The sequence below is a fragment of the Felis catus genome, chromosome B3 (genome assembly GCF_018350175.1).
Source record: "Felis catus isolate Fca126 chromosome B3, F.catus_Fca126_mat1.0, whole genome shotgun sequence".
Classification (NCBI taxonomy): domain Eukaryota; kingdom Metazoa; phylum Chordata; class Mammalia; order Carnivora; family Felidae; genus Felis; species Felis catus.
The window spans coordinates 24,273,764-24,417,942 of NC_058373.1; the positions used below are offsets into that span (position 1 = coordinate 24,273,764).

The following is a 144,179-nucleotide window of genomic DNA, read 5'->3' on the forward strand; positions in this document are numbered from 1 at the left end:
TTTATATTCTGTAATCTCAGAAACTGAATAATGTAAGGAGTAACCCACAAGGAAGTTCTCAGCTTTTATGGGATCAGAATTCACGTTAAACATACCACAGACTGAAGAAGTTAGAGTATAAAGGAGTGAGTCAGAAGATCCTAGTGCCTGATGCCATCAGGTATTATTAACTCAAAGTACCAGTTCCATATAGGAATATATTTCCTGCATTGATGGGCTATGTCCTTCATAGGTATGAGCTTGTCCTATTGGTCAGTGGATTCTCCCAGAGCTAGACTTTTTCAGTACTTCTGTAGAGATTTCTGAGACTGCTCAATTCTTTTAATTGATACAGGCTTTAACAGAAGGGTCAGGGTATTGTGTCGGGTTATAGGCCTGGGAATCCTGCCTTGTTAAGGTAAAGTTTTGCTTTGAGAGAAGGAAAGAGGGTGCAAGTGAGCAAAGGGCAGACAGAGCGAGAGACAGAGAGAAGCAGGGCTCACCCAAAGTGGGACTCGTGTTCAACTGAAGAGGGGCTCAAGCTCACCTGATGCAGGGCTCGAACTCACAAACTGTGAGATCATGACCTGACCCAAAGTCAGATGTTTAACTGACTGAGCTACCCAGGCACCCCTTGTTAAGGTAATATCATTTCCATATTTCTAAATTCTACATGGAGGTGTAATATCAAGGGTGGTCTTACTGTGGCACTCAGGTCCTAGGTCCCAGAAGCAGGATAGGGTCACAAAGCCCTCTTAGTCTATGTGAGAGATAACTGGAGTAGTGGCCAAAGAGAAGAAATGATGTGAAGATCATTTCTGAGATATTATATATGTATAAGACTTCGGGGACAACTAGATATGGAAAGTCAGAAACAAAGAGTTGGAGATGTCTTTGAGGTTCTCAACATAGGTAATATTTCTTAATGTTATTTAAGAAAACATCAACATGAGATTAAGGTGTCTGTAGTCACTGAACTAAACTGTAATTTCAAAGTGTATTCTTCATGGACCTTAAGGGTGTAGTGATCAGATTCTCTGAGCTAACAATACTATGACTCTAGGAAAAAATAACATAGATTGGCATGCTATGTCAATGGTAAGTGTAAATGTTACTACCATAATCACAGTGGGACAGTACTATTGGTTATTCATCTAGAACTTGGTGCAGTTCCACATTTTGCTGATGCTGACCTCCATGAAGGGCTTTTTGGCCCTTTCCTCTCTTTTCCAAAGTTGGCAAATCATTGCAGAGCTAATCCTTATATAATAGTATGTTGAACTAATAATCTCTTAGATCCCTTACAATAGTAAAATTATTATATGCACACCTCTATAACGAAAGGCAGGGTTTCAGGTGCAGATGGTTTTTCTGCTGCTATGGTTGTTTACATCTAGCATCTATTCCAGTTTGTTGATGTCACTTTGTCAAATTTTGGAGATTATCCTTGGATGTTTTAAAGCGCAGTGCTAGGCTCTATTGACTGTAAAACAAACTAGCATTTCTGACCTGACCTGTATGGGATCAGACTAAGAGAAACTACCATGAGGAGGGAGGGGAAGACATAACTGGGTAAATTCAGCCCCTTTACCAGTTGCAGTATAGACAACCAAACTGCCCAAGCCATTCTGATGGTTATCCTGCTATTTCAGGTTGGTGAGGTCAAAGAAGGATCCTCCAGTATAGTGTGCAGGGATCAATAGAAGTTTCACAAAGCCACTTCTCCCTTCAAAGGAATTCTGATACTTTGCTAATAAGTACAATTTTCTTATGTCAGTTACAGGAATTTATCAGTGAAGATACTATTAGCTGACAACTTCTTGGACAATTTGATGATATGGTTCAAACATGTGATTTAAAATCTGGGTTCTGTCCCTCCACAAAGCTATCCATGGGTCAGCATTATACCAAGGCTGGATGCCCTTGGTGGTAAGAAGGCTGACAGTAGAAAGTGGAACAAGAGAAACTAGAGCAACAAGTTTCCTTGTTTAGGTAGTGTTGCTTCCCAAAACTCATATAGGAGCAAGCATACTTTCCCCCAAGTCATACTAAACATCCTGCCATATATTACAGTCTCACAGTGGTTTTGGCCAGCCCCGACTCAAATCAATCACTGTGGCAAGGCAGGTTTTGCATTATCCTGATTGGCTGAGACAAACCTGCCTATCCTCGGGGCTGGACACAGTTTTTGGGTCAGGCCTCCAAACTGCATGTAGCCATTCAGTGGAGACAGGTGGTATGATGTTTGAGAGCAATCTGGATTTGCAAAAACTCATTTAGATTTATATAATATTTTCTAATTTAAAAGCCACTTTTATATATTTCATTTTACTAATATAAATACCACTTTTACTCTAAATGTAAGCAAAAGATGAGGTCCAAGTATGTGAAGGAGCTATCAAAGCTTTGTGTTTTTACACAGTAGGGTTTGGCAAATCAATAACTGTTAAAGAAGGAGAACAAACAGGAGAGTTTAAGACTGCAAGAAGGTTTCTTGGGCTAAAGGAAGACTCCATACTATTTTAGGAATACAATGTTTAGATAAAAGAAGTTGGTGTCTGCTTTTTACATTTTTTTAAAGTTTTTATTAATTTTGAGAGATGGGGGGGTGGGTGGGCAGAGAGAAAGGGAGAGACACAGAATACCAAGCAGGCTTTGCACTGTCAGTGTGGGGCCCAATGCAGGACTCGAAACCACGACCTGAGCCAAAATCAAGAGTCAGTTGCTTAACTGACTGAGCCACCCGGGGCACCTCAGGGTCTAATTTCTTGAGGAGAGTTGAGAATGACCTGGAAAACAGGAATAAAAGGGATAGGAATAAACAGAATAATTTACATTATTTTACGGATATTTTTACGGATAATTTACATACTATATGGGTGACAATTAATGGACCTAAGAAGAGGAAGATTATAGTTGTTAAAAGGTCAGTCATGAAGAAGAAGAAGAAGAAGAAGAAGAAGAAGAAGAAGAAGAAGAAGAAGGAGGAGGAGAGGGAAAGGGAAGGGGAAGGAAGGAAGGAAGGAAGGAAGGAAGGAAGGAAGGAAGGAAGGAAATCTTCATAAGTTAACAGTCTTGAGTTGCAAAGTGGCTGGGTCACAAACACATTAAATTCCTGGTAGAACAAATGTAGCAGCTTATCTGAAGGTACTTATGTAAAGGGGGCTATGGTTTGAGGCATAAGAGCTGGGGTTGAAAATTTAGGGCTTCTGCAAGCTGGCACCAGCACTATCTAGGGGATTCTGTGGCCCACCCTACTGTCACCCTGTCTGAGGCTGTCTAGAGAAAGTCTAACATCCAGTTAGAACCAAATCTTTTGAGCTCAGCATCTAGATGCAGACTGTTAATAGTTGATGTGCCTTCAAGAAGAGTATCCTCATTTATATTTTCTCTTCTTCCTTCTCCATTTCTCCCATACTTCCCCCCCCCCTTTTTTTTGTTTGGCTGTTGGGAGGTCTCATCTTTGAAAAAAAATCTTCTATATCACAATTAATGAAGGTGTCCAATTTCAACCAACTGATCACTTCCATCTTGAGAGGTTCACATAATAAAACTATATAAAGTACCTTTTTCATTTACTTACATAAACATTCTCCTATTAGATGATACTTCTAAATCTCATATCTCTGTTAATAATCTTATTAAAAACTTCCCTACTGGCCATTCCCTACCTGTCAGGGAGATAGAGGGAACTAAATTTAAACAATCTGTAACATCTTTAAGTTACTAAAAAGTAAACACATTCAGCCCTGCCCCTGTCAATGCAGTCCAATCAGACAGAGACAGAGCAGATGGCCTTCAAGCTCCCACCCCCTTAGAAAAGGAACAGTTCTTAGGTGGAAGCCGAGCTTGCAGTAAACAGGCTGATGAATAAGTTTCCCAGAATCTCTGTTCTTAGGAAGAGCGTTGACCACCAGACTGTGTAACCTGATGATCTATGGAGTTAACAACAAACACCAAAACCCAGAATAGAACCCTTTGATCATAGTGCCCACTTGTCACTAGGCACCCTCACAGATCTGCTGACAGAATATTGGCTGCCAGGTCCCTGATGGACTGAGAAATGTCTGATCCCCAAGTCCAACTGGGTATCTTATGGAGAAACCACCAGCAGAGCGACTGTTATAACTTGTTGGACAGCATCAGCAATCAGGGAAACAAACACTATTCCACAGTTGGAGAGAACATAAAACTTAAGGAAAGAGAGAAGTCCTGCTCAATTCTGTCTTTCAACTGGAAAGAAGAGAATTTGTTGAAAAAGAAACTCAGTTTTCTGGAGTTCATGAAGAAATATGAAGCTAATGCCCAGCTAATGGAGCAGAAAGTCTTTTATAAACAAAGTCATTTGAAGCTCCAAAGGTCAGAGCTGGCACATGCCCAGTTGCTGGGCAACAAGGACCTGGCCAAACGGCTCACCTCCAAGAATATGTTGTCCAACTACACCTCTACCTTGGTGGATGAGAGTGAGGCAGCAGTGAAGGCAATAGTCCAGAATACGAGAGGGTGGAAGAAGAACAAGATGCTCTTCAGGCTCAGTCTGGAGAAAAACATGCTCTACCCACCCCTCAGCAGTAGTCTGATGAAGAAGGTGGAGGCCCAGCCAGCTTCCAGGGTGACTTTAAAGGCAGACTCCAAGAAAGAGAGTGTAATGGCAACTGTAAAAATCAGTACGTCTCCTTCCAGAAAGGAGGGCAAGCCAGCTCTGGTTTTATCTTTAGAGTCTCTGGGTAGCCCACAGCAGGAAGCAAGGCAGAGAAAGCTTCCCTTAGACAGCAGGCCACCCCTGGAGGGGGAAGGAATGATGAGGGACTTCTCCAGCAGGACATCAAGCATTGTGCAGAGTCATCTCCAAGATTCAGCTAATGGCAGGAAATCAAAAGGCAAGTTTCTTAAATACATAGTGTATGGAGACAGAAGTGTGGAACACCCCAATGAGAAAATTCCAAGACCCAGGAACAATCCTCATGGCCAAGAAGTGGTCAGCACTGCTGACCGAGATCCAAATCCTTTTAAGGCAAGAGTTTCTGATGAATGAAAGAGCTAAGTCTCTGGAGAACAGAATCCAAAGTCTGCTGCAGCCTACACATTTTCTTTTTCAAGATTATTCTTCTAGCAGTCCCTTGGAAACAGGAAGTGAGGGAGTACTGCATGATCCAGTAATCAGAATGCATGGTGCAGGAAGAGAGCAGAAAATCATTCTTGAAGAGATCAGAAAACAAATTGGAAGCAATTCCCTCATTAAAGCAAACATTTTTTTTCCCAAAGGTACCCTTCCCCTTTCTACCCATTTATCATTCAGCAAAAACTTAACAACAACAACAAAAATCTTACCCCTGACCTCAAACTGCTTCTGAACTCAGAGAGAAAATGCTTTTCCTCTTCTATAAAACCATGACATCAAGACAGGATTTAACAGTAAGAAAGTGGACCTGGATCACAACTGGCCCTTGTAGCCCTTAAATTGGAGACACAGAGACAAACATAGCCCACAGGCAGCAAATGATGGGCAGGCTGCACTGGGAGCAGGGCATCTTGAAATTTCCACACCAGCCTTCATCTCTACACCAAATAACACTTTTCAATGAGTAATATCCAAAAGGAACATGATTCTGGGAAACTTTTTGCCAATATTATTTTTACTGTAAAAAGAGTCAAAGACAATAATTTGGGAAATGTTAGCAAATTTTTTCCTTCAGTGGCATGAGGAGGGAGTGGGAATGGAAACTTCACTCTAATTTCTGACCTTTTCACAATAAAAACAAACAAATGAACACTAGTTGACTTGAAAACTAGGAGAGATCTTTTTCTTATGGGGAGAAACCTCTTATGGGGAGCCTCCTTACATTTAGTTAAACAAAGACAGTACTGACTGAAGCAAGCTGAAGTTAACAGGCTTGATAATGTGGAAGGAGCATGGAGTGGGAGGCAGAGCCTGGTTTCTACCTTTATTTACATGAATACAATGGCCAGAGTAATCTTGGGCAAAGTGCTTCACAGTTTGACATCTGTTTCCTCATCTATAAAATGAGGGTTAAGGGGCGCCTGGGTGGCGCAGTCGGTTAAGCGTCCAACTTCAGCCAGGTCACGATCTTGCGGTCTGTGAGTTCGAGCCCCGCGTCAGGCTCTGGGCTGATGGCTCAGAGCCTGGATCCTGCTTCCGATTCTGTGTCTCCCTCTCTCTCTGCCCCTCCCCCGTTCATGCTCTCTCTCTCTGTCCCAAAAATAAATAAAAGTTGAAAAAAAATTTTTTTAAATGAGGGTTAGGTAGTATGATCTTTTAGGTCATTTTAACCCCTAAACTTCCACAATGCAAATTACTTTGTTACAAAAACAGATTCTCAATGACTGCCCTTGAGCAAAATAAAATGTCTTGTCCCTCCAGTGATCTTTCCAGTGGTCTGTTAATATTTCAGACTTTTTGCTGAGGTAACATAAGGCAGTTAAAAGTTTTTAATAATCAATTAGATAGTAATGGGATAAATACATAAAGTGAGAATTTTACATTTAAATGTTTTTTTTTTCCTTTTGTAACACCCAGTGCTCATCCCAACAAGTGCCCTCCTCAATGCCTATCACCCGTTGAGCCCATACCCCCATCCAGCACCCCTCCAGCAACCCTAAGTTTGTTCTCTGTATTTAAGAGTCTCTTATGGTTTGTCTCCCTCTCTGTTTTTATCTTATTTTTCCTTCCCTTTCCCTATGTTTATCTGTTGTTTCTTAAATTCCATAATGGTAAGGCTCTCTTTAAAAGTTATTTGTGTATTTCCTAAATATTTAAGTCTCATGATGACAGCAAAAGTAATCTAAGAAAGTGGACTTCATTTTATAAAGCATATAACTAATTAATCGCAGGTTTAGTGTCACCTGTGAAATCAGATGGCTGAAATGAGGCCCATTTGCAGGCAGAGGCTACTCTTGTCACACACTGCAATGGTCTGTGATGTTCCAAATGACTGTATCCACTTCATGTGGTTTCAATGTGAATTTTAACAATTTCCTCTATAGGTTATTGAGTAGAAGTATTGAAAACACACAGATGATTATCACGAGAAACAAAAAGACATCCTTAAATAAATGATTACAAGAGTGATTTTAGAGTGGGGAGTCTAGATGGAGATATGAGATAGAGAGGAATAAAGAAGCTCTCTGAAAAGTAAAGTCGCTTAGGAAAATATGATCTATTTACTCACCACCTTCTTAGAAATACGTGGAAAACAAACTGGTTTTCCTCTTACTGCTTTTCCAAACCAGCTACATTCATAAGAATTATGCTGTCCCTGAACAATGGAAAGAAAGTGTGAGGAGCCCCTGAATGCCAGAAGAGCTCCAAGATCCTTCTACATATCCAGGGACAATTCTTATACTGGTAGTTTCTGTAGAGATCTGGAAGCCCAGTTGACAAATCAGGCCCTTTGACTTTGCAAATATAATTTCATTCATATATTCCTTCAATAGTTTTGTACTGGACATTGAAGTAAACCAAAATAGACATGTTTCTACTGTCCTGGAGCTTACAATTTGAGGACAGAGTTAGGCAGTAATGAAACAAACAAAATAATACATTGTGATAGGCACTATGGAATGATGATGAACATTTTGGAGAACACAATTTAAATTTGAAAAATAAGTCAGTCCTATTAATAATATATATTGAAGGCAAATGACATTTTCACCAGGTTGGGTGCTGAATGCAAGCACACTGGGAGCAATTTTGAAATGCATTTTTAGGTAAGAAGATAACTTCATTTGACAGGCCCAAGTATACACTGCTGAGTTGTGGCAAGCTGGGATTGTCTTACTCAATTTTAGCTTGAAGTACTTGAACATTATCTTCCTGCCCTTGGTGTTATCTCTGGGATAAGGCTGCCTTATTTGCCTCAAGCAACAGATTTGATCTCACTACAGTGCCTTTTTGTGCCCACTGAGTAGATGAAACCTAGCAGTGTCAGGCAATGATTGGTCCTGAAAGGTGAACAATTGATATATAAAGTCCAAAATCAATTACATCACCTCTCAAAAGTTTTGAAATATTTTCACTTAGCTGATTTATCTGTAAGAAGAGTTGTGATTGAGGGGTGGGTGTCCACCAGTGGTGTGCAAAGGTACAGAAGGGAGGATGAAAAGGAATTTCTGAGACACTCTGGTTGGTGTGTAGCTTCATAAATCATGTTTACATTCTGCTACTGACATGGGGGGCACAACCATGAATAAGACAAAGTCCCTGCCTTCATAGAGCTTGATTTCTAGTGGAGCACAGATAGCAATAAGCAAACTAATAATAATGACAATTTTCCTTTACTGAAAGTTCCATGTGTAACTCAAATGCTACCATTTCCCGGGGATATTGACCACGTTCTTCTTGCCTCCCTTTATTCCCTTTTTCTGGTTCCTACCTATGGGTTCTGCTATGACCTATATGAACTGTAATCTTAAGAGCCAACATTTTTATCTCCTGTGTAGGCTTTTTTCTAGATCCATATATTTTTTGAAATTTCTCTGAACAACTCCACTTGCATCTCTTTCAGACACTTCAACTAAAACAACTAAACCCAGCTGTACTGTATTGGCTTTCCCTCCAAAACCTGCTCCTCTTGTTTGAACCCAACAACCCCACTATCTACCCAGTCACCTAAACCAGAAATGTGGTAGTTCTTTAGAATGCAAAACAGATTATCTTTGCTACTCAAAGTCTGTAAAATAAAGTCCAAAGTCTTTCGTATGGTTTACAAGGCCCTCTATGACCTGACCTATCATTGTCCTTTCTAATCCCATCTTGACACTTATTCCCTATACTCAGGTATATTGAACACCCTCTATATATCTGCCTGGTATACATCTGTTAAGATTGTCCTAAACCCTTATTTCCTATCTGAAAAGGTTTTGGATCTGAATGCTAAGATTATATTTTTACATACTTCTATAACCCTTAGTGGTTTGCATATGTCTGATCTATTAAATTATCTCCTTATAATAGACTCTTTGATTGAGCAAAGCAGTTTTGAATTAATCTAACACTTTAGCAAACATGCAATGTGGCAAGTATTCAATTGGTATTTGTTAAATGTTAATGAAAGGAAAAAACTTCACACTTCAGTTGGAATAGGATGAGGGGCAGGTTTTGAAATCTCCTGTAGCAAACTCTCCTTGTCATAAATATTATCATCATTCTACATGTCCCAAGTTCTTCCCATAGGTCTGATTTACAGACTCATTTAAATAATGAGGGCTGTATTTGTGTATAGGGGAGGGGAGAGTGGAGCAGCAAAAGACAACTTTTTTTTTTTTTTTTTTTTTTTTTTTGCAAACCTGCTCTCTGGCTCTGGTGGCTCTGAAAAAAAAATTTTTTTTTTTTCTGGTCACTATCAGATAAGAAACAAACATCTACATTTCTAGGTATTAAGTCCACACCAGTGAAACTCTCTTAACTGAAAACATAATTCTCACTTAGGTCTTCCTCTAGGTGGGAAGCCTGAAGATAAGTGTGTGAGCAACCAGATTCTTTTCTCTTCCTCCCCTTACCCTTCTTCTTACTTACAGCTATTTCCAGCCCTTCTAGAAGGGAAGGAATGAATTAGAGAAAATGATTCTGCCTTATCCATTTTGTGCAGCTATAATAGGGTATTGAGCCGTTGGAAGAGGTGAGGTTAATGGCTTTCCTCCATGAAATATATCCTACTGGGAACCCCAACTGAGAATCTCTAGTTAGGCTGGCAGGTTCCCATTTCTCCTCCCCTCACAACTTCTGTATTTTATGGTACTCAGATGTAGGGTACCTGGCCCCCTGCAAGAAGTCTGCAGGTGAAGTGATTTCCAAGATGGCTCATCTCTTATAACCACATGTAGCAAATGGGAAACATACACTTCAACCCCATTATTTGTGAATGTGCCTTTTTTTTTTTTTTTTGGTTTATTTATTTTTGTGAGAGATAGCATAAGCAAATGAGCGGGGTGGGGCAGAAAGAGGAGACAGAGGATCCAAAGCTGCTCTGTGGTGACAGCAGAGAGCCAGATGTGTGGCTCGAACTCATGAACTATTAGATCATGATGAAGCAAAGTTGGATGCTTAACCTACTGAGCCACACAGGCACCCCTTTATTCAGTTGTTAAAGGTCCTTTCAGCCACATCCTACCCAAGGACCCTTTCCAGGAAGAGTCAAGTACCATCCTTGTGTTCCCCCCAATCTTATCACAGGGCCAAGGCCTCCAAGCAGTTCATCTGAACTGTATTTGAACAAGTATTGCCCTGATATCAAAACGAGGCAAAGATATAACAAGAAAACTACAGATCAGTATTTCTTATTAACATAGATGTAAATATTCTTAAAAAATACTAGCAAAACAAATCCAGGACCATATAAAAAGGTTTATGTACCATGGACAAGTAGGATTATTTCATGAATGCAAGGTGGGTTCAATACACTAAAATTCATCAATGTAATATACCCCCTTAGATACAGAAGAATGATTTGACAAAATCCAATATACTTTCTTGATAAAAACACTCAACAAACTAGGAATAGAAGAAAATTTCGTCAACCTGAAGCATCTATGAGAAACTCACAGCTAACACCATACTCACTGGTGAAAGATGGAATGTTTTCCTCCTAAAATCAAGAATAAGACAAAGATATCTGTTCTTGCCACTTCCAGCTAATGTTATTCTAAAAGTGCTAGTCAGGGTATGTAGGTATGAAAAACAAACAAAAAGAATCCAAAGTGGAAAGGAAGAAGTGAAACTATTTAAATTCAGATGCATGATGTTGTGTGTACGAACTCCTAAGGAATAAAATAAACAGATAAATACAGAAAAGCTGCAGAATACAAGATCAATATACAAAAATTATATTTTACATACTAGCAATGAGCAAACCAAAAATAAAATTTAGAAAAAAGATTGTTTATAGTAATAGCATCAAAAATAACAACTTAGGAAAACATCCAAAGAAGACCAGACTTGTACACTGAAACCTACGAAACATCAGTGAAAAAAATTAAAGACCTGAACAAATGGAGAGACATCCCATGTTCATGGATTGGGAAACTTTATATTGTTAAAATAGCAATATTCCTTATAAAACACAGCACAATCCCTATCAAAATTCCAGCTGTGTGTTTTGTTGATTATAAAATTCATGTGGAACTGCAAGGGACCTCAAATAAACAAAGTGATCTTGAAAAAGAACAAAGTTGGGGGATTCACATCTCAAATTCAAAACCTAGCTATAGCAATCAAGCTGTAATAAGACAGTGTGGCACTGGCATAACGACAATGCAAGTCCAAAAAATAAAGTCTTATATTTATGGTCAATCATTTCTCAATAATGGTACCAAGACCATCATAGGTAAACAAGTCTTTTCAACTGGGCTTGGACAACTGGACATCCACAAGCCAAAGAACAAAGCTGGATTCCTACAATGCACAATATGCAAAAATGAATCAAAGACCTAAAACTATAAGACACTTACTAGAAAACAAGAGTAAATATTCATGACTTGGATTAGGTAAATTTTTTTTTTTAAAGATATGACACTTGGGGCACCTGGGTGGTTCGGTCAGTTGAGCGACCGACTTTGGCTCAGGTCGTGATCTCACGGTTTGTGAGTTCCAGCCCCGCTTCGGGCTCTATGCTGACAGCTCTGAGCCTGGAGCCTGCTTCCAATTCTGTGTCTCCCTCTCTGTCTGCCCCTCCCCCACTCATGCTCTGTCTCTCTCTCTCAGAAATAAACATTAAGAAAAAAAAAAAAAGATATGACACCAAAAGCACAAGTCTCAAAAGAAAAAATAGAGAATTTGGACATCACCAAAATTGAAAATTTTTCTGCTTCAAAGAGCGCCATCAAGAAAGTGAAAATACTATCCAAAGAATGGGTGAAAATATTTGCAAGTAATTTACGTGGGTAGGGACTTGCATTTAGAATAAAGAACTCAGCAATAAAAAGAACCCAATTAAAAAATGGGCAAAGGATCTGAATAAACATTTCTCCAAAGATGAACAAATGTCCAAAAAGCACATGAAAAGATGCTCAACATTATTAGTCATTAGGGAAATGTAAATCAAAACCATGAAATACTTCATTCCCACTAGGATGGCTAGAATCAAAATGTCAATAATAAGTGTTGGCCAGGATATAAAGAAATTGGAACTCTTACACACAGTTGGTGGAAATAGTTAACAGCCACTTTGGAAAGGTTTGATACTTCCTTGAGAGGAGGAGTAGGCATATGACTCCGCAATTCACTCCTATGTACATAACCAAGGGAAATAAAAACTTAGGTCCACATAAAAACCTGTACACAAATGTTCATAGTAGTAGTATTTATAATAGCCATAAAGCAGAAATAACACAAATATCCATCAAATGAATGACCAAAATATGGCATATAAATACAATGAAATATTCAGCCATAGAAAGAAATGAAGTACTGATACATGCTGCAACATAGATGCACCTTGAAAACATTGTTCTAAGTGGGAAAAAAAGTCATATACAAAGGCCACATATTGCACGATTCCATTGACATGAAATATCCCAAGTAGGCAAATCTATAGACAGAAAGATTGGCGGTTACCAGGGGCTTTGGTGGGAGGTGGGGGGGTGGGGGTGGGATTGGGGAAGTAGTGAGGGGAGAATAAACAGCCACTCTTAATGGGTACAGGACTTTTATTTTTTTTACAGTGATAAAAATGCTTTGTATAAAATGGTGATAGTTGCACAATTTTGTGAATATTCTAAAAGCAACTAATTGCGCACATTAAAATGGTGAATTTTATTGGATGAGGGAGGGTCAACTCTTGCCAAAGAAATCTTCACTATAAATTATCTTCAACTTCTCCATGGACTCTGCTCTTAATTGGCAACTATTGAGAATCTCAGTCTCTCAGGATGTTTTGCATAAGGCTGTCTAGCATCTGTTATCTCAACTTTGCTGAATCCTGATAACCAGCAATGGGGTAAGCTTGGATATCAGAATCCAAGCTGAGGGCAGGACAGGGCCAGGACTGAGAACCAGTCATTTGACTCTGAAGGCTGCACCCTCAACAGCTGTGTACCTTTACCAGTCACATGCTTATCCCATTTTCTATGGTTTCTTAAAGACCAGAAGATAGCTAGGATAATTATTCCACATCCTGCTCAAATGCACTTAAGAATCCTGACTTGATGGTTGACTTGTAGTAATGGTTATGAGGTTCTGGGGAAAACAGGCATTCATCGTGGTGCTTCATTTAGTATAAATGCATAGTATTTGGCAGATTGCTCCTTGATAGACATGAGGAGCTGGCAACAGTGGGATGATGTGATGCCTGCCTCCATCTCCACTGGGAAAGGAATGTGGCCACAGCAAGGCTGCACAGAGGCTTCTCGTTGTCAGAACACATCCAAAGGGCAGGGCTGGGGAAGTCCCATATTCTTGCTCTCAAGGAATCTGTCCTTTTCATCCTCCCCCTCTCACTAATTTATCTTTCCATGAGTCGAAACACAGCCAGTGATTCTGGGGAGACACTGCCCCAAGGAGAAAAGTCCTTCAGTCACAAAACATTAAAATATTCAAAAATAAAAACTTTTATTTTTAATGTTTATTTATTTTCGAGAGTCAGAGCGTGAGCGGGGTGGGGGCAGAGAGGGAGACAATCTGAAGCAGGCTCCAAGCTGTCAGCACAGAACCCAACGTGGGGCTCAAACTCCACGAATGATGAGATCATGACCTGGCCGAAGTAGGAGGCTCAACTGACTGAGCCACCCAGGCACCCCTAAAAAAGCCTTTTTTTGGGGGGAGAAGTGTGGGAAGACAAGGAGGCAGAGGCCACCTTTAGTGAAAAAACAGGAAGCTACATTAAACATTCTATTGCATGCTGAGTCATTTTCAATCATTCACGTAGTGACAAGCTGGTGGAGAGATGATAAAAAACAAAACAAAACAAAACCCCATAACCTTTACCATGAATTGGCACACATTCTAGGTAATGGTTATGGGGGGAAAATTCCATTCACCCCTCACTGTTCAAAAAAGAAATGTGCCCCACCATGCTGTGCTACCATGAAAGCGTGGGCTGCTGTGAGGTCACATGAGCACTTTGGGGGTCAATGAAGTTTTTATGGGTGAGGTACTTTTTAAATTTTGGTTTTGAAGGGTATTTGTGAAATATAAAAATGATTAGGCACAAATGTAGATGCCGGGTGGGGATGCAGGGAGAGAAGTGCCCATAATAGAAGGCAAAAGTGGAAAAGTATGTGGGGCTCAGTCTATGGAGGGTTTTAGACGCCAAGCTTGAGGAATATTTCTAATGGGAATAAATTTTGAGGCAGAAGTTATTTAAATAAGCAAAACTGCATTTTAGCAGAATGAAAAAGACTGGAAGAGGTTACAGTCAGGGTGGCTAGTTAGAAAGCTACCAAGAGCAACCAGGTGATTCAATGGACCAGGACCTGAAAGGAAGTAGGATGGAGGAATGAACAGCTGGGAAGATTGGAGGGAAAAGAGCGGATACAAGCTGTGACAACTGAGGGAGGAAGGATTTTGGTGACTGGGTTGAAAGTGACCCTTTAAAGGAAGAAACAATAGGTAGAGATGCAAGATTAAGTTTTGGTATTGACTTTGAGATGCCAGAAAGATATCCTGGGGCTAGGGTCTGAACAGAAAATAGGGATTTTGGCTAGAATCTTAAGGAGTCATTGAGGTTGACCAGAGAGAATTGGGCAAGACAAGAACTTTAATTATAGTATCCATCCAAGATCTGGACAGTATACATCCAACCAAAAAAAGGAACCAAATAACAGGCAAATTAAGTTCAAGTTGTTGGCAAGATTAGAGCCCTTACTGGCAATTCAGGTTATGAGCATTCTTCAGGACAGCATTTTCAGTAGGACAGAAATGGATTAGCAGCATTTCTCACAGACATTTGCATTAAAATCTTTTAGTTTTTTGTTTTTTGGTTTGTTTTTAACAAAAGCCAATCTACTGGATTTGAACAGGGAAGAGGAAAAAGCTTTGGGACTTTGCATTTGACACTCTGTCCTCCCCAGGAAATTCTTTATAGACTAATGACACTGAGTAGAGGAAGACAAGAGGGAGTAAAATAGAAGCTTGTTTTTGAATTCTTTGGTGGCTCAGGGAAGGGGTGGGAGGGGTAGAGATGTTCCTTAAGAAGCTATGGAAGGTAAAAAAGGTGGTAAGGTAAAAAAAAGATAGATTAGATAGATAGATGACAGGATGGATAGATAGATAGCAAGGGGATCAAGACTACAAATAGAGTAGCCTCAGGAAAACAGTCCTTCCTGTAACAGACTATGAAACTGAGAAAAATCCCAAAGGGGCTTAAAACCCCAGCACAGTTGTGTTCTTATAGGAAAGGGAATGACATTGCTAGGTCACAACTATGAATGAATAACATCAGCAGTTCAGTTTGAAGCCTCATTTTCAAGTTGTTTTTTGTTTGGATATTTATCTTTCCTACACAAGTTTGTATCCCCAAATGAGGCTATGGAAGTTGTAATTGTATTTTATCACACAATTAACCACAACCCAGGAAAGTAGTATACAGTATAGGGTCAGGAAATCTAACTCATTTGCTGAAGCTGCCAGGCTCCGGGAAAACTTGGCTTCAAGATGTATTTTTATATTGCATGTTTGGAATTTTCTAAAATAATAAATTATTAAACACAAAGTTTCCATTTGGAAATTTCATTTTTTAGTTTATGGTTCATTTTGTCCCAGAACTTCTTGGGAGACTGTAGGCTGATTGACAGATAACCAAAATATGTAAGAGCGTCCAGGCAAAAATGTGCTTTAATAATATGACATTTGGGGTAGAGTAAGTAGTCATTAGTCAAAATTTCTGTTTTCCTCTTCCTTGAGATATTGTTCAGTGGCATTCTGGTAAACAGTAGTGAACAGGAGGCAATGATAAGAAGTGGTAACATGCCCAGGATAATTATTAAGCAAGTGAGAGGCTACTATGGACAACCAATGACTTTTTCTCTTAGAATATTTTTAAGGGTAGGTTTATTTTGAACTGTTTGTTAAAAGTCTATTTGATGTGAATTCTATATCTGATAACCTATACTCAATTACCATTCACAGACTTCATACAGATATATTAATACAATTGTAGAACTTCAATACTGTGATAATAGAATTTGAGAACTGAAGAGCACACATTTCTTCATGAATTTATTATAAAATGCCCCCAGAGTATTTTATTTCTCTCCTTCTCACTTTCATTATACACAAGCACATGGATGAGACACTCTTTAAGATAACTGTAGTAGCATGAGAGTCCCTTGCATCAAGGTAGTGTACATACCTTAACAGTGTTCTAAAGGCTGGCCCAGAAAAAAACACAAAACAAAAACGTTACCTTATCACAAGATGGAAAGCATTATTTTCTTTTTCCACTAAATTATGATGAAAAATGTTACTGCTTTATTTAGCAATACGGTACATAACAGATGTGTTTCAATTACTAAAATAATTAAAATAATCCTCAAAGACATCCTTTTTCCCCTCCAGTGATTTGAAAAGCTGTATTTTTCCTGTCAATTGCAAACAAATCATCAGCTGATCGTAGTCTGTTAAAACAATCATCAAAGCACAAGCTCAGCACATTAGCTGTATGTAGCTTGTAGTAAAAGGATATATCAATATGTTTCTCCTTAAAAATACATAATCCTTTTATTTTATATTGCAATAAAACAAATTAACACCACAGACACATAAGACTAGAAAGGGGAAACTACTTACTTCTGAACTTCCAGTAATTTAAACGTATTTGTACTTTTCCATAGTACATGAAAGTAATATTTAACACTTACTTTTTTGAAGTAAAACTTAATCTTTGGGGATATACAATGTAGATAGGACTTAAGAGTAATAGTTCCATTCATTTCCAGGTCTGCTTAATGTATGATTAGGTAAAACAAGGCACAATAGCCATCCTTTCCATTATGTTGCAACACTGATCATGTGCCTTGATAAAATGGCTGATTAGACAAGATGATGGCAACATGAAGGGAAGACTTTGGATTGTCTATTTAAAATGCAGGTAATAAGTAATTAATAAAAAATTTATTTTAAGTGCACTTTCACATGCTTTGAGTTTATAATAAACAACAAACTTCCTAACTTTCTTGCAACAGGCTTGACTACCATTTCTTTTGGCCAAATGCACTTTTCCCCAGTAAACTTAAAACAACAACAACAACAACAACAACAACAACAACAACAACAACAACAAAATAATCCCTGTCCTTTCATATACTAAGAAAGAGGATTGGCTACTGAAACAGTTCATTGCAAGACACATGAAGACGACATACTGTGGCATGAGTTGTTTTTAATTTGTTGTGCTGTTTCTAAAGTAAAGTTCTGAGGGCTGCAGTTAAAACATTCCAAGTTCTCCCTTCCATCTTTATTGATTTCAAGATTTTGCACAGAAAACTCTTTGGGGACTAGAACAGCAGCAATTGCATCACACTGTTTTCAAGACTTCAAGTTTCAAAGCAAATTGTTTAAAAAAAAAAAAAAAAAGCACAGTTCCTGATTTGAGTTAGATACAGGGACAAAATAGCACATACTTGAAGGTTACACAGTCTACAAATGGTGGTAATATTTTCCTTGGGAGAGTAGTTTTGTTGGTATATATTTTTTAAATACTCAAAAAGGCTCAACCTCAAGCAGTAATAAACACAAGCAAAAGTGATTTAACCCTTAAAATAAATATTCAGAAAAACCTCTCTGTACATACAAGTGAAAGAATAAGTAACACTTTCACACCAAAAAAAAAAAAAATAATAATAATAATAATAAAGGATTTGTTCATATAAGTAGCTGAAATCTGCTGTTCCAGCCCATATATCCCCAATAAAGAAGGGAGGCACAGACATAGGTGACTACTGTGGCTCACTATCTTACAGCCTTTTTGTACTGGGACACTATCACCACCAATTTTATCCCTCTTGTTATATGTATTAAAATTTTAAATTTCCTTTTTTTTTCTTTTTTCATTTTTTTTTCTTCTTCTTCTTCTTCTTTTTTTTTTTTTTTTACAGCATGCCAAATCCTTTGGCATAAGTGATGGCCTTCAACAATCTTTCTTTAAGTTTTTCTTTGCTTGAATATTCCGGCAGTAAAAGGACATTAAAGCAAGTATGAGATGTAGGTAACCTAAAGAGAGAGGAGGGGAAAAGGTAGGAAAATAAATCATGGAGAATACGCCCAGTACTAAATGATCCTACTTTTAGATGGTATATATAGTTGAGATGGTTTGCAATGCAGACTATACATTAATGCAACTCACAAAGATAAACTTTTTGCTTTTCCTGTGCAACTGCCAAGTATCAGTTCATTCAATACTAATGCTGCTGCTGCTGCTGACTGGTAACACTGCATTCACTAAGCTATTATGACATCCCAGATACTGTTTTAGGTATTTAACTGTTATATCTATTTTAACTAAATCTTCTCACAATAAACCTACAGAGGAAGTATTATCCCCACTACAGAGCCGACATCACTGAGACATCACTCTAAAATGGAGATAATATTCAAACCCAGTCAACCCAGTTTTCAAGATTTCAAAGTCTGTGTTCTTTAATGCTAATCAGAAATATTCTTGGCCATATGACTACATCAATGACTTGTAACAAATATAAGTAAATTAACGTTAAAGCCATCATACAGCAAATAATGTGGACTACTAATAGAAATTTTTCTATACATTTAAACCCTTAAATAGGTTACTGTATGTATGATTCTTATTCAAAAAAAATGTTAACTTCTATAATGAAGAGAGAATAAAATCAAATGTCAAGATTATGAAATTGGATTCAAATGTCAACATTATGAAATCTAGTGCCGAACAATTTTCTTAGCCTCAACTTAACCATCCTAAATAGATTACATAATATGGGTGTTCAATTAAAAAACTGTGAAATTAAAAGCTGAATGATTCATAACAATATGTAAAATTCCAAATCAAGTGAGCCCTGTAATAATTTTGAACTAGGCCACTGTTTTAAAAATTTCCTCAAACAGTAACAGCAAAATATTCTCTGAACTAATGTTTCATGTGATTTGGAGAGTTCTATATAAAATTGTAAAAGTGCTCAGAAGCTACTGGACAGTTCACATATGTGTGATATGGAATGTAAGGTTTCTGGTATATAGTCACAATTTAATAATTACCTTTCTGTGTCTGGGCCATTTTTGGCTATAATCATCTTTAATTTTCCTAGTCCACCCACAGGTGCTCTGTCTGTGCCTGTTGTAAACTGCAAGAAGAGTCTTTTCTGCTCATCTGTAAATGAATGAACAATTTCCCAGAACTCCCTAAGGAGAAAAGATAGAATACTGATTTTAGTTTGGCATTCATTTACAACTAACATTAATATGAGTTTATGACTTATTAAAACCATATTAGGGAGATGAACTGGAAGTTATTATCAGAAACCCTAAACTCCTGGTGATTTAGGATCTATGGATTACTTATGCAAATTTATCTTAAGGAAACAGTTTTAAAATCATATTATTTACAACATTAACCGGCAAACCCAAGTGTCCAATAGGAAATAATTATGTAAACTACGGTATACTCACAGTATATAATCAGGAATCAGTAATCAGTAAAGGCAAAATCCAAAACCCAAATCCTGTTAAATGAAAGTAAGTGAAAAGAAATACTCTAAAAAATTAACTCCAGATGTCTTTGGGTATATATATTTTTATTTATTGCCCTCCACACCTGACTTCCTTACTCTCTTTGTCTACCCTTAGCTTACTTAATTTTGGGCACTGGGGGTGAGGAAAGGTGATAAGAGATTAAGGACAAAATAAAAAGAAACACACACACCCCTAATAGTAGTAATACAAAAACATACTTTTATATAAAGTAAAACATTTTTGACTTTACGTGTTATGGAAGTGGGGATGGAGGATAATTTTTTTTTTAATTTTTAAAAAAATATTTATTTTTGAGAGAGAGAGACAGAGAGAGAGAAGAGAGAGAGAGAGAGAGAGAGAGAGACAGAGAGAGAGAGAGAGAGAGGAAAGAGAGAGGAAAGAGAGAGGAAAGAGAGAGAAAGAGAAGGGCAAAGAAAGAGGGAATCCAAAGCAGGCTCCAGGCTCTGAGCTGTCAGCACAGAGCCCTATGTGAGGCTTGTGCTCACAAACAATGAGATCATGACCTGAGCTGAAGTCAGACACTTAACTGACTGAGCCACCCAGGCGCCCCTGGAGGACACTACTTACATGCAATTATTTTAAGAGAATGATTTGGTCCCTGGCATTCTTAAAACCTATGTGATAAAATTCACGTTGTTATAATCACTCTAAAAACAAAATGGGGGCGGCACCTGGGTGGCTCAGTCGTTTGGGCGTCCGACTCCGACTTCAGCTTAGGTCATGATCTCACGGCTTGTGGGTTCAAGCCCTGTGTCAGGCTCTGGACTGACAGCTCAGAGCCTGGAGCCTGCTTCAGATTCTGTGTCTCCCTCTCTCTCTGCCCCTCCCCCACTCATGCTCTATCTCTGAAAAATAAACATTAAAAAAAAAAAGAAACCCCAAAAATGTAGCTCATTAAAAGCAATCTTGGCATACTTGTTCGAATAATGAGGTATCCATAAATTTAACATATATACTAATTCTCAGCTAAAAAAAATTCAAGATTTTAGAAAAAAATTTAAAATGTTTTTTTAAATTGATCGAAGAGTACATTTTAATATTTATTTGAAATGCTCTTTCCAGAATCTTAGCAGAAAAGATCACACTCCCTACACATATAATTATAATTCCAGTTTTCAATATTCTAATATTCCAGGATACAATTTCTATTATCAAAATGCTGGCATTTTTGTTGGTGCAATGCCAATACTTCTGACACAGGTTAGCAGCTTTATTAGACTTCTTGGCTCCCTTCAAAGTCTTCCTACTTTTTTTCCCTGACACTCTTAACATCCTCCCTACCCCTCAGTCCCAGTAAACCTCCCACTCCCCTAGAGAAAACAATAAAGAACTACATCGTAACAACAGGAAATTAGACATGGAACGTGCAGGTGCATGTTTCAGGAACAGCTAAAATCACCCCACAGTTTAGATCATCACTTTTGGTTGGCTGACAAGAAAAAATAAGTTTCCTATAGACTAGAGCTCTCTGTCAGGGCAGAATAGGTATCCTGCACACTACAAGGAACCAGTCATACCTAAAAAGGCAGATACAAAGGTATCCTTATCAGCATGGCTTCTTATTTATTTGGTTCTTTCTAAAAAATAGGAATTTAAAATATTGGAGTTACCATCAGTTAATATAATGAAAACACTTATTGACAAAATTCTTCTCTTAGTGTTATGTTCTATATTAAAATTCTGGTTAGGAATGCAACTATTTAGAAAACCAAACATGAAAGAGAGGCTTCTGCATTTCTTCCTTAAGTGGTGGCTGCATGGATCACATCTCATTTATATCTCCTTAAACCTATTCAGATCAAAAATGAGAGAAAATCTGATAGAAACACTCATAACCTATGCTTAGATTAAAACCAGGAAAACAGAGCAGCAAACTCCCAACTGACATATCAGCTGGAGTACGAACACCTGAGCCCAAACTAGCAGAGTCCAGCAGGAGCACTATGGAAGAGGGGGGGTGTACAGAAGAATAACACAGGTTACAGTTCACCCCAGAAGGGCAGAGCCCCACCCCAAGAGTGAACTACTAAGGATAGGTAAGAGCACTGGCAACAAAGTGGCTAAAAGGAAGGGTCTTAGAAAAGTATCAGGGATTATAAATGACAGGCATGCTACCTGGAAGGGATGGGGAGCACCCTGGGAGGCATAAGTGTCCCCTGAAAGTAGCTTCTGGTTATAAAGGGATGGAAGCAGGAATGCCTGGGTGGCTTAGTTGGTTGAAAGTCCGATTTCAGCTCAGGTCATGATCTCACACGGCTTGTGAGAGTTCGAGCCCCGCATCGGGCTCTGTGTTTCCCTCTCTCTCTCTGCTGCTAAACAACTCTCATTCTGTCTCTGTCTCACTCAAAAATAAATAAACATTGAAAAAAAAAAACTAAAAAAAAAAGGGATGGAAGCAGCTAATGAAAAAGCTCCTAATTAAACAAGATGGAACTGAAGAATCAGAAGGTGGTAGGCCACATAACCATGTATTAAAGAAATTGCACAACAGCAAAAGAGGGACTATTCGATCAAAAGACCACTAAAGCCACCAAAACTTCTCTCTACTCCCCCATGAGATCTACTAATAGGTCAGAAAAATCCAACCAATAGAAACATAAATGAGAAAAACATAATTCCAAAGTCCAAATAAAGATATTATGAAACAAGTATAACAAATAAGAAGCTAAATTCCTAGCAAAAAAAATGTATTCTTGAAAAATTCAGTTGTGAAGAATGCAAACTGTGTAATTCCCACATTCCAATATGAAGATAGAAAAGAACACCATTAATCAGAAATACAAAGATCAGGAATGAACAAATCTGAAACAGAAATGGGAATACTCAAACATACTCAAGAAATAGGCACATAAATTTGGAAACAGAAGGTTAATATATAAGGTGACCAAAGGAGAAACAGCATAAACAACATTTCTACTAGGGACACAGAGATCAGAAACAAAAGAACAAGAAAAATGAATTTAAAAAACTAAACAAACAAAAAAAAAAAAACCCACAAAAAACAAACAAACAAAAAAAACAAACAAAAACCTAAAGAAATATGCACCAAAGCAGAATACAGAAAAAGATTACTATTTTTAACTACATAAACATAAAAGCTTTTACTTGGCAAAAAACAAAAACAAAAACAAAAACCTAAGCAAAGTCAAAAGATAAACTCGTAAAAATGTATTTGCAAATTTATTAGGGTTAAACAGCTAATCTAACATATAAAGTTTCTAAAAACAAAGAAAATAACCAATAACTGAGCAGGAAAAGGAGTAAGACTATAAAGAATACAAATAGCTCCTAAGTACAAGAAAAGATGCCCATTCTCATACATATTGAGGAAAACACAAATTACCATTTCTTAACTGGCAGACAGGTAAACATCAGAGTTTAAACACCACACTGGATTTGGGAAACTGTAGGAAAAGGGATACTCATATATTGTTGGTGGGAGTACAAAACTTTACAATTACTGTGAAGGAGAATTTGGCATTACCTAGCAAAAAAACATATGTATCTACAATTTGATATAACAATCCCATTTTTAGCAATTAAATGATACCCATACATACATATGGAATAATCCATGTACGATGATTCACTGTCACATTATTTCTAATAGCAAAAGGTTAGAAATAAACACTATGTCCTAATAATCTATACTGCTTTCACCCAATGATAGTATTTAGCCATACGATTTCTTATAAAATGGCTTATTTCAGACCTCGAGTTAAGAATGCTCAAGGGTGACCTAAAAATTTCAAAATGTAATGAGGTGATGTTAAAAGCATACCAAAACTAAGCTGTTTGAATATCACTAAGAATAATGAATGTGAAACACACTCAACATATAAAAGTCCATGAGTTCATAACAATATTCAGAAAAAATCCAAAAAACAAAACAAATTCACCCCACCAATTAAAATCCAAACTCATTTGTCATCACTGAATTATATCAACTCCTTACTCTAAAATATTTAATACATTTTATTATGCCTTTTCAGTAGAACTGTTTCTCAAGGTAATCAAATAGCAACCATTGATGAGGAAAAAGAATGGCAGGTATATATGGAGAATGAACAGAAAAAAATTTTTTTTCCTAAATCACCATTTTGCAACCCCCAGTGAAACAACGGATTCAGGCAAGAATACTAAAAATTAGAAGAGAGACAGATAGGAGGTTTTGGGACAATGATGGTGGCAGAAACAGTTATTTTGTTTTTGCTTTTCTTTCCAATCTTCCTAATCTTAATCTCTCCCATAAAATCAGAACTAAGTGGATGACAAAAGAGAAGACCTACAGAGAGCACCTATAAAACTAGGTAACAAGATATCCCCCATAAATCCTTGCGTGTAAGTGAAAAGGAGCACCACTGACACTACAAGACCTGGCTGGTATCGGTGTCAGTGGGTGAAGAAGCACAAGGAAGACAACTGCATTTCTTACAGCCTGAGAACAATGGGACCTCAAAAACACCAACCCACTGGAAATCACATGTTAGTCTGAGAATAGCAGCTCAAAGAGTTATCCAATACAAGGGATCATGATACAGTGAAAGGTCTGGGCCTTTAAAGCTCTTGAACACTAAAATTCTTTTTTAAACTGAGGAGAAACTGCTGGACATAGGTCCAAATTGACCAAATCAAGAAAAAAAAACAAACAAGAAAAAGTCAAATAAATGGGAAGAGTAGAATAGGTAAGTTTCAGAAAATGCAAGATCATACATATATACATATACATATATGTATATATTTTTATCATTTTGCAAAAGTAAAATGTACAGAGCCTTCCTGAAGCATGAAAAGCTGCCTGGCCTATCTCTCCCTCTTGCAAATATGACAAAACTCATTCCACTTAAAAGTAATGAGCAACAGGAAAAAAATCACAAACACTAAAAAGAGCTGTTACTAGAGAGAGAATAGTGTGTGTGTGTGTGTGCGCGCGCGCACACAAGAATGATGTCTCTATAGAGAATAAAGTACACTGAAAGATCCGCTAACAAAGATCCGCAGGAAGAGCTCTCCAGCCCCATGGGCCTAAGACATCACGCAACTTGGCCTGGTGAAGCAGCTCATTTCAGCCCCCTCAAACAACACCATCATGTATTGGGAGCCCCCATGGAATGATATAAATAAAGCAGACAGGAATAGTGCCACAACTCTGGAAAACTAAATATGTCACTGGAACCACAACCTACAAAATGTTTCACTTGTGAAATAATAGAAAAATCTCAGGAAAGAAACAGAAGTTAAAATAATAATAATAAAAAAAAGAGCTAAATGTAAATTATAGAACTGAAAAATACAATAAGAGAAAAATACCAGATAGGATCAATAGTAAAGATGACAGAGAATAATAAACCGAACAAGAGAGAAAACAGAGAAACAAAACAACAGAAACTCAGGTTCATGTGGAACAATATCAAATTATTAGAGGCCCAGAAAGAAAAAGAGATTGGAGCTGAAAAAGTATTTGAAGAAATGGCCAAAACCTTACCATGTTGGGCAAAAGACACAAACCCACAAATTCAAGAAGCTGAACAAACTTCAAAAAGCTTAAACAAAACTATTCTTCCGGAATAAAGGGGAAGTAAAGACATCCCTAGACAAAGGAAAACTAAAAGGAAATGCCATCAATAGACCTGTCTTTGAAGAATGACTGAAAGAAAGTGACAAAATATGGACTCTTGAAGCAAATGGAAAGAAGAATGGAAATGACAGAAGAAATGTAAGTAACATACAACAGAATACTATTCTCATGAGTTTTGTAAGTCAAATGTGATGACTGATACAAAAATTGTAACAGCATTAATAGTCAAGACAATTTTTAAAAGTGAGGAAAGAAACCTAAATGGAAGCAAGGTTTCCACACTTCACTGGAAGTGATGTTATCCACTTTCACATATGTACAGTGTAATATCACAGCAACCAGGAAGAACACTATATAAACAATATACCCCAATAAACACTAAAAGTAAATCAAGAGGGAATCTTAAAATATGCTCAAGTAACTAAATAATCCATGGAGGGCAAAAAGATAGAAACAAGCAATCACAAAGAGGAACAGAAAACAAATGGTAGATGTAAGCCCTAACCTATTAGTAATTACCTTAAATATGAACTGTCTAAATTTGCCAATTATAAGGCAAACTGACAGAGTAGACTAAAAAAAAAAAAAAACAAAAAAAACAAACTTTGTGCTATTTCTAAGAAATTCATTTTGAATTCAGCAACAGGTTGAAAGTACAATGACAGAAAAAGATATCATGCAAACTTAAAAAAAATAGGAACTGTTATATTCATATTAGATTCAGAGCACAGAAAATTTCAAGATACAAAGAGTGACCTTATATAATGATAAAAAGACCAGTCCACCAATAACGTATGATTCTAAATGGGTATGTACGAAAAATGTTAAAAACTGAAAAAAGACATGCACCAAATTTCAGAGCCTCAAAATACATGAAGGCGAAAGGAGAAAGACACGTACCAGAAAGAGACCTACAGAAATATGCTCCACTGATTTTTGACATATGTGAAAAAAGTAATTCACTGGAGGAAAGATAAAGTAGTAAATCTAGAATATGCACACAGAGCTCTCAAACTCAACAGTAAAAAAAAAAAAAAAAAAAAAAAAAAAAAAGTCAGGTGCACTCTTGGCATTTATCATAGAAATGAAAATTTATGTTTACCTAAAAAATCACATGATTATTCATAGCAACTTTATTCATAATGGCTTTAGAAGCTTTTCTGAAGTCTGAAGTCTTTCAACAAGCAAATGGTTAAAAAGACTGGTAAATCCATAGCAAAGGAATAAACACTACTCGGCAATAAAAAGAAACAAATTATTGATAGTGAAAAAATCTGGATGACTTTCAAGGCTGAGTAAAAAAAGCCAATCCCAAAAGGTGACACATTATATGTGATTCACTTAATACAACATTCTTGAAATGACAAACTTAAACAGAGAATAGATTAGTGGTTGTCAGGGATTAGGGACTAGAGTGAGGACAGGGTAACGGTATGAGTGTGACTGACTTATATATAAAAGATCAACAGAAGGAATTCTTGTGGTGACAGAACTTTTCTGTATCTTAACCGTATTCTAGTTGTGATATTATACTAATGTTTTATAAAGACTTCCATTGAGGGAAACACGGTAAAGTACACACAGGGTCTGTGTGATTTCTTAACAACTATATGCCAAATTACATGATCTCACAATACAAAGTTTAATTAAAAGGAAAGTGTTGGGGCACCTGGGTAACTCAGTCTGTTAAGTGTCCAATTTGATTTCAGCTCAGGTCATAACCTCAGGGTTGAGACTGAGTTCCATGCTGGGCATGGAGCCCGCTTGAGATTCTGACGCTCCCCCATTTGCTCACATGTGCATGCACTCTCTTTTTCTTTCTCACACACACGCACAAAAAAATGTGTTAAAGAAGATTAACAGATGAGTAGGTTTGGGAGTAAAGAAAATCAGCAGAGACAAAGAGGCACATCACCTAATAATGGTAAAGGATCAATCCACCAAGAAGACATCCACCAAGAAGACGTACTGAGGTTCAGAGTGTATGCACCAATCAAAAAATATTTAAGATACATAAAGTAAAAACTGATAGAGCTGAAAGGAGGAATGAACAAATTTACCATTATGGAGCATTCAAGACCCTTGTCTCTGAGCAACTAATAGTCAGAAAATCTGCAAAATCATCAATGAACAGGATCTACATCAACATTTATAGAACATTCCACCTATCAACACAGAATTCACAAATTCAAAAGCATTGGGGAGCCACGAAGATTAAGTTCTCTTATTATGAAGAATCAAACTAGAAATCAGTAACAGAGGAAAATATTAAAAAACACTGGAAATTAACATAATTTTATTTAAATAATGTCTGAAGAAAAAGTCTCAAAATAAATTCTAAAAAATACATAGGGAAAAAAAATGAAAATCAAACATATTAAGAATATGGGATACAGCTAAAGCAAAGGTGAGGGAGAATAAAATTTAAAGCACTAAATGATTACATCAGAAAAGAGGAAAGGTTTCTAATCAATCACTGTTTCTATCCTCAATAACCTAGAACAAAAAGAGCAAACTAAACCAAAATAAGGAAGGAAGTAATAAACAGCAGAAATCAATGAAACTGAAAGCAGGAAAACAACAAAGAAATAAAAGCTGGCTTTTCAATATAATCAGTAAATTCAACAAATCTCTCAAGCAAGACTAACAAGTTCAAAAAAGAAAAACAAGCAAATTATCACTATGAGGAATTAAAATGGGTATGATCAGTTCAGATCTGCAGACATCAAAAGGATAAAAAGGGAATATTAAGAATTCTGCACACATAAATTTGACAACTTAAAAATAAAATGGATCAACTCCTTGAATAACACAAACTATCACAACCCACCCAATATGAAAAAAAACTTTAACAGTTCTACAAACATTAAACAAACTGAATTTGAAATTAAAACACTCCCCAAAAAGGATATTTCTAGGCCAAGATGGTTTCATTGGAGAATTCTACCAAACATTTAAGAAATAATTAGTACCACTTGAACACAATCCTCTCCTAGAGAGCAGAACACTTTTCAACTCAATCATGAGGCCAGAATTAACCCTGATGTTAAAACCAGACCAAGACAACATAAAACACCAAAACTACAGACCAGTATCTCTCATGAACTTAAACACAAAAATCACCAAACAATTAGCAAGTCCAATTTGACAATAACTAAATGGAAATGACTCAGATACACAATGGTGGTTCAATAATGGAAAATCCATTAATGTAATGTGCCATATCAAATAGAGGATAAAGAAAAGTTATTATATCAACCAAGAGAAAAAGCATCTGACAAAAACCAAAAGCCTATATATAATAAAACTCAACAAGCAAGGTACAGAGGGGAGCTTCCTTGAATTTGTAGAGCACTTACTACACTAATATAAAGCTTAATAAAGATAAATGCTTTCTCCTAAATCTGAGAACAAGGCAAGGTCTTCATCACTTTTATTACTCCTATTTGGCATTGTGTTAAAAGTTCTAGGCAGCATAATAAGGCAGGAAAAATGAATAAAAGGCATAAACATTTAAAAAGAAGCAGCACAAACTATCCCTATTTACAGATGACACGACTATCTACACAGAAGGCCCCAAGTGATCGCAATAAAAAAAAAAAAAAAAAAAAAAAACCCTTCTAAAATAAGTGAGTTCAGCAAGATCAAAAGATATATGACCAACATGTAAAAAATCAATTACATCTGACTATACTACCAACATATGGAAACAAAAATTAAAAATACAATACCATTAAAAAAATAAAAACACCATTTACAATCACTACAAAGGAAATCACACATTTAGGATAAATCAAACAAAACATGTATAAAATGTGTATGTTGAAAATACAGAATACTGATGAAAGGAATAAAAAATAAATGGGGAGCTATACTATAGCTGAGGAGTCAACAGTAAAAATGTCATTTCTCCCCAATGTGATCTCAGTGTTAACTCCTATCAAAATCTCATCAAGGTTTTTTTGTAGGCACAAAGTGAATATAAAATTTATAGGGAAAAGCAGAGTAGCTAACATATGGAAAAGGCAAGAAATCTTTCACTTAAAATTGGAGTAAGCACTCTATCTGATGTTAATACTTACTATTTACCTATACTAATAGACAGTGTAGTATTGACAGAGGGATGAATAGGCACACAGATCAAGGGAGAATATAGAATTCAGGATTCAGACAAACATTACAAACTGATTTTTGACAAAGATGAAAAAACAGTTCTTCAGGAAAGGAAGGATAGGCTTTTCAATAAATTGTATGGGAACAAATGGGCATCTACAGGCAAAAAAGAGAATCTTGACTTGAATCTCACATATAAAAATCAACTAAAACGGACCACAGATTTCAATATAATATGTAAAACTTTAAAATTTTAGGGAAAAAGAAAAAAAAAGAAAATCTTCAGGACCTAAGGCTGGCCAAGAGTTTTAGGTCTGACTTGACAAAAAGTATGATCCAGGGGCGCCTGGGTGGCTCAGTCGGTTGGGCGTCCGACTTAAGCTTAGGTCATGATCTCACAGTCTGTGAGTGTGAGCCCTGCGTCGGACTCTATGCTGACAGCTCAGAGCCTGGAGCCTGTTTCAGATTCTGTGTCTCCCTCTCTCTCTGATCCTCCCCTTTCATGCTCTGTCTGTCTCAAGAAATAAATAAAAATGTTAAAAAAATAAAAAGTATGATCCATAAAATGAAAAATCAAAGCTCATCAAAATTAAATACTTCTGCTATGCAAAAGATTCTCTAAGGAAAATGAAAAGATTAGCTACAAGAGTAGGACATAGTATTTGAAAAGCACATACCTCAGAAAGGACTAGAATATATGAAGAACTCAAAATTCAACAGTAAAAATAACCAGATATTTCACCAAAAACAATATACAGATGGTAAATAAGTACATGAAAAGATATCCCACATCACTGTCATCTAGAGTAATTCAAATTACACCACGAGCTATCACAACATACCCAGCAGAATGAACAAAATAACATCTTTGATACCACCAAATGCAGGCAATGATATAAACTGGATCACTCATATATTGCCCAGGGAAATGTAAAATGGTATAGCAATTCTGGAAAATAATTTGGCAGTTTATCATATAACCCAAGATTGCACTCTTGGACATTTATACCAGAGAAACGACAACTTATGTTCATGTAAAAATCTGTGCCTAAATGTTTAGTAGCCCTATTCCTAAAAGCCAAATACTAACAACAAACCACGTGTCCTTTAAACAGTTGAATGGTTAAATCAAATATGGTACATCTATGCCATGGAATACTATGCAGGAATAAAAAGGAATAAGCTGTTGATATATGTAACAACTTTGATGGATCTGAAGGGAATCATGCTGTAGGGGTAGGAATATGCATACAAACGGATAGCAAGAGACACACTTCTGGTGATGAAAAAGTTGTGCATTATGATTATGACAGTGGTTATGCACATCTATACAATGTGACAAAAAGTACACAGAACTACACATACATATAAATAAGTGCCTGAAAAATTGATGAAATCTGAACATGGTCTGTAGATTGAACCTATATCAATTTCCTGATTTTGATATTGTGCTACAGTTATGCAAAATGTTACCACTGTGGGAAAGTGATGGAGGGTATGGGGGACCAACCTGTAGTTTAACAGAAAATTCCAATAAATCTATAGTTATTTCAAAACAAAATAAAAAAAAAATTCCAAAAAACAAAAAACCTTCTGAAAAAGAAATATCCAGGCCCTGATGGTCTCACTGGTGAATTTGAACAAAGTTATTTAAGAGAAAAAAATACCAATCTTACAGAAGTATTTCTGAAAATAAAGAACAGTACTCTTTCAAATCAGTATGTGAGGGTAGCAAAACCTGATAAATGTGTACAACAAAGGGATATTATCAGTCAATATTCCTTATGAATACAGACCAAAAAATCTTAACAAAAGGTTAATAAAATAAACAGAGCACCATATTTATAAACTAACAGACCACAGCTAAGTTAGGCTTACCTAGAAACAAAGGCTGATATAATACTGAAAGATTCAATGAAATGAATCACAAGAACTGTGGGGAGAGGATAATCAAATCTGAATCTGCTCAAGCGTTTGAAACGGAAAACTATCAATTAAAAGAAAACTGCAGTCCCCACCTCTCACCTCACCCCAAGAGTAAAAAGGGGCATTTAAAAAGATATCTCTAAGTCTCTTAGTAGTCAAATGAAATCAGGGAGAGTCTTATCAGCAACTGGAAAACATATATGCAAAAGCTTGCCTGTGAGATAACATTTTTACACTTCGTTGTTTTAAAGTTTATTGATTTTGAGAGACAGAGAGTGCGAGTGGGGGGAGGGGCACAGGCTCAGCGTGGAGCCTGACACAGGGCTCCATCCCGTAACACTGGGATCATGACTTGAGCTGAAATCAAGAGTCAGACAGACGTCTAACCAACTGAGCCACCCAGTTGCCCTTATCATTACTATTCTGTCTTCAACTTCCTACTAGTTGTAGACTCTATTTAATAATTAATATTTTCATATTAAGGTTGACAAAATAAGAAATTGAATTTTGTTTAAAGATTTAGAATACCATTAACTGTGAGAATGATTTGGAACCTGTTGTCTTTTCACCTGCCTTTCAAATCACACATTAACTTATGACCTTAAGATATGTATCAAGTAGGGATTATGTTATTATAGAAGCTAGAAATCAAATTAAACCTTAATTTAAAAAATAATTTCTCCATAAAGAACACACAAGGTATTTTCAACTATTCTCAGAGAAACACTAAGGCTACAAAATCCTGTGATCACTGTCATTAACAGAGATACTACTGAGAACTCCTTGTGACTCATAAGCGCCGTTTTTTTTTTCATCACCATATCTCAAACCTTTCATGTGTCAATTTTGAAACTTCAAGTAGTAGAAGAACAATGGTTAGAGTATGTAAGTTCCAATACTGCTGCTAGAAATGACTTAAGGTGTACTAAAAAGAGGAAATACCAGTAGCCTCCTGCACACCAGGATGAAGAACAAAATAACAGAAGAAAATAATTTAACATAAAATATTATTTATTTCTAATTATACTTGATATTCATTGTGGTGTCCACAAATTGGAGTCTTACAGGAATAACCTTTAGAGACAACCTCCAGGAAGTTATGTTTGCATTCCTTCTCACCTTACCCCACCCCAAAGATGCACCAAAGAAGCATCTTCGTGCTCTTCTAACAATCTGTGCGAGGAAGAAAGCCTATGCCTTTTAAGATTGAATAGCGTAGTACAGAAAAGGAAATATTAGCAATTGCTAATTGCTTGACTGGAAGCAGATAATGTTGGAAATTTTTGCCTCTTTCTGTGAAAATTTGGGGTTCAGTTTCTTCAGGTGTAGAACAAACATTAATACGTATCTTGGCATATTATCATAAAGATTAAATAAAAGAACGTAACATATCATATAAGGTGCTTCATATAAGTAGGGAAGAAACAGTTCACAAATAGGGAGTTCAAAAGAAAGGAGAAACATTCAGAGATGGTAGCTCTATTTTCATTATTTTCTAACCAGCAGCAAGCACATGCTAATCAAAATCATTAAGAATATTAGATAACTTATATCCCAAATGCCAAAGAAAACATGTGACTTACATAAAACACTTAAGAAATAAATCATAAGATTAACAATGAAAACTAGTGATTATATTACAAATACACTTTTAATATTATAGATTGAGAATTTGTGAGTTTGCTTATTTGGGAAGTAATACCTAGAGATGAAGACCTAAAGCATAAAGTACACACCCTCTGATGAATTTAAATCTTCTTTTTAAGAATTAAACACCTCACCTAATCAGAACAGAGTCCCTGGTATAGCCACCATCATATTCGGTAGTTTCTTCTAGTGCTTGGAAGTCTAGATTCTGCAAATTCAAGAAAATGTGTCTTAATATATACACATCATTACAAACAATAAATCAATATATTTTTTGCAGACACTTTTTGCTTTCTTACCCGGCTTCCACATATAAGCAATTCAATTTCCTCTGGTCTGAATAAATATTTTAAGGGAGATTCATTGGTCACCATATGAAAACCTCTCCGAAAAGCCTTAAACTGTTTTTCTACTGATTTATTGAGAATGTAGTCAGAATAGAGATTGACAAATTCCTGCAGAAAACATTAACCACAAGAACTTCTTATAATATGCTATATAAACAAAACATAACAAGCTACTCAGCTGCATAGCTTTTAGTTTTGTTTTCATTTTCCCCAAGAAAGAACAAACACTCAAAAATATTTTTAAAGATTCAAACTTTATACATATACAGGAAAATACAGGCATACCTCAGAGATATCGTGGTTAGTTTTGGCCCACTGCAATAAAGTGAATATTGCAATAAAGCAAGACAAATGAATTTTTTGGTTTCCCAGTGCATATAAAAGTAATGTTTACACTATATTGTAGTCTATTAAGATTGTAATAACACTATGTCCAAAACAATGTATATTCCTTAATTTTAAAAATACTTTACTGCTAAAAAATGCTAACCATCATTTGAGCTTTCAGCAAGTCTTAATCACTGATCACAGATCACCGTAACAAGTACAATAATGATGAAAAAGTTTGAAATAAAATGCGAATTAACCAAATGTGACACAGAGTGAGCAAACGCTGTTTGAAAATTGGTGCTGACAGACTTCCTCGACACAAGGTTTCCATAGTTGATTTGTAAAAAACCCAACATATGCAAAATGCAATAAAGTGAAGCTCAATAAAATGAGGTATGCCTGTACCTTTAACAATTTCACAACTTTTTGCAATAGTAAATACTGAACTATAAAAAGCCCCCGTAAACTAATTATACACGTAAGTTTCAAATTTGATACTGTATTAAACCAGACTTAAAATAAAAGCTGGGCCTTAATGCAATTTTGACATTCCCTCAACCAAGTGTACAAACACAGACACATTTAAACCATGTATACATCCATTTATAAAACCTAACAACTACAATGTACCGGATTTGAGCAAACCAGGAAGCCTCATGTTGTCTGTGCTAGAATATTTAGGAAGCTGCCTACTGTATCCAGTTCAGCAAAAATGTGGGTGTTTTACTAGATACATAAGCTGTTATACCAAATTATAAAAGGCAAGTGGATCCTAACTTAGACATTATAATATTTTATCAAGTTACATTATTATAAAATGTTTTATGGCCATAATGTGTCACTCACTATCTACTATTCCTGCCCCCTTTCTTGAAAAGGGGTTTAGTGCCTAACTATGTGCTCTCATACCAGCTTATATCCAAGATTCAGAAAACTGGGGCTATTTCATTTAAAAGAACTTGAGTATTTGATTTCTTGAGTTTTTGTATGGACTATTTTAGATACTTCTTTATCACAAGTATATATGCTTTAAAACTCTGTTAATAAAGAGACAAAGACAATGATGATATAAAAACATGTATTACCTTCCTGTTTTCATTTGTAATTGGAATTTTATCACCATTTTCCTTTAGATCATACATCATTGGATTACCAAAAAGGTCTGTCTGAGATATCTGGAAAGTGATCATCATGTCATCTTCTACATTCCCTTCATATTCCAGTAAATCTTTTAAACTCTGATATAGGACCTAACAACCAGAAATGACAAATTAGGCTACCACAGAGCTATAAATTATAAGTTAGCATCATTTTTCTTGGGGAAAAAAAATGACAACAAAGACTAAAGAATAGGGAAGTATCCTTCTTGTCCCTCAAATAGTTTACTATAAAGAAAGACTGTCAGTCACTGGTATGTCCCATCCAGTGCTGAGAAAACCACAGCATCAATTTAGCAATGGATTTCACACTGTGCTCTATGAGTGAACCTCAGGTGTCTCATAGTGAGGAAGGGATTCGAGGCAGAAACAATATACTAACTGTAGCCACCAAGCCCCTTATCCAGAGCAGTTCTGATTTCACGTGGCAATCTCATGTGTTTTAAAAAACAAACAATGTTTAAAAACCCTTTTCTACAGAATCAATTTTACAAAACCTATTTGCTGAAAGTAATATATAATAAATTTCCTGAGTTTTTAGGTATTCATGGTACTGCAACAGGTTAAAACAACTTTAACTTATTAGGTATAAATATTAACAAGTGAAACTGATTCCAAATGAAAACTGTAGTTTTTTAAATAAATTATAGTTTTGCTTTTAAATAAAGCTAAATGATCAAATAAAAAATGCCAGACTTACAGGGTGAGAGTCTCCCAGATCACGAAAAGTTCCTTTTTTCCCCATTAGCTTCCTGTAGACAACCATGGGAAAATGTACATCCAGTATACAGTTATTGTAAATAGCCAGACCCAGCACTATACCAATCAGAGTGAACTGACCCTCAGTTTCAAAAGAGGATGGATTAAACCAAAACAATTTTGTAGATTCATCATATGTGAACATACCTATAAAAAAGGATTTAAAAAAAATACATTACTTTTCTATTTTATTAAATAGACTAATGAACAATACAAACATAAAATAATTACACATGCAAACTTATACATAGTAGGCATACAAAAATTGTTTTTTCTATTACATCAGCACTTGAGAGACCACAGTTCAAATATATGTGATTGTTATAAATTGTGGCAAATGGTAGTATGTCATTTTAAGAAGCCAAGGAAAAAGGAAACAAGTAGCAGGCAATTTTAGCTGCATTTTTCAAAACGGAAAAATGTTCATTAAATTCAATTCTCTAATCTTCTACTAATACAAATAAGAAATTAATTTACTACATCCACTGGTTGATTGAAAATGAATGCAAAACCAAAAGGAAAAAAGCTACCATATTTTTAAAATGTTTCACGTATAAAAACATGTTTAATCTACATATGCTGTTTTCAAAAACCAATTTTAAATTTCATTAAAGAAAAGTTTTTGTTTTTTCAAAACTGCACAATGATCCTATGAAGTTTTTCTAACTCCTAACGAAGTCAGATGAAGTCAAGTACATAAACTTGAATAAATTTGATAAAGGTAGATTATGTCCAAAATCCAAGGCTATTTAATATACATACACGTTAATTGTGAGCCAGTGAGTAAAACAAAAGTAGTTTGTATTTGTAGCCTTCTTTCAATTTCATATGTTTTTCACTATTCAAAACCCAAGCTTGGAGATTTTTTTTGTAACATTCATCTTAAAAAGTAGGAATGTTTCAGGGCGCCTGAGTGGCTCAGTTGGTTAAGCGTCCGACTTCGGCTCAGGTCATGATCTCATGGTCCGTGGGTTCTAGCTCCGCTTCGGGCTCTGTGCTGGTGGCTGGGAGCCTGGAGCCTGCTTTGGACTCTGTGTCTCCCTCTCTCTCTGCTCCTCCCCCACTCACACTCTCTTTCTCTCTCTCTCTCTCAAAAATAAACATTAAAAAAAAATTAAAAAGTAGGAATGTTTCGTTTACCTATCTAAAACCATTACTAAGAATTATCTTCTTCCCTTTAAACAAACAGAATATCTAAGGAAAGGTTATATGATACTTTAATGAATTTACGATTTTTCTTACTTTACTAAAATGTTTTTTCAGTTGCTACTGTGCAACTGAATGAAAATATTTTAAGAATTAGGTCTGAAAAGGGCAATTTCCAATAGAACAAACTTTAGAAATCAATTTGGCACATAAATATGTCAATTCATATGATTTTTGAAAGCTTTAAAAATGTTTATTTTCACATTTAGTTTAAGTTAAATACAAAGGAACCGTAAAATGTCCCCTGGATCATAAGAGTACAAAGTAAGCTAGGACGTTTTTCTAATGGAAGTTACAATTCACAAAATAACAGTCTGAAAATTATCCAATTCTTATCTGAATTTCAGTTTAGATCTAAATTTTTTTACAAGTCTAAGTTACAAGATTCATTGAAGTAAAAAACTTCACTTAGTTATAAATATGGTATGAACAAAGTCAAGAACAGTTGAAAACAATAAATTTGATGAAATCTCACAAATGTATGTCCTTGGTCTCAAGAGCAATAAACTAAATTAATCAGAATATAAATTACACAGGTCATTATTCTCCTCTCTGTGTATGAAATGAAAGATAATAATTTTAAGGTTCAAAGTGATCTATTTTGGGCACATTTTTGCCAGGTCCCTGGAAGAAATGCACCATAAAAGGTAGTTCTTATAAAACATTCTATTTTGGTATATTTAACCAAATATTCCATATTTGGTATTTTTAACCATTTCAATTACTTTACTATCAAGTAGAACTGTTTATGTTTTTTTCTGAAAGTATTTCTGCATATAATGTAAGTATATTTTATTTACAGCTAATGTTTTACATGTTGAGATACAAAGGAATCCAGAGCAAAGGTTTACCAAACCTATGAAGCTCATAAATTAATTTTCTATCACAAAAAAGGCATGGTTTTATGTGTCTTGGTTTACTTTGAACAAATTATATGCAAATTACACAGCTTTCTGATTATTAATAAACATTAGCTAAAATATATAGTCTTACTTTAACTACATTTATGTCATGAACTCAAAACATCTATGTCCATTTGCACGTTTGTGTGTATATATGACCAGCTAAGAACAATAACAGAAAAGTCAATTCAATGTACATACTGACAATCAACAGGCTGTAAGAGCTCAATTCTCAAAGCTTAAAGGAAATGATCTGCATTATTCTATGTCATATTCTTCACAATTCTAAAAGTACCTTTAGCGGAATCCTTTTCCTATGATGGTCATGGATTGTTTTTAAAAGTAAGCAAACCTGGTAACCAAGTAAGTGGTTACATCGCATAAACTGAATCAGTTCAGAATTATCTATCCAAGAAGCTGTTGTCTTTTACCACTTCCACTGTGCCTACTTGTCTACCAGTAAAATTCAAATCCTTCAACTTTCAGACTGAGATATGTAGATCAGTTTTTCCCAAACTGTTCAATGAAAAAACACTTCTGACAGACAAATGTTATTAAAGGTGGGGTGGAAAAAGGCTTCTGAAGTTCAAAAAGTTTGGGAAAGCAGATTATTAAGCCTCCTGAAATCCTGTAGTAAATAAACCTAATTAATTTGATACCAGTCAGGGTTTCCAAACTTTGAGCATGATACACTTGTGAGACATTCTCAACATTCTTCAGACAATTGTTGTATGAAACTCTCATTTCAGAAATGCCGTGAGTCTGAAGAATGTTTTCGAATAAAAAGAGCAAAGAAATCCTTCAATTGTTCTAATGTACCATTCTAAAGGGTTTTCAATTTGACTTACCTAAAAGACAATTTCCTACAGTATAATATTTGGCTAAGTAATCTAAATAAGAACTTGAATAAATGAGTGATGCACATCACTCCCCCAAACCCAAATTCAGTCATTTTCTGTGATTCTAGGAAATCTATACTGAAACCTACTGTTTACTCTTTGTAACTGAGAATATTTATAAACCTAGGTAAACAAACCCTTAAATCAAAAAGATATGACATCATGATCACATCACTAAAATATTTACCAATATCTGGATTGAAGATTTCCTCCACAACCAGCTGAAAAAATTCTTTGGAAACACCTCCCTCATCAACTCCTTGTTCTCCTTCAAATTCCACATACAACTGTTTCTTCAAGTCTGCAGGATTTTCCATAGCGATCATCTCTAGCTAGTGAGTGAAAAGATAAAGTGAAAAGAAGGTGACTGCCAGTTTAAGGATGAAAGCAAAATAAAAATAAGTAGAAAAAATAAAAACAAGGATTCAGGCTATGGAGCAAATAAAAGATACTGACTTTTGGTTTGTTTTAAATGGAAACAGGAAGCAAACCAGTAAAAAGCCAGTAAAGGCAAAGATTCAGTCTCACAGATAATGGAAAAATAGGACAGAAAAGAAATCGGCATAGAATAATAAAAGAGTTACTTTCTAACTATTGATTTGTCATGAAATTAACATATAGTAGAAAATTAAAATTAGATTTTCTGTTACTTCTGTATAACAAACCTGGGCTCTAAAGGTTAGGACATGGAAAGAAGTCAACACAGCCAAATACATAAGTGACTACTCAAACTAAATCATTTCAGCAAAAACAACAGAGTACAGAAGTTTGACTTCAAGATTGTTTGCTAGTAAGTCTTTATGTTTAATAGAATAGAAACTAAGGAATTAAGTTTTGTTATCTATTAAACCATGAATAAAATACTTTCAATTAAGAGAAGAAACATATTGGGTAAATAGGGAGCAGCTTATGGTCTCTTATAGCACTTAATACAAACTGCCACGTCTTGATGGAACCTAAGACATTCTATATATACTTTTTTTTGAAAGCAGATGAGATTTATGCTTGCTTACATCCTTACTCTTAATTTCTTACTAACAGTTACATTTTTCAACTATAAATCTTTACTAGATACTTTTTTGAATCTATAGAATAATACACAGTAAGTGATCTCAGTCATTAAGAGATTAATCAGAAAATACACACTAAATACTAATGTGAACTATTTATACTTCCAGTTTTTAATTTATTTGAAATTTACTAATAGCATGCCTGACTGATCACCCGCTTTATTTGCTAAATAGACTTAAAATGCCTTCTGGCGGTTAAAAAATTTGAAATTTGCCAAAACAGAGTATTTACAAGTGTTCAAGTTATTCCAACCATTGCAATTATAATTTTAAAAATGGTTTTGAGCAATGCAAACATCATCAAAACAACTGTACTATAGTCCTCAAGCAATTACTTTAGGTAACAGTACTGGTTTGGACATTCTAGTATGTCTATAGAAAAATAAAATCTCAAATTCATGAATCCGGACAGTTGTCCTAGATCAATGTTTTTCAAACTGTCAACTGCCACTCATTAGTGGGCAGCCCAATTCATTTAGTGGTTTAAAACCAACAACGGGAGGAAAGAGAATGTGTTCCACATAGTAATGGCATCAACCATTTTGTGAAACTTTTGTTTCAACTATAAGTATAGACAGATACACATACATGTATGTACCTATGCTATGTAAAGTATCACTTTCCTACTTGGGAATACAGTCAAAAAAGTTTTAAGAACAAAGGCTGAAATAATCTAGATATCTTCAACTTTTGGAGTCTGTGAATTTAGAATCTTTAGCTTTAAGAAATGTCCTGTGTAACAATGGTCTTTAATATTTACCAAAAAAAAAAAAAATTTATGCCAAGTTTTTAAAGATAATTTATTTTTGTGAGAGTGTTGTGAATTGAGACGGAATAAATACTCTGTAGTTGTTCCAACTATCACTTAACTTTTAAACTTTAAATTTTAGCAAGCGACTCAGGTAAGCCTGTTTCCTCATCTGCAGAGAAAAAAAAGGGATAGTACTCTTCATACTGCAAAGATGTGAAGGCTTAATAAAAATATACAGAAGAGTTCTAGAGCAGACAATATTACTAAGATAACACATCATGTTGCAACCTTGTAAAACAACTTTGATCTTTGAACATAAGATTCATAATTTGATTTTATAGCCTAGTCCCAAGTTTGAAAGAACCTTGGGGAAAAATAGTTCCAGTTGGAAACCTGCTTCAAGCCACAGAAAATAAAGAATGCTGAGAACTAAATTAGAATTATCAGCTCCAATGTGGTTTACCCATCACGCCAACATCCTATATTGCCATGGAACGCATTCCTAGTTTCCTTCTTCCAGTTCCCACCTGCCTAGGTGTCAAAGGAATATAAGTCAATGTTTATATATATGCCCTTATAACACAAAGACAAATCTGCTTATATCAAAAGTATAATGCATTCTGAGGTGAAAAAACTGATTATCTGCTATTTAAATTATACTTCCTATAGTCCTCTTTATTAACATTCACAAATGAGAGCTGACTCCATTATCAATGTGATTGATATCTTTTAAAGGATTCGGTGTCGATTCTACAGGATTCAGAGGCCATGTGTTGTAGTCTTAGTTCCACCTAAGACACCTCATAGGACACTGAAACAAATTTATCTTCATTCCTTTTTTTTTTAAAGATGTTCCTAATACCTTTTTTTTTTTTTTTCTAGAGAGAAAGAGAGAACATGTGAGCAGGGGAGAGGGGCACATGGAGGGAAAGAGAATCTTAAGAAGGTTCCACACTCAGTGCAGAGCCCAACACGGGGCTCGATCCCACAACCCTGGGAACATGACCTGAGCTGAAATCAAGAGTCAGATGCTCAACCAACTGAGCCACCCAGGAGCCCCTAACTTCATTCTTATAAAATATTAAATGTCTGTCTGTCTCCATCAATCTCCACAGTGCTCTCCACCCTGAGTGCCAAAATAATTCGATATAATATTTTATAATTATAATTGTAAACATATAGCTTTCTTTCTTTGCTTTAGTTTCATCTATAAAATGAAAATGATATAATAAAAAATTAATATATGTGAAGCACTAGATGAATTCCCTGTACAACAACGCTTTTGTTATTGTTACTTTTATTTGTACTAAAAATTCTTTCAGGCATGCCTGAAAACCTAACAACCCAGATATTACAGAACAAAAATATTTCAGTAGCAACACAAGAATAATATATAGCACTTATGTGCCAGGGCACTATTCTCAGCACTTTACATATATCAATTCACTGCATTTTCACAACAATCTTATGAGGCCAGTAATATTATCAATCCCATTTTACAGATGAAGTCTCCAAAGTCATGAGAGGTTCAATAACTTGCTTTTAGTGTTAGTAAATAGAACAGATTCTAATCCAGAAGGAAGCTCTTAACTATTATGCCTTCCTGCCTCTCTTCAATAACTAGCAATAATCTTTTTTGAAATTGTAAGTGACTTTTATTTTCTTCATGTTTTCTGTATTTTCAATTAGTTTTTACAATAAACATGTATTTCAGAATCAGGATGTAGTCACATGTAAATATGTAAAAAGAATGATTTGAAAAATAGATGGCAACTGAACTCTGCAGGCAAAAATTTCCATTACCTATGTTCTATACTTAATATATATAAGTATTTATATATACTATATACTTAATATATACCTAGGTATATATTAAGTGGTTCTGTAAAATACTTTATCATTTATGTATACATGGGCAGTCTATCTTTAAAAACAATGTTTACTTTTAATTATAGCATAAAATTTGCCAGTTACCATTTGACAAAGGCCATTAAGGGGCTACATTTTTATTTTTCTTAAACACAACCACTTCTGACCCACTGTTCAATCAGAGAATGATTTCAGAACTGAATTGTAAAGGTATACAACTTTCTGTAATAAATACATAGCATTTAAAACAGAATTATGAAAATCAAAAGCTGTCTTGAATACAGGATACTTGGAAATTGAAAGACTAGGTCAGTGAACATTCTGAAAAGGAGTATTTGTATGCATCCTTGAATTGAAATCATTTAGTATACAGACTTGTAGTTTTATATATAGGTTTTCTTAAAGTAGGGTATATTTTGTATTAATTTAATATGAAGACTGGAAAAATGCAGATTACTGGGTTAAAATAAACAACAGACTGGATGTGATAACATCTACCTCTTCCTTATATGACTTCCTCTTCTTACTAAGACTCTTGATTTCATCAATTGTTGGATAAAACGATTTTCAATTTCTGAACTTTTAACTGGCCATGATGATGAAATCCTAGAGAGATCATTTTTTAAAAAAATTGATCTGGTATCAAAGCATTCCCAGAATACCTAGGTAGGATGACATCTTAATATAAAAATATTATACTTGCCAGATGCAAAAGCGTTAAAAGGAAAACCCTATCCTTTAAAATCTTACAGTATTCTGGGCTATTATTATTCATGACAAAGTTATCTTTACCCATAGTTGAAAAAATTCCTTAATGGCATGGATATTTAAGTAGTATTCACATAAAATAGACCTAATTCTTAAGAATGCCTACGTTCTCTAAGAATGGCTGGCTTAAAACAACTTCAGTCAACTTATTAGACTCTATGGTTAAACAGTTTGTTTACACCTTTAAGCTACTGACTGGAGCAAGATCTTTAGATTATTTAAGTATATTTAATTTTTTCATTTATCTATGAACAGATTTTTTTTTTTTTTTTTTTTTACTATTTTACACATCAAGTTTAGATGTTTCAGTAACAGCCAAATCATTTAATCATATCTGCTTGTGAGACCAGGAACCCTGAGTTCTAACAGTTCCAATCCTGCCATTAATTTATACAGGCCAGAATCTGAGATTCATTTTTCTCACATGTAACAGTAAGGAGTTTCACAAATTTCATTTTTTTTTTTAGATTATTATATGATGCAGAGAATCTATGTAGATCTGCTTCATTCTCCTAATCTCCTATGAGTACATAAATCAGACATGAAGTTAATTTCCTTTAGAATAAATCTTAAGAAACAATAATCATCATTGCATTAAGCACAATAAAGTGAATGTACAAGATAAAATTAATCATACTCAGAACAGCACAAGATAATCTGATTCTTAAAGCACTGTAGATCAATTGTTAAATAAAAGAATCAGGTTTTATTTAAATAACTAAGGGTGTGTGTCAAGGAAAATACTGGGGGCTGGGTCAGACAGTACTGTTAGAGCCCAGAAAAAATGAATGATTTTTTACAGGGGACTGAGCAGAACTAATTGGTAGTAGGGGGCTTTTCATTTGTGCTTATCATCTTTATCTGTTCCAGTTCACAGTTTTGGACTTTCCTATCCAGTTCTACTCAGCCATTCCTTTCAGTCTTTAGATCCCCACTCAAAATTCTAGGATTCCCAGAACTAAGAACCTAATCTGAACCAAGTCTCAGACCACTGTCAATCCTATTTCTACACCTGCTATTTTCACCACCTTTTCAAAGACTGCCAGTTTTCCCAGTATGTACTTGTATATAAAAATGGCCTCAATAAATATGTATATATAAACCGTACTAGTTGCTATCTTCCCAAATACTGGTTTGCAGACTGGCTTTATGGGAGTATCTGAGGACATGACCAGAAATATAGATTTCTAGGCTCCACACCAGACTTCCTAATCTGAATCTCTACAGGGTAGAACCTTGAAATTTTTCTTTTAAACAAATTTCCCATTCTGATGTGAAGGCAGTTCAGGGTATGTCACAGATGGCAATACTGTCTTCCATGATAACTCATACTCTCCTAACATAATCTAAGATAAAAAGTATGAATAAAATTTTATATCCTTTTCCTTTGGGAATGCTTGGTCTAAGAAAAATGACAAAATATCTACTTTTAAAAGAATACAAAAATACACAAATGTTATGAGTAAAATACTATAAAAACCTTATGTTAGAATTGTTTTAATTCAAATGAGCTCATAACTATCACTGTACTATTTTCTAACAAACAATAAAAAATAGTGAAAGTAAGCCCTGGGGGAAACATTCCAGCAACTTACAGGTATGGGAGTAGTTCTTAAATGATTCTGAGATACCTACCTGTGAAAAGGCAGTTAATATTTTACCATATTTCACTGATTCTAAAATTCATTTTTCTGTTTTTGCACTTTAACATCTCTGAAATTATGGATATACCATACAACTGGTAGCATCTCACAACTAACTGGCAGTCTTTTTTTCTTTTTTAGTAGTAATAGTGGGTCCTATAATCAATAGCATTTAAGGTTCAATAAAATAACTGTAAACACTAATTCAGCTGTCACCAAAGATAGTTCCTCTAGAAAAAACTCCAGTTAGGAAATAATCTGCTAGTCTGGTCTGAATTACATGGTATGAGAAGGTGGCAAACATATTTTTCATTTAAAAAAAATCTGAAATTATCAACTGAAGGTACTACCCCTCCCTTTTCCTCCATGACAGTCAGCCTGACAATTAACTGAAAAATAGGACCTAACAGAAAACATACTCAAGACTGTCATATAGGTAGTCACTATTTTCTGGGTCTCATTTGTATACTAAGGAGATGAACTCCAAGCCTCCTTTTAGCTCTTAAAGCCTACAATCCTATAACCTTATTTAATTATTAATATTGAGCTCACCACAAAGTTTCTCATTTCCTCTTCTTTTCCTGACCCTAAATTAGCAGGCCATAAGAAAGTGGTCAATAGGTTTATTTTGTCTGTCAAACTGATATAGAAGAAAGAATGAGGCTTTAAAAAAGCAAAGTAGATCCTTGAAGAATAAGATGTTAAAACCCATCAGTACTTTTGGGAGTTCAGCTGAGAGGATGTCCTTAAACTACTTTTTGTTGTAAACCTTTTACTTTTTGCTACTAATAAAATACTATAATTTTTATCATAATCACAGATTCTATGAATATTTTTTAAAAAATAGAGCATCAACTGACTGACTCACAAGGCTATTTTGATGATTTTATTTTTCTGGCCCTTCATATTGTTATTAAAAAAGAAAGCAAAAGAAAAAAGGGAAGAAGAGTAAAATTTGCTTAGTATGAATATTTAGAGCCCCTAAGAAGCTTCTCGGTGGTCATGATTCATCTTTACATCTTTACTGCTTAGCAAAATGCCTCACACAGAAGATTTCTAAATCAAACTGCTTTTGTGGACTGGTAATTTAAGTACAGGTATTATCTAGTGAATCCTAATTTATAACTGGTCAAATTATAATATTCAGGTTTGGTATAATGAAGCAGAACTCACTAAAAAAAACCCAATTTCTTAGCATAATTAAAAAGTTCAGTTAATTTTATCCTAACATCTGCTTTAAAAAAGGCCTTATAAACCAAAATGATTGTTTCCTCAAAGTTCTAGATGATAGAATAAAGTAAGTATACAACAAGTACTTAAACTTTCGTTGATTCTTAGCCTTGCTTTACTAAGGGGGTGGTGGTGGGAAACAAGGCAGGGGAAGGAAAATAAAGTTGGGTAGATTTCTTAGCAGAAGGCAGATAAGGAAGGTGGACAACATTTTTTTTTAAATTCTGGATTGAATCTTATACAGAGTGATTTCACTGCTTTTTAAAAGCCAGACACAGCTTTTGCTGGAAATAGATGAAAGAATCCCAACTCAAGAAGCTAAACATAAAATGTGTTGTTTTAGGATATGCAGTTCTGCTCTAACAATCGAAATTCATAGAAGACTTCAACGTCCTTTTCACAAAACATCACTCACGCTTTTGTAAGATACCCTACTTTCTGCTAAATTATGTAAAGTTGCTGGCTGCCTGATGATGAGTTGTTAAGTATATTAATTATTTATGTAGCTCAAAACTACAGGAGTAAAATAAAAAGAGCATCAGAAAGCAAGCAACAATAATTACTCCAAACAATTAATGCCTCTTTCTGCCGCTGTTGAAAAACTGCTTGAGTTGTTCAAATAGTGTAGAACTTTTCTTCAATACTAGAAATATATTTGATGTTTTAAAAAACCAATTAACAAACAAAAGAGGCATAAAAATCTCGAAAACTTTTAAGTTTCTGAGGTGTCAAACAACTTTTTCCACTGATTAAGTTTTATGAATATTCAGATTTAGACAAACCAATTCTAAAGCTAAAATATATTTTAAAATAAATACCACAATTTCCTAGTTGTGTCATGGTTTATCTTCCACTAGTATGGAAGGTTTACTGCATCTTAATTTTAGCTGGCATCAAATTTTACTTAAAGTGGTTAAAAAAAAGAACTAGTAATGATGGGTGTATCTAATATTCTGAATACAATAAAATCCTGCAATAAAGCACCCTATGGCAAATGTAAATTTTGGTACATGATTGGCAACTGGTTTCTGTCTTCTGAACAGGCCTGCACTCTTACTTAAATGGGGGCAGTAAAATTCTTATTTTCTGCTGCGGGAAGGAATGAACAAAAGGCAACAATCTGGAGATACAGGAAGTTAGAAGGTGGGTACTTGTATTCCCAATATTCTCCTAGCTCAATCTCCCTGGATTGGGTTTATGAAACAAGGCACCATTAATTTCAAGAAATCCTGGAATAGCTGCTGTTTTCCTAGAAGTTCCAACAAACTCCAAGACCCAGAGTAGTTCATACAGATTATTTAAGTGGTTAAGAAAATACCACAATCAGGCAGTGCCATTCAGGGGCATTATGAGTGACCCAGCAGGAACTCTTACCAGCAACGCACGCTAAAGTGTCTAGATCACTTCAACTTCACAATAACCCAACTCTAAACTTTACGTTTAGAGTTTGTGAATTTTTGAATACCACTTATTATTCTATGGTATGATTTTATTGTACCACTCTTCCCAGTTAAGGCTTGACATTCATACTTATTACGGTCTGCACATTCCCCTTGTTTTTGTGTTCTAGTCTTTTCCCAACATCCACTTGTCTTCTGAATAGAGAAAAAACTTTTGGGGTTAGTTGTCGATATTTAGAAAATCTTTTTCAAAGACAGAGTGACCATTATTTAAGACAACCAATAGTTTGTGGGATGCATTTATAAATTTGGACAGGAACAACAAAAGTATAATATTTACATTTATAATACAAAATGTCCATGTGTTCCTAAACCATGTAATACATTTTTTTTCAGTCACTTATAAAATGAATTCACTGAACTGTATTACAAACTCCCCAGCATTAGGTATGTATTCTAGTACTAATTTTTAAGCATTAGCCCAACTTACCCGGACAAGTGCATCATCTATGATATGGTCACGTCTGACTTTGAGTCTCAAATATGGATTCAACTGCTGTCCTTGAACTAAGCTGTAGAGAACAGTGATTCTTCGTTCACTGTACATGCGAATTCTATTGTCATAATATAATCCCAAATTCTTTGTGACAGCATTCAATATAAAGGGACATGTCATGAAAGAGAATTTGTTCTCTGTTTCTACTTTGAAAAAAGTATAGTCTTTATCCATTTCTAGAACATCATTCAGTGGTTCATTAATAAACTCTTCAAAAGGGATAAGTGGTTTTCGACAGTCCAGAGTTTTAACACCAAGTTCAGTTTCCAGTGGGTCCACTCGAGGACCTTTCTTGTTTCTTCTTTCCTCTCCCAAAAGCTCCTGAAGTGTCAATTCACTTGACTCAGGGATGGGCTCTTCATCATCTTCTTCATTATGATTTGTGTCCACTTCCCCACCCACTACATTTGCATAGTAAACCATTTTCAAGCACTTTGAAGCAGCAACAATAGCATCATCATCATTCACTAGATTGCGACTGTTAAATTCATTGCTTATGACCTTGTAAGTAATAAGTTGTTGAAATGTTTCCATCATTCTGCGAATCTGGTCTGCACTGTATTTAGACCACAGTCTAACCAATTTTCCTTGGGCTGCAAGGGGTAGCTTACTCATTGCTTTGCAAAATAATGGCAAAGCCATTTCCAGATATTCAGGACTGTGGAGATTTCTATTCTCCATTACAATAATGAATAAATTCAGATAATTAGGATCTCGAGAGTATACATTGTGATATGTCAAGTCACATTCCACATTAGGTGACAAATATACAAGTGCATTGAGAAAAGCAGTTTCTATTTTTTCATTAGAGAGTAATCTGGTGTAGACCCTTCTAATGGCCTCAATATCCACAGACACATCATCAGGGCCTAATTTTTGTAAGTTGTTATCTCCTTGTGAACTATCACTTATCCTTGAAGAAGATGCTTCTGAATCTTCTTCCATAGCAGCAGCAGCAGAACATGCAGCTTTTTCCTTTTCATCCTCATCTTTGTCTTCATCCTTTCCTTGAAGAGATTTCAGTTCTTCCTTGGTGTGTTGCTTGACTTTCCGAAAGCTCTGTACCAATGCCTCAGCACTAGAAAAAACTCTTCCAATAACACGGATTAAAGGGGAATAATCCTCTCTCTCTCTACATAATTCAAGAATTTCATATACCGTATCTTCTGTTAGGTAAGTCACATCTAGAAAATTAAAGAAAAAAGGAGAACATTTATTTTTTAAGTATGTTTACTTTGTCTTAATAAGTTCTAGTGAAAAGTAAAATAGCCAAAACATTTTGTACTCAATACCATTTATGATGTACAGCTCTTTTAAAATGTATCTAATAGTTAGATTCAACAAAATATATTTTATCTATTTCTTTCCATGAAATAACAGAAACAACCTCACCCATTCTTTTACATTCTTTCATTAATACACAGCATTTAATGAGTTTAAACTCTTTTCATAATCACAGTAGACTACAGCTTTAATTTGTAAATATGTGAACCAAGCCATCATGTGATTTGACTCATCACACCTCTTTACAACCTCACTTTAGAGAAGAAACACTGTTCTTCTGAGAGGTTTCTTCCTTATTTCACTACTCTGTTCTCAAAAGACTGAGAAGGCAAGAAAGGTTCCTTCAGTATTCTCTTTGATAAACCACCCTTGTCTTACTTTTGTATTATCTGAAAATCAAACTGGTTCCTTTGGAGTCTTCATTTTTAGTTTTTTTGCAGGGTGGTTATTCTGTGGGTGATTGACAAGAATGAATACACTGTTTCTCATAAAACCTGAAGCTGACAAACACTGCCATCTGCAGCCAGGAATCAGGTTGCAACAAACCTTACAGAGTAACAGGAAATAGTTACGGGGTCAGGCCAAGGCTTTTCCTTCTGGCTAATGGGGCGATGCTCCCAGAATGCTCTGGAAGCTATGTGTTAAAAGTAATAATGTCACTACAGCTGCATTTCTGAATGACTGTGTGAAGCAGAATTTTGCCAACCTAGAATATCATGGCTGTCAGATGAGCTAGAAATAAATTTCCACTTTGTTTAATAAGCTAGTGCTCTTTCTAGTATCTACTTAATATTGCAGTCTAGTTGATCCTTACTTAATACAGAAAGAAGCTTTTCAGCTTTTTCCATCTTGCCTTCAGAGTCTTTAAAACACCAGTAATGACTGTCCCTCTAAATTAAGCTTAATCTTTCTTGGTACTTTTCTTGTATATATAAAAATTGTATAAGGAAGATAAGCTGTTTTTGCACTTAGTTACCATTGTTTTTGCTGTCTGTAGTACTTATATCCAAGGTAGTTTTAGTATGTTTTTCTATTATATCCGTTCTCCCCCCATTAAGAAATAACCCTATAAGAGGCAAAAATGACAGGAGGCAAGGAAAAGCCAGACCAAATATCAATTTATTACACATTTTCAGAATTACAGTAATGTTAATAAGTTGAAATTCAAATGAAATCACAGAAGAAACAAAAAGAACATTTCAAGGATTTTGGAGATAAAAATCTCTGGAGACAGGGACTACTGCTGTGGTGAAAGTCTGTAGCAGTTTGCTGGCATGCATCTTACTTCCTCTCACATCTGTCTCTAAATAGTAACTTAGACCTCCATTATCACCTTTTCAAATATTTTTATATTTGCCATTTCTCTTTCAGACAAAACCAGATAAACATATGGCTCTCATTCTCTTCACCAACAAAAATTAAATCTATACATATATCCCCTTGAGAGGAATGAAGAATAAGTCTGGAGATTATAGAATGCATAAGCTTAATTAAAAGGGAACCCCAATGGATGAAACACATTAGAACAACAAAGAAAAACTCCAAGTGTGTTCCCTCTCTTATGCTTTGTTTACTCAAACACACAAAAAAGAATATTAACATGCTCTTTTCTAAAATTCCAAGTTGTCATCTATTTAAATGTTATTTCATGCAGTTTAATCTGAGCTTTCATAATGCTTGACTTTTTCACAGCACTGAGTGCAGTGATTAAGAGGAAACCATGTAAAACATTCCATTCAACTCCATCTCAACGCTTGGGGATATTAGACAATTGACAACTCGCAGATTCAACACATCAAATAATAGAACTCCCTGGTACTTACCATGAATTTCAATTTAAAAAAGGAAAAAAAAAAAACATTTTAAAAATTAAAATTAGCTTAGCTATAAATGTACTCAATTCTCATGATCTACCATCAAAACAAAAGCAAAAAAAAAAAAACCCCACACTTCATTTTCTCACTTATAATCTGAGATAGGCTAAATAATCACAAAATTGCACCTTACCAAAGCTGAGAAATCTACCTTGACAACACCATTTTTTCACTTATGACTTGCATGAATATCAGGTTAACTGGGGATAACAATAAATTGTTTTTTAAAGGTCAAACAAGAACACAAATGACTTGTATTACAAATAAAAATAACGGAATACAAATATTCTGATCCTACAAACAACTTCATTAATAAAAGAGGTGGAAATATCCTTTAAACATTAGATAAATAAATTTCACTTTAAAAATCAACTCTATGACCTGTTGTAATAGCTAAAGGAAGAATGAACTCTCTGGGCAAAGATAACTCAAAAGCTTGAAAGCTTCATGTTATCTGTGTGTATAAATGTGTTTTTGTGATCCCTAATGACTATCACATGTCTGGTATTATTTAAAATACTCAAATGTTGGTAGACAGGTAAGGCTAACCAATTACTAAAAGGATATGAAACTATTAATGACTGACTAGTGTACGTCATTCTCAACTGATTATAAAGATGTCATTCAAAGCTGGATAGTACACCCAAGAGTTTTGTGCCCTGAGTTATACTAGTTTAGTTTACATGAATATGTCAACTTAAATTTTTTTTTAATTTTTTTTTAATGTTTATTTATTTTTGAGACAGAGAGAGACAGAGCATGAATGGGAGAGGGCCAGAGAGGGAGGGAGACACAGAATCGGAAGCAGGCTCCAGGCTCTGAGTTGTCAGCACAGAGCCCGATGCGGGGCTGGAACTCACGGACCGTGAGATCATGACCTCAGCCGAAGTCGGGACACCCAACCGACTGAGCCACCCAGGTGCCCCGTTAACTTAAATTTTCTACTGAGATTATTTCTAACTCCAAATTAGAATTATTAATCATTCTGTATCTAAAAGGTGATCTTCTGAAACTGTGGTCTTCTCTAAACATGCTGTCATAACAAACTGTAAAAACTAAACACTTAGTATTCCAATCTTCATTTATATCTGGAGAATAGCATGTGACACAGGTCTGCCAATTACCTAAGTGGAAGTCCACTGGTGAACTTCTGATGGCTAATTTTCCTGATAAATAGGGGCAGCTATGATTAACTCACACTGTGAGTACAACAAAAATCTCCTAATTTTTAGTAGTAGATATACTAATACACCTACAGTTTCCTTTATGGGTTTTAACTCTTTTAAGAGTTAATCCTCAGGTTTGTTCCAGGATACATAGGAGTGCTTTTCTAAAGTTTCCATTAGGCTACTTTGTTTATACAAATAAAGTTAAAAAGCAAAAAAAAAGAGTTTGTGTTATTTTGTGTTGAGAGAGGTTATTTTTTGGGTAAGAGAACCTCAAAATTTTTTCTATAGAAACTAATGATAATCACTTCTTCACTTATTATATGCCATTTTGGCTCATGAAAGGTTTCATAAGAATGCTCTATTTTCAGATAGTGGGGAATTCTGCTTAACATCAGTAATCTCTTCCTGAAAAGTATGAAACTGTTAACTGGAAGCTTATTTCCCATTATTTCCATTGGAAACAAAATTTAACATCTTACAAGACAAAACAAAACCCCTATCTAATTTCCTAAAATGTAACCAAAACAGAATACCTATTATAACTACCTTGCTAGGACCTAAAAACTCTGCTTCCTATTCATCAAATCATAAACTTATTAACAAAGAGTTGTTTTGCATGCAGTAACATGAACTATCTTAAGGGACAGCAACATTCTAGACCCACACACCCTTTTTGTTGACATGCTGTTCAGAACATCTTCAAGTGAATCAGACATTCTACTAATTCTATATAATGTATAATATAAAATGTATCAATTTCCCTACACAGAGTTTTATTTAAAATGTTGAACTGAGGGGACACCTGTGGCTCAGTTGGTTAAGCGTCTGACTTTTCAGCTCAGGTCAGGATCTCGTGATCCCGGGTTCGAGACCCCTCATCGGGCTCTGTGATAACAGCTCAGAGCCTGGAGCTTGCTTCAGAATCTGTGTCTCCCTTTCTCTATCCCTCCCCTGTTTATACTCTTTCTCTCTCAAAAATAAACGTTTAAAAAAATTAAAAATTAAAAAAAAATTTTAAAGTGAACGGAGTTTTTCAGGCATAGTTAAAAAATTATAATTAGAGATATAAGCATTCACAATGTTTAAAAAGAGATGCTCTACTAAGAAAATGTTAAATGAAAGAACATTCCCATAGGGTATACCAGTATATTTTGTAATAAATAGATGTGTGTTCCTGAAAATACATTCTGTAAAATTTTATACTTAAGAAAATTTTTATACAAAAACAGAGTTTGTTCTATATGTATATAACTATATGTATGTTCTATATGTATAGAACTATATCTAGTTCTATATGTATAGAACTAACAAATATAATTAACAATAAAAAGTACTAGTGTAGTTAATGCATTTGTAATTCCTCGTAGAAAAAATATTGTAGGAAATATAGAAAGTTGCAGAAAAAAGGGAGGAGCAGCAGAGAGAGTAACGTATTGGGAGAAAGTACAAGGAATTGATAAATTACATAGACGAGCAAAAACAGGGATAAACATTCAATAACACCTACAATGAAGCACATAGCCAAAAAGATGTGTCCATCTGCCCTGTACCATAATCTCCATGGCTAGCTGTATTCAACTGCACCAGCACATTTACATTTAGTAATTGCTACTCTGTGGTGCACACTTAATGGGGAAATGGGTATGGGGGGTCTGGGTGGCTCAGTCAGTTAAGTGTCCGACTTGGGCTCAGGTCATGATCTCGTGGTTCATGCGTTCAAGCTCCATGTTGGGCTCTGTGCTGACAGCTCAGGGCCTAGAGCCTGCTTTGGATTCTGTGTCTCCCTCTCTCTCTGTTCCTCCCCGACCTGTGCTCACTTGCTCTCTCTCTCTCTCAAAAATAAACATTAAAAAAATTTTTTTTTCTAAATGGGGAAATGGGTATAATGGAGTCAATGCAACTTCCACATTGTACACACTGACAACATTCACCTACTTATTCACACTGTGTGAGCTAATTCATGTAACAGAACCATGCATTTAGGAGCAATAAAGTGGTATAAAGTTATGAAATTAGTTATACTATGAAATTAGAATAAAAGATATAATACAATTCCATATCACCAATTAAAATTAAACTTGCATTCAAATCATGTTACTGAAAACTTTTGAGGTGTTCTCCAACTTACACATGTCTTAAACAAAAAGCTTCCTTTTTTAAAATACCTCTGGTATGTATTATGCACACTGTCAGTTATTTAGAAATTCAACTACTTTGTTACTAACATTGATTATCTTCACTGAGGAAAAGAAAGCTTGGATTTGAAGGTTAAAAAAAAATTTTCTTTAAACAATTTTGGAATACAGGATCATTTAGAAAACAAAGGCTTGGGTAAAGACTGCCATTAATAAGTAGGTGATGATTCTTGGCAGCATGAGTGTACCAAATCCCGAGAAGAAGCTGAGCAGGATATGGGAAGAATATTAGAAAGAAAAACTGAATTATTTCTCAAGTAACGGCTACAAAATTTTGCTGTGCCCTCAGAAATGGAAAAGACTGCCACCACTTGTTTCTGCTTCTTTCACCTAATAGTGCTCAGGTTCCACAATTCATTCCAGATATTCAGTCCAGCTATTTGATAACTGGATATTTGATAACTATTTGATAACTATTTTGATAACAATCTATTAAAGAAACTTTTGGAATTTACTCTGCTTCTCATTAGAGACCATTAGAACTATAAAATGCAGTCAAATAATTAGTTCAATTATTAGTTTGTCCTTTGCCACAATAAATATATATATACAGTGGTAAATAAATACCACTATACTAATACGTCTTAATGTCACACAATTAGACAAAACAAGTAAGAACCTCACAAATTATTTAAATCTCCAATCTGGTTTTTCAGTCAAAAGTTCCCAAAAATAGAACATCTTACCTCTAAAATCATCTCTTGCTCCTTGTCCTTCCTTCTTGTTCATTTTTATGTCAGAGCAGGAGTTGTTAGGGGCACCTTTCGAGTTTTCAAGGTAAGCTGAGCTTGCTCCTTTCTTGGAGGGATGAGGATCACAGAGTTTTGCATTAATCTTATAAAGCTCGAGGGCTTTAATAGCTGCTGCATTGTTATCCATACGAAGAAAAGTTGGACAGGAAGCACAAAACTCATTCGTGCAGGCCTCATTTCCACAGCCCTCAGTTAACTGGTGGTAGTAGCGTTCTATTAGATGCTTTGCAGCTGCTCGCTTCCTGTAGCAAACATTCAAACAATGAGCACAGTGATTAAGATTAGTATAGCTCTCATGTAAAAAGCTCAACAGATCATAAGGCAAGGCAAGTTAGTCAAGCACTGAAGTAAAAAACTGGCAAATTAAGATGAGGTTTAGAAAATGGAGATCCACTATTTACATAAATAAAACTTTTAACTAGATAAATGCTAAGATACTATGATAAAGAACAGCAGGGACACCTGGGTGGCTCAGTCGGTTAAGCATCTGACTTTGGCTCAGGTGAGGATCTCACGGTTCGTGGGTTCGAGCCCCACGTCGGGTTCTGTGCGGACAGCTCAGAGCCTGGAGCCTGCTTCGGATTCTGTGTCTCCCTCTCTCTCTCTGCCCTTCCCCCATTCACACTCTGTCTCTGTGTCTCTCAAAAATGAATAAACATTAAAAAAAATTAAAAAAAAAAAAGAACAGCAATATTTATCAAAATCATTGTTTTAATAGATTATGCTTTTCTTTGGCTTAAAAAAGTTGTGTGGGGGGGACTTTATTCGATGGTATATGTGCTTAAACTGTTTAGCACAACGGATGAAAATCAGAAGGTTTATGGCCAAGAGTTTTGTATTTTATCACTTTAAACAACTGACATTAAGAAAATAAGAGTCTAGTTAAAAGTATCAATCCAGCTTTCCTTTATATAATTACTATTTTAATAATTTATAAATACTTGATTAATAGTTAACAAAGAACTTCTATCTGGAACAAAAAAGTTTTTTCCTCCAATTATCTACCATATGAGGGATTTAAAAATAACCTATAAATCAAATAGCCAAAACTGTGTTATACTGCAAGAAAATGATTCTGAGCATACAATCCTGAACCCAAAACATGTCCTTGAACTTGCTCATTAATCCCATGTCACAGAAACCTAGAATATTTTAAGTTCCCGTAGGGCAAAATTTTATGTTTCATTTACTTGTGAAGTTAAAGTATGTAGATTAACATTCTTAACTGGCTGTTCCAGCAGAGCTTCCAAAGATACTGAGGAAGAGATTATTTCATCAAGCAAGGAGCTGGACTACAATATCTATCTCTATGGTTTATTCAACTCTAAGATCTATGCTTGTACTGTCTGATGATGTGAGATTACCATAATTTAAGGAAAGCAGTCTAGATCCAAAGAAACAGAATTCATAGCTATTCCTTTTGGTCTCAAATTCACATGCATGGGAATAAAAACTACAAGTAATCAAAACCATAAAAAAAAGAAATTACCTAACTCTCAAAATGTTCCTACAATTACCTTACTAACATGTAAGACTAAATGGCAAAGGACAGTAGGGTTCACATTTTGTTAATTGTGAGATACCTCTTGTTCATCATGAGAAACTGAACAACAAGGCAAATGAACAGTAGATAAGGGACATACTAATTAAGTCCAATTCTGTCTCAAAAGTAGGACTGTGTCCCTAAACTAAGTGACAAAGACTAGCACAATTAACTCTTGAACAATGTTGGCATTAGCGGTGCAAACACTTTGCAGAGTTAAAATCTGCAAGTAACTTTAGATGCTCTCATAATTTAACTACAAACAGCCTACTATTGACCAGAAGCCTTACCAATAATATAAAGAAGTGATTAACACATATTTTGTATGTTACACGTATTATATATTTTTACATTAATGTAAGCTAGAGAAAATAAAATATTCAGAAAATCGTAAGAATACATTTACAATACTCTAGTGGATTTATCAATATGTGAGTTTAAAAAAAACCCTCATGTAAGTGAATGCAGTTCAAACCTATGTTGTTCAAGGGTCAACTGTAACTCAAAAACACTCATTTTGATGCATCTATTTTTTAAATGTGCCATGCAAATTAATGCATACAGAGAAAGAAGACAAACGTAAAACACACACTAAAAATTTTCATGAGCAGCACTTAGTTATTTTAGATGTAGCTACAAACAATCCAACTTTTGAAAATTAAAGATTATGCCAGATATGTCACTATGCAAAATATTAAAGTGACATGTAAAGAGAAATATAGCCTCAAGAAGATTTATACCATCATCTCCCAAAATATAGTAGCTTTCCCTAGTGAAAATGTAAATAGGTATGTATGTATTTCTATTCTGGAGGAAAATTATTGAACACAAAGTTAAAAATGAAAAATCAGAAATCAAGTGAAATTAACTGGAAAACTGTGCAAAAATGCATTGTTTCTGTGAAATTTGGAAAAAATGAAATGCCCATTTACATAATATGGGATTACTTAAATGAACTGCAACAATTCACATAATGGAATAAATGAAATTACCAAGATCTGAATTTGGCAAGGAATAGTCTCTTCTTCATTCATCACTAATGGACAAAAGTCAGTTACAAAGTTTTAAGTTTAAGATGAGGCCACTTTTATTTCAAAGTGTTAACAGTCATTTTCTCTAACTGATGTTGACTGAATGGGTTCTTTGAATTCTTCCATACTTTGCTTCTAATTTATTTTTTCTATAATAAACATGCTACTTGTATATTAAAAATAAATACAAATGAGGAAACATTAACAGCTTTATAACTTCATATACATGATTTAAAGAGCCTCAAGATTTATTAAATTGTCCCTATGATTTTTTTAGTAGTTAATTACAAAATTCAAAATACCAAACACTCTTATTATTTTTCTTAATGAGTGTCATGTTTTGTTCGAAGAAAAGTCCCCCCAAAACTCAACCATATTACATAATGCTTCTGTATGTAATGCATAAAGGAGTGTGAACAGTAAAAATAGGACAAGACTGAGAAATTAGAAGACCTACATTAAGTGACAGCTCCTTTTGCCTCTAATTACCTATACAGTTCTGAATGAGTAGTTCTCTGGGCCTCAGTTCTCCCATCTTAAGATTCCCTTCAGTACTAAGGTTTAGGTTATTCTATGTAATAGTAGGTGAACAAGGTACTAGTATTTGATGAGTGTCTGATAACATACTAGACATACTGCTAGGCACTCTGGTGTAGGTTATCTCATTTGAATCCCATTACTTTGAGGATTATCTTCAGTTGACAGCTAAAAGACAATTAAAAGAGTAAAATTATGTACCCAAGATCACACAAAGGAAAATGCAGAATCAGGACAAAAACAGGAGTCAGGGGTCTTCTGGCTCATTTCCACTATACTGCCTCACAGAAAGGGATTCATTTCAAAACAATTCTTAAGAATAGTAGCACTAATGACTCTAATGGGGGGAAAAAAATCCCAGGAATAATATGTAATTGAAAAAAGCAAAAAACCTGAAAAAATCAAAATCTGAATCTCATATTTATGCATACCTATCTCATAAGTACACTAAGTTTTTTGAAGAGATACCAAAATATTCTGTAAAGTTAATACACCTACAATTTCTTGAAAACCTATATGCTACAGATGTTCTCACCTCAGAAGGCAGTAAAGCCTAGCAGTTAAGAGCTTGCACTATGAAGCCAGACTGCCCAAGTTCACATGTTGGCTCTGGCACTTATTAACTATGTGGCCTTGAATGATTTACTGAGAACATTTCTGTGTCTCAGCTTCTTCATCGTTAAAATAATGGTATACAATTACCATGGCTGTGAGAGAATTAAATGAGTTAATATACATAGTTAGAACACTGCCTGGGATATAGTAAGTGCCATGTGTTAGCTGCTATTATTGTTATGACTAAGATCCTCGTAAGCTTATGAATTGGCTAGATAAACTATCATTCTGCTGATGCTCAGAGCAGTTACATCACAAGTCACACATCTGATAAGAGATTTGAACCCAGGCTTGACTCAAAAACTTGGGTTTTAAATACCACTAAGGGGAGATTTAATACCAGACAGGGGAACGTAGCCCTCTCTATTCAGTCTGCTTCTCTGCCTGGGACATACAAATAGCAGTTACACAGCTGAAACAGGACTGAAAGGAGCCCATGCCAGAACCTCCAGGTTATCAGTGGAATCAACCATTTTAAACATTTTTCTTCTTTCCTCACACCAATGACACCCTGAATTATATCTGTCCAATTCTGTATCCCCATCTAATAGAGCATTAAAAAAGACTTCTATGTTGGCAATGTGTACACTAATAATGACATTTTTATAAGTAACTTGTACAAGGTTAATCCCTATACAGTAGGAGTCACCAAATCATAGCTTGTGGGCCAAATCTAGCCTGCCATAAAAAACAAACAAACAAACAACCATAAAGTCTTATTAAAACATAGCCAAGCTCAATAATTTATATATCGTCTATGGCTGTTTTGCACTACAACAACAGAGTTGAGTAGTTTTAAAAGAGATTGTATGGCTTGTAAATCCCAAAATAAATACCACCTGGCCCCTTACAGAAAAAATTTCCCAACTCTTAATTTAGAGTCTGTGTTCCTTGCTCTCCAGTGACATTTCCTTATCATCACATGGTCGGCTGACTCTTTCCCCTCAACAAATCAATGCAGCAAAATATGTACTTTTCCCCAACTATGATTAAAAGAGAGAGAAAGAGAGAAAATGGAAGGAGAAGAGAAAAAAAGAAAAGAAGAAAAGGAGATAACAAAAAGGAAAGAAACGAAGAGAGATCCTTCCTTAACCAGACCCCTCTAGTGACCCCTATCTGCTATTCATAATCAAAACTACAATACGGGCTAGGGCTTATTTTTTTTTAAGTTTTTATTTAAATTCCAGTTAGTTAACATACAGTGCAGTATTAATTTCAAGTGTACAATAGAAGGATTCAACACTTCCATACAACACTTGGTGCTCATCACAAGTGCACTTGTAAATCCCGACCACCTATCCCCTCCACCCACCTCCCCTCTTGTAACCATCAGTTTGTTCTCTATAATTAAGAGTCTGTTTCTTGGTTTTCCTCTCTTGCAAGGCCTCCCCCCCATGTTTGTTTTGTTTCTTAAATTCTACGAGTGAAATTATATGGTATTTTGTCTTTCTCCAGCTGACTTATTTCACTTAGCATAATACTCTCTAGCGCCATGAATGTTGCTGCAAATGGCAAGATTTCATTCTTTTTTATGGCTGAGTAATATTCCATTGTGTATATATGCCACATCTTCCTTATGCATTCATCAGTTGTTAGATATCTGGGCTGTTTCCATAATTTTTCCTTTTTAGATAATGCTGCTATAAACATCAAGGTGTCATATATCCCTTTGAATTAGTGTTTTTGCATTCCCTGGTTCAATACCTGGTAGTACAATTGAAACTATAAAAATCCTATAGGAGAACACACAGTAACCTCCTTGACACTGGTCGTAGCAACTTCTTTCTAGATATGTCTCCTGAGGCAAGGGAAACAAAAGCAAAAATAAACTATTTGGGCTTCATCAAAATAAAAGCTTCTGCATGGTGAAGGACACAACCAACAAAACTAAAAGGCAGCCTACAGAATGGGAGAAGGTATTTCCAAATGGCATATCTGATAAAAGGTTAGTACCCAAAATATATAAAGAACTTACAAAACATCAAAAAACCCAATAATCCAATCTAAAAATGGACAGAAGACATGAATAGATATTTTCCCAAGGAAGACATCCAGGTGGCCCACAGACACAGGAAAAGATGTTCGACATCACTCATAATCAGGGAAATACAAATCAAAACTAAAATGTGGCACTGCCTCACACGTGTCAGAATGGCTAAAATCAACAACACAAAAAACAACAGGTGTTGTGGAGAAAGGGTAACCCTCTTGCACTGCTGGTGGGAATGCAAACTGGTACAGCCACTCTGGAAAACAGTATGGGGGCTTCTCAAAAAGTTAAAAATATGGCTTACTTTCTATATTCTGTATTTTTTTCACATTTCATGGACTTTTCTTATGGAATCAATAATGGAGGAGGGCCAAGTGAGATCTGATGAGAAAGCTCTCAAAGTAGACAACTGAAAATATGCATTTAAAATAGACAACATTGGGGGCGCCTGGGTGGCGCAGTCGGTTAAGCGTCCGACTTCAGCCAGGTCACGATCTCACGGTCCGTGAGTTCGAGCCCCGCGTCAGGCTCTGGGCTGATGGCTCGGAGCCTGGAGCCTGTTTCCGATTCTGCGTCTCCCTCTCTCTCTACCCCTCCCCCATTCATGCTCTGTCTCTCTCTGTCCCAAAAATAAATAATAACGTTGAAAAAAAAATTTTTTTTAATAGACAACATTGGGGCACCTGGGTGGCTCAGTCGGTGAAGAGTCCAACTTCGGTTCACATCATGATCTCACAGTTCATGGGTTTGAGCCCTGTGTCAGGCTCTGTGCTGACAGCTCAGAGCCTGGAGCGTGTTTCAGATTCTGACTCTCCCTCTCTCTCTCTCTCTCTGTCCCTCCCCCACTTGTGCTCTGTCTCTCTCTCTCAAAAATCAATCAATCAATCAGACAACACTTTCTATTTATTTATTTTACTTCCATGGCTCAGTGAGACAGTTCTACAAATAAATGTCCTATGGAATAAATTACATATAGAGGGCCAGAGTTACTCTAGAAAACTGGACAGAAGTCTTTTAAAAATTAGTTTCACTCTTGGGGAGAAGGGCACTGAGGTCAGCAATTAACTTTGAAATGCGTGAAAAAATAAAGATGGAATGATGGACAGAAGGATGGATATGTGATAATACAAGGTGAGTATTAATAGTAAAATCTAGATGGCAGGCATATTGTGTCCACTGCAGAACACTTTCAACTTTGCTGCATGTTTCCAAGTTTCCAAAATAAAACACTGGGGGAAAATACTGTTACAATACATACTATAACTTCTGAGAGGTCAACTGGCAGAGGAAATGATTTTAGCCATCAGTGGCCAAAACAGAAAAACCAATGTGTCATCAATGGCACTAATACCATGTTTTCTGACTTTGAAGCTAGTTTTGAATCAATCCAGTACTCAACAAACAAAAACCCCTATAATAATAATAATAAAAAGAAAAGCTATGAGATGACCATAAATACATATAGCAACTTAGTTTACTTGTCAAGGAGACAAATATTAGGAAAGTATTTTTAATATTCCTATACCAATAGCAAAGCACTGGGGTTAGGATCACTGAAATGACGGCCAACGATAAAGAAGATGAAAGTTGAAAAAAGATATTAAACAGGTAGCTGAAAAATAAGTAATGAATACAGGAACAAAAAAGATGAAACCACAGAAACTGCTACTGTCAGAAAGGGAAGATGTGTTAACGAACAATGGGCAAACAAGATTGGAATCAATTAAAAACGGTAGAACATAAGAGAAATAGTAACTGTGACATGTTAACATAAAAATTAATGGTAGACAGGGGCGTCTGGGTGGCTCAGACAGTTAAGCATCTGACTCTTGATTTTGGCTCAGGTCATAATCCCAGGTTCATGAGATTGAGCCCAGCAATGGGCTCTACACTGAGCATGGATCCTGCTTCAGATTCTCCCAACCCTCCCCTCCACTTACGCGCTCTCTCTAAAAAAATATTTATATAATAAAAAAGCTAATGATAGAGTATAAAATAATAAAAGAAGATAAAAAGGCAAAGATAAAAAAGTCAATGTAAGCAGAGTGACTTTAACTGAAGATGAAGTTAAATGAAGATGTGAGGAATCGAGATGCCAGAGATAAAAAGGCTTGTATGCTCAATCTATAAAGCTAATAAACACTTGCTTACTGATTTCTCAAAGTAGTGTGTCTCTCTGTTCCTTTTGGGATGTTGGCTTTGTAAACACTCCATCCCCTCCCCTAAAGTTATATTTAACATAAAAATTTTGGAAGAGTGAACAATGATATCCGAGGTAGTATTACACCTTAGAAAATTGGATAACATAAAACATAGCTGTTAGGTTTAAGGTTGGGTCTGTTACAATGGAACTGCATGAAATGTTAGATTATTTCAAGACTGAACATACAATTCTGAAGTCATTATTACACTATATCCTACCAATAATCCATTAACTACAGAATAAGATATATTTTCAGGAGAAAAATATAAATATAAATCAGCATATTTTACCATGATAAACTCAACATGATAATAATCCCAAAGTGTTACTTTATTGAGCTTTATAATCTAAATGCCCAGAGTGTGTGTTATACATTAAACATGAAGTAAAATTGTAGAACAAAATACTTATTTACCTTTAACCTGTTTTTTAAAAAAGTATCACATTTTATGGTGAAGTTGTAATGAACAAAAAACGAACTATATCCATCTGCCTCCCTCTAATTAAGATCCTAAAAGGATAGAAACACAAAAACACAAAATACTTGTTGGCATTAGTACAGGGTATCTATCAATTATCTGTGACAATCATGAAATATAGTCTTTGATTTTTTTTTTCTTTCTAATTCGAATATAATCAAGACAGAAATTCATTCCTTGGTTGATAACATATGAATAACATATGGACCAGGCAATATGCCCAAAATTTTGTGATAAAGATCCGGTTAATGGGTTATTTTACATTCTGAATACTTTAATACTCTTACAAAATCATCTTTTTTAGGGGTTTAGGGAGCTGACTAAACCTTGGAGTTATTAGAAACAATAGCTTTTATAGATACTGTTGAGAAACAAGTAGACTTTTCAGTGTTATAATGAGAAAATCCTGAAACAGATCTTTGAACTTATACTAAAGATAATTTACTAATATGTCTAAGTTAGCTTTGTATAGGTGATAAATCTTCTGGCATTTTCCTCCGACCAAATGAATTGGAGAAATACTAAATTTATCTGAACAAAGATAAAAAGCCAACCAGGAGAGATGTCTGCAAGATGGAGGAAAAAGAAGCTCCAGAATTTATTCCCTCACAGGAACATTAACTTATATACATGGTCCAAAAACCCTTTATGAGACCTCTAGAAACCAGTTAGAAAGTTGCAGTACCCCAAGCAAGCTCCAAGCCAAAAAGAGCCAGATATATGTAAGAAAAACTTTCATTTCAACTGTATCAATCCCTCCCCAAGATGGCACAGTTCATACTCATGATGAAAAGCTCAACCTGCAGCTTCACCCATTGGAATTATGTCCAACATTCCTGTTTTTTGGGGTGAAAGGAGCTGTCAAAGGGACAAGTTTTTGTATTGGCCAGACTTGGAGCACTGATGGAACCAGCATATACTGGATGCCTAGAGGCTACAGAAAACACTGGCTTGTTTCAGGACTAGAGTACTTGAAGCTCTTGAAAAAGAAACCAATTAAGTCTTTCACTGGGAAATTACAAGCGTAAGTCTGAAAAAGATACACCCCAATAAAAGGTATTAGAGTTACCAAGAATCTCTAATGAAGGTCTTCCCCTCAATGAAGCCAATTCAGAGAGAGGTGGTTGTTTTTATCAGAGGCAAAATCTACACACACACACACAAAATTAAAATGCATATTAAAAACTACAAAGTACCCCCCCCAAAACCAAGAAATTACAGTCCAATTCCAATCAAAGGAACAAAATCAAGCTCTAGAAATGACCTTAAAGAAGCAGAGATCTATGAATTACCTGACAAAAATGCAACATAACTGTCTTAGGGAAACTCAATTTGTTACAACGGAACACAAGGAAAACAACTAGATGAAATCACCATGCATACACAAAAAAAGAATTCATCAGCAAAAAATATAAACAAGAACTAACCAAAAATTCTAGAAATAAAAAGAATACAATAACTGAACTGAAAATTCACGAGGGAACAATAGACTTAATCAAACAAAAGAAAGAAAATAAACCCAAAGTCAGGCCATTTGAAATTATTGAGTCAGAGGCAATTTTTAAAATGGAAGAAAAGTGAAGAAACCCCAAGACACTTCTAGGACACCACCAACCCTACTAATATATGCACTTAGAGGAATTCCATGAGAACAAAGAATGTGGCAGACAGCTTATCTGAAAAAGTAATGGCCAAACACTTCCCAAATGTAAGGAAGGAAATGGATATCTAATTTTAAGAGGTTTGAAGGACTCCAACTACAATGAACCCAAAGAGGCTGATACTAAAACACACTATAATCTCTGTCAGAAGTCAGAGACAGAAAGAATCTGGAAAACAGCAAAACAAAAATGACTAGTCATGTACAAAGGCAACTATCCTAAGACTATCAGCAGGTTTCTCAGCAGAAACCTTGCAGAAAGACCAGAAAGAAGTGGGATAATATATTCAAAGTGTTGAAAAAAATAAGTGCCAACCAACAACACTGTATCTAGCAAAACTGACTTTCTAAATGAAGAATAAAGACTCCCAAGGATAAACAAAAGCTGACAGTTCCTCACTACTAGCCCTGTCTTACAAAAAGGAAGTCCTTCAACTTGAAAAAAAAAGAAAAGAAAAAGATAAAAAGGACTGTAAATACAAAATCATGTAAATATATAAAACTGTTTGGTAAAGGTAAATATATGGACAAATACAGGATCCTGTAATACTGTAATGGTGGTGAGTAAATCAGGTAGATGCGAAAGATGTGAAAGATGAAAACATTTTTTAAACAACTATAAATAAAATTGATACAAAACATAAAAAGATATAATTTGTATCTTCAGTGAAAGGGGGGAAAGATGTAAAGGAGTAGAGTTTTTGTATGCAATTGAAATTGCTATTAGTTTTAAATAGATTATAACTATAGTACAACTATAAGATGTCTTATGTAATTCCCATGGTAACCAGAAAGAAAATGCCTAGAGAAGATATACAAAAGAAAACGAGACAGGAATCACAGCATGTCACTACAAAAAAATATCAATGAAACACAAAGGAAGACCTCACAGAGAAGGAAAAAAATAACTACAAGACATACAAAACGCATAAAAATGGCGATAGGAAGTCTTCCTTATCAGTAATTACTTTAAAGGTATATGGATTAAACTCCCCAATCAAAAGACACAGAGTGGCTGAGTGGATTAAAAAAAAAAAAAAAAAAAAAAAAGAGGGGGCGCCTGGGTGGCGCCGTCGGTTAAGTGTCTGACTTCAGCCAGGTCACGATCTCGCGGTCCGTGAGTTTGAGCCCCGCGTCAGGCTCTGGGCTGATGGCTCAGAGCTTGGAGCCTGTTTCCGATTCTGTGTCTCCCTCTCTCTCTTCCCCTCCCCCGTTCATGCTCTGTCTCTCTCTGTCCCAAAAATAAATAAAAAAGGTTGAAAAAAAAATTAAAAAAAAAAAAAGATAAGACACAACTATATGTTACTTACAAGAGACTCACTCACATTAGATAGAAGGATATACACAGACTGAAAGGATGGAAAGAGACATCCTATGCAAATAATAACCAAAAAAGAGAAAGAATGATTATATATATACATATACATATATATGGCTATATATATATACATGTACACACACACATATATATAGAAAAAAGAAACAAGTGACACATTATATGATAAAAGGGTTAATTCGCCAAAAATATATATTATAAATATATATGCACCTAACAGAAGAGCAGCCAGATACATTAAGCAAATAATGACAAGAACTAAAGAGAAAAGAAAGATAGTAACATAGTAATAATAGGACATTTCCATATCCCACTTTCAACAATGGGAAAGAAAACCGATTAGGAAACACAGGACCTCATCATTAGACCAAATGGACCTAAAGACACACACATGACATTATACCCAACAACAGAATACACATTTTCTCAGTTGTACATGGGACATTTTCCACAGGAGATCACGTTATACCATAAAGTTAGTTTTAACAAACTTAAGGAGACTGAAATCATACCAAGTATCTTTTCTGACTACAACGGAATGAAGCTAGACATCAAAAGCAAAAGAAAAACATGAATATCTACAAAATACGGGAAAATCAAACCGCATATTCCTGAATAACAAATGTCAGAAGAAAAAATCCGAAGGGAAAGCAGAAAATATCTGGAGACAAAGGACAATAAAACACAACATACCAAAATGCATGGAATGCCACAAAAGCAGTATGAAAAGGGAAATTCATAGTAGTAAATGCCTATAGTAAAAAACAAAGACCGCAAATGAACAACCTAACTTCAGACTTCAAGAAATTAGAAAAACTAACTCAAAGTTCATCAAAGGAGGGAATAATAAAGATTACAGCACAATTAAACGAAATAGAGACAGAAAAATAAAAATTCGACAATTTAGTATTGGTTTTTGGAGACTATTAAGAATATCAACAAACCGTTAATTAGACCAGGAGAAAATGCTCATAAAACAAAAGTCAAAAATGAAAAAAGACACATTATAACGGGTGCCATAAGAATAAAAAGGATCATAAGAGACTGCTGTCAACACATGCCAAAAATTGGATAACTTAGAAGAAATGAGTATATTTCTAGAAACATATAATCTAACAGGACAGAATCATGAGGAAATAAAAAATCCGAAGCAACCTGTAACTAGTAAAAAGACTGAATCAGTAATACAAAACTTCCCAACAATGAATAACCCAGAATCAGATAGTTTCAATGGAGAATCTACCAATGATTAAAAAAAAAAAAAAAAAAAAAATTAACAAGAACCCTTCTCTAACTCCTCCAAAAACCTGAAGTGAAGGGAATACTGTAAAACTCATCCCATGAGGCCAACATTACCCTGATACCAAAATAAGACAAAGAAGAAAAGAAAAATACAGACAAATATCCCTAATGATTATTGAAATACTAGGCAGTTAGAATTTAACAATACATTAAAAGAGTTATATCATCACCAAGTGGAATTTATTCCTGGAATGTAAGGATGCTTCACCATACAAAAATCAATCAATCCAACACAATGAATTATCAAAATTACAAAAATAACATGATCACTCCACTGACACAGAAAAAGCATTTGACAAAAATCAAAATCCTTTCATAATAAAAACATTCCACAAACTAGACAAGGAAGGAAATTACTTCAACACAATAAAAGCCATATATGAAAAGCCCAGAGCGAAGATTATACGTAATGGTATAAAACTGAAAGCTTTCCCTCTAAAATCAGGAACAAGGCAAGGATGCCCATTGTTACCATTTCTTTTCAAAACAGTACTAGATATCCTAGACAGAGCAATTAGGCATCCAAATTGGAAAGGAAGAAACAAAATTATCTCTGTTTGCGGATGACATAATCTTATGTGTAGAAAACCCTAAATTTAGACCCTGTAAAAAAACTGTTAGAATAAATCAAACTTAGTAAAATTACAGGATACAAAAGTCAACCAATGCAAAATCCAGTTGTATTTCTATAAACAGTGAACAAAAGGAAATAAAAAATATTCCCATTTACAAAAGCATCCAAAAGAAAAAAATACTTTACTAAAGAAACTTAACTAAGGAAGTAGACTTATGTAACAGTCCCCCTTATTTGTGGGGACTCTAAGGACTCCAACAGATGTGTGAAACCACAACAGTACCAAAACCTATATATATATTTTCCTATTGATACTTTTGATAGTTTAATTAATAAATAAAGCACAGTTAAGACAGTAACAATAATGAAATAGAACAATTACAATATATTACAATAAAAGTTACGTGAATGTGGTCTTTCTCTCAAACTACCTTACTGTACTGTACTCAACCTTCTAATGATGTGAGATGATAAAATGCCTATGTGATGAAATGAAATAAGGTGAATGATAGATGCCTTGTGATGTAGTATTAGGCTACTATTGACCAAAATCTGACAACACCGAAGAAGAATCATCATCTGCTTCCACAATGCAGTTGACCATGGATAACTGAAAATACTAAAAGGGAAACAATGGATAAAGAGAACAATGAAAAATATACAATGAAAACTATGAAATACTGCTGAAAGAAACTAAAGACACAAATGTAAACATGCTATGTTCACGGTAAGACTTAATATTGTTAAATGCCCATTCTACCCAAAACAATCTACATATTCAATTCAAACCCTACTGAACTGGCATGTTTTAAATAAAAAAATAAAAAAAAAATCTAAAATTCATATGGAATATCAATAGGACCCAAACAACAAAAACAATCTTGAGAAAGAAAACAAAGCCAGTCTCATACTTCCTGACTTAAAACATCTTACAAAGCTATAGAAACCAAAACAGTAATGTACTGACATAAAGACAAGACACAGACCAATGAAACACATCAGAGAACCCAAAAATAAACTCACATATATGGTCAAATAAACTGTGGCATAGATGCCAAGGCTATCCAATGGGGGAACAAGAGCCTCTTCCACAAATGGTGCTGGGAAACCTGGATATCCAAATGCAAAAGAATGAAGTTGGAGCCTTACATCTTATACTACATTAAAAAAAAAAAAAGAAAGGTTAACCAAAATGGATTAAAGAACTAAACATACAGGGGCCTGGGTGGTTGAGTAACCGACTCTTGATTTTGGCTTGAATTGTGATTTCACAGTTCATGGGATCGAGCCTCATGTGGGGCTCTATGGTTACAGGGTGGAGCCTGCTTGGGATTCTCTCTCTCCCCCTCTCTCTCTGACCCTCTCCTACTCACACACTCTCTCTCTCTTAATAAATAAACAAACATTAAAACAAATAGGGACGCCTGAATGGCTCAGTCAGTTGAGCATCTGACTTCGGCTCAGGTCAGGATCTCAGAGTTTATATGTTTGAGCCCAACATCAAGCTCTCTGATGTCAGCATAGAGCCCACTTCAGATCTTCTGTCCTCCTCTCTCTGCCCCTCCCCAACTCATGCATGCATGCGCGCACACGCACGCACACACACACACACTCTCTCTCTCTCTCTCTCTCAAAAATAAACATTAAAAAATAAATAAAGACCTAAACATAAAACCCAACATTACAAAACTCCAAAAATAAACACAGGGAAATAGCTTCATTACACTGGATTGGGCAATGTAACACCAAAAGCACAACTAAAACCACATAAAACAAAAGCAAAAATAGACAAATGAGACTACAGTGAACTTCTGCACAGCAAAGGAAACCATCAACAGAGTGAAAAGGCAACATATATAATATGATTATTCCATCTCCTGGGTCTGACTTAAACACTCCACCTCAGGAAATAGAAGAACCAGGGATGGAGACTGGAAGACAGCAGAGGGGCCACAGGATACCTCTCAAAGACAGGAAAAACAGAAGGAGAGAAAGCAAGTAAGAAAGCATACAAAGATCACAACCTGAGGTGGCTGTTTTAATTAACATTAAATAATAAACATTAGCATGCCCATGGAAATGGAAAGGAGCAGCAAAACAGAGGTGAAAAGAGTACTTCAAAGACTGAGAAGTGACTAACAATGAAGACAGACATAGCCATAGCCAGAATGCATAGCCTCAAAGGAGCAGGAATTTTTATGCTGAGAGAATAGTAACAGTCCAGAAACATCAGTGGAGAACAAGAATAACAATGTGTGGGAAACAAACAGGTCAGGCTTACTGCACCTGTAACCTAGCTTCTGTATCTAGTGATACAGAAACTATTCTTGACAGTCATCACTTTTCACTCCTTATTTTGTTTTAACCTTGCTGAAAAATGCAGATCTGGAAATTTATTGTGGGCTTTCAGGACACATTTCCTGATTTTTCTCCCTTCTCTCTGACTGTTCTTCACAGACTTCCCTCCCTAATCTGGAAATGTTTATACTCCCAGGGACCAGCCATTAGACACTTTCTCTTTTAAATTTCTTTGAACCATTTCATCTTTTTCAAGGCAATACCTGATGACTTCCAAATGTCTCTTTCAACATAGTTTAACTCTGCTTGAGAATCTATTCCAAGTTCTCTGGCTATTTTCATATTAGCTCTTTCTTTAAGAAATTTGCTGCTTGAAAAGATAAAGGCCAGATGATTTAAATATCATAGGAAATACAGAGGTACAGTAATATAAAGAAAGACAACTTAGCCAAGATAAGTCACAAAGGATGACTAGGAGAGGACAAAAAAATACAAGGAATATTTCAGGTAAGAAGGGAATGAGTAAAGGCACAAGAGCCTGAGAACATCCTATGACAATTTCAAAGATACAGTTCAAAACAGGAATCAAAAATATGAAGCGGAAGGGAGGAGCCAGATTATGAGAGACTTTGAATTCTGATTTTAGTCAGCAGAAAAGTAATCTAATAAAGGTGAATGATTTTCACCTCATAAAAATGCACATATACTCCATCTTGCAAAAAATTTCAGAGGCATCACATACTATTTATAAACCACTAGATAAAAACACATTCAATACAAGTCACTGAAGGGTTTAAGCAGGTCAGTGATTAAGCCAAATTTGCCTTTATGATAATTCTATTTTGTAAATTGGGATCAAAGCTGGCAAAAGTGGACGCAGGCAATCCAGTTAGGTGATGACTACTGTAATACACCAGGGAAAGAAAGCAGCAGGAATGAAGAGAAGGAAACTAATGCAAGAAATATTTAAAGATGTAGCATGTAGGGGGTAAATGAGTGGAAAGAGATAAATGCCTAGGTTTCTATTATGGGCAACTGGGTAGAAGGTAGTGCTACAATCTAAAATGTTAACAAAAACAACCACCACTCATTAACCTGCATTAACCTATAGTGAATGGTTTTTGTATGTTGTGTCCTTTAATCCTTACAATTATCCTAGCAAGAAGATTGCAGAAGCCAATAAAGGATCCAGTAAATCAGAAAGTCTTGCTTTTAAATAATTTAGGGGAAACAGCATCTATTTTCACTACATCTTTTAACTCTGAATCCCATTTATAGCCAGCAAGTTCTATGTAATAAAGTACACCATCCCCATTAATGTTTCTTAAAACATTTTTAGGGACACATAAGATATAATGAATAAAATGCAAAATTAACATAGATTCTAAACAACATTTTATTAGAGTACCTGAACAAAACCAGCCAGGTTTTGCTCATTCTGCTTTCTGAGAAGACTAAGCCAGAGGGAGCTCATCTATTCATTCATTCTTACCATTAACCAGAAGCACAATACCTTCTATTTAAAATACAATGTGTAAGTTTATATGATGCTTCATGTGGTAGAAAAGTAGACCAATTCAAGCCACTTCAAAGCCTAACACTTTTCATTAGCTCCTATGTCTATCAGAAGAAAACCCAGGGCTTTTCAGTAGTGTCGAGGCCTTTCACTTGACTACTTCACTTTGTCATGCCTTTCTGCTTCCAGCTACATTTTTTTTTTAGCACATCCCCTCCCATCTCCTAAATCTACATTCCAGCAATACTGAACTTCCTACAGTTAAAAGGATTTGTTCTACCGTCTTCCTTGGTTCCAGGTGTTAGAAAAGTTTTCTACCTGCCCAGAATACTATGATCCCTACTTACACCAAGTAATTCTCAAAGACTCAGCTTAGATATCACTTCCAAGGTTATTACATATCCCTTCTCTGATCCCACAGCAACCTGTACCTACTCTAAATGTGCCTTATTATAAATGCCAATTATTTAGATGGTAGGTTCCCTGAGACACATGACCAAATAACTTCTTTTTTTTTTATTTTTTATTTTTTAATTTTTTTTCTTTAGCGTTTATTTATTTTTGAGACAGAGAGAGACAGAGCATGAACGGGGGAGGGGCAGAGAGAGAGGGAGACACAGAATCGGAAGCAGGCTCCAGGCTCTGAGCCATCAGCCCAGAGCCCAACGCGGGGCTCGAACTCACGGACCGCGAGATCGTGACCTGAGCTGAAGTCGGACGCTCAACCGACTGAGCCACCCAGGCGCCCCCCAAATAACTTCTTTACAGTTATATCCTCAGGACCTAGTAAATTATGAAACTTTAATAAAGGTCCTTCAATTTCTCTTCTGGTATTATCTAAATAACAGTGTCAATTAACCCTATCTTTTTCTAGTATTTAACCATAAAGGGAAATACCTGTCAGAATACTTCCCAGTTTCAGAAAAAGGAACCCTTGTGCACTGTTGGTAGGAATGAAAACTGTGTAGTCACTGTGGAAAACAGTATGGAGGTTCCCCAAAAAATTTAAAATAGATTACCATATTATCCAGTAATTCCACTACTGAGTATTTACCCAAAGAAGATGAGCACAGTAATTCAAAAAGGTAAACGCACTCTATGGTTACTGGAGTATTATTTACAATAGCAAAGATATGGAAAAAATCCAGGTGTCAATCGACAGATCAAAGGATAAAGATGTGGTACATATATAATGGAATATTACTTAGCCATAAAAAATGAAATCCTGCCATTTGCAGAAACATGGATGGATCTGTAGGGCATAAGGCTAAGTGAAACAAGTCATTCAGAGAGAAACAAATACAATACAATTTCACTCATACACAGAATTTAAGAACCTCAACAAAGAAAAAAGAGACAAATAAACAAACAAAAAAACCAGACTCTTAACTAAGAAAACAAACTGATGGGGGCAAGGGGAGGATTAGTGAAATAGGTAAAGGGGATTAAGAGTATACTTATCATGATAAGCAATGAGTAATGCATAGAACTGTTGAATCACTTTACTGTAAAATATAAAACCGTATGTTAATTACACTGGAACTTAAAATGGAACAAAAAATATGAGCATCTTTTTTAACAAAAAATACCTCCCAATTTCATAGGTTTTAACAGAAGCATAAAAAGAATATGCAAAGGCTCAATCTGGAGAAGAACACAGTTATCAGAACCTATAGGAGAGGATACTGAAAAAAGAATGATCTCTACTGACTAAATAGATTTTTTTCCAAATTTTTATTTAAATTCTAGTTGGTTAACATACAGTGCAATACTGGTTTCAGGAGAATTCAGTGATTCATCACTTACATAAATACCCAGTGCTCATCACAAGTGCCCTTCTCAATACCCATCACCCATCTAGCCCATCCCCCACCCACTTCCTTCCATCAACCCTAAGTTTGTTCTCTATTTTTAAGAGTCTCTCATGGTTTGTTTCCCTCTCTTTCCCCCCCTCCCATATGTTCGTTTTGTTTCTTAAATTCCACACGAGCAAAATCATATGGTATTTGTCGATGAAAGAGATTTGTATGTTTAGAATGTACTTCCAGATGTTATTTAATCCATAAATGCTGTTATACACGTTAAATATATCTAAGTTGGAAGTTACACAGAATTATTTTTCCCATTCCATATAGAAAATAAAAGCATCCAAGCTAGATCTCAATTTCTGACTTCTGGTTCCACATGTAAAGAGCTAGAAAGCTGCTACTCCAATCAAACAACAGGTAAAAATCTGAACAGACAAAAAATTAACAACTCTTCTTGGGTTATTGGAAGAGGGATACAGGGCAAACTGCTGCCCCAAAGACTGGAGAGAGAGAGGCAAATACACGCAGCCATGGTTTACTGAAGCAGAGAACAGGAAACCATCAGCAGAATCTGTGATGTGAGAGGAAAACCTAAACTGCAATTGACAAATTCCTGGAGGCTCACCACAGAAAGGTCTAATAGTTAAAAACTCCCAAAGGGACCTAGCCACAGGAGAGCCCCCACAATTTTGTGATATTTACCTCAGAAAACTCAACCAGGCTCTCACAGCAAATGCTGGAGAAAAATCCCCTCATGCTTCTAGCAGGGGAGGAAAAAGGAAACATTTGAGATAGAGCAGAGAATTCATAACAAGACCTATCCTCAGGGGACACTAGTTAACCAGAGCCTAATCTGCCAGGTATTATCAGAGCCTAACTGGCCTGTGTACTGGAAACATCCAACTCCAGCCCACTCTAGTCATCCTGTTCCACTTAAGAGGGGAGGAAAAAAAATGAAAGTTCACAATCCAGAGGCACAGCCAGGCTCACTAGAAGACTAAGATGTAAACAAAAGACTACAGAACACTTCCCTTCCTCCTACACCACAATACCATATTATTAAGGCCTATTTATAGCAATTCCTTTTACCTGGGAAATCACATCCAGCTATCTAGAAATATTACAAGGCATACTAAAGGCAATAAAACACTGTCTGAAAAGACAGCAAACACAAGAACTAAATACAGCAGGGATGTTGGAATTAACATACCAGAAATTTAAACTATGATTAATATGCTAAGGACTCTAATGGATAAAGTAGACAGCACAAAAGAACAGCAGAGCTATGTAAGCAGAGAAAAACCAAAGACTCAAAAAAGAAAAACCAGAGTTCAAAAACACTGTAACAGAAATGAAAACTATTTTTGATGAGCTTAATAATGAATTGCAAACAACTGAAGAAAGAAATCCTGAACTTGAAAATATACCAAAAGAAACAGAACTGAAAAGCAAAGAGAACAAAGATTGGCAAAAACAATACGCAAGGACTTGTGGGACCTACAAAAAGTGTAACATACACAAAATGGGAATATCAGAAGAAAGTGACAGAATCAGAACTGAAACAATAATGACTGAGAATGTCCCCAAGTTAGTATCAGACATCAAACCACATATCCAGGAAATTCAGAAAACATCAAAAAGAATAAATTGTAAAACAAACAAAAAACACCCACAAAAAACAAAACAAAACAAAACAAAACAAAACACACCAAAACCAAAAAACTACACTTGGCATATCATTTTTAAACTACAAATAATCAAAGATAAAGAAAAAATTTTGAGAGGCGCCTGAGTGGCTCACTCGGCTAAGTGTCCAACTTTAGCTCAGGTCATGATCTCACAGTTTGTGGATTCGAGCCCCATGTCAGGCTCTGTGCTGACAGCTAGGAACCTGGAGCCTGCTTTGGATTCTGTGCCTCCCACTCTCTCTCTCTTCCCCTCTTCCACTCACACTGTCTCTCTCTAAAAAATAAACATTAAAAAATTAATTAAAAAAAAAGAAACAATTTTGAAAGAAGCCAAGAGGAAAACAACTACAGAAGAATAAAGATAAAAATTACATCTGACTTCTCAGAAACGATGCAAGCAAGAGAGTGGAATGAAGAAGCGTCAAAGAAAAAAACCCCCACCAACCTAAGAATTCTATACCTTGAGAAATCATTCTTCAAAAGTAGAAAAGAAACAGACTCTCAAGCAAAAAACAAAAGGGGGGGAGGGAATCTGTTGTCAGTACATTTGCCTTGCAAGAAATATTAAGAGAACTTGTTTAGACAGAAAGGAAATGATACAGATCAGAAACTCATTATCTATATAAGGAAAGACCACTACCAAAGGAATAAGTGGAAATAAAATAACTTATTCTTTTTAACCTTAATTGATATAACAGATAACAGTTTGTTCAAAATAATAATGCCAACAATTTATTCAGTTATGAATATTTATGTATGTAAAATTTTAAATACATGTTTATATATGTGAAATAAATGACAGCAATGATAAAAGGACAGAAGCAAGGAATATTATAAGGTACTCCCATTCCCTGCGACATGTATAGTGTTACTTGAAAGTAAACTAGGTTAAGATATAAATGTATACTACAGACTCTAAGACAACCCCAAAAAGAAAAGTTAAATGAAAAGTAACTAACTGATCTACTTGCAAGTGAGAGAAAATGGAACAATATACAATGCTCAAGTAAAACCACAAAAGGAATAAAGAGGGTAGAAGACAAAAACAGGAAAAAAAGAGCAAGAGCAACAAATAGACAACAGTAACAAAAATGTTAGGTACTAATCCAACTATATCAATAATCACTTTCAACATTAGTGTTCTAAATGCATCAACTGAAAGACACAGATTGCCAGACTGGATCAAAAAAATAACATCCAAGGACGCCTTGGTGGTTCAGTCAGTTAAGCATCCAACTTCGGCTCAGATTCCTAGGTTCAAGCCCTGCGTTGGCTCTGTGCTGACAGCTCAGAGCCTGGAGCCTGTTTCAGATTCTGTGTCTCCCTCTCTCTGCCCCTCCCCTGCTTGTACTCGGTCTCTCTCTCAAAAATAAACATTAAAAAAAAATAACATGCAACTATACATTGTCTACACTCCAAATATAAAGATACAGATTAAAAATTTAAAAATGTACTGTGCTAACAATGAAAAGATAGCTGGGCAGACAGGCAGACTTCAAAAGCACGGTAAGTCATCAGAATTAAAGAGGGGACACAACATAACGATAAACAGTTTAATTTTCCAAGAAGACATAACGATCCTTAACATCTGTGCACCTAACTAAAAGGCATCAAATTAAATAAGGCAAAAACGGAAACAACTACAAGAAAAATAGATAAATCCACCATCATAGTTGCAAACTTCCACACCCCTCTATCAGAAATGGACAGATCTAGCAGGCAGATAATCAGTAGAGACATAGTTGAACTCAAAAGCACCATCAATCAATTAGATATAATTGACATCTCTGGACTACCTTATCCAACAACAGCAGATTACACATTTTTCTCAAGCTCACACAGAAAATTCGTCAAGATATATCACATTCGGGGCCATATGATATACCTTAACAAATTTAAAATAATAGAAATCATACAAAGTCTACTCTTACACTACAATAGAATTAAGCCAAAATCAGTAACAGAACAATAACTGGAAAATCTCAAAATACATGGATATTAAACAAGTCAACAAAGAAATCCCAACAGAAACCAAAAATTCTTTTCAACTAAATAAAAATGAAAACACAATTTATCAAAATTGTGGAATGGAATGCAGTGAAAATAGTGCTTAGAGAGCACTGACTAATTATTAGTGCACTAATTTATTAACACTGCATGCATGTATTAGAAAAAAAAGAAAGAACTAAAGTTAATCATTTATATTCCCACCTTAATAAACTAAAAAAGAGCAAATTAAATCCAAAGTAAGCAAAAGGAAAGAAATAATATTGTAACAGAAATCCATGAAATTGAAAAATGGAAACCAACAGAGAAAAATCAACATCAAAAGTTCTCTGAAAAGATTAATGAAATCAATACTCCTCTAGCCAGGCTAACTAAGGAAAAAATGAATTACTAGTATCACAAATGAAATAGGGGACATCACAACAGATCCCACAAACATTAAAAGGATAAAAGATATACTACGAGTAACTCTATACCCACAAATTTGACAACCTAGATGTAACTGACCAACTCCTTACTAGACCCACTCTGCCAAAACTCACAAGAAATACACAACCTGACAGGCCTATATCTGATATGAAAACTGAATAAATAAGTAACCTTCCAAAACAGAAAGCACTAGAACCAAATGAATTCACTGATGAATTTTACCAAAAATTTAAAAAATTGTACCAGTTCTTCAGTCTCTATCAGAGGATACAAGCTGTAACTCCAGAGTCTAATCTGATTAAAAGGCTCAGGTTTAAAAACAACAAAATCTTGCCAATTAAGACAATACTGATGGACCTGGAAGGTATTATGCTAAGCGAAGTAAGAGAAAGACAAATACCATATGATCTCACTTACAAGTGGAATCTTTAAATTTTTTTTTTCAACGTTTATTTATTTTTGGGACAGAGAGAGACAAAGCATGAACAGGGGAGGGGCAGAGAGAGAGGGAGACACAGAATCGGAAGCAGGCTCCAGGCTCTGAGCCATCAGCCCAGAGCCTGATGCGGGGCTCAAACTCACAGACCGCGAGATCGTGACCTGGCTGAAGTCGGACGCTTAACCGACTGCGCCACCCAGGCGCCCCACAAGTGGAATCTTAAAAAAAAAAAAAACAAACACACAACCAAAAAACCAAAAACAAATGAACACAAAAACAAACAAAAAGAAAAAGATCCATAAATACAGAGAACTGGTGGCTGCCAGAGGGGTGGGTGAGAGGGAAAAAATGGGTGAAGAAGAATGGGAGGTACAGGCTTCCAGTTACAGAATAAGTCACAGGGATGAAAGGTACAATATAAGGAATACAGTCAATAGTTCTGTAATAGTGTTGTATGGTGACAGATGGCAGCTATGCTTCTGGTGAGCATGGCATAATGTAGAGTTGCTGAATCACTATGTTGTATACCTGAATCTAGTGTATTGCTATGCATCAACTATAGGTCAATAAATAAATAAAATGCAAATTCAGGAAATTAAACTTTACATACCTATAGAAATAAATATTTTGGTTATTGTTTGTGTTTTAAGAAGGCTCACTTTTATTATCAAATGACAGAATGCATGTGGAGTACTGAGCACAGTGGTTTATTATATGCTAAGTGCTCAAGATGTCAGGTGCTACTACATAAGTTCTGTGGGTTGTATACAAATATGTATCAGTTATTTCCACATAAACTGATCCCAGAAAATTCTTCCAACACTTCTGCAAGGGAATTAAAAAGGCAGAAATAAACATTTTGCATTAACTTAATAATTTCACTCTTTCATATATTATTTACTGATTACCTCTTGCAGGCCAGGCACTCTATCATTAGGCTTCCATACTAGTATTAAATGAGTCAGACAACAATGAAATCAATTAAGTCAAATGACATTAAATCCCATGATGACAAATGTAACAGGGTAAAGACAACAGCAAACAAAGAACATGACAATTCTTTGTTGAAGTTGGTCAAGGAAGGCCCCTCTGATAAGACATCATTTGAGCAGAGATCTCTGGGGCAAGTGAAAGGAAGCCATGGGGATACCACAGAGAAGGGTCGCAAACAACAGGCACAAGTCTTTTTTTTAATTTTTTTTTAATGTTTTATTTATTTTTGAGACAGGGAGAGACAGAGCATGAACAGGGGAGGGTCAGAGAGAGGGAGACATAGAATCTGAAACAGGCTCCAGGCTCTGAGCTGTCAGCACAGAGCCCGACGCGGGGCTTGAACTCACGGAGCGCGAGATCATGACCTGAGCCGAAGTTGGCAGCTTAACAGACTGAGCCACCCAGGTGCCCCAACAGGCACAAGTCTTAAGAACATCAAAACATTAAAGGCAAAATCATAAAGCCAGTGTATATAAAGATAAACAAGAGAGATGGAAAGGCCACACAAAATGAAAGCTCTTACAGGGCCTCGAAGATCTTCAGATTTTACTCTGAGACATATAGGGAGCCCCTGAAAAGTTCTGAGCATAAATAACGTGGTTTAACTTCAATTTAAAACAGATCACTCTGGCTGCTACCTAGAAAATACAATGAAAGGGGCAAGGATGGAAGCAGCAAGACTACCAGGGAAACAATTTCATTCTTCTGGCACAAGATATTGGCTTTAAATCAGCATGATAAGGTGGAAATGGTGTGAATAAAGTGGTACAATTAAGATATTTTCAAGGTGGAGGCAACACGATTTGCTGATAACTTGAGTAAGACAAAGATAAATTAAAGATGCTTCCAAAGTTTTCGATAAGCTGGAAGAAAAAAAAAGACTTCCTACTAATTGAGATGGCAAAAAGATTACAAGAAAAGTAGTTCTGAGAGGATGAAAATCAAGACCTACCTTGGACTTAAGTTTGAGAATCAGACATTCAATTATTGGATATATGAGTTTACAATTCAGAGGGTAAGTCAGAGTTAGAGATGAAAATATGAGCTCTTACCTGGAGAGAAAAAATAATGATGGCCTGAGACCTGGGTCCTACCAACATTTACAGAAAACTAAGTATTTATTTCAATTACGGAACCATAAATCAGTTAGTATGTTTACCCTTGTTCCATTTTCTTAGTCATACACTCATACGTACAGCCTAAGCACTGAAGATAGGGTTGGAGAGTAACTACCAAAGGATGAGAATTCTGAAGTTGCTAGAAATTGCTTCGTAATCATTAAAAAAAATTAGAGTCTAAATTAATATGTACAAAAATATTCCACTATGTGGTATATATGAATTTTTTAAAAATACAGGGCGACTATTCATACAATTGGATAAAAAGATCTGGGTTATTGTGTTAGTTCTATTTCTAGGCTAAACTATAGCATGGCATGCAACTGTTAAAGATTTTTACTGTTTTTCTGCAACCTAGGGAATAGGCAACACTAGGTATATTCTTTAATTTTATAATTACCATTTAGAATGCACCCAAGATGTTCCGTAAAGGATGCCAAATGCAAATGTGTCTCCAATCGCCCCCCAAAAAATCATTCTTCAAGATGTTGCCATTATTCAAAGATCCTAGGATAATTCTTAGGTAAAACCAAGAATCCTTCATTATCTATTTTGTACATCAAAACTCATAAAATTTTGGTAGAATAAACTGGACCTACTCACTTTACTAAACCATTGTCTGGTTATAGCTTCCACAGGTATAGTAATTTATGAAATGGGGACGGACACGAAGACAGAGCTGTATTACAACGATTATATCTGGAAGCTTAGATGCCGTTATCAAGACATCATGTTAGGTCTAATTCCCGGCTATTCTACCTTAATATGATCAAGTTAAACAGTACGGCAGCTTGCTCAACTCAACCAGAACTGAGTACCAGAGTTTCATCTGGAATCTTGTGACACATATCCTACCATGTCTCACATTCTTGCTATCCTTCATTTTTACTACAAAATGCCAAGCTTCATCTACTGTTTTCTATTCTTTACTATTGATTCATCCCATTAATCTACTCTACTAAGATCTCTAGAAAAATATTTATAATACAGGTTGTCCCTAATCTTCAACTGCTTTATATAATGGTTCCTCAACCTCTTAGCTTTCACTAAAGCCTGGTTTTACCCCAAAAGGCACTGCTTATCTTGCATCCCTTTTATGTGAGGATTTCATAAACAACTAAAACCCGTAAATCCACTATTATTCTTCTAATTCCTTGTATTTAAAACAATGTCCATCAAAACAAAATAAACACAACACAAACACAACTTACATTTGAAAATCATATTATCTACCTGAATACCTTTCTTCTGGTAAATTATACCCATATACTAAAGGTTCTATTTTGCCCCCATTTATATCACTGGCATGCTGACTTCAATGTCTGTGTTCATGATCTATCCCAACACTTTAGCCCCCTCTTACCCAAAATACTTACTTCACTTTCTTCAGAAACCTTCACCGCCTCTCTATGTCAATCACTACTGTAGGCATATTAAATATCCAACCCCTGATCATTATCATCTATCCTTATAAAAATTTCACTTACACTAAACGATCTCTCTGACCTATCAAGGCTTTTTATAACCAGCCTAACACCTCTGTCTGGCACCACAATATATCCAATCATGGCCATCACCAAAGACTTACATATTCAACTTACTTCAGTGTTAACAACCTATGCACATGCCACTAGTAATTCTGTCCCATCTGTTCTGCTAATACCCAACCTTGAAATACCATGCCTCTTTTCTGGCTATTAAAGAAATTCTTTAAACTCCAAGTATATGTTCCCTAACCTCAACTAACCACTCAGTAGCATGAGACTCAATAATATTTGGTCTACTTCTTCATCCATTCTCCCCAGACACTTTCCAAATTTGCACAGTCTTCTCAAATTCCCTAATCAAACTCTGTGTTCCACAAAACCCTATTAAAACATGTTTCTTAGAAAGTTACATGCTCACAAAACTAGAATAAAAAAAATAACTGCATTAGGATGGCAATTATCAAAAACAGATAATTACAAGTGTTGATGAGATTATTAAAAAAAGTATAGCGGTTCCTCAAAAAATTAAAGAATTAGCATATGATCCAACAAGCCTACTTCTGGGAATATGCCCAAAGAATTGAAAGCAGGGTCTCAAAGAGATATCTGTGTTGTCCTAAACATGTCATGAAAGTAATCCAAGTGTCCATTAATGGGTGAAAGGATAAACAAAATGTTATATACATATAGCAGAATATCATTCAGCCTTAAAAAGGAAGACAATTCTGACAAATGCCACAACAGGATGAAGCTTGAGAACATTATGCTAAGTGAAATAAGCCATCACAAAAAGACAAATATAAATAATTCCGCTTATATGAAACAGAGTAGTCAAAATAGAAAGTAGAATGATGGTTGCCAGGAGGTGGGGAGAAGGGGAAATTGGGAGTTATTGTTTAAAGGATATAGTTTCAGCACTGCAAGATGCACAGAGTTGTGGAGAATCTACACAACAATATTAATGTACTTAAATACCACTGAATTGCACTTAAAAAATAATGTTACATGTATTTTACCACAAAAAAAATAGGATGAAAACGTTACATGGACACATAAATTTGAGAAATACATTTTACAATCCCTTTTGGAGATTCAGTGTACATCAGCACTTTAAAGTATTCCACTATCTTCAGTAAAGAAACCTGTTTAATTCTGTAATTCCCAAATTTATTCAACAATTGAACCTCCTTTTCAAGAAGTGTCTACTAACATCTCAAAGGAGAAATAAACAGTGGTGTAGCAGACCTATACAAATTTACTGAGAAAATACTCCAAGTAAAAATGACCTTTGACTGGGGCACCTGGGTGGCTCAGTCAGTTAAGCATCTGACTCTTGATTCTGGCTCAGGTCAGGATCTCACGGTTCATGGGACTGAGCCCATGTCAGGCTCCGTGCTGCCAGTGGACTCTGGGATTCTCTCTCCCTCTCTCTCTGCCCCTCCCTCTCTCGTTCTCTCTCTCTCTCTCTCAAAATAAATAAACTTAAAAAAAAAAAAAGACCTTGACTTCCCCTATTCTCATCTGCAAACACATTTAACATTACATAACCATCTTTATCTCCTTCTTCTAGTTTAAGATAGGGGTCTCTGCTCTTATTCCAAAGCAATCCCTATACCTATATTCTTCATTTCAACCCTTACTATCTCAAAAACCTTGCTTCAATAATTACCACCTTCCTGTTACCTTACCTTAAACTTCTTACATTCTTACAACTAGTCACTGAGGTCTTAACTATTTCACTTTCTAAATACTTTTCTTAAATCCAGAGAACATTATCTTGAATTCCTATTCACTGCCCTTCTTAGGGCTGTCACTGACTGAACTGCTGAAGCTCTGGTCACCTGCCACCACGGACTTCTCTTCAATTCTGTTTCTCTGCTGCCAAAACTATTAAAAACCTATGTCTAACAAGGTTACTACCTCTTCCTCAGCAAATTCTTTATTGACTCCCAGATACTTATGAGAGACAGGCCAAGGCCCTTAACATAGCTGGCAAGGCCCTTTCTCTATCAAGTGTTATTTTTCACTTTCCTACTTATGATCTAAAAATCCTCAAATGCCTACTGTTCCCTACACACACTATGCAGCTTTATAACTTTACCCATGGTTCTGCCTAGAACAACTCTGACTATGCTTCTGGCTACCTAAGTTCCAGTTACACTTCAAGATTTAATTTGGCCTTCCCTGGCCACCCCTATTTCCCTGCCACCTGGTTTAGGTTCCTTTTGAATACCTAGGTAACACGGTATTCCTTAATGTTCCTGTTGCATCCTCAGTATAACTCTACCAAAAAGATGATTTGCTTCTATGTCTTTCTACTAGGTACACTGTAAAATTATCTGGGTTAGGGACTAATTATTATGCATCTTTGTAGCCACAAGACATCACCAGCTGCTTTATACATAGTGAGTATTTAATAAGTGATTGTTAACCTCTTTCCCCTCTCTATTTCTCCACAACTTCTAGGTGACCAAAAAGACATTACAATCCAGGAGTATACAATTATTCACTTCAAAGTAGAAATCTAGTACCATGTTACCAAAGTTTAGAGGTATTTATTTGGTAGGAAAAATAGTAGGCACATTCCTCTCTCCCAATTTTTTTTTTAATGTATTAGTCTCTTACAACTGAAAATTATTGTCAAATAACATGACACCTTTAAAGCAATCTAGGTTAACTTAAAAAACACCATAGCCTCAACCAAGTTACACTTACATTCGGCTAGCTTCGATGTTGTCAGACTGAGGTTCTCCTGGCGATCTGTAAAATGCAATTGAGGAAAGTTAAGCAGAATATTCCATATTCCAAAAAGGGCAGACATGTTATTTTAGAAGACAAATTTGAAAACAAGATTTAATTGTTAACAGTTTTAAAAGTAACTAAAGATTTCAACAGAAGAAAAAAGTGATCAAGTCAGACTGCCATTCAACACATTTATTATAAAAGCTGGACTAATAAAAAAGTCAGCACATTGTTTTTAAGGAAAACTGTAAACACTATAGATACCAACATACAAAGCAGTATAATAAAACATAATTATTCACAAAGTCAATATTTATAATAAAAACATACAACTACGAAACTTTCTACAGCCAACTACTAGTTATCCATAATATCAAAAGTATTCACTAGTATTCACAGTCCCAAACTATATTTAGATCAGGGGTCAGCAAACTATTTCCTTGGACAACAAACTAAGGCCTGGGCCAGGCGCCTATTGTTGTACAATTTTATTGGAATACAGCCACACTCATTCATTTACATATTGTCTATGGCTGCTTTCAAAACACTACAAGAGCAGAGCTGAGAAACTCTGATAAGGATATGTAGCCCACAAAGCCTAAGTATTTATTATCTGGCCCATTAAGAAAAAGTTTGCCAACTTCTGCTCTAGATAATTTAAATTTAAATCTAATAGCCTTGGGAATTTTGAGACACTTTAAGTCAGATTTACCATTCTAATCATGATTATCTTGGTTTAACAATGAAATTAACTTTCCCTGAAAATAACACCGGCAAGATGCACTACGTATCAAAAGTGTACCAACCGGGGATATTAAAATTTTACTACAGATAATTGTGAACTGACTTCAGTTATAAATAGTTGCCAGTTACACCAAAAAGTATTTTATTTGCATTTTGAGATATGAATCAATTTTGCCTATTCCCACCATGCTGTTAAAAAAATAAATTCCTGTGATCCTATTCGGTTTCATCAACAGTATTGGTCAGTGTATACTAAGGTGAATCAACATAATATTGATTTCTAACACTCAAATTCTCAAAATTTTTAGAGATCAAAAGCTAAATATCTAAAATGACAATATAAGGACTTGATTTGTGAATTTATCACTGACTTGAAATTTCTAATTCTGACCTTTAACAAAAGAATCTTAAATTCAGAGCCACCAGCAAAATAAAAAAAGAAAAGAAAGAAAAAGAAAAAAACAACAAAAATAAACAGTTTTCCACATTTCTTAGCTTTTAAAAATCTCACTTCTTTACCAGACTTTCAAAATTACCCCTCACTGTAGTTCATTCAGAGTCCAAGGACAAGAATGCCAAAAAAAAAAACAAAAAAAAACAAAAAACAAAAAAAAAAACAAAAACAAAAAAGACTCCAGCAGCTCAAATATTTTAGCTCCTCTTTGCAGTGTATTCACATTTTCAATTTTGCACAAAGTTATATTAGAACTAAAAATTGGGGCATGCTGGAGGTGGCAGTGACTTGGCACTGACACAAATGCAAAAATTTCACTCCACCCTCTCCCCCAGGGAGCAAGCAAATCACCTTTGTGACACACCTGGTCTCCACCAGCCTTGTGGGTAAGTACCCCAAGATTGCTTCCAAACTTGTTTGTATGTCTCAGACAGAAGAGCTAAAAACTGATGATAACCCCATGTACCAGCTGACTCATTTTTGAAAGTGCGACCCTCCAGCATCAGATGTCATACTGTAAGGAGGCAGAGCAGGCTTGCAAAACAAAAAATAAACCTGCTGGCACTAAGGGAAGAGAGGCAGATTAGAAGCTTTCAAACACGTAGGCGGCAAAACTTTCAAAATTAACAGGGAAAGAGAAAGAGAGAGGGAAAAAAATGAGGACACAATGACAGGAAAATTAAAATACTACTGCAAAAAGGTAAGACACAAGCAAGAAGGAAAACAAATTCAAGTCTTAGAAGCACAATATATAACTGCTGCAAAGTTTTGAGAAATGAGATAGACGTTAAATACATCATCAAATGGTAACTACACTGTTTTCCAATATCTGTTCCCTAAACAAGAGAATATGTAAACATTAGCATCAAACTGTCAGCAAATTATTATATAGTTAATACATATTCAAGTGAGCTACTAAAAACCATTTATAAGTCAAACCAAACAATTTAAACCAATTCGGTCTAACAGAAGGACAAAAGAATAAGAAAGGATTGAAAGAGTATTACCCAAAAACAGATCTATCCTCAGTCTCTTAAACATGGTTACCCCAAATTGTTTTCTACTCAAAATGGAAACGTTTTTTTTAATTAAGAGAAAAGTGAATATACACAGAACTAGCAAACGCTTTTCTTGCAACGCGTAATAGTATATGTTTGAATAAACTTCTAGTCATTCTGCTTATATTTCTGTAATATTCTAAATAATTTACCAAAAAATATCCTAAAATTATGATTCTGACTCTCAAACTATGAAATATCTAACATCTAGCATTAGTTTCCAAGCTTTACATTGGCCACTAAAGCATTTTTATTCATTACTGTCAAGTTTTTGGAAGTAAGGATCTAGTACATGTTCAGGATATTATCAATGGGGAGAAAAAAGAAAAAGTACTGACTTAAGTTAACCCAGTTTGTCAGAATAACAAACCAGAAAAGACACTTTAAAATAAACAATAAGTAACATTAGAAAATAAAAAATCTTGGAAGAGTCTCAATTTTAGGCCTTGATTTGGATCACAGAAAACTGATCACAAAATGCCTACTAATCTAGATAGTGCAGCATGAGCTGGAACATTCAAATGGAGGATCACTTCCAATAATAATGGGTGTAGCTTGTCCAGCCAGCAAGCCACTCCTTCTACCTCCACGATAACTATCTAGGAGAGAAAATTATACCAGTTTTATTGAAGTTGTAAAAATTTCTAGAAGTATTTTAGTTAAAACTCTTACCACATAAAAGGCACATCTTAAAATGCACACTGAGAATTTTTTTTTATAGTTTTTATAATGTTCAAACAGGTTTATTTAAAAACATTAAATTTTTGAGAAATACTTTCTTGTTTACTTATACAGATAGATCTGGGGTCGGGGGAAGCATAAAATATTTTAGGAAGGATATTTAAATGGAGAAGCACATTACCACTTAAGCTCTACTATTTGCACTATTCCTGCCAACTATAATTTTCTTCATTTCTTACAAAACATATTTTACTTTATAATAACAGCCTTTTAAAGGCTGTAAAATAACATTCAAAATTACCTTTTACAAGCTGTGGCCATTCGGTGACATCAGGGTGATCACAGCTTTGAGTCACTGATTAAAAACAGGTAGTCACACCAGTCTAGCTGCTAACTTGATCTGAGCGTAGGTTTAATAACTCTAATAAATTAAACAAATCTTTAGTTAGAACACTTTAATATAAATCCAATTCACTGTTCAAAAACTTATCTTCAAAGCTTCAAATCAGGTGTCAATTCAACATTCATCAGAAGAGTAATTATTATAGAAATGCTTTTAAGGACTATTTTCCAGATTTTTTTTTCCTTAAATGATCTCTTCACTTGATAAAATGTGGTGATAATCTCTTGTATTTTTACAGAGTGTTACAGTTTACACAGCACTTTGGTCAACAGTGTCTTGTTTGAGACTCAGGACAACTTCAGCTCTACCTAATCAGGGCAGATACTATAATAAGAATTTAAGGAAAAAACAAAAACCAAAACAAATTAAGCAGACTTAGAGTGATTAACTGACTTGCCCAAGATTTTAGAATTAGTGTTGAAGCTAGGATTAAAACTCAGATCTACTGACTTCCTATCCAGGGTTAGAATTTTTTGGTTTGATTTAGTTTTTACTATACAGAGTTTCCTAACTTCAGTGTATGCAAAGATTCGGAATATGGATTGAGATCCCACTATTATGGCAACTGTTTAAATGAGACTAACAGTCATAGAGTTTTCCAGGTAGTCAAATGCTTAATGGTTACACACACACACACACACACACACACACACACACACACACACACACCCACCCACCCACCCAAAGTCTAGTCCTACTTACTCTACATTAAGTAGGGTAATCTAACAGCCCAAACCCCTTGGGTACTCCATGAAAAAAGCGTTCTATTCTTTCTCAGCCATAAATCCACTAATATTCAATTCCATAAAAGAGACTGGCAAGATACAAAAACATGTTCTCCTCCCTCAACCTAGTATCTTTTGATCCCCTTACTTGGCTTTAGCACAACTTTCTTGATTGTCATGGTTCAAATTTATCAGGCATCCTAATCCTATATAGTTCTGGCAAAGACATACATCTGAAATATCCCCGTATTGAGAACTCATTTTGTGCAACTAGTTTTTCCTCTATTTGACCTCCCTACCAAACTGTATATCCAGGCCAAATCCAAAAAGTGAACTAAGGAAAAATGAGAAAATTAAGAGGGAGGAAAAAATACCCTTGATACTTGACACCTCTCCAAAGTGGCAACAAACAACCACAGAAGGCGGTTACCAGCATGGACCTAGAACCCAATATAAAATAGTAAGGTATCTGAGAATACCAAGAGAAGAGTTGAAATATCAATCTTGAGTCCATACCTCTACAGCAGCCTATGAACTTGGGCTTCAAATTCAGATAAGGGTGAGGGTTGGCCTTAGTATATACAAGTAATTTTAGGGAACTCCAAATATATGGGACTTACATGCCCTGGACAAAACAATCCAATTTTCCAGACTTCCCTATCATAGCTACCTGTCTCCTTATGAGAGCCTAGAATATTCCTGAGTTTACATGAGAAAAAGGCAATGGCATCCCTGAAATGAACAATGTTCCCTCTTGGGTTCCCTCTGATTTCAGAACCCCCAAAGAAGTCTAACTTTCCAACCTGTAAACATAATATATGAGAAAGTTAAAATACCTCGAGTGATCAACTGAGGTAAATTAATTCATTAAAGAGCTATTTGTATTTTACTGAGCCAAGTTCTCTCTACTGGTCCGCTTTTATATGAGGTCCAGTGTTTAACAGAGCACAAATAGGGTCCAGAGCCAATCTAGATTCAAGTCCTTGTTTGGTCACTTACTAGATGGCAACTCTTGGGCAAGTTGTTTAACCATTCTGAGCCTCATTTCATTCATAGAGAGAAGTAAGACAATAGTAGTGTCTATTTTAGAGGGCTGTCCTGAGGATGCACAAACCAACATATTCAACTGCTCAGAACAGTGCCTGGCACATAGTAAGAGCTTAACAAATGGAAGCTATTATTACCTCACAACTTAACAGCCAAACCTGTCCCCTTCAATCTTCTCATGCATAAGATTTCACTTTTCACAGCATCCTAACCTCTTCTAACTTCTTTCAGAATCTCATTTCTGTCCCTTATAGTCTACCTGGTAGCACAGTGATTTACCACCTAGCACAATGCTTTAAAAATAGCAGGCACCCAAATTTGCTGAAAATGTTTGTCCTTATTCTAACTATGACATTAAGATATGCATGCATTTTGAATTCCAAAAAATAAAACAGAAACATACCATATTTCGCCAAACTTCTGAGGAGCTGGTGAATTGTAAAATCAGGTTCTTACAGATTTTTAACCTAAAATATAAAACACCTCACTCAATTCTTTTCACATAGAAAACTGGATAAACTAAAAAAAAAAATCTTCCCCAAAATTCATTTTTTGTAATGTTTATGAATACCCAAAAACATACCAAGAGACAAGTGTCCCTAATGCTTTTGCCAGGCTGCATGCAAGGGTGGTTAGACAGGCCCTGTTCCCTGACTGCTTTCCTCTGGCAGAGCCATGTTTCCTATATTCATTCACAGAGCTTAGAGTCTGCCATTTCTTTACTCTTTCCTCCCTCCAAAAGTGCTGAAAATACATGAAAACTTTGACTGTATGCCTCTAATTCCTTCAGATACCTATAGCAATTTAGCTATAGGTAAATAAATGTACCTAACATAGCAGATGCTCATAATATGTAGCATCTTAACATATTATGAGCATCTGCTATGTTAGGTATATTTACGAGCATCCGTCCACTACCCCCTAGATTTGCAGCCTTGGGCAGGTTCTTTCATATCTGAGTCTCAGGCGTCAGGTTGTGAGTTTTAGAGAAAATGTTTTAGAAGTATGTAGGACAATGCTACCTGGCACAAAAAAGGAGCTCAACACATGGCAGCAATGATTATTTCCTAAATCAAACATGTAACATGTCTATCAAAACTTAACTCATCAAAAAAAAAAAAAAAAAATACCTTGACCCATCAAAAACCAAATTCTGAGCTTAAAACATGTACCCAAATAATCACTGTAAATTCTTAACTCTTTTGCATTTCTCAGTGGAATAAGAACTGCAGTCTTTTAAATCATTTCCTTTGATCATATATGAAGAAACCAACTCCCAAAGATTAGGAAACCCACAGGAGGTTGGGTTGGGGCAGGCCAGGGTGACTCATTCAGTTAATCATCCAATGATTTTGGCTGAGGTCCTGATCTCACAGTTTGTGGGATCAAGGCCCACATCAGGATCCTCGATATCAGTGCAGGGCCTTATTGGGATTCTCTCTCCCTCTCTTTGCCCCTCCCCTGCTCACTTGTGCTCTCTCAAAATAAAATATACTAAAAAAACACAAATAAAAACAAAAAAAAACACCCACCCAGTGTTCTAGGTTGATGGTAGAAAATGAATACACAGCATATATTTTTTATATTAACCAAGTTTTAAGATCTTAGAGAACCAAGTCTCAATGTATTCAAAATAGACTCCACTAGAGAAATCTGCAAAAAATGGGTATTTGACCTTTACTTTCAGACTGTGATTCGGTGCATAAAGTGGGGGTGCATGAATCTGCATTTTTAATACACATTTCAGGTGACACACAGATCCAAATGTGAAATACCTTGCTTTAGAAGATTGGGAACACATAATCATAGGAAAATATATCATCAAATCTAGAGTGATACAGGATAAGAGAAACTGTAAGCCCCAGAAATGTTAGGTAGTCTCTGTAAATTTAACCATTAGCACCCTAATACAAGACTTAGTGCCTTTATTTTATTTATATCTGTGTGCCTCTCCAGAAAGCCCAGTCTAATAATCTAAGAATAAAAACGTAATCTACCCTTTATCCATCTACATTCATCTGCCCCTCTAACATTTTCATTTACTCTTAAAATGGTCCATCTGTTAACCCTCACACTCTATATATGCACACCACCTATATACATTATGTCTATATATTATTACATTTGTTATGTCCTTCATCTCCTCTTCAATAGCCTATTTCCTTCATTTCCTTCTAACCTAGGTCAAAACTTAATTTCACAGACTACCTTTTCTATCGTTTTTTTGTGTGTTCCCTCAGCACTTCTTTGAACAATGGTTATGATGTCTTAAATTTATGGGTAAAGCTACTTGTTGAAACTCTTAAGCTTTGTAAATTTATAAATCTCACAACTGACCAAAGACTGTCCTCATCCATTCTGTTGTTAGAACAAAATGTTTAAATACTGCTTTCATACTGTACTCTCCACATAATCCCCTCAACTCTATTAACCCCTGAGTACCAGTTCCTTATTTTCTTCCCTTTTAACTGCTGGAAAGACCTGAAAACCATTATTAATTATCTCAGCTGCTTACACACAAAACCTTCCACCTACTGACATTTTTCTTACAGAAGTCATCATCATTCCTGTGTATTCTAAATCCTGTGGCCTCTAATCCTACTTTATCTCTGCAGCACTTCACACCAGTACTCACCTTCCCTGGCTTCCATAATGCTGCACCCACCTATATATTCTTCTACCTGTGACAGCAACTAGGTCTTCTAGTTCATCTTCCTACCCCTCATTTTTGGCCACTAAAGTTTCTTGCGCTAGCCCCTTTTCTTAACCTAAATTAATTCTCTGTGCAATGCCATCCATTTCTATAGCACCCCTATACTTTGGACCCAACTCTATATCTTTAAGTCTCTATCTCTCAAGTTGTGATAAGCCTGCTACTCTCAATTACCACTGATACACATGCACGCCTGAAGTATCATTAGCATATAATCAAACTTCATTATTTCCCAAAAAATCACTCCAACATGCCCAATCCTGCTGTCCTTCTAGATACAGAATGAAAAAATTGCTGCCACTCTTTATTTTCTTCCTCTCATTTTTATTTAGCATAACCACGGTGTGGGTTGAAACTTGTTAACCTTCAAATTCTTAATCATTCATTCAAAAAATTTCTACTAGCTGAAACTAATACAATGTTATACATCAATTACATCTCAGTAAAAAAAGTGTATTAGAGTCTGAGTGCACATCAAGTGGATAAAAACACAGTGGTAAAGAAACTAGACAATCTCTTGTCCTCATGTGATGGGCAAAAGGGGCACAAATAATAAAAACCACAATAAATAATGTAATTGCAATACATAATTGTGTTGTAAAGAAGCACAAGATATGGTAAGTGCATATAGAGTTCTGACAATCTGGGAAAACAGGGAAGGCAAAAAACCACAGAAGCACCCTATGACCCAATAATACTGTTCCTCAGTAGATACCCAAGAACCAAAAATATAAGAACTGAAAGCAAGGACTTGAAGAAACATTTGTACATCCATATTCACAGCAGCATTATTTGTAACAGCCAAAAGAAGGAAGCAACCCAAGTGTCCAGTGAATGAATGGTTAAACAAATTGTGGTATTTTTACATACAATGAAATACTATTCAGCCTTAAAAAAGGAAAATGATACATGCTGTAACATGAGTAAGCCTTGAATATATCACGCCACGTGATACAAGCCAGAAGCAAAAGGATAGATATTGTATGATTACACTTACATAAGTAGCTAGAATAGTCAAATTCTTAGAGACAGAAAATAGAAGAGTGGTCACTAAAGGCTGGAGGGAGGGAGAAGATAACAGGAACAGGGGAGAGTTACTGTTTAATGGGTACAGAATCTGAGTTTGGGACAATGAAAAAGTTCCAGAGATGAGTAAGAGTGATGACTGCACAACAACATGAATATACTTTATGCCACTGATCTGTACACTTAAAAATGGTTAAAGTAATGAATTTTATCTTACGTACATTTTACTGTACAGAAAAAGAAACTATGATGTGATACCACCACACACCCATCAGAACATCTGATACTTGAAAATATCAAATGCTAAATGCAAAATGATAGAACAATTTGGAAAACAATTCTTTATAAATCTGAACATAAACTTGTCATGTGATCTAGTAATTCCAATTTAAGGTTTTTACTCTGGAGAAATGAAAACATGTTCACAAAAAGACACACGCAAAGTGTATGTTTATTCACAACAGCCTAATGCTGGAAAAAATCTCAATGTTCACCAAAAGAAAAAAAAAAGAAAAATGAATAAGCAAACTGTGGCATAGCTGTACTGCACTAAAAAACAAACAAAAAGTGATAAATACAAAATGGAGGAATTTCAAATACTTGCTAAAGGAACAAAGTCAAAGAAAGAAAAATATATAACTTATGACACCATTTATATGCAACTCTAGAAGAGGCAAAACTAATATGCAGAGCAATGGTTGGTTACCTGGAGCTAAGAGGGAGAAATGACTAGGAAGAACATTTTTGGGGAGTAATTTAAATGTTCTAGTTCTTAACTGTGGTAGCAGTTACAGGACATATATGCATGAAAATACATCAAACTGTACACTTAAAAATGGGCATACATTATTGGATATAAATTATACTTCAATAAACTTTTTTTGGTTTATGAAAATGTAGCATATAAAAAGGTGGCATTTTAAATCAGTGAAGAAAGGATCCCTTAACTGATCTAGAGAATTGTCTACCCAAGTGGAAAAAAAATAAAAGGTAAATATGTGTACACAATATCCAACCAAGGACATGCCAAATGCAATACAGATCTAAATCTAAACAAAACCATATACAAAAAATTAACTCAAAACAGATGACAGACTTAAATACAGAGCTAGAACTACAAAACTCTTAGAAGAAAGTAGGCATAAATCCTTATAACCTTTAGATTAGGCAATGGTTTCTTAAATAACAACACCAAAGACAACAAAATAAAAATTCATAAACCGGACATTTAAAACTTGGGTGCTTCAAGATAACAACCATAAAAGTGAAAAGAAAACCCACAGAATGTGGAGAAATATTTGAAAATCATGTATCTGATAAGAGACTTGTATCCAGAACATATAAAGAATACTTAAAACACAACAACAGAAAGGGGCACCTGGGTGGCTAAGTCAGGTAAGCGGCTGACTTGATTTCAGCTCAGGTCATGATCTCACATTTCATGAGATCGAGCCCCACATGGGGCTCTGAGTTTAACTAACAGCGTGCAGCCTGCTTGGGATTTTCCCTCTCTCTTTTTCTGCCATTCCCCCACTCTCGTATATAGAAGCTCTCCCCAAAAAAAAAAAAAAAAAAAAGTCCCAATTAAAAAATAGCAAAGGATTTGTGCAGATCCACCCCCAAAGAGGGCCAATCAGCACATGAAATGTTTCTATCATCATTAGTCATTAAGCAAACGCAAATCAAAACAACAAACAGATACCTTCACACCCATAAAAATTACTAAGATAAAGGGACAATGAACGGAGGTAGTGCTATCAGAAAGAACCTGCATACACTGCTGATTCAACTGTAAAATGGTGCAGCCACTTTGGAGGACTTTGGCAGCTTAAAATGTTAAACATAGATACCCTATGACCCAGCAGTTTCACTTCTAGATATATACCCAACAGAGCTGAATATATATGTCCACACAAAAGCCTATATATGAATGTTCATGGCAACTTGATTCATAATAACCATAAAGTGGAAACAATCCAAATAGTTATCAACTAACTGAATAAACAGTGCATATATTCATAGCATATTATTCAGCCATAAAAAAAGAATGAAGTGCTATTATACGCTACATGAGTGAAACCTGAAAATATAATACTGTGTAAAAGAAGTCTTACATTAAAGGGCACATATTTTATGATTCCACATACATGAGATGTCCAGAACAGGCAAATCCATATAGAAAGAAAGCAGATTAATGGTTGCCAGAGGATGGAGGACAGGAGAATAGGGAATGACTACTAACAGGTACAGAGTTTCTTTCTGGGATAATAAAAAGGTTCTAAAATCAGCCCTGGTGGTTGTACAACTGAATATACTAAAACCCAAATATACTAAATACAGTTATTACTAAAACTGAATTATATGCTTTAAAAGGATGAATTGTATGGTATGTGAATTATATCTCAAAAAAGTTGGGAATTATAAAAAATATATGGTGTGATTTTTTTTTAAGAAACCTCTCAAAAAAAGAAAAAAGCTACATGTATCTATAATTATACAAATATATTGTTTGGCGTTTGGCATTTGCCAGGCAATTTTAGATTATTCTACACTAACATTTAACAGCTGTTATATTTTAGAATAAGAAGAAACTTTCACTTATTTTTATACCTAAAACTATACATTTTATCTACCTGCATTTGCTCACTCTCAAAAATAATTCCATGCACCAATATTTAAGGGGGGGGATGGGAAAACCAACCAGGAAATACAAGTGGCTTTCTGGAAATACAGAAATGTTAGAATTCATGGTTTTATGATTTATGAAAATAACCTAACCCAGTATTTGAAATTGATACAATGCTGCAAATCTAGATTGTACAGTTATATATAGGAGTAGGTAGGAGAACTCTGGGATCACAATTACTGTGTATTGGAAAAGAACTGAACTCTCTAATGGCATTTAGCCTTCCCCTCCCTCTGGGTTCTGTGAACAGTTCATAAATTAAATAAGTTATGCTTATTTACCTACCTGAATAACTACAAAATGTACATTCCTGATTGGCCAATTTTCCCCCTAATAAGGTACCTTTACTTAAGTGTTTTGTTACATGGGTTAAGAGTAGATCAAGTGTCATCTATGGAAATCTTTTAGAAATTCTAAATTACCAGATTTATCTCAATTTCCTGGCTTTAAATATAAATCACATATTCTGGTCAAAAATTCTATGATCTGAAAATAGAAGCAAATGTGACACATAGTCCGAATGACAGTATTGTGAAATCTTCCTCCAGGTTCTTTCTGCACTATAGTTCATTTGAGTTCAATCTTATATAGTGTCTAACCTAAAATTAAACCTAGAATTATGCTTTCAGCCTATTTTATGCACACACACCAAAAAATGACATACAGTACAAGATACTGAAATAACTAAAGGTAGGTGGGTTTTCCTTGAAATAATCATGAACATATACTTTCACATTTATTATTTCCTCTGCATATCAAATGTAGCACCTAAACTCAAGTATCTGGCATGCTGGGGAGCTTAGTCGGTTAAGCATGCGACAGGATTTCAGCTCAAATCACAGTTCATGAGATGGAGCTCCCCTGTTGGGCTCCGTGCTGACAGTGCAGACCCTGCTTGGGATTCTCTCTCTCCCCTCCCCTGCTTGTGCGAGCTCTCTCTCTCTCTCAAAATAAATACAATAAACTTAAAAAAAATAAACTCATAAAATCTGATTCAAGGATAACAAAAGACCACTGGCTTCTAATTTAACTTCAAAGTGCTTTTAAGAATGCTTACTACATATAATTTTAATTACATCTGCATCTGTTAAAAAAAATTGAAAATTGTTCTAAAGACTATACTTGAAGGATATAAAACGTAAAAGTTGAAGATGTTTAATTTTCTATTAATATCTAGTAAAATACCTCAAAGTAGCCTAATTATATTCTTTTGAGCAGTTACCAACTGGAGTAGTATTTTTAGATCAATTAGTACATGAACCTTCATTCATTCACCCAGCACAAATGCCTGAAAGTATACAATAAAAAAAAAGCGGGGGTGGGGAGGACATCAGGATGGCTTAGTTGGTGGAGTATGAGACTCTTTACTCCAGGGTTGTAAATTTGAGCCCCAAGTTGGGTGTAGGGATTACTTAAAAAAAAACAAGATCTTTAAATAAGTAAAATTAATAAAATAAAATAAAATAAAATAAAATAAAATAAAATAAAATAAAATAAAATAAAATAAAATAAAATAAAGAACCATTTACTTTTATCATGGAGTCATCAAGTCAGGAGTAAAGAACTTATTTAATTGCAATTTGAGATTATGTACTTGCTCAGGAAAAGCAGGATTCAAAAACAGCACAATACAAGGAAACACTAAAACCAATGAGTGCAAGGAGATTCTCAGGGAAGGCTTCCCAGAGTAATATTTAGGAATATTTAGCAATATTCCCTGAGACCTAAAGAACAGGTGAAATTTGTTGTCTGTATTCCAGGAAAATTGAAATGCACTGGCAAAGACTTTGACACTAGAAAGAGGTTAGACAGCTCAAAAAACTGCAAAGGTCAGTACTGTTAGATGGCTCTGAACAATGGGGACTGAGGAGAAAGATACAGCTGTGGAGGAGAAAGAATCTAGATTATGTGAGACTTCCTAGACTAATAAAGGATTCTGAATTTATTCTAAAAGCAACGGAAAGCCAAAGCATAATTTTAAATAGAAAGTAACAAGGTTAAGACTTATTTTTAAACAATCACTTGAAAAGACAGAATTGTTATTTGTTCACAATAATCCAAAAGAATTACAAACAATTAGAAATGATGGAGTTCATCCAAGTTGATGGTTACAAAATCAATACCAGCAATAATCAAATGAAATAAAAAGGATGCTATTTATATTGCAAAAAAAAATTAATCATATACCAGGAATAAATTTAATAAAGCATGTGTAAAAGGCCTTTATGAAGAAAACTGCAAAATACAGAAGAATCAAATAAATAGCAAGATAAACCATGTATAGTCAATGCAATTCCAAATAATATCCCCAAAGGAATTTGATAAAATAGTTTTAAGTTATGAAAGAATGAAAGTCTAAGAGTCAAGATAGTTCTGAAAATTAATAAAGGGGAGGCCTGGAATCCTAGATTTCAAAGCTTAATATAGAACTATGTGAAATAAAAAAATGTAGTACTGGTGTTTAAAAAAGATTAAGACAAAAAATTAAATTAAAAAAAAAAAAAAAACTAAAATCAAACCCAAGCACATGACAGATGACAGTAGAAAAATAATGGAGAATCAATACTTAGTGTTGGAACAATTAACTTATGTGAAAAAAAAATTGATTCCTAACTCCCTCCCACATGGGACCTAAATGCAAAAAAATCAAACAATATAAACCTCTCAACTATTAGCAGACAACGTAAAAGATGGTTTCTGGAACAAAAAATACAAATCATAAAGGAAAAGGATCATGATTTTAACATCCAAAGTTGAGATTCTATATCACACAAGACACTATCACAACGGGCAACAAGTAATTTTATTCTTATTCTGTTATCTTTCACCACTGCACTGTAAAGTAAGAAGGTTGAATGAGATGATTATCAAGGTCCTTTACATAACATAAATGCTGTTATGATGTCTCACTCTTTTTAAAACATTTAATTCATAAAATATTTAAAACATAGCCAAAATAATAAAGTTCATAGCCATTTACCAACCATCCAGAGTTAATAATCAAGAAAATGCAAATTAAAATGAAGTATCATTTCGTATCCATCAAATTTGCTAAAATTTTAAAATGTGACAATCCCAAGTATGGGCTAGGATGCTGGAAAATGAATTGCACATATGCTGCTGGTAAAGTATACATTGCATAATGATTTTAAAGAAGAATTAGTAATATCTAGTAAAATTAAAGTTATTCACAACCTATTCCAGGCAATTTCACTTTAATGAATCTTCCCAAACACCTACACCAAAAAAAAAAAAAAAAAAGAAGAAGTATAAGAAACAATCACTCCAGCATTATTAATAACAGAAAAGAAAATAACTCAAAATATCCATCAACAGTGAAATACATACATTTTATATATCTATACAATGGAGTACCATTACAGCAAATTGAATATATTAGACTTATATGCACTAACATACAGATCTCAAAAAATGCTAAGTATTTTTTTTAAAAGGAAGCTGATGAAAGATTATGTTCAATACAGTACCATTTTGTAAAAATTTTAAACATAAAACACTGTGTATATCACTTATGGATACAGAAGTATATACAAGAATATGAAGTATATACTCAAGAACCTCAGGATAGTTATTATCTTAAGTAGAGAGAGGGTAATAGAACTGGGAAAGATTGGGAGGATGCTGCTGTAAGTGCATACATAAGACTGCATTTACTTCCCAAAGAATCAAAAGTGGCCGAATTTATAATTCTGGATAGTGTTTGAATGAGTATTTGCTATACTATTTACTGTAAGTTTTAAATACTTTGTAAACAATGTAACCTAACCTACTTACTTTATAAAAGGAAAGATATCAGAATATAAAATAAATACTATTGTAGTCACAGCAATTTTAAACATGTCTAAAATAGCACTTTGGGGAATTAAATCTTGATCACTTAAGAGAAAGAAACTTGTAGGCTACAGTGCAGCCTTAATTTCTCAACATCTGATGTCAGCTAGAAATATCGAGAACACAAACACACCCCTCCTAGGAAACCCTGTCAAGTACAGCACAGGTATCAGCAGTAAAGTGGGACTGCAGTATAGGCAGGTCTTTAGTCTACTGTCCAGACTGACCCCTAGTCCTATCATTACTTAAAATTATTTAAAGTTCTGAAGCCTAGAGGATTTTGCTCCTGATTAAACTTAGTTCATCAGCCCACAGCAGATATCCAAAAGTAGTTCTAAACTAAAAAGTAAGCAGTTCACTCATTAAGCACTTACAAATACATAAAACTGCACGTGAAAAAATTTTATTGTTCTCATAGAATCTTCAATCCAGGAGCAAAGAAATGATTTAATTTCCGTTGAGGTAAGTGACTTACCTATTCTCCTGTTGAGACCTATCTATTTTTAAGTTCACCCCTCCTTGCCTTTCATCTAGCCCAAAAGATGGAAGAGGAATTTTAGGGTGAGTAAACAGACTCCCTACTGAGATAAATGAGACCACAGGACCTTACTTTTTCATTTTGAAGATAATCTGAAATATAATACACTGGGCAATCATGGAATTAAAAGAATATACAATAATACCTGAAATGCAGAAATCTAGTATTATATGTATGCAAGACTAAAGTTAGCTCTTTTTTTAACATATTCTACTTAAGAGGTCTCATTTCAACACTATAGTCAACTTTTAAGCACTTCCACCCTGTCAAGCACAGTACATCCCTACCTTCGCTGCCAAACTTTGATCCATTTAATTTTCTATTTTCCTTTTCTGCTCTTTAAACATGTTGAATGTGTCCTAGTCCATTTTGGGCAGCTAAAACAAGATACCACAGACTGGGTGGCTTGTAAACAGAAATTTCTCACATTTCTGGAGTCTAAGAAGCCCAATATCAGGGTGCTGGCAGATTTGATGTCTGGGAAGAACTAGATTCCTGATTCACAGACAGCTGTCTTCTAGCTGGGTCCTCCTATGGAAGAAAAGGCAAGGGAATTCCTTGAAATCTTTTATAAGGCACCCCATTAGTGAGGGCTCTACTCTAATGATCTAATCACCTCCAGAAGGCGTCAGATCCTAATACCATTACACTGGGTGTTACAATTCCAACACATAAATTTTGGGAGGATGTAAACATTTAGTCTATAGCAGTATGTCACAAACATAACAAAATGTGTAAAATATTGAATATAAATGAAGCAGCTTAAGTAGCTACGGAAAGAAACTTTTCATTTTTTGTAAGAAACTCTAAATTTAGAACATCTTGAACAGCATAGTTTCTATAACCAATATTCCATATGATGCATTGTCAGCTCACTTCAGAAAACTAGAAGAGAAATGTTACCCAATTACTCTTTGTGTTAAATGGGATTTATCACATAAAACAGGTGCTCAAAAGACATGTATTTTTTTTAATTCCTAAAACAAAAACTTTAAATATTTAGCAAAGGTAAATATTTAATATCCTTATTTACAGCACACTATAAGGTTATCAATATTGGCACATATACACACAAAGAGTCACAATAAATAGAACCCCTATGAAAAAAATACTGAAGTAATTATTAAGCTGAAAATACCCATATGTCTCCCTATGACCCATTAGCTTTATGTAATAAAAACGGCTGGGCATTTCATCCTTTCTCTTTCAAAGAATGGGATATGCTTTACATCTGATAAAAGAATTTGTTAGCAGTATGAAGAAATTCCTGTAGTGGTATCTGCAGTGCTAGAAGTATCATCTGAGAAGAAAAAAAAGAACACCAGTTTTAAAGATGAAGCAAGGAAGTGACAAAATGTGACATTTGTTCAGTCTGAATGGTACATACATGATTGTTATATTATTCTCTATACTGTCTGTATATTGAATTGGGGGGGGGTCAGAATTTGTTCTGAATCACAAAGAATATAAAAGTAAATGGGTTAGGATAGTGGTTACAGTCCACAAAAGAAATGCTAAGACTACCTTCTCACATTCAAGAGTAGAACTCTATTAGAAGCTTGAAATGGATAAGGTATCCCTTTTGATACAAGGAGGCAGAAGTCATCACATTAAGAACTAACAAAGAGCTATAAGCCTGCATACCACAAAGAAACAGGTCAAAATTTTTTTTTCATGTTTTATTTTCAATATAAAAGGATCTGTGCTTGACTAACCTCAACTGACGTCAGCGGGGTACTGTACACAACACACTGAACTGTTAAGAGTTACCACATTAAGCTCCATTCTGCCCAGCCAAGAGTTTCATTTAAAGAACATTTTACCCTACTTGTATAGTAAGTGTTCAGGGTTCATATGCTACCTTCATGCTTTTAATTATAGCGTAGATGCTGACTTTAATAAAGTCTTACATAGGATTCTTTTCCATGATCCACATGTGATGCCTTATAGATTCCACAGACTTCCTAGGATTGAACTTTTCGCATAATCTTATCCAATAAGAATCTATGTCTCCAAAATTTTTCCTTTGAGGTCAACCTTATGATTCACTTGCCATTTATCAAATTAACAGGAGAGGTCAAAAGTAAAGCAAATTACAGAAGGTGTTGGACTATGGATTAATAATACTGAATACATCACTAATTATTAAGATTTATTGTTTATTTTAAATGTAGTTGACAAATTTAAAATAAATTCAGACACTAAACATTTTCCAAAATAATACTTCTATGAAAAGATTAAAAATGTTAATAGAGAAAAGCATGGAAATATACCAAGGTTCCAATCACCTATTTAATACTAACCAACTTGTTTTTTAGGGCAAGTCACTAAATCATACAAGGTCACTTTATTATTTCACTTTTTTGAGAATGATCACATCTGAAAAGCAATCCTTTGAAACAGACAAAGCAAGTATCACCTTCACTTGAAAGAAGTTAACAGAACAAAGGCTTTAAGAGATAAATGACCTGCTCATGACTAGAAGCTAGATGGGAAGAATGAACCCATGATCTTCTGACACCAAAGTTAGTGCTTCTTCCTCCACATCAGTGATTCTTGGTGGCTTTTGTTCACTGAACCTGCTGAGACTCTGAAACACTTAAAATTTTATATATAATTTTAGGGAGTTCACAGTCATGAAGCTTAGAATCAAACAGTTAACAACTGTCAGCTAAATCTATATGCAAACAGCAATATTCCAAAAAAAGGTACTAGCTTTATTTCATTCTCAGATTGGCCTTAAACTTAATAATCTTCTTTTTGACTTATTATCCACAATGATATTTACTTGCTAAAGATAATTTAGATCAAAGCACACTATACGTAACATTTCTCAGGTTAAATGAAAATGAAAGTTGGCAGAGACTAATTATGTACTGTTATTTCATTAAAAAAATTACACAGTATCTTTAAGTGTTTTAAACATAGAATATGTTTATAGATTAATACTATTTCTATTTAGGGGCACCTGGGTGGCTCCGTCGGTTGGGCATCTGACTCTGGCTCAGGTCATGATCTCACAGTTAGTGGGTCCAAGCCCTGCGTCAGGCTCTGTGCTGACAGCTCAGAGCATGAAGCCTCCTTCAAATTCTGTGTCTCCTCCTCTCTCTGCCCCTCCCATGCTCATGCTCTGTCTCACAATAATAAATAAATGTAAAAAAAAAAAATACTATTTCTATTTACTGTAATTTTACTTGACTTCCTTTCTAAGAAGAAAAAGTTCCATTTCCTGCAATGTTATGGTCAGAAAAGGCCCATTGATGGCATCTTGTGAAGTCATCCTTCTAATAATAGTGTAGAAAACACTCAAACAGAAGGTAAGTGTGTAATCACAAACTACTCCTCCCAACAGGTAGGCGCAAACATGTGCCATAGGGTACAAAGAGTCCTGAACAAAGAGTCCATATTCTCAGACTGTGGTTCTGGCTCTGCCACCTAGGTGACTTTAAGAAAATCTGTTTAAAGCTTTGCACTTCAATTTCTTCATGTGTAAAATTAATGGAGTAACTAACTTCGAGAATAGTCCTACTCAGGTTTAAACCTTGTATAAATCTAGAAGACAGAAGGATAATCACCCCAGAAAAATATCAAAGTATTCATAGGAAACTGCCAATTTTTCTTTTTTTTTATATATACCCATTCACACAAACACACTATGTGCCAGATCTTGGGTGATGGAGAGGGACCAAGATATAAAGATATGAAATATCTCACATATGCCAAATAGTGGTAGAAAGGGGTAAAAATAATAATCTTTAGAATAGCAGCTGCGGGTGGAAAGTGTTGAGCCCCACAGAACTGTCCTAAGATTAGAAGAGCACAGAAGAATGAGGCTCTGTTACATGATAGGGTTTCACAAAAAATGGGATTAATATGGACAGAGTAACTAGACTATAAGCTTCCGAAAGACAGAGACATGATTTTTGTCTCTGTATCCCTTACACCTAACCAAGCTCATAGTAGGTACCCAATAAATGTTAGCTGACTATTTACTACTTCATTAACTAATTCATCCATACTCAAGTACGGATAGTAAACTTTCTGGTAAACACTAGTAGGAGTCCTTGCCCTTAAAGAGTGAGTTCACAGGTAGTGAGAATGAAAACATGCAAAGGATAACATGCTAGAGTTCCCTGTATGTAAGGTGCTTTGAGACCAATCAGAAAAACTGGGTAGAAAGACTTCAAATGATAATACTTATTAAGGGCCTATGTGTTAGGCATTTTACAAACTTTAATCCTCATTAACAACTCTGAGTTAGTTTCACCATCCCATTTTATAGATGACAAAACTGCAGCTCACCAAGACGAAGTTAACTTGCCAAGATAAGACAACTAGGGGGAGCCCTGAATTAAAAATGGGATCTAGTTCCAAAGCTGTTTTCACTGTACATACTGTAATGTCTTTGAATATATTTTATCTTTACATTTCCACTGGGGGTGGGGGGGTAGGGGGCTGAGGGAGCAGGAACTGTCAAAATCTGCCAAAACTCTGTTATCCTGAATTAACCATAAAAAGAGAAAATTTGTCTTCATTCATAAAAATGAGAAAACTAATTTTTATACAGCTGCATGTGTACTTAATATAAATTGTCTCTACATTCTGACCAATACAAGTTTAGGTCTCAACAAAAATATGCAACATGACTGAAGAACATAACCAATAATCATTTAAGAAAATAAGCATTTGTAAATATCATTTCAAGTGCTTGGGTTGAAAAATTTAGGTATGATTCATAGTTTTGGATTATTCCAATGACTGCTTATTCGAAACAGCAAATTATTTCAGATTTGTGGGGGAGAGGTTTGGAGGTGAGAGAGAAGGGATCATTTTAAAAATGACCTAAAGTTTAGGAAATACAAATGATTAAATGTTAAATGTCAAAGACACTGTAAGTAACCAATTAATCTTGTTAAATGACCTGGACAAGTGGGATGAGAATGTCTTCCTCTCAATTCTAATTAAGTATACTTAAAAAAGTAAGTCATGAAAAAGATGTACAATTTAGGAGACATAAAACAAAAACAGCTTACAAAACCTCTGAAAAGGAATCAAAACATTGTAATTTTATCTCTCTGTAAAGTTAAACTCCTCAGGAACTAGGCAATGTCTAGACAATTGTGTACACAACACTTAGCACATTAATGCTAGTTAATAAATATTGACACAATAAGGCTTTCTTAGTTTCCAATTCTAATTTTGTAAATATAGGGTCATTATTTCTTGGATTTATTTTTTACTTTTGCGATCATAATTACTAGTTTCTTTAAAGGGCTTCTGGGTCATTCTTTAGTTTTATCAGCACCATCACTAATACTGTATTCATTTCATTAAAAATGTGATAAATAGCTCAGATTTACAAGCAAGATCTAATTCCAAAATTACTTCAACTATACACACTGTGACAAAATTTTATTTTTATCTTCCTAAATTCTAAACTTTTTTACATGATTTACACAATAATACTCCAAGTAAGAATACTTACTAGTCAGAGATATGAAATACACTTCTCATTCCTCTTGTCATTCACTTAAGATTTACTGGGTATCTACAATGACTTTGACAGGTAATTTTTTTGACTGCTGTACTTAGAAACTTTAGGTCACTTCCATTTCAGGTCCCCAGAATATTCTGGAATAAATTTCCTGCTTCTTTCAATATTGCAAGCAGTGGAATACTCCAAAATTATAGGTCATATCCATATTCTCTCATGGTTTATGGAGAGTAACTCTGGACTGTAAATCCCATATTGCCATTCGTCTACATTTTCAACAGCACCTTAGCCACTTAATAAATATAATGCCAAACAGATTTAGTAATGCTTCTATTTTAATATGCCCATAGGACGTTTTAAAAAAAAAAATCAGAAACTAAATTATCTTTGAAGAATAAACTCAACGAGTGTCTATGTTAAAATTATTTCTAACAATTTTACGGACTAAAGCATTTGCCACATTCAATTCTGACTTTACCAACAAAACCTCAACGCCATGACGAAAAGTCCTTTTCATTTTCTCAACTGAAAAGGGAAAACAAAAAATGCCAACTGTTTGCAGGGTTGCATTTAACAGAATCTCTGGCAAACCCGGTGGAGTTCATACTTAATTTGAAAAACCCAATAACCTGTGAACACAATCCTTGGGCTTGATTTCCCTCTTCATTCCCCCTCTCCGCCAGTCCACCCCCAAAATCCCGACCCACCAAAGCACACGTCTGAACATTTTTCACTACCGGGGCAAAAACCTCGAAAACAGAGGCTTCCTCCCCTTTGGAAGAAAAAGGCCAGGCCTATTCAGCCTGGGCCCCGGGCCTGCTCCTTAAGCTCCGCTCCAAGGAGGGCCAACTCTCGACTCCCTGCACGGCCCGCCTCGGGCCCGCTCGCGTCCCCTAAGGCGACAAAACCCTCCCTCAGGCCCTCAGCCAGGACTGACAGTTACGGGAGCAGCAGCGGCTGCTACCTATCAGAGGCCTACTTCTGGCACCGACCCCTCCAAACCACGCGTCCCCAACACCTGCCGCGACGCGGTTTAGGGGCGTCCTTACGTTTGCCGAAACCAGCCCCGCAGGGTGGCTTGGACTACAGAGAAAACGAAGGGAAATGTGACCGGCCTCCCCGGCCCAGGCCCCGTCCTCGGCCACACTGACCTGTTGTCGCCCCCGCGCCTGGGCTGTGGCCCTCGCAGAAGCGGCCGCCTCACTAGTCGTCGTCGCCCTCGCTCGCCGCCTCCGCCCGCCGCCGCCTCGTTCCCTTTCGCTGCCGCCACCGCCGGGGCTCATGCGGGACCCGCGCTTCCTTCCCCGGAGACTAAGGCCGGGAATGGGGGCACCGGGGCCGCATAAAACCCCGCGCTCGTCGCCAGCCGCCGCTCCGCCGCTGCCTGTCCCCACTAGAGAGCTGCGGGGCCCGCCGACCCGGGGCTAGACTGTAAGCTGCTCCGAGCGCGACCCCAAGGAGGAGCCGAGGGAGGCGCCGCTCCCCGAGGCCGTAATCGCTAGGTCCGCACAGATGAAGCTCAAGTCGGAGGCAGGAGCGAAAGGCGAGTGCCTGGGCCGGCAGATGGCTAAGTGGTAGCGAGGTGTGCAAGCGAGAGGAAGGCGATGTGTCGAGGTTCTGGCGAAGGGGATTCAGGCTCCGTCGTCTCCTGCAGTCACCCCGAACCCAGCGCCACCATCTTGGGAAAAACGCGGATCTCGCCGCCGCAGCGCAAGCCGGGAGGACTGGCTGGGCGGGCCGAGTATCCCAGCAGGCAGCGCGCTCCGCCCGGTCGGGCGAGGGCTCCGGGCCGGGACGCAGGAACGCGGGGCGGGGCTGGGGGGAGCGCAGGAGGACGCTGCGTTGTGCCCTGCCCCCCTTGCTGGCTCCGCCCTCTTCCTGCTTGCCGTCGTCGCCGGCGCAGGGGCTGTTGGGAAGGGGAAGTTGCTCCCGGTTCCCTGGAGTCCTACTAGGGTCGGTCGCCATCTTAGGACGGGGCGGAGAGGGCAATATTTCCTTTGAGCCACCGCTGTTTGTGGCCCCACGAAAGAAGGGGGTACACGCCGGAAGGCCCCTGTCTCCCCAGGCGTGTTGGAGAGCCCCTTGGTCAACCCAAGTCCAGAAACGTGCTAGGATTTGGACGCTTTTGCTTTTGGTGGGGAACAAATCGGCTCTGAAAATCCGCCGAAGGGTGGGTGGAGGGGGCCTTTGATAGCTCCCAGCCCCTCTGCAGGGCTGAAGCCTCCGGATCCCAGGCCTTCGACCCCAACCCCTTTCTGTCCAGAGCTGCCTCTAAATACTGCAGAGGTAGCCCGAAAGTGTGAGCCAGCTTTCAGGGATCGAAGGTCATCTGCTTAGGTCTCTCGGCAACACTTTGTCACTAGTTTGCTAGAATCTGAAAGCCAGTCTCGCAGTTTTGATGCTTGGTAGGTTGTTGATAAAATGAATGTGGCGTCTTGGTAGACATCAGCTGGATGGATGCTAATTTTGACCCATATGACAACACATTTAAACCCGTGCGTCATTTTTAGTACCAAGGTCACCATTTTATTTAAAAGGGATTTTTTGTGGCTCTGCGACACTTAAACTAGCAAAGCTATAATGGAATCACTAGCAATTCATAGTCTTAACGGCTTGCAACTTTGCTAAGCCCATAGAATACTATATGAGATCCCATTCATCTAGTATTCAAAGGATTTTTTTTAAATCAACAATCTTACATAGCACTGTATTTAGCTGTCATTCTTAGAACATTTTTTTCTATACAGTAACATATATATAGTTATATATAGAGATATACTGCTTTCCAACTATAAACAACTTAACTATAAAAAGTCAGCTACTGGAATTCAAATTTTCCCAGGACAATTAATGATAAATGACAGTATTAAATCATGTCCAATTTTAACTCAGTTCCTCATTCTTTTTTTTCATTTTCCTCCATTACAGGTCTTAATTTGGAAATAATTTGCAGTTATATTTTATAGAAGAGGGAAATTAAAGTCAGTCTTTTAAGGATTCTTTGCATATTATCAAAATAGGCAAATGAGAATGAAAATCTTTGAAGAATTTTGTTAGAATTATCAAAGCAAAATGTTACTGCAGTGTCTAGTATGTGAAGATACTTGTAACTATTCTACTTAAGTATAAATTGAATAAATGAAATGTAGTTTTGTATAACCTGATGCATCAAAATGGGGCAGAAATTCCTGAATATCAAAAAAATTAAAGACTGACGAGAAATAATTCTGTTCTTAGTTAAATGTCGCACTGACTATCCTGTTCTTTACCAAAATCAAGGAGGATCCCAGATCCTTTGAATATGCAGAAATTACACATAGACCTTTTAATTCATTGATAGGTATTTGTTAGTGTCAGACCTGGTTCAAGAACCCACTCTCTTTGCCTTATCCATTTAAAACGTTGTGATGTTTGGGGCACCTGGGTGGTGCAGTCGGTTAAGCGTCCGACTTCAGCCAGGTCACGATCTCGTGGTCTGTGAGTTTGAGCCCTGCGTCAGGCTCTGGGCTGATGGCTCAGAGCCTGGAGCCTGATTCCGATTCTGTGTCTCCCTCTCTCTCTGCCCCTCCCCCGTTCATGCTCTGTCTCTCTCTGTCCCAAAAATAAATAAACGTTGAAAAAAAATTTTTTTTTAAATGTTGTGATGTTTGCTGATAAAAATTACTAGCACTTTGGCATATGGTAAGTGCTCAGTAAATGTTAGGGCTTAGGAATAGTAGTAGTATCAATACTATTGTGTAACATTATACACTTCATGAACTCCTTCACACCTCCACACTTATTTCTACAGATCTACCTGAATTTCCACTCCCTCGATCTCGTGTCTTAAAGTATGAGCCTTTTTTTTTTTTTTTTGCCAGTGTGTGAGGGGGTAGAAATCTCAAGACCTTAGTCCCTTGGTTGTTTCCTTTCTTGTTCATGAATTCTCCTAACTTTGTCCCTTCTATTTAGAAGAGCTATCTATACTTGGGTTGTCATTTCTTTCTAAGTCCCTCTTCAACTACTGAAATTTAGCATTTGCCCCCATTTTAATATACTGCTTGTGTTGATGTCAGTAATAGCACAGTGGCCAAATCTAAAAGTTGCTTCTCAATTTTCATGGTGTATGACCTCTTTGTAGGCTTCCATACTGCTGCTAACCACTGCCTGCTGGAAACCGCTTCCTAGGTTCCATCACCCTGCATTCTCCCTTCCTTGTCATGGGCCCTCTTCTTCAAGTTGTCTTTGCATAATGTTCTTCATTGTTGGTTCTCTTTGCCTGCTGTATTATACAGTCTCTGACATTACCATATACATATACTCTCCCTCTATCACTTATTTCAGTCAGAAAACAAGTCTGAATCTTGAACACTGATCTCTCTCAGAAACCAGTTATATTCAGCCCCTTATTGGAAATGTGTATTGGATGTTCTGTTGCACCTTAAAACTCAACATGTATAAAATTAAACTGCTAATTTCCATTTTACACCATTAACTGAGATGGGAATAATTTTGGAGAAGAGCAGGTTTTGGAAGAACTAGCAGGAATTGGGTTTGGGGAGTGTTAAATTTGAAATACCTATATCTCTGTAGTGGATATCCGTAGTAGAGATTGACTACTAGTTGACTCCTAATATGCCTTCTCCTCTTCATCCATGGTAATAGAATTATCTAGCCAGACACATGGTTGCCTATAATAAACTCTGAATGTATCCATGTCAGTAGGTTCTGGCCAGTGGGATTGAGAAACTTCCAGATGATATTCTTAAAATAATGGGATGCCTCTTTCCCTTTATCCGTTTCTCGTGATGGAAATGTAGTAGACGTTGTGAGCTATTTTGGAAGGACAATTGGGTGGGTCCCTGAAGACTTCATGAGTCAGAGCCTATGTACCAGCTTGAACTTTAGTGTGAGACCGATAACTTCTACAATTTGCCATGGTTTTTCTACATCACTTTTACTGAAGCTGACCTTGTATCATAATATCCAAATGAAGAAATCAAGGAGGCAGTTGGATGTGGGTGTCTGGAGTTAAGGGAGAATGAAAGCAACTTATTCTACATTCCCTGGCTTGATGACTCTTCCATCTGTGGCATTCCTCAATCATAATTTGGTAATCCTAGATTTCTTCCTCTCTCTCACTCCTTTGGCAATTGGGCAAAGTCACATTTTCTTTAAAGCATTGGTTTTAAAGTTAGGTAGCATAGCAAAATGGTTAAGAGCACCGGCTCCCAATTTATTGGCAAGTGCAAAAATGTCAGGCAAAATCATAAATCCCTCCCTGGATTAACTTTTCTCATCTGTAAAGTGGGGTTATTGTGAGGATTAAGTGTTAATATATGTAAAGCTCTTAGAATAATGCTGAGCATATAGTAAACAAAAGTGAGCTTTTTCTAAATCCCAATGCAAATCCCAGTTCTGCCACTTACCAGGTGTAGAACTTTTAGTTAAAACTTGAATTAATGTCTCTGTTTCCTCATCAGTAAAATGGGAAAAATAATAGTACTGACCTCATATGGCCACTGTAAGCCTTCTTTCATCCATTCAAACATATTTATTAAATAGTTATGATATACCAGCATAGTTCTAGGTGTCAAGAATACAACAGTGAACAAAGCCTGCCCTCATGTGGTTTATGATCTAGTAGAGAAACCAATCAATGTGATAAGTGTTAAGGAGAACTACAAAACAAAGTGAAGAGAATAGAGAATGCTACAGGAGTTGAATCATGCAGGGTGGTCAGAGAGGTGTCATTAAAAATATATTTAAGCAGAGGCTTGACAGAATGAGCTGTGAGATATAAGAGGGAGAGTATTCCAGACAGAGAGGGCCCTTTAGGGCAATGTTTAGGCACCTTTAGGAAGGTGCCTAAAGAATTCTAGGACCACCTAGGAAGACACTGGCTGGAACACAGAAAAGGAGCTGAGATGAGATCAGGGAAGTCAGAGTGGGCCACAGCCCAGGCTTTGCAACACATCTTGAGGCCATGGGTACTTGCACTAAATGAGGTGGAAAGCCCTAGAAGGGTTTGAGAGAGTTATGACAAATTTAACCCATAGGAATCATTCTGGCTGTTGTGTGGAGAATGGGCAGACAGCACATGTGAAGTGTTTAGTGCCTGACGTATAAGAAATGTTCAATAAGTGGTAATAAACATTTATTAGGTATTATGATTGTTGCATCCACATGACTCCTGAAACAGAATGCTACGGGCATCAGTGACAGTCACAATAAAGTTTATTGCAATGAGAGGTAAGGCAAGCCGATCAATCGGGACCAACACTCTTGACCAGAGTGCGGTCTCGAACAGCCGGAGTACAGAGTTTTTATAGCTGACCACATCGTCGTATTATCACCTGGGAACAGAACAAAGGAATAGTTCCCAGGTGGCAACAGTTCAAACAGGCCCTTGTCCCAATCCAATCAAACACTAATCACATCCCTTGATTGATAGGATAAGGCTGTTATCTCTTAACCTATAGTGTTAAAACAAAGCTGTTATTTCTTAAGGCTACAGGTTAGCCCTACACTACAATTTAATCCTTACAATGATCATTATTATTATGACATCTATTTCCTTCTATGTGAACTCTCTGATACTACCTTAATTTAGGCCCTTACTATTTCTTATCTGAACGCCAGTGTAAACTTCAGAAAGGCAGGATCGTACTACCTTATTCATATTATATCCCCCAAACCCAAGACAATGCTTTACAGTACTTTGCTACTGAATCTCACTGTGGAATATTTTTTAAAGAAACAAATATGATTTCATTGCATCCTTGCTTGAATCTGTCACTGGTTCTTTTTTTTTTTTTTAATGTTTATTTATTTTTGAGGGGAGGGGAGGGACAAAGACAGGGAGATCCAGAGCAAGCTCTGCTCTGACCACAGCAAGCCTGATGGGGGGCTCAAACTCACGAACTATGAGATCCTGACCTGAGCCAAAGTCAGATGCTCAACCTACTGAGCCACCCAGGCACCCAAAATCTGTCACTGGTTTTCATAGCTTTCTGGATGACGTCCAAACTCCAAGACCAAAGTCCATTCGAATTGGGCCTCGCTTCCCTTCCAGCTCCAATTCTTTCCACTTCCCACATAAATCCATTGCTGGAGAAGTACTTACTTTAAAAAGTCATTTGGAGCCCTTTTGCATGCAAATTCATTTTTTTTTTTCATTTTCCAATTCCAGTGTAGTTAGCATGCAGTGTTAATTAGTTTCAGATGTACCATATAGTGATTGAATAATTTCATGTCATTAAGAGAAATGCACTCTTAATCTCCTTCACTAACAAAACTAAAGACAAAAAGACTATCGAATGGAAGAAGGTAATTACAAATGATATCTGATAAAGGATTAGTACCCAAAATATATAAAGAACTTGTACAATTGATACCAAAAAATAATCCAATAAACAAATGGGCAGAAGGCATGAACAGACATATCTCCAAAGAAGACATACAGGTGGCCAATAGACACCAAAAAGATGTTCAACTTCAGTCCTTATCAGGGAAATGCAAATCAAAACCCCAATGAGATATCACCTCACATTTGTCATAATGGCTAAAATTAACAGCACAAGAAAAAATAAGTGAGAATGTGGAGGAAAAGGAACTCTCCTGCACTGCTGGTGGGAATGCAAACTGGTGCAGCCACTGTGAAAACAGTATGGAGTTTCTTTAAAAAGTTCAAAATAGAACTACCCCATGATCCAGCCATCCCACTCCTGGGTATTTACCCAAAAAATAGAAAAACACAAATTCAGAGGGGTACATGCACTCCTATGTTTATTCTAGCATAATTTTCAATAGTCAAATTATGGAAGCAACCCAAATGTCCATTGATACATTGATGGATAAAGAAGATGTGGTGTGTGTGTGTGTGTGTGTGATGGAATATTATTCAGTCATAAAAAATAATGAAATCTTGTCATTTGTAACAACATAGATGGAGCTAGAGTATGATGTTAAGCAAAATTAGAGAGAACTATGATATGATTTCTCTTATGTGGAATTTAAGAAATAAATGAGGAATAAAAAAAGAGAGGCAAGCCAATAAACAGACTCAAATATTGAGAACAAACTGAGAGTTACCAGAGGAGAGGTTGGTGGGCATATGGGTGAAAATAGATGATGGGGATTAAGGAGAGCACTTGTGATGAGCACTGGGTGATGTATGGAATTGATGAATTGGTATATTGTACACCTGAAATTAATATACCACTGTATGTTAACTATATTGGAATTTAAAAAAGTCATTGAAGTAAAAACTTGGAAGTGTTATGCTTTGACCTTGGTGATTTCAGTTTCTTTGTGCCTACCTTAACCCAGCTGGAGAGTAGGTGGAAGAGAGGAGTTTCATTGAACACCAGCTGCTGCTGCTGCTGCTGCTACTGTTGCTGCTGCTGCTGCTAATCTGAACTGTTCTGAATAAAACAGTTCCACTGAAATCAATGAAGCCATCAGAAATTTTGCCTTCTGACAATTTCATCTTTTATTTATTTGAAATCGTTCACATTGCATTCATATATCTGATACTATTTTTTAATACTTATACTCATTTTAACAGGAATCTAAGGAAGTGCATGGGTTAAATAAAATCTCAATTATTAAAACTGGTACAGACTACACTTCCTATTTTTCCTCATGATATCTCAACTAAAGAAAAACATCTGGTTAGGGAAGAATCATGAATACAGTTTGGAATCAACAAGCAATATTTTATTTTTTTTTAATTCTTGCTTGACACTAACAAAAATACAAAATTATCAAAATGACAAATTTACTATTGGACTCTGAGCTTACTTAAAACAATTTTATACCTAAAGCTTGCCTTTATTTTAGTTTTGCTTTGTGACAGTAAACAAACTATCATTATGATATAGAAAGATCAAAATTTTTAAAGATAGTAATGTAGATATTATTTATGACATAAAGTGTTTTTTTTTTATTTTGGTTAAACATAATACTAATTACATCTGTATTTTAGCACTTAACACAAAGTTTCTGACATGACAGTTTATTTCCACAAATTGCACTTGTGCACCCTTTAGGTGCTAGTTGCTTGAATAAACCTCATTAATCCTTACAACAATTTTGAATGCTATGCATTTTATGGATTAGGAAGTTGAGCTTAGAATAAGTAACCTGTCAATGTCTCTCAGTTGAAACCTAGTAGAGCTAGGATTTAAATCCAGGTGTGTGTGTGTGTGTGTGTGTGTGTGTGTGTGTGTGTGTCCTGTTGCTGCTTTCCCAGAAAACAAAGATAATTTTTTGAATTTCAAAGGTTTCATTGAAATGCTTTTTAAATTATTAAGTCATCCCTAACAGTATTACAGGTTTCCCCTGCTTTCCAAAAGTAGAATGCTCATATGAAATCTTTCATAAGCTGAAATGGCATAAATCAAAGAAGCAATTACCATAAATTTACATGGAAAAACTTTTTTTAGCATTCCCAGACCCCCCAAAAAAAAACTTCTCTTAGGCTTTTCTGATCCCTTACAACACATCTTGCTAATGGATGTACACAATGAATGGAAATAAAACACAGATATTCATAAACACAGTTCAAAGCTTTGGCAGTTTGATGCTAAGATGCTGAGTGTAGTTCCTAGAGAAGACGCTGGGCGGTGACACTCGCTGCTCTGGGTGTACGCTACTTCTATTATGGCTCGATGCAAAACAAATGTTGAACACCATTTTCACTTTATACCTTTTTCTGGTAAAAGCAAAAATCCTGTTTGAATTTCTTTTAGTCAGTGAAAATAGGTATGTTCTAATGTGAGTCTTCCATAAAAGCAAAGTGGTGGGTCATGAACTGTATATCAGAAATTGAACCTGGTATGACATGAACCTGTATACCAGAACAATATTCTCAACTTATTACCCCCAAAGAAACCTCCTTTTCCATAATGTTCAATTCAAAACACAAATTCTGTGGCCCTCAGCTGCCTGATTTGCCACAACTCCCTTCCAACACTCAGTCCCATTTTGTGATTGTTGGACAAGATGCTTATCTTCTTTAGGTGTTAATTTCTTCATTTGTAAAGGGGATGATATGAATATGATTAAAGAGACCATGTGTTGCTAAGGACTTGACTCAATGCTTAGCACATGATAAATGCTAAATAAATGTGATGTATGAATGAATGAATGGGTGAGTAGATGAAGTTGTCTTAACTTGGGTTTCCCAGAAACAGATTTGAGATAATTTGAGTATAAGTATTTTAGTTGAGAGGTTATTCTAAAAACTTTGGTAGGGAAGCAAGGAAGTGAGCTAAGGAAGGAGGACAACGAATAAAGTGGGCAATATCAATCAAGTATCCACTGTGGGTAAACAGCAGTTAATTCTGCTGAGGAACTCTGGAAGAAAGTGTAGAACAGTCACCTCGCAGTTATCCTGTCAGTAGAAAAAGGGGGCTTTTATTATACACTGATTATCCCGGTGATTACACTGCTGGCTTACTGTAGTAGGGGCATGGCAACTCCAACTGGTCAGAAAATGCCCAAAGTAAAAAAAATGCAGATGCTAGCAATTAGAGCTAGTACTGGCATGTACTACATTGATAAAACTTAGGTCACCAAGAGCATCTGCTGTATGAATTAATGCACACACACACACAAAGGGACAAATGAGCCATATTTGATGAATTTACCACAGTTCAGATGGCCCTCGTGTTTGCAAGTTTAGAAACGTATTAGAGCAGCCCATCAAACAAATTAACATTAACCAAGCTCGAGAAATGGAATTTTAAAATCAGAATGCCAGTTTATTTCTTTTCATTTGTTTTTCATAAGTAGAATTTAGCGATTCATCACTTACATGCAACCCAGTACCCATCTAAACAAGTGCCCTTCTTAATACCCATTACCAATCTAGCCCATCTCCCACTGACCTCTCTTCATTAACCCTCAGTTTCTTCTCTATCATTAAGAGTCTCTTGTGGTTAGTTTCCTTCTTTTCTCTTCCCCCTTCTACCCCTATGTTCATCTGTTTTGTTTCTTAAATTCTACATAGGACTGAAATCATATGGTATATGTCTTTCTCTGACTTATTTCATTTAACATAATGCATTCTAGCTCCATCCACGTTGTTGCAAATGGCAAGATTTCATTCTTTTTGATGGCTGAGTAGTATTCCAGTGTGTATGTGTACACATATATAAGGTATTTTCTTTATCCATTCATCAGTCAATGGACATGGACATTTGGGCTCACTCCATAGTTCAGCTATTGTTGATAATGCTGCTATAAACATTAGGGTGCATGTACCTCTTTGAATCTGTATTTTTGAATCCTTTGAGTAAATAATAGTGCAATTTCTGGATCATAGAGTAGGAAACTCCATAGTATTCTCCACAGTGTCTACACCAGTTTGCATTCCCACCAATAGTGCAAGAGGGTTCCTCTTTCTCCACAACCTTGAAATACCTGTTGTTTTTTGTGTTGTTAATTTTAGCCATTCTGACAGGTGTAAGGTGGTATCTCATTGTGGTTTTGATTTGTATTTCCCTGATAATGAGTGATGCTGAGCATCTTTTCATGTGTCTCTTAGTCATCTGGATGTCTTTAGAAAATGTGCTCTGCCCATTTCTTAACTGGGTGGTTTGATTTTTGGGTGTTGAGTTTGATAAGTTCCTTATAGATTTTGGACACTAACTCTTTATCAGATATGTCATTTTCATTTATCTTCTCCCATTCTATAGGCTACCTTTTAGTTTTGTTGATTGCTTCCTTTGCTGTGCCAAAGATTTTATCTTCATGAAGTCCCAATAGTTCATGTTTGCTTTTGTTTCCTTTGCCTTCAGTGATGTGTCTAGTAAGTGTCTAGTAAGAAGTTGTTCTGGCTGAGGTCAGAGAGGTTGCTGCCTGTGTTCTCCTCTAGGATTTTGATGGTTTCCTGTCTCACATTTAGGTTTTTCATCCATTTTGGATTTATTTTTGTGTACAGTGTGAGAAATTGATCCAGGTTCATTCTTCTGCATGTCACCATCCAGTTTTCCCAACACCATTTGTTGAAGAGACTGTCTTTTTTCCACCAGATATTCTTTCCTGCTTTGTCAAATATTAGGCGATCATATAGTTGTGAGTCCATTTCTGGGTTCTCTATTCTGTTCCATTGATCTATGTATCTGTTTTTGTGCCAGTACCATACTGTCTTGATGGCTACAGCTTTGTAGTATAGCTTGAAATCCAGAATCATTATGCCTTTAGTTCTGTTTTTCTTTGTCAGGATTGCTTTGGCTATTATGGGGTCTTTTGTGGTTCCACATAAATTTTAGGATTGTTTTTACTAGATCTGCAGAAAATACTGGTGGTATTTAGATAGGGATTGCATTAAATGTGTAGATTGAGTTGCGTAGTATAGACATTTTAACAATGTTTTTCCAATACACGAGCATGGTATGTTTTTCCATTTCTTTGTGTCTTCTTCAATTTCTTACATAAGCAGAATGCCAGTTTGTTGATTTAAATTGAGAAATAACTATTACAGGGGCTGGAATGGTGGCAGTGCATATGATCAGAGCATTCTTTCTCTGTAAGAAGATATACAGTCCCCTCAATAAGAGAAAGTTTCTTATGAAGCTTGAGATCTAGACAAAATGAGTTGGAGGAAGTGAATTTTGATGACAATAAGCTAAAATACCTGATATATTCAACTTCCATTAAGAATAATTTTCAGGAGCAGAACGGAGTCGCCGGAGCCAAGCGCAGACGAGAGGCCCACGGAAGAGGGTAGGAAGGGTGTCGAGGTGGTGCGCACTCCATGGACTGCCGGGAGGGAGCCGGGGTGGAGGGGCAGCTCGCCTGCCAAGCAGAGCCCCCGAGTCTGGCTTGCAAAAGCAGAGGGGCCGGGCGGACTGTGTTCCCACAGCAAGCACGACTTAGCGTCTGGGAGGACATAAGTTAGCAGCTCTGCTTGGAAAGCGGGAAGGCTGGAGGACAAAGGGAGGGAGAGCTCCTGAGCCCCTGGACGACAGAGCTCAGTTTGGCGGGAAACAAAGGCGCTCGCCAGCGCCATCTCCCCCGCCCATCCCCCAGCCAAAATCCCGAAGGGAACCAGTTCCTGCCAGGGAACTTACTCGCTCCGCGCAAACACCCAACTCTGTGCTTCTGTGGAGCCAAACCTCCGGCAGCAGATCTGACTCCCTCCTGCTGCCACAGGGCCCCTCCTGAAGTGGATCACCTAAGGGGAAGCGAGCTAAGCCTGCCCCTCCTGCCCCCGTGCACCTTGCCTACCCACCCCAGCTAATACGCCAGATCCCCAGCACCACAAGCCTGGCAGTGTGCAAGTAGCCCAGATGGGCCACGCCACCCCACAGTGAATCCCGCCCCTAGGAGAGGGGAAGAGAAAGCACACACCAGTCTGACTGTGGCCCCAGCAGTGGGCTGGGGGCAGACATCAGGTCTGACTGCGGCTCTGCCCACCAACTCCAGTTATACACCACAGCACAGGGGAAGTGCCCTGCAGGTCCTCACCACGCCAGGGACTATACAAAATGACCAAGCAGAAGAATTACCCTCAGAAGAATCTCCAGGAAATAACAACAGCTAATGAGCTGATCAAAAAGGATTTAAATAATATAACAGAAAGTGAATTTAGAATAATAGTCATAAAATTAATCACTGGGCTTGAAAACAGTATAGAGGACAGCAGAGAATCTCTTGCTACAGAGATCAAGGGACTAAGGAACAGTCACGAGGAGCTGAAAACGCTTTAAATGAAATGCATAACAAAATGGAAACCACCATGGCTCGGATTGAAGAGGCAGAGGAGAGAATAGGTGAACTAGAAGATAAAGTTATGGAAAAAGAGGAAGCTGAGAAAAAGAGATAAAAAAAAATCCAGGAGTATGAGGGGAAAATTAGAGAACTAAGTGATACACTAAAAAGAAATAATATACGCATAATTGGTATCCCAGAGGAGGAAGAGAGAGGGAAAGGTGCTGAAGGCGTACTTGAAGAAATAATAGCTGAGAACTTCCCTGAACTGGGGAAGGAAAAAGGCATTGAAATCCAAGAGGCACAGAGAACTCCCTTCAGACGTAACTTGAATCAATCTTCTGCACGACATATCATAGTGAAACTGGCAAAATACAAGGATAAAGAGAAAATTCTGAAAGCAGCAAAGGGTAAACGTGCCCTCACATATAAAGGGAGACCTATAAGACTCCTGGCTGATCTCTCTTTTGAAACTTGGCAGGCCAGAAAGAATTGGCACGAGATTTTCAGGGTGCTAGACAGAAAAAACATGCAGCCAAGAATCCTTTATCCAGCAAGTCTGTCATTTAGAATAGAAGGAGAGATAAAGGTCTTCCCAAACAAACAAAAACTGAAGGAATTTGTCACCACTAAACCAGCCCTACAAGAGATCCTAAGGGGGACCCTGTGAGACAAAGTCCCAGAGGCATCACTACAAGCATAAAACATACAGACATCACAATGACTCTAAACCCGTATCTTTCCATAATAACACTGAATGTAAATGGATTAAATGCACCAACCAAAAGACATAGGGTATCAGAATGGATAAAAAAACAAGACTCATCTATTTGCTGTCTACAAGAGACTCATTTTAGACCTGAGGACACCTTTAGATTGAGAGTGAGGGGATGGAGAACTATTTATCATGCGACTGGAAGCCAAAAGAAAGCTGGAGTAGCCATACTTATATCAGACAAACTAGACTTTAAATTAAAGGCTGTAACAAGAGATGAAGAAGGACATTATATAATAGTTACAGGGTCTATCCATCAGGAAGAGCTAACAATTATAAATGTCTATGCGCTGAATACCGGAGCCCCCAAATATATAAAACAATTACTCATAAACATAAGCAACCTTATTGATAAGAATGTGGTAATTGCAGGGGACTTTAACACCCCACTTACAGAAATGGATAGATCATCTAGACACACGGTCAATAAAGAAACAAGGGCCCTGAATGACACATTGGATCAGATGGACTTGACAGATATATTTACAACTCTGCATCCCAAAGCAACAGAATATACTTTCTTCTCGAGTGCACATGGAACATTCTCCAAGATAGATCATATACTGGGTCACAAAACAGCCCTTCATAAGTTTACAAGAATTGAAATTATACCATGCATACTTTCAGACCACAATGCTATGAAGCTTGATATCAACCACAGAAAAAAGTCTGGAAAACCTCCAAAGGCATGGAGGTTAAAGAACACCCTACTAACGAATGAGTGGGTCAACCAGGCAATTAGAGAAGAAATTAAAAAATATATGGAAACAAACGAAAATGAAAATACAACAATCCAAATGCTTTGGGACGCAGTGAAGGCAGTCCTGAGAGGAAAATACATTGCAATCCAGGCCTATCTCAAGAAACAAGAAAAATCCCAAATACAAAATCTAACAGCACACCTAAAGGAACTAGAAGCAGAACAGCAAAGGCAGTCTAAACCCAGCAGAAGAAGAGAAATAATAAAGATCAGAGCAGAAATAAACAATATAGAATCTAAAAAAACTGTAGAGCAGATCAACGAAACCAAGAGTTGGTTTTTTGAAAAAATAAACAAAATTGACAAACCTCTAGCCAGGCTTCTCAAAAAGAAAAGGGAGATGACCCAAATAGATAAAATCATGAATGAAAATGGAATTATTACAACCAATCCCTCAGAGATACAAACAATTATCAGGGAATGCTATGAAAAATTATATGCCAACAAATTGGACAACCTGGAAGAAATGGACAAATTCCTAAACACCCATACTCTTCCAAAACTCAATCAGGAGGAAATAGAAACTTGAACAGACCGATAACCAGTGAAGAAATTGAATCAGTTATCGAAAATCTCCCAACAAATAAGAGTCCAGGACCAGATGGCTTCCCAGGGGAGTTCTACCAGACGTTTAAAGCAGAGATAATACCTATCCTTCTCAAGCTATTCCAAGAAATAGAAAGGGAAGGAAAACTTCCAGACTCATTCGATGAAGCCAGTATTACTTTGATTCCTAAACCAGACAGAGACCCAGTAAAAAAAGAGAACTACAGGCCAATATCCCTGATGAATATGGATGCAAAAATTCTCAATAAGATACTAGCAAATCGAATTCAACGGCATATAAAAAGAATTATTCACCATGATCAAGTGGGATTCATTCCTGGGATGCAGGGCTGGTTCAACATTCGCAAATCAATCAACGTGATACATCACATTAACAACAAAAAAAGAGAAGAACCATATGATCCTGTCAATCGATGCAGAAAAGGCCTTTGACAAAATCCAGCACCCTTTCTTAATAAAAACCCTTGAGAAAGTCGGGATAGAAGGAACATACTTAAAGATCCTAAAAGCCATTTATGAAAAGCCCACAGCTAACATCATCCTCAACGGGGAAAAACTGAGAGCTTTTTCCCTGAGATCAGGAACACGACAGGGATGCCCACTCTCACCGCTGTTGTTTAACATAGTGCTGAAAGTTCTAGCCTCAGCAATCAGACAACAAAAGGAAATCAAAGGCATCAAAATTGGCAAAGATGAAGTCAAGCTTTCGCTTTTTGCAGATGACATGATATTATACATGGAAAATCCGATAGACTCCACCAAAAGTCTGCTAGAACTGATACATGAATTCAGCAAAGTTGCAGGATACAAAATCAATGTACAGAAATCAGTTGCATTCTTATACACTAACAATGAAGCAACAGAAAGACAAATAAAGAAACTGATCCCATTCACAATTGCACCAAGAAGCATAAAATACCTAGGAATAAATCTAACCAAAGATGTAAAGGATCTGTATGCTGAAAACTATAGAAAGCTCATGAAGGTAATTGAAGAAGATTTAAAGAAATGGAAAGACATTCCCTGCTCATGGATTGGAAAAATAAATATTGTCAAAGTGTCAATACTACCCAAAGCTATCTACGCATTCAATGCAATCCCAATCAAAATTGCACCAGCATTCTTCTCGAAACTAGAACAAGCAATCCTAAAATTCATATGGAACCACAAAAGGCCCCGAATAGTCAAAGGAATTTTGAAGAAGAAGACCAAAGCAGGAGGCATCACAATCCCAGACTTCAGCCTCTACTACAAAACTGTCATCATCAAGACAGCATGGTTTTGGCGCAAAAACAGACACATAGACCAATGGAATAGAATAGAAACTCCAGAACTAGACCCACAAACGTATGGCCAACTCATCTTTGACAAAGCAGGAAAGAACATCCAATGGAAAAAAGACAGCCTCTTTAACAAATGGTGCTGGGAGAACTGGACAGCAACATGCAGAAGGTTGAAACTAGACCACTTTCGCACACCATTCACAAAAATAAACTCAAAATGGATAAAGGACCTAAATGTGAGACGGGAAACCATCAAAACCTTAGAGGAGAAAGCAGGAAAAGACCTCTCTGACCTCAGCCGTAGCAATCTCTTACTTGACACATCCCCAAAGGCAAGGGAATTAAAAGCAAAAGTGAATTCCTGGGACCTTATGAAGATAAAAAGCTTCTGCACAGCAAAGGAAACAACCAACAAAACTAAAAGGCAACCAACGGAATGGGAAAAGATATTCGCAAATGATCTATCGGACAAAGGGCTAGTATCCAAAATCTATAAAGAGCTCACCAAACTCCACACCCGAAAAACAAATAACCCAGTGAAGAAATGGGCAGAAAACATGAATAGACACTTCTCTCAAGAAGACATCCGGATGGCCAACAGGCACATGAAAAGATGTTCAGCGTCGCTCCTTATCAGGGAAATACAAATCAAAACCACACTCAGGTATCACCTCACGCCAGTCAGAGTGGCCAAAATGAACAAATTAGGAGACTACAGATGCTGGAGAGGATGTGGAGAAACGGGAACCCTCTTGCACTGTTGGTGGGAATGCAAATTGGTGCAGCCGCTCTGGAAAGCAGTGTGGAGGTTCTTCAGAAAATTAAAAATAGACCTACCCTATGACCCAGCAATAGCACTGCTAGGAATTTATCCAAGGGATACAGGAGTACTGATGCATAGGGCCACTTGTACCCCAATGTTCATAGCAGCACTCTCAACAATAGCCAAATTATGGAAAGAGCCTAAATGTCCATCAACTGATGAATGGATAAAGAAATTGTGGTTTATATACACAATGGAGTACTACGTGGCAATGAGAAAAAATGAAATATGGCCTTTTGTAGCAACGTGGATGGAACTGGAGAGTGTGATGCTAAGTGAAATAAGCCATACAGAGAAAGACAGATACCATATGGTTTCACTCTTATGTGGATCCTGAGAAACTTAACAGGAACCCGTGGGGGAGGGGAAGGGAAAAAAAAAAAGAGGTTAGAGTGTGAGAGAGCCAAAGCATAAGAGACTGTTAAAAACTGAGAGCAAACTAAGTGTTGATGGGGGGTGGGAGGGAGGAGAGGGTGGGTGATGGGTATTGAGGAGGGCACCTTTTGGGATGAGCACTGGGTGTTGTATGGAAACCAATTTGTCAATAAATTTCATATTAAAAAAATAAACATTAAAAATTAAAAAAAAGAATAATTTTCAGGAATTAATATGGCAGAATTATATGGGGACCCTGAGCTTGCCTCATACCTGAAACACAGCTAGATCAGCATCAAACCATTTTGAACACCTAGGAAATTGATCTGAGGATTAATGCAACTATCTTCATAATTGAAGCCAGAGAACTTGGCAGGTGCATGGTGCAGAGAGGTTAATTGGGGGAGAGAACAGCCATGGAGCCACAGAGGGTAGGGAGACATTTTCATGGAGAGAGGACAGAGGGAGAAAGAGAAAGGGGGAGAATGCAGCATATCAGAGTCACACAAGAAAAGTCCTCCCCATGAAAGTAGCTAGAGAGAAAGAGAGAGAGAAAGAGTGAAAACACTTGCACAGGACTGGAGAAAAAAATTTGTTCACCAAACCATTGACAGGGAGAAAGGAGAGGAGTTCAATACCACCAGATTCTATAACCAGTGGAGAGAAAAATCTGAAATTTCAGAGCTCAGTGCCTGGAGGTGTTCTGGTGAAGAAGTAGCACAAAACGTCATGAGCAGGCAGCACACTCTGAGGGGACTGTGTGCCATATGGGGAGAAGCGGTTTCCCTGATTGGAATGCATTTGGTAGAAGCCATATGGCCTCCCTGCAGACAAAAGTCCCAGTGGACCCCCTCACCCTCCCAAGGGCAACAGGGCAACCACGTTTACTGATATTGGAACAAAGATGCCAGAAGGGAGCACAACCTGGTGCCAGCTATGTGTTGTGACTTGCCATAAACTCTGGGCCTCTGTCACTGTGAAACTGAGTGAACTTTTTCTGGGACGAGCCAGCACCCAGCCATTGCTTGGCGAGACCCTCCCCCAGAAAGTTGGTGTGGGTCCAAGCCATAGGACTCTCTGAAGTATGGGGTTTTGAAACAACCCCATCTGAGATAAAACTCTGGAGGGAGGTTCCACCTGGCAGGTGGACAGCTTGGACACAGGCAGGATGGGGCAGGGAGCAGACAGAGGCCTGAGACAAATGAGGGGTTCTTGATCACCAGTGAGGGCACAGGGTTTCTGTTTCAGAGACTAGGTATCTGGGTGAAGCCATTTTCACTTCTAGCATGCACACACATGGATCAATCCCAGTAAGCTAGCAGCACCACCAAGTGGAGAACAGAGTTGTTACACCAAGCCCTGCCCACCTTCACCCTCCAGGCATATCCCCCAGAGACCAGCACACATCCCTTCTACCTGCTTATTAGTCTACAGACTATAGCATGTCTATAAACTGCAAAGTTTCAGTTCTAGGGGACACCAAATGTAACTTCATTCAGATTTCATTCTGTTTGCTTATTTGTTTGTTTTCTTTGCTTCTGTTTTTCTTTAGATTGTTGTCTTTGTTCTTTCCTTTCTTTCTCTTTGTTAGGTACAGAAAGATCAAATTCTTACTTTTTAATGTCTTTATTTTATTTTGTAATCCTATTTTATTCTCTTTATATAATTTTATTATTTAAAAATTATAAAATAATTTATAATAATTTATATAATTTTATATAATTTATATATATTTATTTATGCTTATAAATAAATAATTATTTATTTACAATAATTTATATTATTTTATCATAAAATAATAAAAATTATGGCACACCTGAGTGACTCAGTTGGTTAAGCGTCTGACTTCATCTCAAGTCATGATCTTGCAGTCCATGAGTTCAAGCCCCACATAGTGCTCTGTGTTAACAGCTCAGAGCCTGGAGTCTGCTCCGGATTCTGTGTCTACCTCTCTCTCTGCCCCTTCCCTGCTCACACTCTGTCTCTCTCTCTCTCTCAAAAATAAATAAAAATTAAAAATTTTTTTAAAAATAAAAATAAAAACATTATTTTCCTTTCTCTATTCTATCAAGCTTCTGTCAACAAGCAGACCAAAATACACCTAGGATCTAGCTTTCTGTATTTGATATTTTTAGTTTTATTTTTTTTATTTTTAACACTTATTTCTTATTTTATAATTTTTTTTTCTTCCTCCAAAGTGACAAGACAGAAGAAATCACCCCAAAAGAGAACAGGAAGAAATTATGGCCAGGGATTTAATTAACACAGATATAAATAAGATGTCTAAACTAGAATTTAAAACCATGACTATAAGAATGCCACCTGGGCTTGAAAAAAGCATAGAAGATGCTGAGAATCCCTTTCTGTGGAGATAAAAGAAGTAAATTCTAGTCAGCCCCAAATTAAAAATGCTATAGCCAACATGCAATTGTGAATGGATGCCGTGACAGCAAGGATGATTAAGCAGAGCAGTTAATCAGTGAGATAGAAAATAAAATTATGTAAAATAAAGAAGCAGAAAAAAAGAGGGACAAAGGAAAAAGATCATGATACAATACTTAGAGAACTCAGTGACTTATTAAAAAGGAATAACATTTGAATGATAGGAGTCCCAGAAGATGAAGAGAGAAAAAAGGGGCAGAAGGTTTATGTGAGCAAATTACAGCTGAAAACTTTTCTGATCTAAGGAAAGACACAGACTTCAAAATCCAAGAAGCACAGAAAACTCCCATTAGATTCAACAAAAACCGACCATCACCAAGGCACATCAGAGTCAAATTCATAAAATACACAGACAAAGATAGAATTATGGAAGTAGCAAGGGAAAAAAGTCCTTAACCTGCAAGGGAAGACAGATCAGGTTTGCAGCAGATCTGTCCACAGAAACTCGGCAGGCCAGAAAGGAATGGCAGAGTACATTCAACGTGCTGAATTTGAAAATACGCAGCCAAGAATGTTTTAACCAGCAAGGCTGTCATTCAAAATAAAAGGAGAAATAAATCGTTTCCCAGACAAACAAAAACCAAATGAGTTTGTGACCACTAATCCACCCCTACAGGAAATTTTAAGGGATATTCTTTGCGTGGAGAAAAACACAACAAAACAAAAAAGACCAAATGCAACAAAGGCTAGAAAGGATGAGAGAACATCACCTGACATACCAACTCTACAGGCAACACAATGGCACTGTATTCATATCTTTCAATAATCACTCTAAATGTAAATGGACTAAATTATCAAATCGAAAGACATGGGTATCAGAATGGGAAAATAAACAGATCCATTTATATGCTGCCTGCAAGAGACTCATTTTAGACCTAAAGACACCTGTAGGTTGAAAGTAAGGGGCTGGAGAACCATCTGTCATGCTAATGGACATCAAAAGAAAGTCAGAGTAGCCATACTTATATTGGACAAAATAGATTTTAAAACGAAGACTTTAACAAGAGAAAAGCATGACATCATAATTAAGGGGACTATCTGCCAAGAAACTCTAATAATTGTAAATATTTATGCCCCCATCTTGAAAGAACTCAAATGTATCAATCAATAAATCACAAACATAAACTCATTGATGATAATAATAACATAATAGTAGGGGACTTCAACACCCCACTTACAACAATGACAGATTTAGGCTGAAACCAACTAGGAAACAATGGCTATAATAACACACTGGACTGGATGGATTTAACAGATATATTCAGAACATTTTATCCTAAAGCAACAGAACACACATCCTTCTTGAGTTTACATGGAATGTTCTCCAGAAAGGATCACATACTGGGTCACAAATTAGTCCTCAACAAGTACAAAATCATCGATACCATACCATGCATATTTTCAGACTGCAATGCTATAAAACTTAAAATCAACCACAAGAAAAATTTTGGAAAGACCACAAATACGTGGAGATTAAAGAACATCTTACTAAAGAATGAATGGGTTAACCAAGAAATTAAAGAGGGAATTAAAAAGTACATGGAAGCCAATGAAAACACAACAGTCCAAAATATCTGGGATACAGCAAAGGGGATTACAATAGGGAAGTATATAGCAATTCAGGCCTTCCTAAAGAAAGAAATGTCTCAAATACTCAAGCTAACCTTACATCTACAGCAGTTGGAAAAAGAACAGCTAATAAAGCCCAAAGCCTGTGGAAGAAGGGGAATAGAAAAGATTAGAGCAGAAATCAGTGATATTTAAATACAAAAACAAACAGACAAACAAACAAACAAAGCAACAGTAAAACAGATCAACAAAATTAGGAGCTGGTTATTTAAAAGAATTAACAAAATTGATAACCCCATGTCCAGATTTATCAAAAAGAAAAAGGAAAGGACCCAAAGAAATAAAATCACAAATGAAAGAGGAGAGATCACAACCTACAGCACAGAAATAAAAACAATAATTAGAGAACATTATGAGCAAATATATGCCAACAAATTGGGAAGGAAACTGAAGCAGGAAGAAGTAGAAAATTTGAATAGATCCATAACCAATAAAGAAATTGAATCAGTAAATAAAAAAGGGGGGATGGCACCTGGGTGGCTCAGTCAGTTGAGTGTCTGACTTTGGCTCAGGTCATGATCTCACGGTTTGTGAGCCCCATGTTGGGCTCTGTGCTGACAGCTTACAGCTTGGAGCCTGCTTCAGATTCTGTGTCTGTCTCTCTGTTTCTTGGCCCCTCCCCCATCTCAAAAATAAATAAACATAAAAAAAAAGCAATTGAGTCAGTAATAAAAATCTCCCAACAAACAAGAGTCCAGAGCCAGATATCTTCCCAGGGGAATTCTACCAAACATTTAAAGAATTCATACCTATTCTTTTGAAGCTGTTACAAAAAATAGAAATGGAAGGAAAAGTTATAAACTTGCTCTATGAGGCCAGCATTACCTTGTTTCTGAAACCAGAAGACCCCACTAAAAATGAGAGTTACAGACCAATCTCTCTGATTAACATGGATCCAAAAATTCTGAACAGGATGCTATTAAACCAAATCCAAAAATACATTAAAAGAATTATTCACCATGATTAAGTGGGATTTATTCCTGGTCTGCAGGGAAGGTTCAATATCTGCAAGTCAATCAATGTGATACATCACATTAATAAAAGAAAGGACAAGAACCACATGATCTCTTAATATATGCAGGAAAAGCATTTGACAAAATACAACACCCATTCTTGATAAAAACCCTCAAGAAAGTAGGGATAGAAGGAACATACCTCAAGCTCATAAAGGCCATATATGAAAGACCCACAGCTAATATCATCCTCAGTGGGGAAAAACTGAGAGCCTTTCCCCTAAGGTCAGGAACATGACAGGGATGTCCACTCTCATAATTGTTGTTCAGCATAGTGTTGGAAGTCCGAGCTTCAGGAATCAGACAACAAAAAGAAATAAAACGTATCCAAATTGGCAAGGAAGAAGTCATACTTTCAGTCTTTGCAGATTACATGAAAACCTGTATGTGGAAAACCTGAAAGACTCCACCAAAAAACTGCTGGAACTGATACATGAATTAAGCAAACTTTCAGGTTATGAAATCAACATACAGAAATCAGTTGTATTTCTATACGCCAAAATGAAGCAGCAGAAAGAGATATCAAGGAATTGATCCCATTTACAATTGCAACAGAAATGATAAAATACCTAGGAATAAGTGTAACCAAAGAGGTGAAAAATCTATACACTGAAAACTCTAGAAAGCTTATGAAAGAGATTGAAGAAGACACAGAGAAATGGAAAAACATTCCATGCTCATGGATTGGAAGAAAAATATTGTTAAAATGTTGATACTACTCAAAGCAATCTACACATTCAATGAAATCCCTATCAAAATAACTCTTACATATCTCAGCATACTTTTCCTAAGAATAAAAGCATTCTTGGGGCTCCTGGGTAGCTCAGTTGGTTGAGCATCTGACTTTGACTCAGGTCATGATCTCACAGCTCATGGGTTCAAGCCTCACATTGGGCTCTGGACTGACAGCTCAGAGCCTGGACCCTACTTTGGATTCTGTGTCTCCATCTCTCTCTGCCCATCCCCTGCTCATGCTCTGTCTCTGTCTCTGTCTCTATCAAAAAGAAATAAACATTAAACATAAGAAAAAGAAAACAACAAGAACATTCTTACGTATTACCACAATACTGTACAATATTTAACAGTGACCCAATAATGTTGTCTAACACACAATTTATATTCAAGTTTCCCTAATTGTAATATTGCTTATAGTTTTTTAAATATTTTTCAAGTATATTTAGCACATAGTGTTATATTAGTTTCAGGTGTACAACATATAGATCCAATAATTCTGTACATTACTCAGTGCTCATCATGAGGAGTATACTTTTAATTCCCTTCATCTGTTTCACCCATCCTCACACCCACCTTCCTTCTGATAACCACCAGTTTGTTCTCTATAGTTAAGGCATTTTTTGTCTCATTTTTTCTTTGATCCTTTGTTTTATTTCTTTAATGTTTATTTATTTTTGAGAGAAAGAGAGAGACAGAGTGTGAGCATGGAGGGGCAGAGAGAGAGAGAGAGAGAGACAGACAGACAGACAGACAGACAGACAGAATCCCAAGCAGGCTCTAGGTCTGAGTTGTCAGCAGAGGTCCTAATGTGGGGCTTGAACCCATGAACCATGAGATCATGACCTGAGCCAAAGTCGCATGCTTAACCAACTGAGCCACCCTGGTGCCCCTTGTTTTATTTCTTAAATTCCACATATGAGTGAAATCATATGGCATTTGTCTTTCTCTGAGTAAGAACCAATTAAGTAACACACACCATTAGTTTTCATAATTTTTTAGTCTTTGTTTATCTAGAAACCACCCCACAAGATTTTTTCTTTTATGACCTTGATTCTTTGAAGATACAGGGCAGTTGTTATATAGGAGTCCTCATGATCTGATTCATCTGATTGTTTCCTCATGATTAGATTCACATTATATATTTTTAGAAATAATATATAGGTGATGTTACATACTCTTTGCATCACCAAAGCAGGCATATATTGTAGTTTTTGTATTGTTAGTGTTGCTCTTATTACTTGGTTAAAGTGGGGTCTGCTAGATTTCTTCATTATAAATGTTTGTTATAATTAATAAGTAATTTGAGTAGTGGTACTTTTAAAGTTGAGCATATATTTCAATATTTTACCTAGTAGTTTTTGTCCAGGTATGATTATTATCTGAAGCAACCTTACACTGATGATTATATAATAATTCTCCCTCCATTTCTTTTACATCTATCAGCTGTGTATTTTAGAGAAGAGATTTTCCTCCTACCCACCATTTTTCTTTAGTTTTAATATGGATTCACGGTTTTACTTTTTATTCAATATGACAAAATACATTACATCATTATTCTTTCTAGTGCTCAAATTGTCCCAAATTTGGCAAGTTGAGGCCCCCCAACCAATTTTGTATCCTTTTGACTTGATCCTATCAATCTGAGTATTTCTTTGTACAATAAGATGTTCAGGTTTATTCTACTCATGATCTGGACTCAGTGACTGAGCTGTTTCTCAGAAACCTTGTGGGGTTTTGTTTTGATTTGTTTTAGTAAATCTGGGCACTATTCATTGCATCAATGGCCATATTTATGGAATACATCTATATCTATCTATCTATCTATCTATCTATCTATCTATCCATCATCTATCATTTTTAAAATTATGTGCCAAACCCAATACTCCTGTATTCTTCTGCATCTTCTTTCATTCCATATTTACTTCTTCCTTCTCCCACAGTGAGAACCCAATATATTTATTATATGCTCTATCTTACAATACGCACAAATTACCAATACCACTATCAACAACAAATTTACGAAGTAAAATTCAAGATTTCTTTGCAGATTTCTAGTCCTTAAACTAACCCCCCCAAAGATGATCAGATTATTGTATTCATAAGTTTCTTGAATTAATTATTATTACTTTGATACATAGGTTTATTTTTTTTTTGTCTACAGGAATTTTTGGGCTTGATTCTTTCATCTTCATGAGTTATTTTCATTTTGAGTTTGTAAAATATTTTGATGTTTCAAATTTTCAAACTACATAAAAAGATATACCTAGAGGTGTTTCACTCAATTTCCTATCCCTCCAACTCCATTCCTACTCACTCCTTATAAGAAGCCATGTTTATTTTTTAGAATTCCTTTCCTAACATTTTTTAAATGAAAATTTATTTTCAATAAAATAACTCCCACACATCTTGTTCATATTTTTATTTGTGTATGTAATGTATATTATTATTATCATCCTCTCTTCTTTATATTTATGGCATTTATTTCTTTTGGTATTTAAGAAATGTAAATTAGTATAGAAAAAAATTACACTAATACTTTATATAATCTCAGTTTCCTTTATTTAGATTTTGACTATTTTATTTAATAGTTACTCAAAAAAGTTTGAATTCTACCTATGCCTATGCAACAATCAGTGAGGATATTCTACTCCCCATTACTTCTCCATTCTCTTATTTTTAAAATGGTGTAAGTTCTACTTAGTAATAATAATTTTTACATACTATTCTTCACAGCAATTTGTTTTAGGGTTAAGGTTAGGGCTATAAGTAAATACATTCTAAGCTTATAACAAGTCCTTTTACTGATGTTTCTTCAGTTATATCTTGGTTTGATAAAAGTCATCTTCCAGTAAATTCCTCAGGAAGAGGTCAGGCATACAGTATTTCCTGAGTTTTGTTCATATTTTAAACTGTTTTCCTATATCCTTGATATTCAAAGGATGGCTTAATTGGCTTAAGACATTTGGTTTACATATTCCCTTTGATCTTTATGTATATGATGCTCCACTGTTTCTTTACTTCTGCTGCTTTTAAGAAATCTGATGAGAACTAGATTTTATGCCCTTTATAAGAAACTGTGTCTTTTAACACAGAGCCATACCTTTAAAAATCTTAACTTTTAATAGTTTTACTAGGATATGATTTGGATGTGATCATTTAGTGGTGATTTTCCAAGTTCACAGTGAGGCCCTTTCAACATATAGTTTCAGATCTTCTTTTATTTCCATAAATATTTTTAGTATGTAGTTATAAGACTAGGTAATACCACCATAAATTCATCATGAGTGGAAGTGATACATACAAGATCAGGCTTCAGCAAATCTAAACATCACAAGTAAGCTTAAATAACAGCTGTCTCTCAACTCCATGTTATTTACTATTGCAGTGTTGCCTCTCCCTTCACCCAGTGTTACCTTTGACCCAATGGAGTATTTCTTATGACAAGCTGACAAAGAAGAAAAAAAAATATGAACTTGTTTGACAATGGGTCAATGTATGTTGTTGGCATGACCAGAAAGTTAAAAACAAAAACAAAAAAATAGTAGTGTGGGGTAGGGGAAAACATCTCAATGGGTAGAGCTTTGGATGACTCGTCATTTGTTTTATGTGGAGAGAGAAGTTGGATACACATGGGCTTATGGGAAATAACAAGTGACTTAGTTAATTGGTCAGGGTTATAGATAAAATTGTCCTACATGGTAGAAGACTAGGAGTATTTCTTCAAGTTTGGGACTAAAACAAAGATTTCCACTCTCATTATTTCTGTTCAATGTTATCCTGGAGATCCTGGCCAGTGAAGTTAAGCAAGACAAAAAATTAGAAAGCGTATAAATTATAAAGAAGTAAAATTATCATTATTCATACATGAAAAAATTTCATACCCCATTACTATATAAAGAGAACCCAAATGAATCTGTAAGTAACTTTTTTTTAAATATATGGAATTTATTGTCAAACTGGTTTCTATACAACACGAGTTCTCATCCCAAAAGATGCCCTCTTCAGTACCCATCACCTCCCCTCCCCTTCCTCCCACCCCCATCAACCCTCAGTTTGTTCTCAGTTTTTAAGAGTCTCTTATGCTTTGGCTCTCTCCCACTCTAACCACTATTTGTTTTTTTCCCCTTCCCCTCCGCCATGGGTTTCTGATAAGTCCCTCAGGATCCACATAAGAGTGAAAACATATGGCATCTGTCTTTCTCTGTATGGCTTATTTCGCTTAGCATAACACTCTCCAGTTCCATCCACGTTGCTACAAAGGGCCATATTTCATTCTTTCTCATTGCCACGTAGTACTCCATTGTGTGTATAAACCACAATGTCTTTATCCATTCATCAGTCGATGGAGATTTAGGCTTTTTCCATAATTTGTCTATTGTTGAGAGTGCTGCTATAAACATTGGGGTACAAGTGCCCCTATACATCTGTACTCCTGTATCCCTTGAGTAAATTCCTAGCAGTGCTATTGCTGGGTCATAGGGTAGGTCTCTTTTTAATTTTTTGAGGAACCTCCACACTGTTTTCCAGAGCAGCTGCACCAGTTGCATTCCCACCAACAGTGCAGGAGGGTTCCCGTTTCTCCACATCCTCTCCAGCATCTGTAGTCTCCTGATTTGTTCATTTTGGCCACTCTGACTGGCGTGAGGTGAGATCTGAGTGTGGTTTTGATTTGTACTTCCCTGATGAGGAGTGACGTTGAGCATCTTTTCATGTGCTTGTTGGCCATCTGGATGTCTTCTTTAGAGAAGTGTCTATTCATGTCTTCTGCCCATTTCTTCACTGGATTATTTGTTTTTTCGGGTGTGGAGTTTGGTGAGCTCTTTATAGATTTTAGATACTAGCCCTTTGTCCGATATGTCATTTGCAAATATCTTTTCCCATTCCGCTGGTTGCCTTTTAGTTTTGTTGATTGTTTCCTTTGCTGTGCAGAAGCTTTTTATCTTCATAAGGTCCCAATAGTTCATTTTTGCTTTTAATTCCCTTGCCTTTGGGGATGTGCCAAGTAAGAAATTGCTGCAGCTGAGGTCAGAGAGGTCTTTTCCTGCTTTCTCCTCCAGGGTTTTGATGGTTTCCTGTCTCACATTCAGGTCCTTTATCCATTTTGAGTTTATTTTTGTGAATGGTGTAAGAAAGTGATCTAGTTTCATTCTTCTGCATGTTGCTGTCCAGTTCTCCCAGCACCATTTGTTAAAGAGACTGTCTTTTTTGCATTGGTTATTCTTTCCTGCTTTGTCAAAGATGAGTTGGCCATACTTTTGTGGGTCTAGTTCTTGGGTTTCTATTCTATTCCATTAGTCTATGTGTCTGCTTTTGTGCCAATACCATGATGTCGTGATGATGACAGCTTTGTAGTAGAGGCTAAAGTCTGGGATTCTGATGCCTCCTGCTTTGGTCTTCGTCTTCAAAATTCCTTTGGCTATTCAGGGCCTTTTGTGGTTCCATATGAATTTTAGGATTGCTTGTTCTAGTTTCGAGAACAATGCTGGTGCAATTTTGATTGAGATTGCATTGAATGTGTAGATAGTTTTGGACAGGATTGACATTTTGACAATATTTATTCTTCCAACCCATGAGCACAGAACGTTTTTCCATTTCCTTATATCTTCTTCAATTTCCTTCATAAGCTTTCTATAGTTTTCAGCATACAGATCTTTTACATCTTTGGTTAGATTTATTCCTAGGTATTTTATGCTTCTTGGTGCAATTGTGAATGGGATCAGTTTCTTTATTTGTTTTTCTGTTGCTTCATTATTAGTGTATACGAATGCAACTGATTTCTGTACATTGATTTTGTATCCTGCAGCTTTGCTGAATTCATGTATCAGTACTAGCAGAATTTTGGTGGAGTCTATCAGGTTTTCCATGTATAATATCATGTCATCTGCAAAAAGTGAAAGCTTGACTTCATCTTTGCCAATTTTGATGCCTTTGATTTCCTTTTGTTGTCTGATTGCTGATGCTAGAACTTCCAACACTATGTTAAACAACAGCGGTGAGAGTGGGCATCCCTGTCGTGTTCCTGATCTCAGGGAGAAAGCTCTCAGTGTTTCTCCATTGAGGATGATGTTAGCTGTGGGCTTTTCAAAAATTGGTTTTATGATGTTGAAGTACGTTTCCTCTATCCCGACTTTCTCGAGGGTTTTTATTAAGAAAAGATGCTTAATTTTGTCAAATGCTTTTTCTGCATCCATTCACAAGATCATATGTTTCTTTTCTTTTATTAATGTGATGTATCACGTTGATTGATTTGTGAATGTTGAACCAGCCCTGCATCCCAGGAATGAATCCCACTTGATCATGGTGAATACTTCTTTTCACATGCTGTTGAATTCGAGTTGCTAGTATCTTATTGAGAATTTTTGCATCCATATTCATCAGGGATATTGGCCTGTAGTTCTCTTTTTCTTATCGGATCTCTGCCTGGTTTAGGAATCAAAGTAATACTGGCTTCATAGAATGAGTCTGGAAGTTTTCCGTCCCTTTCTATTTTTTGGAATAGCTTGAGAAGGATAGGTATTTTCTCTGCTTTAAACATCTGATAGAACTCCCATGGGAAGCCATCTGGTCATGGACTCTTATTTGTTGGGAGAGTTTTGATAACTGATTCAATTTCTTCACTGGTTATGGGTCTGTTCAAGCTTTGTATTTCCTCGTGATTGAGTTTTGGAAGTGTGTGGATGCTTAGGAATTTGTCCATTTCTTCCAGGTTGTCCAATTTGTTGGCATATAATTTTTCATAGTATCCCCTGATAATTGCTTCTATTTCCGAGGGATTGGTTGTAATAATTCCATTTTCATTCATGATTGTATCCATTTGGGTCATCTCCCTTTTCCTTTTGAGAAACCTGGCTAATGGTTTATCAATTGTTTATTTTTTCAAAAAACCAACTCTTGATTTCATTGATCTGCTCTACAGTTTTTTTAGATTCTATATTGTTTATTTCTGCTCTGATCTTTATTATTTCTCTTCTTCTGCTGGGTTCAGGGTGTCTTTGCTGCTCTGCTTCTATTTTCTTTAGGTGTTCTGTTAGATTTTGTATTGGGGATTTTCTTGTTTCTGGAGATAGGCCTGCATTGCAATGTATTTTCCTCTCAGGACTGCCTTCACTGTATCCCAAAGCATTGGATTGTTATATTTTCATTTTCATTTGTTTCCATATATTTTTTAATTTCTTCTCTAATTGCCTGTTTGACCCATTCATTCTTTAGTAGGGTGTTCTTTAACCTCCATGCCTTTGGAGGTTTTCCAGACTTTTTCCTGTGGTTGATATCAAGCTTCATAGCACTGTGGTCCGAAAGTATGCACGGTATGATCTCAATTCTTACATACTTATGAAGGGCTGTTTTGTGACCCAGTATGTGATCTATCTTGGAGAATATTCCATGTGCACTTGAGAAGAAAGTATATTCTGTTGCTTTGGGATTCAGAGTTCTAAATATATCTGTCAAGTCCACCTGATCCAATGTATCATTCAGGGCCCTTGTTTCTTTCTTGATCCTGTGTCTAGATGATCTATCCATTGTTCTAAGTGAAGCATTAAAGTCCCTTGCAATTACTACATTCTTGTCAATAAGGTTGCTTATGTTTGTGAGTAATTGTTTTATATATTTGGGGGCTCCTGTATTCGGCACATAGAAATTTATAATTATTAGTTCTTCCTGATGGATAGACCCTGTAATTATTATATAAAGCTCTTCTTCATCTCTTGTTATAGCCTTTAATTTAAAGTCTAGTTAGTCTGATATAAGTATGGCTACTCCAGCTTTCTTTTGACTTTCAGTAACGTGATAAATAGTTCTCCATCTCCTCACTTTCAATCTGAAAGTGTCTTCAGGTCTAAAATGAGTCTCGTGTAGACAGCAAATAGATGGGTCTTGTTTTTTTTATCCATTCTGATACCCTATGTCTTTTGGTTGGCGCATTTAGTCCATTTACATTCAGTGTTATTATAGAAAGACATGGGTTTAGAGTCATTGTGATGTGTGTAGGTTTCATGCTTGTAGAGATGTCTCTGGTACTTTGTCTCACAGGATCCCCCTTAAGGTCTCTTGTAGGGCTGGTTTAGTGGTGATGAATATTTTCAGTTTTTGTTTGTTTCAGAAGACCTTTATCTCTCCTTCTATTCTAAATGACAGACTTGCTGGATAAAGGATTCTCAGCTGCATATTTTTTCTGTCTAGCACCCTGAAAATCTCGTGCCAATCCTTTCTGGCCTGCCAAGTTTCCAAAGAGAGATGAGTCACGAGTCTTATAGGTCTCCCTTTATATGTGAGGACACGTTTATCCCTTGCTGCTTTCAGAATTTTCTCTTTATCCTTGTATTTTGCCAGTTTCACTATGATATGTCGTGCAGAAGATCGATTCAAGTTACGTCTGAAGGGAGTTCTCTGTGCCTCTTGGATTTCAATGCCTTTTTCCTTCCCCAGATCAGGGAAGTTCTCAGCTATGATTTCTTCAAGTACACCTTCAGGACCTTTCCCTCTCTCTTTCTCCTCTGGAATACCAATTATGCGTAGATTATTTCTCTTTAGTACATCACTTAGTTCTCTAATTTTCCCCTCATACTCCTGGATTTTTTTTTATCTCTTTTTCTCAGCTTCCTCTTTTTCCATAATTTTATCTTCTAGTTCACCTATTCTTTCCTCTGCCTCTTCAATCCGAGATGTGGTTGTCTCCATTTTATTTTGCAGCTCATTAATAGCATTTTTTAGCTCCTCCTGACTGTTCCTTAGTCCTTTGATCTCTGTAGCAATAGATTCTCTGCTGTCCTTTATACTGTTTTCAAGGCCAGCGATTAATTTTAAGACTATTATTCTAAATTCACTTTCTGTTATATTGTTTAAATCGTTTCTGATCAGTTCGTTAGCTGTCGCTATTTCCTGGAGATTCTTTGAGGAGAATTCTTCTGTTTTGTCATTTTGAACAGTCCCTGGAGTGGTGCAGAACTGCAGGGCACTTCCCCTGTGTTGTCTCGAATAACTTGCGTTGGTTGGAGGGGCTGCAGTCAGACCTGATGTCTGCCCCCAGCCCACCATTGGGGCCACAGTCAGACTGGTGTGTACCTTCTCTTCCCCTCTCCTAGTAGCGGGATTCACTGTGGCGTGGTGTGGCCCATGTGGGCTACTTGCACAGTGCCAGGCTTGTGGTGCTGGGGATCTGGTGTATTAGCTGGGGTGGATTAGCAAGGTGCACAGGGGCGGGAGGGTCATGCTTAGCTCGCTTTTCCTTCAGAGATCCACTTTGGGAGGGGCCCTGCTGCATGGGAAGGGAGTCAGACCCGCAGCCAGAGGGATGGATCCGAAGAAGCACAGTGTTGGGTGTTTGCGTGGTGCAAGCAAGTTCCCTGACAGGAACTGGTTCCCTTTGGGATTTTGGCTGGGGGATGGGTGAGGGAGATGGCGCTGGTGAGCGCCTTTGTTCCCCGCCAAGCTGTGCTCTGTCGTCCTGGGCTCAACAACTCTCCCTCCCATTGTCCTCCAGCCCTCCAGCTCTCCGAGCAGAGCTGTTAACTTATAACCTTCCAGATGTTAAGTCCCGCTTGCTGTCAGAACACACTCTGTCCGGCGCCTCCGCTTTTGCAAGCCAGACTCAGGGGCTCTGCTCTGCCAGTGGGCTTTCCCTCAGCCCTGGCTCCTTCCCGCCAGTCCATGTAGCGAGCACCGCCTCTCTGCCCTTCCTACCCTCTTCCGTGGGCCTCTCCTCTACGCTTGGCTCCGGAGAATCCACTCTGCTAGTCTTCTGGTGGTTTTCTGGGTTATTTAGGCAGGTGTGGGTTTTAGGCAGGTAGGGATTGCATTGAATATGTAGATCGCTTTGGGTAGTATTGAGATTTTAACAATATTTGTTATTCCTATCCAGGAGCATGGAATATTTTTCCATTGTTTTGTGTTTTCTTCAATTTCTTTCATAAGCTTTCTATAGTTTTCAACATATAGATTTTTCACCTCTTTGGTTAAATTTATTCCTAAGTATTTTATGGTTTTTGGTGCAATTGTAAGTGGGATCGATTCCTTGATTTCTCTTTTTGTTGCTTCATTGTTGGTGTATAGGAATGCAACCGATTTCTCTGCGTTGATTTTATATCCTGAAACTTTGCTGAATTCATGAATCAATTCTAGCAGTTTTTTGGTGGAATCCTGTGGGTTTTCCATCTAGAGAATCGTGTCATCTGCAAAGAGTGAAAGTTTGACCTCCTGGCCGATTTGGATGCCTTTTATTTCTTTGTGTTGTCTGATTGCAGAGCCTAAGACCTCCAATACCATGTTGAATAACAGTGGTGAGAGTAGACATTCCTGTCTTTTTCCTGACCTTAGGGGGAAAGCTCTCAGTTTTTCCCCATTGAGGATGATATTAGCGTTGGGTCATTCATATATGGCTTTTATGATCTCGAGGTATGCTCCTTCCATCCCTAGTTTCTTGAGGGTTTTTATCAAGAAAGGATGTTGTATTTTGTCAAATTCTTCCTTGCATCTATTGAGAGGTTCATGTGTTTCTTGTCCTTTCTGTTATTGATGTGATGAATCATGTTAATTGTTTTGCTGATATTGAATCAGCCCTGCATCCCAGGTATAAATCCCACTTGGTCATGGTGAATAATTTTTTTAATGTATCGTTAGAGCCAGTTGGCTAATATCTTGTTGAGTATTTTTGTACCCATGTTGATCAGGGAAATTGGTCTATAGTTCTCCTTTTTAGTGGGGTCTCTGTCTGGTTTTGGAATCAAAGTAATGCTGGCTTCAAAGAAAGAGTTTGGAAGTTTTCCTTCCATTTCTATGTTTTGGAACAATTTCAAGAGAATAGGTGTTAACTCTTCCTTAAATGTTTGGTAGAATTCCCCTGGAAAGCCATCTGGCCCTGGACTCTTGTTTTTGGGGGAGATTTTTGATTACTAATTCGATTTCTTTACTGGTTATGGGTCTGTTCAAATTTTGTATTTCTTCCTGTTTCAGTTTTGGTAGTGTATATGTTTCTAGGAACTTATCATTTCTTCCAGATTGTCCATTTTATTGGTGTATAATTTCTCATAATATTCTCTTATTATTGTTTTCATTTCTGCTGTGTTGGTTGTGACCTCTCCTCTTTCATTCTTGATTTTATTTATTTGGGCCCTTTCCTTTTTCTTTTTGATCAAACTGGCTAGTGGTTTATCAATTTTGTTGTTTGCTTTAAAGCACCAGCTTGTGGGGCGCCTGGGTGGTGCAGTCGGTTAAGCGTCCGACTTCAGCCAGGTCACGATCTCGTGGTCCATGAGTTCGAGCCCCGCGTCAGGCTCTGGGCTGATGGCTCAGAGCCTGGAGCCTGTTTCCAATTCTGTGTCTCCCTCTCTCTCTGCCCCTCCCCCGTTCATGCTCTGTCTCTCTCTGTCCCAAAAATAAATAAACGTTGAAAAAAAATTTGAAGCGCCAGCTTGTGGCTTCATTTTTCTGTTCTACTTTTTTTTTTTTTTTTTTGGTTTCGACAGCATTAATTTCTGCTCTAATCTTTATTATTTCCTGTCTTCTGCTGGTTTTGGGTTTTATTTGCTCTTCTTTTTCCAGCTCCTTAAGGCATAAGTTTAGGTTGTGTATCTGAGATCTTTTTTCCTTCTTTAGGAAGGACTGGATTGGTATATACTTTCCTCTTATGTCTGCCTTTGCTGCATCCCAGAGGTTTTAGGTTGTGGTGTTATCATTTTCATTGACTTCCATACACTTTTTAATGTCCTCTTTAACCTAATGGTTAGCCCATTCATTCTTTAGTAGGATGTTCTTCAGTCTCCAAGTATTTGTTACCATTCCAATTTTTTTTCTTGTGGTTGATTTCGAGTTTTATAATGTTGTGGTCTGATAATATGTACGGTTTTATCTCAATCTTTTTGTACTTTCTGAGGGCTGACTTATGTCCCAGTACGTGATCTATTCTGGAGAACATTCTATGTGCCCTGGAGAAGAATGTATATTCTGTTGCTTTAGGATGAAATGTTCTGAATATATCTGTTAAGTCAATCCGGTCCAGTGTGTCATTCAAAGCCATCATTTTCTTGTTGATTTTCTGTTTAGACGATCTGTCCAATGTTGTAAGTGGGGTGTTGAAGTCCCCTCCTGTTATGGTATTATTATCAATGAGTGTCTTTATGTTTGTGATTAATTGATTTATATATTTGGGTGTTGGCACATTTGGAGCATTAATGTTTACAATTGTTAGGTATTCTTGGTGGATAGACTCCTTGATTATGATATAATGCCCATCTGCATCTCTTGATACAGTCTTTATTTTAAAGTCTAGATTTTCTGATACAAGTATGGCTACTCCAGCTTTTTTTGGCAAACATTAACCTGATAGATAGTTCTCCATATCCTTAGTTTTAATCTGAATGTGTCTTTAGGTCTAACGTGGGTCTCTCGTAAACAGCATATAGATGGATCTTGTTTTCTGATCCATTCTGTTACCCTCTGTCTTTTCATTGGAGCATTGAGTCCATTGATGTTTAGAGTGAGTACTGAAAGAAATGAATTTATTCCCATTATGTTGCTTGTAGAGTTGGAGTTTCTGCTGATGTTCTCTGGTCCTTTCCAATCTTTGTTGCTTTTGGTATTTATTTATTTATTTATTTATTTATTTATTTATTTATATTTTCACCTTGTCTCCCCTGAGAAAGTCTGTCTTAAAATTTCCTGCAGGGCTGGTTTAGTGCTAACAAAGTATTTTAACTTTTGTTTGTTTAGGAACTTTTTATCTCTCCTTCTGTTTTGTATGATAACCTTGCTGGATAAAGAATTCTTGGCTGCATATTTTTCCGATTCAGTGGATTGAATATATCTTGCCACTCCTTTTTGGCCTCCCAAGTGTCTGTGTATAGGTCTGCTACAAACCTGATCTGTCTTCCCTTGTAGGTTAGGGACTTTTTTTTCCTTGCTGCTTTCATGATTCTTGTCTTGCCTGAGTATTTTGTGAATTTGACTATGATATGCCTTGCTGATGGTCGGGTTTTGTTGAATCTAATGGGAATCCTCTGTGCTTCCTGAATTTTGATGTCTGTGTCTTTCCCCAGGTTAGGAAAGTTTTCTGCTATGATTTGCTCACATAACCCTTCCACCCCTATTTCTCTCTCTTCCTCTTCTGGGACCGCTATGATTCTGATGTTGTTCCTTTTTAATGAGTCACTGATTTCTCTAATTTTTAATTTGTATCTTTTAACTTAACTCCCTTCTTTTTTTTTATGCTTCATTAGTCTCCATAAATTTGTCCTCTATATCGCTGATTCTCTGTTCTGCCTCATCCATCCTTGCCGCCGTGGCATCCATTCGAGATTGCAGCTCATTTATAGCATTTTGTATTTCATCCTGACTAGCATTTTACTTCTTCTATCTCCACAGAAATGGATTCAAATCTATTTTGACTCCAGCTAGAATTTTTATTTTCATGATTCTAATTTGTGGATCAGACATCTTGCTTGTATCTGTGTTGGTTAAGTCCCTGTCTGTCATTTCTTCCTGCTCTTTCTTTTGGGGTGAATTCCTCCATTTCATCATTTTGAAGGAGAAAAGGAAATTGTGAGGCAAAAAACTTAAACAATTTTAAATTAAAAAAAATATTAAAATTAAAAAATTAAAAGCAAACAAACACACACACACAAATCAAATAAATTATGCTAGATCCTAGGTGTGTTTGGTCTGGTTGTGGAAAGGGACTTGATAGATTAGAGAAAAAAGGGGAAAGAAAAAAAGCAAATCATTTGATAATTTGAAAAAATGAATACACAGAAGTAGACTAAAATGAAATATAGAAGTAAAATAGA

The 144,179-nt window shown here is 36.2% G+C and overlaps 1 protein-coding gene across 11 annotated transcripts; it reads right to left on the bottom strand.

Moving 5' to 3' along the window:
- Positions 1-14,672: 14,672 nt before the first annotated feature.
- UBE3A (ubiquitin protein ligase E3A) lies at positions 14,673-107,586 on the bottom strand. Of its 11 annotated transcripts, none has more exons than XM_045058947.1 (15): positions 107,450-107,586; positions 90,393-90,456; positions 89,317-89,382; positions 88,116-88,235; positions 86,427-86,609; positions 84,851-84,895; positions 55,017-55,324; positions 47,743-48,992; positions 38,709-38,853; positions 35,456-35,661; positions 34,684-34,848; positions 33,221-33,376; positions 33,056-33,129; positions 19,163-19,306; positions 14,673-18,142 (listed from the first exon to the last, which is right to left on the bottom strand). In XM_045058947.1, the coding sequence occupies exons 5-15, from the start codon at positions 86,576-86,578 to the stop codon at positions 18,022-18,024; spliced, it is 2,766 nt and encodes a 921-aa protein (XP_044914882.1). In that variant the 5' UTR covers positions 86,579-86,609; positions 88,116-88,235; positions 89,317-89,382; positions 90,393-90,456; positions 107,450-107,586; the 3' UTR covers positions 14,673-18,021. The 11 variants fall into 11 exon arrangements, with proteins under 11 accessions (XP_044914882.1, XP_044914881.1, XP_044914883.1 ...); XM_045058946.1 differs by having other exon boundaries at positions 86,427-86,639; XM_045058948.1 differs by lacking the exon at positions 89,317-89,382 and having other exon boundaries at positions 86,427-86,589.
- Between the last annotated feature and the right edge of the window lie 36,593 nt (positions 107,587-144,179).

What these genes read in the sequence shown, in the direction of transcription:
- UBE3A (XM_045058948.1), bottom strand. Translation starts at nt 86,578, where the DNA reads ATGCTGGAGGGTCGCACTTTCAAAAATGAGTCAGCTGGTACATGGGGT. An exon ending in AGACCAGGTGTGTCACAAAG is followed by an intron (nt 84,896 to 86,426) that starts GTGATTTGCTTG and finishes TGCATTTTACAG; the next exon opens with ATCGCCAGGAGAACCTCAGT. An exon ending in ATCTGGGAGACTCTCACCCT is followed by an intron (nt 34,849 to 35,455) that starts GTAAGTCTGGCA and finishes TCTGGTTGTTAG; the next exon opens with GTCCTATATCAGAGTTTAAA.